Source organism: Gigantopelta aegis, chromosome 3 (assembly GCF_016097555.1).
Source record: "Gigantopelta aegis isolate Gae_Host chromosome 3, Gae_host_genome, whole genome shotgun sequence".
Classification (NCBI taxonomy): Eukaryota; Metazoa; Mollusca; class Gastropoda; order Neomphalida; family Peltospiridae; genus Gigantopelta; species Gigantopelta aegis.
Window position 1 is genome coordinate 17,511,468 of NC_054701.1, and position 125,327 is coordinate 17,636,794.

Below are 125,327 nucleotides of genomic sequence, written 5' to 3' on the forward strand. Positions count from 1 at the left end.
TAAAACCATAGAAAGTAATGACGTCACTATGGCGTGTGCTGTAGTGACGTCACAACCTACGATAGTTTTACGATTTCGTAACGCTAAGATGGCTTCAAAAATATATGGTCACATTAGTCGGTTCCAGGGAAAACTTGGATCAGATATTTACTTGGAGGACTGGATTCGAGACATCACGACTCATCTTCAGTCCCGACATCTAACAGGTGAAAATTCTCTATTTTTCATCAGAGAATATTTAGTAGGTCCAGCTCAGATGGAAATAGATGGGCACGCCGATATTGCAGATCCTGAAGATATTTTCAAAATTCTTCGTATAGGTTTTAGTGACTATGGCAATGATCAGCAGAAGCGATTGCGACTTTTTGGTTGAAAGCAAGAGTTTGACGAGTCTCTTCTGACCTACAGCCATGAGTTGATATGTTTGTATCAACATCTGGAACATGACCAACATTATCAGGAGCAGAAAGAACAAAATTTGGCAGCTATTTTTGTTGAAGGTGTTCGAGATCCTCTATTGCGTCGGGAATTGAGCAGACAGATCCTGGCCAATCCCAATGACTCATTCTTCAAGCTTAACTTGCTGAATTTGACTTCTCGGTAAGGTACAGATCAGGCAAGAGCAATGCAAATGCTGATGCCTTGAGCCGTCGGTGTGTCAAAGGACACTATAGTGATGTGAATCAAGATCAGGAATGGATTGCAGGAAAAGTTGCTAAATCCACTAGCAGCTCAATCATCCCGAGTGATCTAAAATTACGGATTGAGGAACTTATGATTCAAGTGTCGGTCCAAGTGAATAGCTTGGGAGTTTCTGTATCAGGTGTTACAACATGATCTAATGCTCTTGCTCCAAAGCCCGTGGCAGTTAAAACACACCCATCGTATTCAAGTATGAACCTTTGTCAGTTGCAGTTGCAGGATCCTGACATAAAAAGGTTTCTTCAATCCTGGATAACTAACCACAAGGTAAACAGATGGAGAGGGAATCCAGGTCCGTGAAGGTTTTGGTGAAACAGTGGGAGAAAGTACAGGAATTGGGCGATGTCTTCTATCGTGTTATACAAGATGGACCAATACTCAGCACCAGCTTGTTTTACCTCAAGTGTTACAAGAGAAAACCATGCAGGCACTTAATGATGAAGTTGGTCATCAAGGGTATGAATGAACCCTTTCATTGATACAGAAAAGATGTTTCTGGCCAGGAATGACTGTGGACATTGAGAAATATTGTCACAATTGCAACAGATGTTTGCTTGCAAAGTCTAGACCCCAGATTAGACCAACAATGGGAAGTTTTCTAGCCAAGAAACCTTTAGAAGTCTTGGCTATTTACTTTACTTTCCTAGAACCTGCAACTGATAGGCGAAAAAATGTCTTCGTGATGACAGATGTGTTCACTAAGTTCACTCAAGCTGTCCCAACAAGAGACCAGAAAGCCAGGACAGTTGCAGAAGTGCTTTAGTCAGGGAATGGTTTGTGCGGTATGAGATTCGGTGACAAATTCATAGTGATCAAAGCCTAACTCTGCACTATGTATGGTATTAACCGTTAGACTACTGGATTAATTTTGAACAAAAACCACGTTGAGTGGTACAAGTTTATAATTTTTACTCACATATATTCACTTAAATGTTTCATAAATACATGAAATAAAGTTCATATATGAATCGGTAAGTATTATTTTCGTGTCTTTTTTTTGTAATTTTTATTATTTTAGATCGGCTAATGGTGATTAAAATTAGGCAACAAATCGAAAAAGTTGCGTTACTTACGGGCATTTGTGGCCAGCTGTCCAGTATTTATGTCCATTATTCCCGATAACAGTGGTTTTCTGACCAGAATTTTTTTTTAAACCCGAACTACGATTCATATTGCAATATTTGGTAATTTTCGTTGTTGGTAAAACGATCAAATTTATTATCAAATTAGCTGTTACAATCAGCTATCGATCCCTGAAAATTACCGCGACGTGCCGCCATTGTTGTCAAGCGAAAATATACTTGCCGAAAACCACTTTTTGAACTCAAAATTTCAAGGTATTTTCAATTGAAAAAATCAAAACAAAAACCACCATTTTGAAAAAAATCTTTTTTCTTTAATTATATTTCCGTTTCCGGTGAGTGTCGTGTGCAAAACGGCGGGAAATATGAATTGGGGAATGCACTGTATACAGTGTACAGTATATCGACTGACGTGACGTCGGGCGAGATATCTCGCTTGCAGTAGTCAGAAGGTTAAATAAAGCCGGACACACCATACCACCCACAGGACAATGCTCAGGCCGAGAGATTTAACCGTACGATGCACGACTTGCTTCGTACATTAAATCCTTCTCAGAAGAAACACTGGCCAAACTATCTTCCTGAGTTGATATATGCCTATAATGTCACTCAACATTCTTCAACTGGTTATTCACAATACTTCCTCTTCTTCAGCCGAGGGCCAAAACTACTTTTTGAACAACTTTTCGATGATCTTGTTGAGGCAGAAGAAGGCACACCAGATGTTGATGAGTGGATAGCACTCCACCATCAGAGGATGCGGGAGTCATAAGGCATTACAAAGACAGTAAGGCCGGAATGCCAAGTCCACAACTTGTGACATTCCACTTGGTGGCCGTGTGTATATAAAAAATCACCACCAGGGTAGACATAAAATGCAGGATGTTTGGAATCCAAGACCATACAGAGTGGTTGCCAAACCCAATTCTGATGGCCATGTCTATACTCTGGAGCTCATGGATGGGGATGGTTCTCAGAAAATTGTCCACCGATCTGAGATTTTGGACTCCAAAGACATTGTGGTTACTGAGACAGTGCCAACTGTCATACCTGTCGAAGTATCTTCTGATATCCAGTGTGACAACCATCCACAGGATATGGACATTCCTATCCTGAATGCAGTAGCCCAGACACTGAATTCTCCAGATCCAAGCAGAATGCACGAATTGGAAATTGAGAATGCCAATAATGAGAATCTGTTTTCACCACTTCCATTGGATGAGGTTGTTGACATGATCTCGGCGCCTGTCCCATTTAGTTCCGGTACGGACAAAGATTTTGAGGAGGATGTAGTTACCGTAGTACAACCACCAGTCGACAGAAGAGAGGAAACATCTTCATCTTTGGTGACTACACTAGCTCAGCCCAGCCACAACAGAGCCATTCTACAAGGTCGAGTGCTGGTCAACATAGTAACCCTCATCGTCTACCAGTCTCTACAGTTGTTCAAGAGAGAGTAGCAGTATCTACATTAGCCAGCTACCCACATGCTCAGGCCATACGATATTTGGCTCAGACACAGGTGCTCTTGGCACAGTTACTGTTACAGGGGCCGCAGTGACTGATTCTTTGAGTTGCCGAGGACGTCAACATTTCAGGTTGGCATGTGTGTGGGAGACCGATGTTACGAATACCATTGTGATATGTTTTTGTGCATACCATTATGATATGTTTTTGTGAGTTGCCGAGGATGGCAGCATTTTAAAGGAAGGGACAATCAAGGCATTTGACCTGGTGTACACATTCAACGATATATAATGCACATTATTGCTTAATATCAACAAGTTTAATCGTATAGTTAATTAATAAAACGGTTAAATGTGACGGCTATTATATATAACGGGCGCAGACATTTTGTATCATCCCATTGATACGCCCTCTGGCGAGCTGGTGGTTACGTAATACCTAACGTGTCACGTCAGGAATTAGTCTTCGGACTTAAGAAACAAAACATACCTGATTTTTGCGGATGCATTGCAATATTTCTGTAATAAAAGTCATCCCAGTAAGCCAGCGACAATTTTATTTTTAATACAAAATAAACCACCATTGTCAAAGTGTTGAAATAACTGTATTATGGTTTGTACATAAATTAACCCACGTACTGAAATAATAATCGGAGTGTTTTCTTAGTTAATTGGTCTTTTCTTTTCGTGGCCTGTACCTGTGGTTCTTGATTGGCAGGTGTATATTTAGATGGTTCCCAGACACTGTGTCTAGACACACTAAAAAGACGTGCTTTTATGAAGATCACAGGGTATAGTGTGATAACAGCACGGATACACCTCAAATCGTAATAGACATTACCGACCGCCCTGCTTTATTACTGTAAGTAATTCTGTAAAACCCTTGATTAAGTAGACTTTCCCATCTAAAATCAAAACAACTGACCTATTAAGTAGCCCCAAAGAAAAGAAAATTATCACTTGGGTATCGTGAGCGGTCGTTTTTGCTCGAACGTAGCATACCAATAGGCCTAATAATATGCATTTTTTCTTTATTATACTATCAAGTCATTTATGTTGTTTTACAAGTCGGGTTGATGAAAGCGAAGCGCCTTGTCGTAAATTAGAGCGTTTGTTTACACTGTGCATAGAGCAGATGGACGGAGCTGACGTCACTTCGCCCCAAGCTATACCACCGGACATCACAAAAACGAAACAAAATGGCTGCCCCCAGTTAGCAGGAATAATCATGTTTTTTTATTAACTCTAAAATTACGCGTTTTTCATTTGTTAAAGTGTCAGTATGTGTTGGTGGTCCGGGTATGCATCTTTCCAACACATAAATCTCTTGTTTGAGTTTATTCTACCTTTAAGTTGGGAAATATGTAGGATAGTGAAATATATATAGTGTATAATTTCTTTTATCTCGCCTTCATGTAAAATTCTTTAATCTCATTGGTTGTTTGCCGTTGGACAAATCCCTTATACCCCTGTGGGCGGAGCCAAATTCTCTTATACCCCGTCTGTAATATCCAACAGTTTCCAGCCACCCCAGTTAATGCTAAAGCAATAATTAGATTATAAATAACATTGATAATCAATCAATTATACATAATTAATTTTATTTTTACTATAAAATACACTATTTCAATACTTTTAAAAGCTGCAATGTTGAACTCGGCCACCTAATTGCGGTCGTGGTGTTATTGTATTAATGCGCGATTAGCAACAGTTGTTTTTTTGTTTTTTTATTTTTAATATTTTTATTTTTTTAATACATACATTTCTGATAAAAAACAAAAGTTGTTGTTTTTTTGTTATTAATATCTGTTACAGACAATTTCGTATTACAAACATTTGAAGTTAAAGGGACACACCCTAGTTACGGCTAGTTGTTAACCATTACAGCGTTGTTTTTCGCTATTATACCCATTTTTTCACAAATAAAATTGCACTTTACTTACCGTTTATTATTTAGAATATACATTTCCATTCACCTGAAGTGTTTTTTGGTAATCCTGGTAATCCTGGTTTTTGTAATTCCACAAAATGCATTTTTCTTATTTCTTAAAAACGAACACGTTTGAGAAAAAACCGTTGAGCAGACAAGGTCTAATCTATTTTTAGACGGGATATTTCCATTTCAATGTCACAGACGTTGGTATACCACGTGACCGTTATCATTTTGGTTCGGTTTGTTTTCTCGTGCACGGTTCGCGCAATCAACATCCGATTTGTTGTTGTTCATTTGTGAGATTTTTCTTCACAGTTCGTGAACATTTTCAGTAACAATAAAGTTCAGACAAGTAAGTGTCTCAATACAAAACGTTACAAACCCTTAAAACCAATACTTTTGCTAAGTCTTACGATATCTGGAGAGGGGATACAACCAGGACAGAACAGTTGGAACATGTCCAGGAGAGGTGAAAACAACGCACCCCAAGTCTGTGCGCACTCTGTGAAATTTGTCGTGACGTAGGCATTTTTGTGCTTCGAGCGACATCTGCCGGTGACATCAGAATACTAACTTTCAAAATTATTTCAAGCAATTGGGACATGGGGATTCCCATGGTATTTATCGATATAAAACCTGCTTTTTCACTCCATTTGATAAAAACGTGATCTAAGTGTGTTACAGGTTTGTAGATTAACCAAATTATAATTTATTTTCGCTGGATGGAACTAGGGTGTGCGGCTTTAAAAACTCGTTTATCGATGGAACTATTTTTCGTCACTGGCACGTGGTTTCGTTCGCGTCCGCGTGGTACGGCTCCGTTAATAAATTGTTAACAATCATTGTCTGGCGTTATTTTTATTATTTGGCTATATGGTTTAACATGTCGGCAAGATAAATTCGTCGTAGAAGCATCTCTCGGCTCGGGGTAAAAGAACACACACAGGGTACATGAAACGCCATTATAGGCCTACCCCTCGTGATGCTTCTACAACTTATAATATCTTGAAGGTCAGGATTAGCCTGCTTCATATGGTGGTGGAAATGCACCATGATTGTTTCATTTGCTGCATGTATATTTCCTCCCTTTCTACATAAAGAACACAACCAACCACTCTCTAAGGGCTTACATTATTATGTTTGGAAGGCTAGTGCCAGTGGTAACAGCTTTCATGATCATGTGACATGACCATATGTGGAAAAGGGCCAAAGTTCTTTGTTCTTGGTGTGAATCTCACACAAGGTATTCCACTCTGGTCACCTAGCAATCAACACCTAGTTACTCTAGCCATCTTAAGGTTTGGACTCTGGTCGTGTGGGGGCTATACCTGGAGGTGGAGGGGGGGGGGGGGGGGGCTATAACTACCGGATCTTGTATAATGACTTATAGATCCTGGGGATAAATTATCCTGTATGGAAACCCCAGTGTTCTGATTTATTTATATTTCTTTTAACTCTATTAGTAAAGCCCTTCAGATCCTGAACCTAGTCTTTGTTATTTATAGTTATACTTATTTATTATATTCATATTTGGGGGTGAAGGGAATCAATCTGCTCCCCCTGGACATATAAGTATTACCCCCTCACAATAGTATTGTTGTTTTTGTTGTTGAACTATGTTTTTGTTTTGTTTATTTAATCTCTACACAAGGTGAGACGTAAATAAAGAATTTGTCGGTCTGTCTCTCTACAGGTGTTGTTCTTTTTTAATGTTTGGCCTCTAGTTTTAATAGTTTCTAGGCTTTAAATTTCACTAATTTGGACACAGCAGGCTTTCTGTCAAGGTATTTTTAGTGCAGTAATGTTATTAAAACCTGGTAAAGAGTTGTACATATTTAGAAATGCCTTTCATGTTATTTTAATCTAATTATAGCTTAAAATTCCATTGATTTTGAGGTGAAATGTTTTGAGGTTAGCATATTTGAACTTAATTTGGATTTGTTTATTTTGTGCATACTTATTTTATGCACACCCTCTACCGTCTCAGCTTTGGTGCATTATAAAGCCCCGAGTTTAAATGTTTTAGGTATATGTTGATCATGGTAACTGTTTGATTAATTCATTTCAACTTATTTTCGTGCTTATATCCAATTATGGCTCAAGCACGCTGTCCTGGGCACACACCTCAGCTATCTGGGCTGTCTGTCCAGGACAAAGGGATAGTTGTTAGTTAGTTAGTGAGAAGGAAGAGGATGTAGTGGCCTCACACCTACCCATTAAAGCCTTAAGAACTCGCTGTGGGTTGGAGCCGGTACTGGGCTGCGGACCCTGTACCTACCAGCCTGTAGTCCGATGGCTAAACCACTGCGCCACCGAGTAACTGTTTGAATACAATTACACTGTGTCTGTGGACGTTGAATTGACGTGCGACGTCACGCTGCGAGGTCTCAGATTCAAGCATCCCTATGACTCGCCATCTGTCATTTTCACTGAGGCGTGACATGACGAAATTGCATCAAACAGTTCACTAATGGTGTTTTTCTGACTTCTGGACTTCTGAAGGCTGCACAGAGTGGCAATGATTTGCGACTGAATGTCTGGCCTTTTATGGTGAACACTGGACAGCATTTATCCATGTTTCTTGCACAAAGCATGCAATCGCTGCAAAAACTGCTTGGTTGCATTTTTTTTTAGCTGTTTCATGCACATTTTCTCTGGTTTACATCCATAAATCCATTCACAAATTTATTACTCCAATCCATGTCACAATAACTTTTGCCTTTGAGTATAGTTTATGTTTACTCGTACAACGAGCGAAAACGAGTGATATATACGATTAAAACACACGAGTTGTAATATAAACGGTCTCACACGGGAACGAGTATAGTATTTCATTTATTACACCGCACATCAGTGAACAAAAATGACGTCATGTTGTGGCTACATCATTTATGCTATTTATCAATGAAACTTTGCATACCTGCGCCACACATCTATCGATGAAGTTTACACCAACAATATTATAAACATATTCAAGGCTAAACTAAATTATTTAAATATATTTGTTGTTAAATTATGCTGCTAACATTAATTATATACAGGAAGTATTTTTCCGATTTAAAAATATGAATCGAAAGAACCATGTGCACACTTTTCACATAACATCTATGCGGAGTTGTGGGACATCTCTGCTCACAAGACTATTTTCACATGTTAAGAGACGGTAAATATCACATGGGTGTCTCTTCCACCACAGTGTAAAAAAAAAGGAGGGGGGGGGGAGGGAAAGTTTAATTTTGATATAATAACGTTACGTAAAATTTTAACGGCCCCATTGTGAATAACGGGGGAGGGTTGGAGCAAGTGTTGCATTCGATATTTAATAACAAACATTAGGGCACTAAGCCAAATGGAGGGGTACCAAGGCAAATATTTCCTTCAAAAGAGGGACACGAAGGCAACTTACTTCCTATCAAGTTTCTCAGACAAAAAAAATTTCACCTTAGTATCTTGGACTCTAGCCTATGCAATTTGTTGGATACGGATACCTTGATTTGTGTGTGGTTGTCATGCATTTGTACTGACTGGGCAGTAGGCCGAATGTCTTCTAGTCCTAGCCCGCGATCACGGCCAAACACGCGCTCTGCAAGTCCACAGCTAATAACTACAGCCGAGACTGGTCTAACGGCCACCTGTCCATAACGGCCACCATAAATCCCGCCCAGTGCTTTTTCTGTATTTTACCTGTATATAACGACCACATGTCCATTGCGGCCAAAGGCCACTATTTTTTTATCAAAATAAATGGTTGAACCATAATATAGCGGCCACAAAATTACAACGACCACTATTTTTTGTCCAAAATGGACAGTTGAACTTGCCATAACGGTCACAAGATATATACATGTATTGACCTGCGCCGTGACAATATAAATTTATTGTTTTACTTAAGTTGAAATAAAACAGATACATGCTCCAGTACATCATTAATCGTAATTTACGTCTTATATCTGTATGATATGGTTGGTAATTTAATTTACAAGGTGACTTGTTATTGGTTGAAGTGGGACTTGAATTGAACTTACATATATATTCGACTCGTCAACACTGACAGGTAGTGTATTCCAAGGTGTGCGATTGCTGCTAGTCAGACAAGCAGTTCCGACAATCTGCTACCATGTTTGTTCAGCCATTACACATTGGCAAACTGACCCTTTTGTTAATGTATAATGATTTCTAACCTGCAACCTTTTGCGTGTTAGGTATTAATTTAATAGGTAACAGAATGCAGTGGAAAGAAATCAAAGATAAATGACTTTTTCAAAAGATATTACATTTATGCTTTAAATAACATTTTTATGTAGTAAAAATTATGTTTTTCTTTCTCCGTCTTATTTTATATTTGTTTGACGACTGTTGATACTTTATGCATTTCAGTTTAGTATTGGGGGTTTTGTAGTAAGTTATTTTATATGTGTTTTCCTTTACATGTATATAACAGCCACCTGTAATAACGGCCACCTTTGACAGGTCCCTTGAGTGACCGTTATATACAGGTTCGACTGTATATCAAATGGCAAAACTAAGTTTAGTTGAAGCACTCATACCCAAAGACGTTGGACAGCTTCGCGCATTTGGCTGCTGCCGAGCTAAGCTCTAGTTGTCTTTTTTTTTTTATTATTAAAAACGTATGCTTCAAAAATGCATATTTTATGAAGTCTCTGTAGATGGACATCTCAAAAATGCCCCTTTAAGAATGGAAATTCACATTGATTTATGGCGAATTCGGTATTTACCCTTTAGAAATTAAAATAAAAACTAGAATGCTCAGTTTTGGGGCTTCATTGATAACAAGTAAATCAAGCAAAATTTCAGCTATACTATACAAATACATGATAACAAATGCATCTGAACAAACGAGTAAATTCAAATGGTTAAATTACATTAATGAAACTCTAAACAAACTTGGATTGGGAAACTATTGGTTAAGTCATAACATAACTAATAAAAAAAGTGTTCATTAATATAGTATCTCAAAGGTTAAAAGACCAATATTTGCAAATCTGGCGTGATAACTTGAATACCTCTACAAAATGCATTTCTTATAGAGTATTCAAGACAACATTCTCTTTTGAAAATATCTTCTTCATTTACCTCATAAAATGATAATTATTTTAAGTTGCTTCCGAACAAGTAATCATTTTTTACCTATCGAAACTGGGAGATGGCAAAAAGACTATGTAACACCAATCTAGGTGATGAATTTCACTACCTTTTTCAGTGTCCATATTTAGATAAAAAAGGAAATTATACATGGGTAAATACTACAGTATTAGGCCAAACACTATGAAACGGAAACAACTCTTTACTTCTCCAAAAGTGTCTGTTATTAAAAAACTATGTCTTTATCAATCTAATTAAAATTAGTTCCACTATTACATGTGGTAGCCCCAGTAGAACTAATTTTAATCAGATTGTGTGTTTTTATTAATATTATTAATTCTGTATATAGAGATATTTTTGAAAAGTAGATATTTCGAATTACTGTATATGTATTACACTATAAAATATATTTTGTTGCAAATGTATTTCTGTATGTAAAAAACTAAATATATTATAGCTATTAAAGGGACATTCCTGAGTTTGCTGCATTGTAAGATGTTTCCGACTAATAGAATACGATATTCTCAACGCAGAGACAGCGCAGAATGCGGTTGTGTTTAGCAAACGTCGAGGTTTCTCTCTCCCCCCCCCCCCCACCCCCCCACCCTTGGGGCTGTGCTGCACGAGCTTGGCCGCTTAGCCAAGTATCGTGTTGAACACAATGGGAGCACGGCTATTGTCACCTTGTATTATGGTGACAATAAACAGAAGAGATCGGGAAGTAGGAGGAGACGTCGTCCCACGGCAGCTCAGGGGGGACCAAACCGGGCGGCTCAACCGCCAGGGGCGGTCCCTCCTGCTTCACAGAAGAAGACGAGACCGGCAGGGGCGGTTCAGGGGGAGCCAAAACCGGCAGCTCAACTGCCGGCGGCGGCCCCTTCTGCGTCGCCGTCCCCCACTACTCGGAAGCAGCAGACGCCAGGAGCGGCAAAGGGGGAGCCAAAGCTGTCCGCTAAACCGGCAGTGGCGGCCCCTCCCCCTGCAGCACCAACGCCGATGGAAACAGGAAAAGTGTCGTCCGCACCAACCAATCCACCGGCGTCTCCACGAGTTGTTGCGACAGCGGTTGCAGAGCGTGAAGCCAAGAAGAGGAAGGTGTCGGTCCAGGACTTGTCCGACACACAGCCCACGACTTGGCAGATCGCACGCAACAAGCTTCCTGGACGGTACCGCAACTGTGTGAAGGGGGAGTTCACTGCGACCTCTCAGCTGCCAGGCCCCTTCGTCACCAAGAGCTGGAGACCAACACCAACTGGTCAAGGGCGGTACCAGTTCCAGTACGTCGAGGGAAGTCGTACCTACTACCTGACGTCGGAGCGGAACGGGATGTACCGGCAAGGCTTACTGAAATCAGACATGGATAATCCAATCGTCCATCGGATTATCAAGCTGATACTTCCGGAAGACTACTCAGCAATACTTCGGGGAGAGTGCTACATCGACCTGCCTCACTTCTTCCCGAAGTTCCGAGCCGATCATCCCATCAACTCGCCATGAGTTCCGCTGCGTACCCTCTCCTAGGACATGTACTTCCTTTTTTAGGGCTCAGTTGGACTTTAAAAACATTTTTGGCCGCAGTTCAAAATTTTATGGGGTTTTTTTTTTTTCTTTTTTCTTTGTAAATAGTCCGACGCAGTTTATTTTGGCAGCCCGTCTAAATTGCTCAAATCACCTTAAAACCTTTTCGGTCGAGCACTCTAATTTTATTGTTTGGACTTAAATTTTTGTAGCACATTTTGGTCTTCGGTCTTTGACCTAACTACTAAATTCGTATTCCAAATTCCGCCCACCTCAAAATTACCCCTCCCCCCCTGGCCCGGACCATATAGATCGGACTTTAAACTTTTAGACCTTCGTTCAAAATTTTATGTCAAAAATATTATTAAATAGTCCGATCCTCTCTTCTTTCTCTTATTTATTTTTGGACTGTCCTTCTAAAATGCTCCAAATTATATAAATATTCGGCCGAGCAGTCAATTCCCACTATTTAATTTTTAGATGTAAATTTCAAAATTATCCCCTTAATTTTGTTCTGTCCCGGAGCAAGTCACTGGCTATCCAGAGACAGGCCCCGGGACGGACATGCTCGAAACTCTAGTGGTATGTGAGCATGTTAAAATTATTCGCACTCGCACCGACTAATAAAATATTTCTACGATTAAACTTACATATTAAATATATTTTCTTGTTTAGAATATCAGTGTCTGTATATTCAATATGTTTCTGGTCGTCTTAATATCTGTAAGAAGCCTAAACTGGATTTTGTCTTCAAATAATTTCGTACGTACGAAAAAACAATATTTGAGGAAATAAAATAAAATTTAAGCTAGTACAAATATTAGACCGATCAGTAACACGTTTAATATACAGCCACTAATATTTTATGCAGAAAAATATATTTACATACGTTAAAAAGTCTGTTAGTCGATAAGATCTTAAAAAGTGCAGCAAACTCAGGAATGTCCCTTTAACTCTGTTTTAACTTTAAAGATATGTTAGAAAAAATATATATTTGGAATTATTGTAATTATATAAGATATTTTCTACTGTTCTAAAATTTATTGTACTATTTTTAAATAATAGTGTAAATAAAGTTCTGTCGCCATTCTGTCGTCGCCATGCAGTTATCTCCTATGATGGATCAAACAATAGACTAAATCATTTTAATCAGTATTAAATATGTACAGTAGGGCCTACATACATGAACAAATAGTTAATGACCCATAGGCCTAAGAAATAAGCACACACACAAACACAAAAAACTACAAAACTATTGTAAGATACTTTAATTAAATGGAATATTTAACAACATATAAACGAGGAAAACCGTGCCTCCATAAATACAGATAAGACGTTTGAAAAAAATCCTACCTGAAGACGAAAAAGTAATATGGGTCATTGAGGTGCACATACTATCACGTGACCGGAAGTGCTTGCGAGCAGAAAAAGATGGTGGACCATCACAATATTAGTGGATGAATTATGTCTCTGTTTTTCGGCTTTTGTTTCTTCTCACAGTGCGATTGTAGAAGCAGGTATTTATTAAGAAATATGGTTTTGCCGTCTTCAACATTAGATCAGCGATAGCTGAATACTGCGCATGCTACAAAAATCGAAATTGGAGCAGAAGAGGTGTCAAATGACGTTACAATATCACCGGAATATCAATTTTATGACAAATGATTGTTTTTAATGCTGAAACTTATAGAGTAAATTATTATGCTTTGTTGACATTAAAATGTGAAACGTATCTATCTCTGTAATATCAAGGTTAAATGTAATTTTTTTTTTTTTTTAACAAAATCTGTTATTTGATGGTAGACCGGCTGCAGTGCTTGTGATTATTACACAAAAAGTGACAAATTTTCATTGAAAACAATTATTCCTTGCAAATTAAATCTTGATGGCTTGCACAGAATTATCAGAGGCCTGCTATTAATGTAACATGGTTTCTGCACATAGTATGCATTGTAATATACAATCAATTTGATAAAATAATATTTTATCTTGTTCTATTAAATGTTTATAACAATGTCAAATTCTGTCCCATTTAGGATGCTGAAAACATTTTACCCTATTGTCCAGGGAACATTTTGTTTTCAAAATCTTGATCAGCAATATTTTTAGTCAATAAAAATTGATTAGTAATTACTGTTTAATGTTTTAAGTTTGTCAAGCAATCTCTGAAACTTGCATAGCGAAACATGATATGGTACTGAATAAAATGTTACCTTCGTGTTGTCTGACCAGCCTCAGTGGCGTCGTGGTTAGGCCATCGGTCTAGAGGCTGGTAGGTAATGGGTTCGGATCCCAGTCGAGGCATGGGATTTTTAATCCAGATACCGACTCCAAACCCTGAGTGAGTGCTCTGCAAGGCTCAATGGGTAGGTGTAAACCACTTACACCAACCAGTGATCTATAACTGGTTCAACAAAGGCCATACTTTGTGCTATCCTGCCTGTGGGAAGCGCAAATAAAAGATCGCTATAACCGTAAATAAAAGATCGCTATAACCGTAAATAAAATGTGTTGAGTGTGTCGTGTTAAATAAAACATTTCTTTCTTTTTTGTTTTCGTGTTGTCTGATATATGATGTGATTTGTAATATCCACTTGTCTAATCTTTTAGTCTCAACTGTAACATATTAATTATTTGGTGATCTGAATCGTAGTAACCAGTAAAATAACACCATATTCCCATCTGTCCAGGACTTCATTGTTAAAAGTAAACTTTTTGAAATAAATTAACCATTGTTTACTTTTACTTGTACTTTAAATTATTTTCAAATAATGTAATTATCTTACATTCATTCTTTTCTATCTCTTTCTCTCTCTGCCTCTTTGCACTCTCTTAGAAACTCTCTCTCTCTCTCTCTCTCTCTCTCTCTCTCTCTCTCTCTCTCTCTCTCTCTCTCTCTCTCACACACTCTCTCTGTAAATATAATTTTTTCTTTTCATCTTGGCCGCAGGTGAAACTTTTTATATTTATGAACATTTAGAGAGAGGCTCTAATATAGGTGTATGACTGTTGGTTGTCCCAAAACTGCAAATGTGGCAGTAATTAATATATTCAGGCCCTATTAGCTAATACAGACAGCGAAATAAAGTTTTAATTTGCTCAAGTCACCAGGTTATTAACTGGAGTGAGATGTTGAAGTCACAATAATATTTTGGATCTGATCCGATTTCAAAAGCAAAATCACTCGAACAGATGTCAAGACACCAACTTGTTACATGTAAGTGTAATATCTCACATAACACCCGGTCAGCCTGTTGTATTGGCACTACACTAAACAACAGCATGTATGTCTGATGCCTTGCCATTTGAAGTGACCAGTCAAGTGTTTAGTTCTCGGCCATATTTAATTCAGTAATGCCAGATTTTTTTTTTTATAACTTCCATTTTAACATAAACGACATATTAGTTATCAAAAACTTAATACAATCACATTTTTAATGAAAATATTCGATTGTTTTGATTAAATTTTATTACCTGAAATAATAGTATTTTATAGCAAAATATTATGATTTGAACAAAGTGATTAATTAGGAACGTTTCCGAAGGAAGTAAATGTTTTATTTAACGATGCATTCAGCACATTTTATTTACGGTTATATGACATCGGACATATGGTTAAGGACCACACAGATATTGAGAGTGGAAACCCGGTGTCGCAACTTATGGGCTACTCTTTTTGATTAGCAGCAAGAGATCTTTTATATGCACTATCCCACAGAAAGGATAACACAGCACAGCCTTTGATATACCAGTCGTGGAGAGAGAAATAGCCCAATGGGACCACCGATGGGGATTGATCCCAGACCGACCACACATCAAGTGAATGCTTTACCAATGGGTTACGTAACTTATCCTACATTGTCAATTTTAGATACGGCCTGATTGTTTAAACCAATTTCTTTTGTGAAGAGATTAAATCCTAAATGTATGCCATCTAATGTTGACATTCTTCAGATTAGATCCTCCAATAAACCAGGCTACAGTGAAAAAAAGACTGTATAATTTTTTAATTTTTTTACATCCTTGTCTTTTCCTCATTTGTGCAGTTTGTTTTGTGGGAGTTTTTTGTTAATTTGGGATAACCCACTTCACGGTATTGCACGATACATGTATGAAGTACTTATTAATTTAATAATAAATAAAGAGTTTACAAAAGTGAGCACACTTTTCCACCAGAAAGCCCAAAATTTCTGAATAAACTGACAATATATTCCACTAAGAGTATGTAATACTAGTAGTACAGATATAACACGGCCCCTTCCCCGAAAAAACCCAAACCCAACACCTCAAGTAGCATTGTATGTCCATTAAATTAAGAAAATTAGCCCCAATGGCAATTTTAAGTTAGACAATAATCATACAGTATTTTTTTAATTTGTCGACTATATCACTGTGATTTAGCATCACATATAATTCTGTTTTACAGACCTAGCCCTAGAAAAACACTGACAGGAGTGATTAATTGAAGAGTTCATTTTCAAAATGCTATATAGCCATTTACGTCATTTTCAGACGAACATGATTTTGCTACAACATGATGTAGCATATATTACACAAAATACACTTTGATTCATCCAGTTTAATAGCTTTAGATCACATTCTGATGGAAACTCTGTTGTCCTATTGCTGAGTTGTATTAACATCAGTATGTACCTAACTTCCAAATTTAGAAATTTGCATATATTGCGCTTTGGAAATGAATTCCCCTAACATAATTTATAGGGAGCCATTTCAGATTGAGCATTGATTTTTAATCCTTTTTTAGGACTTACAATTTAAAAAAAATTCATATGTTAAGGCAAGGTAAAATATAATCTCTCCTTAATTACATGTAGTCTTGGGTGAGTGATTTTAATGAAGTGTTTTTCATTTCATTCTACACAATATGCATTTATAAATACTTTTATGGGACCCAATGTACTTGTCTTTGGACATGATGATTTGTCGATTGGACCAAGCAATTGTGATTTTTTAACCTCTGATATAACTTGATAACTTACCAGTAATAATCAGTTCTTATTACTATTATCATTGCAGAAGATGCTACTGGTCATAAATTAGCAGAATGATCCTCCCTCTTTTGATTGGGCTGTTTCAGCTAGGTAAGTAACTTAGTAACGTACATGTGTTTGTTGTATTGTATCAGCGTACATGTTCACATGGGTACCGTCTTTGGATCTAGTAGTTCAAGATTTTTTTTGTATACCTGAATTTTTGTATTTTTATTTTAATATTTGCATTCCAGCATATCTTCACCCCCCCCCCCCCCCCCCCCCCCCTTCTGTCCAGGACCCAGTCACTAGCGAAGTCAGATATTGTGTCCGGGAGAGACATGCTTGAACCTTAATTGGATATAGGCACATTAATATGTTGTTCATCCATCCAGCATAAAGAGGTGGGATACAGCTCAATTGGTAGAGAGCTCGTCTGATGTGCTTGCATCATAGGATCAAACCACCTCAGTGGACCCATTCTCTGATTGGGTTTTGCCCCATTCCAACCAGTGTAGCATGGCTGGTATTTCAAAGGTCCTGTCTGTCGGAAAGTGCATATAAAAGGTCCCTTGCTACAAAAGGAAAATTGTAGCGGGTTTCCTCTTAAGTCTGCTAGTAAAAATTACCAATTGTTTGACATCCAATAGCTGGTGATTAATAAATCAGTGTGCTCTAGTGGTGTTGTTAAACAAAAAACAAACTGAACTGTATTATGTACATGTATGTATTTCTACATGTATTTGTACATGTATATCCATTATATAAAGGCGTAACCTCTCAGCCTGGTTAATGACATACCTCCTGGTTAATGACTTGTGAAACTGCTTCCTAATTTAGTCATTAAGTTACATCTTAATTGAATGTGAACTCTCACACTGAGGTCAAAATCTGAATCACTGCATGACATGCTAGTCTCTGAAATTGGTAATTGATCCATTTAAAGGTCAAGTGAAACATCTTTCTGTTATTGACATGTTAGCTATACACATTTCTATATACATGTATTTACTGGTCATAATAAGACGTATTAAATATGTATTCATAGATGTAGTATGCAGAGATTTAAAATTGTTGCAATACTTTCTCATTAGTTCAGGAGCATGTGCAGGAATTTTAGCAGTGTGTTTGTGTGTCTAGACTGAAGAGGAGTGTCGAATCCTACTCCGTCATAAAATATATTGGGGAAAAAAGAAAACATTTGCTTGAGGTGGACAATTTTTTTACCCCTGACACACATGTCTGCATAAGAGAGTAATCACTAACAGTTTTACATCTCACAACTTAGTACACTTTGTGTATTTTATTAGTCCTCAATATGCCGAATAAAAACACTCAAATTTTCTGTGTTGCCAAACCTTTAAAAAAAAAACCCTTGTACTTTTTTTAGGCCTCAAACCACGGAAATTTATGTTTATACAGTATTTATAATATATTTGTTCAAAATGTTGATTTTGTATGGAATATTTTTTTAACTGTATTTTTTGTGTCTTTTAAAAGACTTTAATTTGAATGCTTATGAAATGTTGATAATTGTGAACGACCCTCAATAATACCCAGATTCAGTCATATTTCCAGTTCACAATTAGTAAAGTCATTTAGTATGGATTTTAGTATGTTAATAATAAAAACCTAGTTGTGAAGTCACTGTTTTGAGTAATCAAGCTGTATGGAAATGTCTTTAATATGATGCATCAATATATATTGCCAATTGACAACAGCTGGGCTATAGAACAATATCCAAGCAAAATGTGATAGCTTTGCTAAAATGAGGGTACAAAGAACACTTAACCCAATTCTTTTCATCTTTTAGCTATCATTTATGATACCTCATGTTCCCCCCCCCCCCCCCCCCCCACCTTTTTTTCATTATGATAATACTGGGGTTGAATATTTTTTTTTTTTACCACTATCCCAAAGGAATAGTGAATTTCAAAAAACACTATTCTGTCTAAAAATGTACTATCCCTTCAATTATTAATATACCACTAGTTTTCTTGACTGTGCTACGTCGCCCTGTACAACATTGCGTAACGAGCAATTGTTTATATACCAGTCTATGCATTACTGCATACTAGCTGGAATTACAAACGAACTCACTCCAAACATTAGTCTCGATCAAAAAGACGTGTTTATTTTGTACCGGTAAGTGCATGAGAAAGGGCTTAGTAGCGCGAGGATTTGTTCTGCAGAAAAATGTAGCTGAAGAAAAAGCGTAAGCGAAATAGTCGCAGATAATTTTCGGTATTCCGTGCTTTATTTTCACTTCATAACAGAATATTAGAAGAATTGTTTTACTATTCTGTTTCAAAATTTACTATTTGTGAAATAGCGTAAAATTCAACCCCTGTTATATAATTATATTTTAAAATAACCTCTAGATGTATTGTCCTATTGACTTCTAAAATGGTGGGTCAGTTTGTTTAACTTTAAGAATGGTCCGACAGATTTCAGTTTAATAGCAACAGGTATTAATTCTGAATCAGAAATATTATAGGTATTAAATTTTACAGCATAGATGACTTTTACTTGTTACTTGTAGAATGTAGGAAATTGCATTTCAGTACATCTTGTTTTCTAAATAGCCCTCGAACCCCCTAGAAACTTTGCGTTGTGCCCTCAATCTCAGTCAAGCCCTCCAATGTCTACTTGCGTCCACCATGCCTGAGTAAGGGTATAAAAGAAGGCCTGACCTATGTCATAGTAATAATATTGAAACATTGTATTTGTTGTACCATTGTGTATAGTTTAACAGTAACAGTTGTACATGCATGTAACATTGTATAACATGTAACATTTAATACATGCATATGTTGTATATGTAGCATTGCACAACAGGTAACATTGTACATGCATATGTATTACAACTTTATTTATAAAATTTATACATATGTGTTGTACATATATAATTTGGACAATTATAACAATGTATAATGTACAAGGTATGTACAATATTAAATACATGTTGTAACATTGTAGTTATTATGCACATTGTAACTTTGTATATGCCTAGTGTTTTGGTAATATGTCAGCAAAATCACAGACTGAAAGTCTGTTACTTATTATCATGTAAAATAACGCACCATTTGCCATGTAATTATCAATTCCGATGATTGCTGGCCACATGGTCTGAAATTGTTCATGTTTATAGGATATTAAACAAGATTCCATTTCCTTTCATGTTTATGCCCCAAATGTACTAATTTTCAATTGTCATGAGCTATAGCGAGTTCAATATCCTATTTGTTACCCATTAATCAACTTCAATTTATATCACTAAACTCATTTGCTTAATGTTCCGGTAAGGTCATATGATGTCATCATATGACGTCGAGGTGTTACATCACTCTTGACATTCTAGTGGGACATAACACTTTGAGATATCAAGATATTTTTAACCATATGGGTAATAATGTACTATATTTTTGTAGGTTTGACGGTTGGAGCCGCGACACCGGTGGATAAGAATGTAGTAGAAAGGACAGTGTCTGACAATGTGAGCCTCGCGTGTGTGACTGTTCGAGGGGATGAGAAGATTGGAGGGATTCTCTGGTACAGGAACACAACATTCTTCGCCTCTAAGGGACAGAATAAGAACATCAAGTACGCCGACGACAGCTATGCCAGCAAGGTTAACATCGTGTCTGACAACAGCCTCATCTTCTACAACGTGGAGGTGGCTGACAGCGCCAACTACACCTGCAAGGTGTTCGTCGAAGATCCACAGTCGGGCTCCATGAATTCAAGGAATCTCACCTGGGTTCTACGCGTTCAGGGTTTGTAGACATTTCTTTATTATATTCCAGGTCTAGCTCTGGGTGCAGCAAACATTTTGCCAAATTATCTCTTAAACATAAAAAATAGCAGAAATCCAATTATATTTGAGCAAAATAACCATTATTACATGAAATTATTTGACCAAATTGAAATAAAATTTGCCATCTGTTTTAAAACAATTTGCAGTTGGTGAATTTGGTGAGTGCCAGAGCTAGCCCTGTATTCATTAAAGGTACATTCTCAAAGTTGCAAGTTCTATAGTTCACTAGTATCTTCTTCTCTTATTTGTGGTAAATTAATCGATCTTATGTATAATAGTTTCATAATTGATTCAAGAATATGAAAGTTGTAATATTTTGCTGCTTGGCTCAAACAATGATTTTGAGAATTCTTGGTCAGCCTTTTTGGATTTTGTAATAATATTTTTTAAAAAATCCAGCTAATAAAATGTTTTGGATGTGATTTTTTTTGGGGGGAGCGGCATGTAATTCAAGGCATGATATTTACATTTCACAAGATATGTTTTTCATCTTTAGGTAATTTTGAGACTACCCCTTTAACTGAGTATCACTCTACAAGCATCAGTATATGTAACTTTATGATACATTTACGTGATTAGACAAAATTAATTATTGATATGTGTATTCTCATAAAAATAAATATTTCACCATTTTGACAAAATTGAGAAATCTTCATGTTAGATTATTTTGATGGCAACTGGGTAATTTCATTGGCTGTTGTAACTTCTGCTCCAACTATGTTTTACAGATTACAATACACATATACAGATTAATAACTTAGTTTAGGACAGTTTTTAACATACAAATGCAGTCGTCTATTCTGAAACTTGATGTACACTCAGCATCATGAATAAACAATTTGATGGCTTATGTAAAATTCTTTATATTAATTCATTCTTGGAAACATTTTTGTGTAAATTGAAAATGTAACCATCATTCTAAACTGTCGTATTTAAATATAAATTGTCGTATTTAAATGAGCCAGTAACCAGCCGCTGGTCCACGTACTTGATTAAAGATAATTTATTGAATAATAATAAAACATTGTAAATACATGGACTTTTACATACTTTTTTGTTATTGATCAGTAACAAGTTGTTAAAATCAACTGATTGAAAATATAAAAATTATTCTAACATAATGTATTCATTGTATGTATAGGGGGAAATAACTCTAAGAACATGGGTAAGTTTATGATTTGCATTTCATAAATTATTTTTGTATTTTGTTCTGCTTTTCTTCATCTTTATTTTAACAATTACACAGTGCTGATCTACTGTGTTGATAGGATGTTACTGAATGCATTATTTATTTTCTCATTTTAGTATCAACAATAAAGTTTGCATTTGCTTTGAGTACTGCGTTTATTGTAATATTTATGGATTTTTTGTTCTTTTTTGTCTGTGAATGTAAATTGCCTCGTTAGATGTAGCATAAAATAAATTCTTCCACCTGCTGAAAGCAGATTTCTTTGTTGTGTAATTTACTATATTTGTTGGTATAAACAAAGTAGTAGGTGAAAGAAATTTATTATTCAAGTTTATGTGGGCATTAATCCATCCATTAATCCATCCATGAATCCATCCATGAATCCATCCATGAATCCATGAATCCATCCATCCATCCATCCATCCATCCATCAATCCATCCATCCATCCATCCATCCATTCATCTGTCATTTCTGCTACATTACAGGTGTAGATAATATTTTAATGGGATTCATGGTTTTTCTGAGTAAAGTGTATTTCTGTAACAATTCTAAGCAAATGTTAGATGTTGTTATTAAAGAAATTTAATGAAATGCAAATCATTCAGTTTAATTTGGTGAGGTTCATTTATTTGTCATATTTAAAATTTTATTAACTAGGTTTTAAATAACTTGTTTGATTCATCCTGAATATCAGATGTTTAATCGTCTGTACAGTGTTTGTGGGTTTTCCCTATTTCCCATATTTTCCATCCAAAAAGTATACTATAGGGCCACCATTTTAAACCATTGTGCAACCCTACCCGACCACCAATATTAAAAAAATTCTCGATTTTTGTTTTTCGTAATCCACTTTAATTTTTTGCTTTATGCACTACAGTTAAACATTTTAATTGATATTAAGTCAGCTAACTGTATGGTGTTTTGCACTTTAAATAAATATTGCAGCATTGGTAGACAAAGATTTTATGTGATGCTATCAGTTCCAGACTTGTATTATGTCTCATTTTCTTAAATATTTCATTTGGAACACCACTGTGTTCAAATGAAAACTTCATGACAGCTATATTAAGGGATAAACCAGGGCTTCTAGAATTTGTATAAAATCCACCAGCCATGGGATCAGTGATTTAAAACATTTATAAGCCACCATTAGAAATTCACTAGTCCTACTTTACTTTAAGTTAATACAAGTTTACATAATAATAGTAATAATCAGATATGTCACCTAAAGAGGATCATACAGCTTAGAAACACTAACATTGAGGGTTGGGGTGGAGGTAGGATATTCATATTTACAAAATAGACTTAACTGCAACATTTGAAAACAAATTCACTAGCCGTCAGGCATGGAAATGGTAGTTATTTACTAGCCCAATGGTGAATATCACCAGCCATGGGAGTTTGCCTACCGTAATCTAGAAGCCCTGGATAAACAGCTGAAAAATCTGATAAATTCATATTACAGTACAGTACTACATTATGCAATACGGGAGATTCGTTTAATAATACCAGACCGAGTGTGTGTAATGTTTTATGGCCATTATGGCATACAAAATAAATTGAAGACAAACATTCATTTTCGTCTCTCGTTCACAAAGTAAAAAGGTGAAATATAACCATTACTTCCCCGGCAAAGGTGGTGACAGTATTAACTTGTGCGTTAAAGTTTAATGTTAAAGTTTTGCTTATAGATCAGTTTTTCACAGAGTATCAGTCCTAAGTCACGCAAACCTGGTTTATAAAATTATAGTTGCACCTGTGGTTAAACATTTTAAAGTTTATTTTGTTTAATGACCCCACTAGAGCACAGCGATTGATTAATCAACGGCTATTGGATGTCAAATATTTGGTAATTCTGACATAGAGAGGAAACCTGCCATATTTTCCCATTAGTAGCAAGGAATCTTTTATATGCACCATTCCACAGACAGGATAGTACATACCATGACCTTTGAATGAGAAATATCCCAATTAGTCCACCAACGGGGATCGATCCTAGAGCATCAGACAAGCTCTTTACCACTGGGGTTGCACCTATGAATGTTCATCACAGTACACTGAGACATGTAGGCGAGACATGTAGTTCCACAGTATTCTTGTTACTTACTTCAACAGTTGAAACATTTGGTGGGTTTGTGATCACTGAATTGTTTTTGAAGTTCCTATCACTTTTTTTAAGAGTATATCTATTATTTGTGGTTTTACTAATCCATCTCCTTTTTAACTACATGTATTTATAAATTTTTTATTCAGTATTTTTGAAAATTATTTTTTTGGGGTTAAATTCTTGCTTTCCTTGGATCAAATGTTCTACTAATTGGTTACTGACCAGGAAATACCTACTGACTGAAAAGACTCCAAATGTATTACTGATGTGTTAACTACAATATATGTCTGCTTTATTAATGCTTATTGTTACATAACCTCACATTTGTTGTGTAATTACATTACATAAATAGATAAACTCTGTTTATCTTTATCAATATCTACAAGTACCAATATACATGTATTCATCTGACAGCATAACACAAGCTTTGAGTTGTTTTCACTACAATTATTATTTTAAATGTGCCAATCTTTTAAATTGCAAAATAGTATATATATTTTTTTCTTATCATAATCTAAACTTAGACACACCTAGCTGTGCTGAAACCACAGGTACATTTGTTTGTTGTTGCACTTCCTATGTTGCAGTAACATTGGACTTTAACAAACTGACAGGACATAAATCCAAGAAAATGGAGCCAACACACTGCAAACAGTTTTCTATTTGATTTAAAATTTAATTCTCTTTGAATAGAGCCTAAATCATGGAATTTTTTTTATTTTAAATTCTACTTTATTTAGTTAATTGCATCTGTGTTCCCTATTACATGGTATCTGCATCCTGACAGTTTAGGTTTGTGATTTGCAGTGAAAAACAGATATTTATTCACAAGGTTGATTATGTATACTGAAAAATTACAATGGGTTGCTGATTGGCAAAGTAAATAAACGCTACACTACTGGTAACATGTTTTTGAGTTCTATCTCGTCTATAATGCATGCTTGCATGTAATGTTGATAATAGAAAGAGCTTTATTCATTAACATTTAAAATGTATTTTGCTTCTATTTGCAGATGTGCCAAGTGCACCTGGTAAACCTGTTCCTTTCAACATAAAGGCACGACAGGTTACTGTTAAATGGGATGCCAGTATGCTAGACAACAACAGCCCAATATCAGTATACATCGTCTCTATGAGGTAAATAAAACATAAAGATGTCACAACAGCCCAATATCAGTATACATCATCTCTTTGAGGTAAATAAAACATAAATATGTCACAACAGCCCAATATCAGTATACATCGTCTGTATGAGGTAAATAAAACATAAATATGTCACAACAGTCCAATATCGGTATACATCGTCTGTATGAGGTAAATAAAACATAAAGATGTCACAACAGCCCAATATCAGTATACATCGTCTGTATGAGGTAAATAAAACATAAAGTTGTCACAACAGCCCAATATCAGTATACATCGTCTGTATGAGGTAAATAAAACATAAAGTTGTCACAACAGCCCAATATCAGTATACATCGTCTGTATGAGGTAAATAAAACAAAGTTGTCACAACAGCCTAATATAAGTATACATCATCTCTATGAGGTAAATAAAACATAAAGTTGTCACAACAGCCCAATATCAGTATACATAGTCTATGAGGTAAATAAAACATAAATATGTCACAACAGTCCAATATCGGTATACATCGTCTCTATGAGGTAAATAAAACATAAATATGTCACAACAGCCCAATATCAGTATACATCGTCTCTATGAGGTAAATCAAGCATAAATATGTCACAACAACCCAATATCAGTATACATAGTCTCTATGAGGTAAATAAAACATAAATATGTCACAACAGTCCAATATCGGTATACATCGTCTCTATGAGGTAAATAAAACATAAATATGTCACAACAGTCCAATATCGGTATACATCGTCTGTATGAGGTAAATAAAACATAAAGATGTCACAACAGCCCAATATCAGTATACATCGTCTGTATGAGGTAAATAAAACATAAAGTTGTCACAACAGCCCAATATCAGTGTACATCGTCTGTATGAGGTAAATAAAACATAAAGTTGTCACAACAGCCCAATATCAGTATACATCGTCTGTATGAGGTAAATAAAACAAAGTTGTCACAACAGCCTAATATAAGTATACATCATCTCTATGAGGTAAATAAAACATAAAGTTGTCACAACAGCCCAATATCAGTATACATAGTCTATGAGGTAAATAAAACATAAATATGTCACAACAGTCCAATATCGGTATACATCGTCTCTATGAGGTAAATAAAACATAAATATGTCACAACAGCCCAATATCAGTATACATCGTCTCTATGAGGTAAATCAAGCATAAATATGTCACAACAACCCAATATCAGTATATATCGTCTCTATGAGGTAAATAAAACATAAATATGTCACAACAGCCCAATATCAGTATACATCATCTCTATGAGGTAAATAAAACATAAAGTTGTAACAACAGTCCAATATCAGTATACATCGTCTCTATGAGGTAAATAAAACATAAATATGTCACAACAGCCCAATATCAGTATACATCGTCTCTATGAGGTAAATAAAACATAAATATGTCACAACAGCCCAATATCAGTATACATCGTCTCTATGAGGTAAATAAAACATAAATATGTCACAACAGCCCAATATCAGTATACATCGTCTCTATGAGGTAAATAAAACATAAATATGTCACAACAGCCCAATATCAGTAGCCTATACATCATCTCTATGAGGTAAATAAAACATAAAGTTGTAACAACAGTCCAATATCAGTATACATCGTCTCTATGAGGTAAATAAAACATAAATATGTCACAACAGTCCAATATCAGTATACATCGTCTGTATGAGGTAAATAAAACATAAAGTTGTCACAACAGCCCAATATCAGTATACATCGTCTCTATGAGGTAAATAAAACATAAAGATGTCACAACAGCCCAATATCAGTATACATCATCTCTATGAGGTAAATAAAACATAAATATGTCACAACAGCCCAATATCAGTAGCCTATACATCATCTCTATGAGGTAAATAAAACATAAATATGTCACAACAGCCCAATATCAGTATACATCATCTCTATGAGGTAAATAAAACATAAAGTTGTAACAACAGTCCAATATCAGTATACATCGTCTCTTTGAGGTAAATAAAACATAAATATGTCACAACAGTCCAATATCAGTATACATCGTCTGTATGAGGTAAATAAAACATAAAGTTGTCACAACAGCCCAATATCAGTATACATCGTCTCTATGAGGTAAATAAAACATAAAGATGTCACAACAGCCCAATATCAGTATACATCATCTCTATGAGGTAAATAAAACATAAATATGTCACAACAGCCCAATATCAGTATACATCGTCTGTATGAGGTAAATAAAACATAAAGTTGTCACAACAGCCCAATATCAGTATACATCATCTCTATGAGGTAAATAAAACATAAAGTTGTCACAACAGCCCAATATCAGTATACATCATCTCTATGAGGTAAATAAAACATAAAGTTGTAACAACAGTCCAATATCAGTATACATCGTCTCTATGAGGTAAATAAAACATAAATATGTCACAACAGTCCAATATCAGTATACATAGTCTCTATGAGGTAAATAAAACATAAATATGTCACAACAGTCCAATATCAGTATACATCGTCTCTATGAGGTAAATAAAACATAAATATGTCACAACAGCCCAATATCAGTATACATCGTCTCTATGAGGTAAATAAAACATAAATATGTCACAACAGCCCAATATCAGTATATATCATCTCTATGAGGTAAATAAAACATAAATATGTCATAACAGCCCAATATCAGTAGCCTATACATCATCTCTATGAGGTAAATAAAACATAAATATGCCACAACAGCCTAATATCAGTATACATCATCTTCATGAGGTAAATATTGTAAATAGCAAAACAATTTAGGTAGATTTTTTTAGTGAATCCTGATGTTTTCTACTAAACAAAATATATTTCACATATTTAAGATTTGCAGATCAGATAAAGGAAGAGTGAATGGTGTCACTATTACTGTTTACATCAGATCTTGTTTAAAAAGCTGATTGTTTTTTATTTAGCCTGCATGTCATTGCCCACTATTATTCCTGGACATTTTTCCAGTAAATAATCTGTCATATATTAATAGTGACAATGTATTACAAATTAATGGCATTCTCCCCTCCCACTCCAAGTCTCTTTGTTTTTTATCACGCTATTAAATTCCATATACGTAGATCCATGCAGGCATTTTGAAAAATTATTGTGGACTGCGATCTTAAAAATTTGTGGCCATTTTCAAAGAACATCAGTAGTTTGTTCTATTCGAGAATGAAGAAGTGTACACAGAGTATACTATACAAAGTAGTGACAGGGAGATATTACCACAGAAAATGTAACCACTGCAATTAAGAAAATGACCACAGCAAATAATTTGTCGTGGAAAAATAGTGTCCATGGCATTTTCCACAGCAGTTTTACCATTAACATGATTGTAAGTAAATCTGAATGATGAGTGTTATTTATTTTGTTTGCCCATATGCTGTAAGATTTATTTATATCATTTACGCTATTCGTTGACTAAAAGTGACGTTACAGTTAACACGCAAATGACACATGCACGATCAAGAACACTGGGATTGCAAGGGGATGGCAATTTATCATATACAGCGTAGTCCACAATGATGTACCAGTTCAGTCTTTATATTTTAATTATATTACATCAAAGTGACAGAATATATTTAATGCAATACAGAATTAAAATAATTTTCTTTAATAATGGCATAATTTTTGTTAGAAAATCTGTCACCAAGACCAAGTGCCTACCTTTCAAGCCCAAGAAAATCGGTAAAGTTTGTTTTGTGTGTTTTTTTTGGAGTAGGCCACTCAGCACAAGAAAAGAGTAGCATATTTTAGCAATATAAATGACGGATACATTTTTACTAAACTACCAGGACTATCTCTCTCTATTATCTACAAATATCTCGCCATCAGGCTGACCATAACACTTCAAGTGACTTGTTGGGAGTGTATGTTGAACATTTTACTGAAAATAAAACACCCATAATGCACCATAGACACAGTTCAACAATTTATAAGCTGTCATCACCCCTCTGCAATCCAGTGGTCCCTGGAATGCACATGCTATGAACAGTCAATAGTTCAATGACCAAGTTGATACTCACTTAATGCTGGTAATTTACATGTATTTTCAGATACTTAGTAATAATGGTGCATTTACTGTTTTAATGTTTACTTTTAATCTGTTTTCAGTTTACAAAGTATATTTTATCTTTAACGATAAGGAAATCCAATATAGTCCACGGCAAAAAAAAAATGACGCAGAGAATGAAAAACTCTGCTGCATTGCTGATTTCCGCGGGCAATTGCAGATGTTGAAAATGTGTTTGCTGTGCATTTTGTATGAATTAATGGTCATTTCCAAAAAATTTTTTGTGTTTATGATGGAACATGCTGCAACATACAGAACTTTGTTTGAGTTTATTATAATAACTGCCAGTCAGTTGTGATCCGTAACAATCAAAAGTGTGAGTCAAGAGTGACAATAAATGAATCGATATCCATGATTTACGCATCATCGCAGATCCTGGGGCCTAATTTACTAAACTCGGACAATTTTGCGATATGCAATGTAATATGACTTGCAAAGATGATACACAATATTGTTTAAGAAAAAAAAGTTTGTTTTATTTAACGACGCCACTAGAGCACATTGATTTTTTTATCTTATCATCAGCTATTGGACGTCAAACATATGGTCATTCTGATACTGTTTTTAAAGGAAACCTGTTGTAGCCACATAGGCTACTCTTTTATGACAGGCAGCAAGGAATCTTTTATTTGCACTTCCCACAGGCAGGATAGCACAAACCATTGCCTTTGTTGAACCAGTTTTTTATCACTGGTCGGTGCAAGTGGTTTACACCTACCCACTGAGCCTTGCGCTGCACTCACTCAGGGTTTGGAGTCGGTATCTGAATTAAAACTCCCATGCCTTGACTGGGATCTGAACCCAGTACCTAACAGCCTGTAGACTGATGGCCTAACCACGACGCCACTGAGGCCGGTATATTGTTTAAGAGAACTTTGTCAATAAGGCCCCGATCTTTTAAAAAAAATTTATGGGAGTAATTATTATCTTGTTACTATATTTCCAGCAAGTGAATATATGAAGTCTTTAAAATCTTTTTTAAAATAGGTATATTTTTGTCTTTGTAGTCTGTGTTCTGTTGCGGGAGGTGGTGAAAAGAGAGAGGTTGTGGTGGGAAGTGCGACTCGTGAAATTACGATCCGCGAGTTACAGCCACACTCGTGTTACCGAGTGCAGGTCACTGCTAAAAACGACATCGGCAAAAGTCCAGTCAGTGAAACCAGTGATAAGTTCTACACTCTAACTGAAGGTTTGCATATTGTCTTCTAGTTTGTGTTCTCAACAGAAAACAAGAAGAAAGAAATGTTTCATTTAACAACACACTCAGCACAGTTTAATTAGGGTTATAAGGCATCAGACATATTGTTAAGAACCACACAGATAATAAGAGAGGAAACCCACTGTCACCACTCTGTGATCTACACTTTTTGATTAGCAGCAAGGGATCTTTTATATACATCATTCCACATACAGGACAGTACATACCATGGCCTTTGTTACACCAGTTGCAATAATTATTGTAGTCTTTTCAGTATAAAAGAAATCTCAGGCTGTTGTCATACAATTTTACATATTTTTGTTCCTTATTTGGCTGTCTTACAAAACTTGCTTTCCCTGTTACCTTTCTTTAATTCTCTTGTGAAATAGCTGAGACATAATAATTATATTCTTTACCACTCTCGGGTCTAATTTTGACAGCAAGTAAAAAATATTGCCTTAGTAGTATCAGTGTCTACAATATGTTTAATTGGCGTGTCTCAGTGTATGTGGCCTTTCACGTCCTTATTGAGTCGAATGGTGCACTCAGTCTGGGTTGGAGTCAGTACATGAATAAAACAGAAATCCACATTGCCTCAGGCGGGATTTGAATCCTGGCTACTGAGGCTGGTTAATTCCCCTTTCTTGACTTTAATAAATATTATTAAGATGATATCGGAGGTTAATAAATATCACTGTTCAGCACCTGGGGCATTTCAAATATGACAGTCGGGGAAACTAATCTGCAAACTCTAACTTTGCAGTGGAGTATTAATTAAGAAATGGTTTTAAAAATGATCTGAGTAACATGAGTTAAAGTGTTTTTTATTATTTATTAATTGCTTGCTGTATTTCAGCACCGACGGGTCATCCGCGTAACATCAAGGCAGTCAGTAACAAGAGCACGGAAATCCTGTTGGAGTGGAACCACGTGGCTCTCAATGAGATGAACGGAGAACTCAAGGGTTACGAGCTGAGTTACGAAATTGTCGGCAAACAGCCTTCAAGAGTTCGCCTTGAGGACCCTAGTAAAACTGTAATTGAGTTTTAAACAAACAAAATTATAATGATAATAGTTTGGATTTAAATTTATATTTAAGCTTGTGCTGATGAGTTTACCTATTGTATTTTTGCTTCTCTGTATATAAAGAGTTTCTAAATATTTATGTCATTTTGAGAAAAACAAGATTATTTCACACAAAGCAGTTTTAAATTCCAGGTCAATGGGTATATATCAACTTCTGATGGAAACTATAGTGTTGTATTGTCGCGTTGTACTAACATCAGCATACCTTCACTGCTAAATTCTAAAATTCTAAATTGGCATACATGTATAAGTATATTGAGTTTTGAAAATGAACTAAAACGATATGTCCCAGTTATCTTGATATATACATATAGACACACACAGTTATTTAGCTTCCTGAAACAAAGGTTTTACTTCTTCCCTGTAATGATTATGAACTAAAATATTATTTTTTAATAATTTAAAAATAAATGTGTGTGTATATGTATATATATATAAGGATAATTAGGACATATCTGGTTTTAGTTTGTGACAACTGTCTTGACATGTATGTTATGTAATATAATTGTGGAGAGACATTAATGTAGGCAATGACCTGTTTTCCAATCCACTTCTTGCTACAATAAATATCTGTACTAATCATGCCTATCACAGAGGCCCATTAATGTGACATTTCTCTGTGATGTTTTTTTTTTTTTTTTTTTTTTAGCAAAATCTTAATTAATAATTATAACTTCGATGTTTGTTTTCTGAAAATTGCAGATACTGTAACCTGCTGTTTTCTATAGCTAAGTCAAGTCTGACTGTACTAAAATATTTTGTATTCACTTGTCTTAACTACAGTGAAACCTGTCTGTACTGGACCCTGAACAAACCAGTCAGGTTTTTTTATCCCAATTTTTTTAACATAGGACCCTCTGAACACTGGCTCCTGTCTAAATCGGATAAATATTAGGTCCCCAGCATGACCCGGTTAAGACAGGTTTCACTGTATTTTTACCAGCAATAAAACTATTTATGTCTGGATACAACTGTGATCATTATAATATTCATAACAGCTGCTATTCTGTTTTTCCAGAGTATTGTGTTGTCTGGTTTGAAACCATTCACCAGATATCGTCTTCACATCAAGGCGTATAATCAGCTGGGATCGGGCCCACCTGCCAACATCACCATCAGAACGGCTGAAGGAGGTACGCTTTGGTTGCCTGAGAGATAATTGTTAATAGTTACGGTGTAGATAGTGTTTCTCTTTCGTTATTGATTTTTTGACAATATGACTTATATCATGTAAACATGCTGCAAATTTAGAAGAATTCTGTGCTTCTGCAAAAAGTTAAGTTTGTTTTGTTTAACGATACCACAAGAACACATTGATTTATTAATCATCAGCTATTGGATGTCAGACATTTGGTATTTTGACATATAGTCTTATAGAGGCTATATGTTGTTATTATAATATTTTACAATTTCTATGTTTGTCTTGTTGAAAATAACTTTTCCCTTACAGTACCATCAAAGCCTAGAATTACTCACATAACCAATCGTATATCCACGTCATTCTACGTGCACTGGGAGCCGCCAAAGCACATGAATGGCCGACTGAAGAAGTACGAGTTGCAATGGAGTCACAATGATAGTCTGGACACACGGCTAATCAGTGGTCATCTCAACAACCCCATGTCTGCATTGATCAGTGACCTCAGTAAGTAGTTTTACCATTACTTAGTGAGTAGTTTTACCATTACTTGGTGACCTCGATGAGTAGATTTACCATTATTCAGTGACCTCTGTTAGAAGTTTTACCATTACTCAGTGACCTCTGTGAGTACTGTTACCATTATCAGTGATCTGTGAGTAGTTCTACCATAACTTAGTGAGTAGTTTTACCATTACTTGGTTCCCTCGATGAGTAGTTTTACCATTACTCAGTGACCTTGGTGAGTAGTTTTACCATTACTCGGTGACAGTAGTGAGTAGTTTTACCATTACTCGGTGACCTCAGTGAGTAGTTTTACCATTACTCTGAGAGTAGACCTCAGTGAGTATTTTTTACCATTATTCAGTGACCTCTTGAGAAGTTTTACCATTACTCAGTGACCTCTGTGAGAAGTTTTACCATTATTCGGTGACCTCTGTGAGTACTGTTACCATTATCGGTGATCTGTGAGTAGTTTTACCATTATTCATTGAGTACTTTTACCATTAATCAGTGACCTCTGTGAGTAGTTTTACCATTACTCAGTGATCTCAGTGAGTACTTTTACCATTAATCAGTGACCTCTGTGAGTAGTTTTACCATTACACATTGACCTCAATGAGTAGTTTTACCATTACTCTGTAACCTCAGTGAGTAGTTTTACCATTCTTCTTTTTTTTTAAATCTTTTTTTTACAATCTAGGTCACATTCAAACACTTTGAATGTGAAATAGATGTTCAGTTAACCTGAGCAGTTAGTATGTATGTGTTACCACTGTCATATTGCTTTCAGAACCATATTCGGAATACAGGATACGCGTGGCGGCATATACTAATGGTGGAAGGGGATTATTCAGTGATAGCTTTCCTGGCCTTACTGATGTTAAAGGTAATTTCACCTCAGAGACTATTATTTTTCATATATTCTTTTATTAATATTTTTAATATAGGCTTTTGCCTGTGAGCTAATCTCAGTACCATATATTTATATTTTACAGTAATATAAATATTGTTTAAATCAATTGATATATTCTTATTATAGGACATTCATGAGACTTGTTTTGTATTGAACAGTACAATAAACATATATAATATATATGCAGGTAGGTGACATTTGTAGTGTTGTCAATTTCGATATTTAGTCCTTCTGATCAAGTCATACCTTGCTGTCTCAAAATTACAATACTCAAGGGTATAGGAATAAGATAATGATACCTTGAACAAATTCATATTTCACTGCATTGTCAAAGGTCGAGGTAATATTTTACTAAAACTAGAAATTATTAAGTCTAGTGACTATTTGTTATCCAATTTTTATGAAACTTCATGTATATTACTGCCAAACCATGAGACGATTTGCAGCATTTTTTATTTCATGTTTTTCTGTTACAATGGTAAGAGTATTTGAGAAAATTATAGAATATTTGTATTAATATTGTGTATTTTTCAGAACCATCTTCTCCAACCATAACTAACCTGACAATTCTCTCGGAAGACAGTATTTACGTGAGCTGGGATCCTCCCGATGTTTTCTACAAGCAGATTGATAATTACCTCGTCAAGTGGGGCGACACTCGGACTAACTCATACAACCATGATAAACTTCTCGATGGGACAGCCACAGAGGTAAACATACAAGCATGATAAACTTCTCGATGGGACAGCCACAGAGGTAAACATACAAGCATGATAACATTCTCGATGGAACAGCCACAGAGGTAAACATACAATCATGATAAACTTCTCGATGGGACAGCCACAGAGGTAAATATACTCGATGGGACAGCCACAGAGGTAAATATATAATCATGATAAACTTCTCAATGGGACAGCCACAGAGGTAAACATACAAGCATGATAAACTTCTCGATGGGACAGCCACAGAGGTAAACATACAAGCATGATAAACTTCTCGATGGGACAGCCACAGAGGTAAATATACTCGATGGGACAGCCACAGAGGTAAACATACAATCATGATAAACTTCTCGATGGGACAGCCACAGAGGTAAATATACTCGATGGGACAGCCACAGAGGTAAATATACAATCATGATAAACTTCTCAATGGGACAGCCACAGAGGTAAACATACAATCATGATAAACTTCTCCATGGGACAGCCACAGAGATAAACATACTCAATGGGACAGCCACAGAGGTAAACATGCAATCATGATGAACTTCTAGATGGGACAGCCACAAAGGTAAACCTACAATCATGATAAACTTCTCGGTATTACAGCCACAGAGGTAAACATACAAGCTTAATGAACGTCTTGGTGGGACAGCCAGAGAGGTAAACATACTCAATAGGACAGCCACAGAGGTAAACATACAATCATAGTAAACTTCTCAGTGGGACAGCCATAGAGATAAACATACTCAACAGGACAGCCACAGAGGTAAACATACAATCATAATAAACTTCTCAGTGGGACAGCCACAAAGGTAAACATACTCAATGGGACAGCCACAGAGGTAAACCTACAATCATGATAAACTTCTCAGTGGGACAGCCACAGAGGTAAACATACTCAATAGGACAGCCACAGAGGTAAACGTACAATCATCATAAATTTCTCAGTGGGACAGCCACAGAGGTAAACATACTCAATAGGACAGCCACAGAGGTAAACCTACAATCATGATAAACTTCTCAGTGGGACAGCCACAGAGGTAAACATGATGAAGAGTAGATTATATACTGTCTGTAATATTATTTCCTACTCGTCCAACTGGAGGGGACTATAGGTTTCATCTCTGTCTGTCTGTTCTTCTGTCTGTCCATCCGTCTGTCAAAATGTCTCAAAATATTGAGCTGGAATTTTGTGTATAGCTATATTCTATACAGATCAAGTTTGACTTTGATGATGATTTACCATTTTTGACAAAGTTACAGTCCTTGAACTTAAGATGTTGTTGGGCCCTGGTAGGGGACATGTATTGCTTTAGCAGTACGCTCTTGTTTTTACTGTGACAGATATGTGTTTAACGATCTCACTATGTTGTGGATCTGACCATATATACCTGATTGGTATATGCATTGTTTTACAACCTTGGTCAATATATATTTTTTTTGCTCCCTAAAATATATCGGTCTCATCACAGTGTAAGACTTGATTAATATCAAATGGGTTTATGACATGGATATTATGGATAAATTATGGGATAAATAGACTGAATGGTCATTTATCATTTATCTTACAAGTTATTTAAATACCTATCTTAACACATAAAAGTGAATTGGATACGTTTTTAAATAATGAGTTTAAGATAAATGTTATCTAATAGACAGAAGTGTAATGTTCAATTTCTTACATGATCCAGAACAAGTTAAAAAAATAATTTAAACATCTGTTTGAACTAAGTTATTGTCTCTAATTTACAAAGTAAAAAGTCGAAATATATATATAACTTGTCTAATAGCAGTGGCGGCAACAACACTTCAACTTATAGATTAAAGTTTAACATGAAAGTTTCGTGTTTAGATCAGTATCTCACAAACTATAAGTCCTAGGTTATTGAAACTTGGTTTATAGTTGCATCTATGGATGTTCATCTCAGTACACTGAAGTTTTATTATGGTAGATGAGTCATTTGATTGCACAGATTTTTTGTTTTATACCTTTGACTATTATTTTTCAGACAATGATTACTAAGATGGCAACGAACAAGAAGTATCGTTTAAAGGTAGCTGGTATTACCTATGGAATCTTCAGCAGTAGACACTACCTGGGAGATTTTACTGAATCTATCGAATTCTCCATTGGAGGTACGTTTCGTTACCTAACCTGTGGTTTAATGTATGTTCTTGGTCTGCAACATGTTGTACATGTATGTGCAGCATGGCGTTTTTATTCCATCGGGGTTTGTTAACATTTAGACGCTTTTTAAATTGCAGATGATTAATACTGACATATTTTAAAATTTGAAAATGTCATGAGATTTTATTTACAGTTGAAAAATAATTGTGATTTGTTCTAAAAATAATGGTTTGTGTATGATAAGCAGAATGTTTTAAAAGTACCGAATTAGAGTAATAGTAACAGCAGTAAAAAGATTACCTGGATAAGTCCCATGGGTATCTTTTTCACTTTATTGTTAATGTATTTCCTTGTTTTAATAAATGTATACAAATTATATATATATAGCTCCTGCGTACAAAAGCCCATAAACAGATTTAAAATAAATAATTTCAAAGCTGTTTATTATATTACAAAAGTGAAAATTCTGTTCTCTATTACAAGGAATTAATATTAAAATGATAACATGTTATTTCTTCCCATCAAAACATTATGTTCGTTATTTTAGTATCGATAATTGCATTAACATTTTGCCATCTACCAGTTAGGACTAAATTAAAAATATATTTTAAGTTTTCATTTTTGTTTCGCCTTTAAAAGGGCGAGGTATAGGTATTACTTTTCATTTGGCGATGGTGACAGTGTAATCTTTTGCACTCAAAGTTTTAACGTTAAAGTTTTGCGTTCAGATCAATTTCAATGAAACTTGGTTTATAGTTGCGCCTATATATGTTTATCACAGTGAAAACGTTTATGTAGGCAAGTCATTTAATTTCACATAAGTCTTGTTGGCACCATCAACTGGTAGGAACTGAATTGTAATTACAATAACAAATGTAAATGTCAGTTGAAATAATGTTTGCTATTTGCGAATGCCATTATCATCATCATCATCCTCATCACCATCAACATCATCATCATCATCATCATCATAATCACATTCATCTTGCTCCCCTTCCTCTTGCTTCTCTGTTTAATCCAGTATCATTAATAACTTAACAGTGATTATGAATTTATACTCTGAATAAACATGAGACTGTATTAGCATGTATTAACAGATGTAACAGAGGTAGCATGTAAGTATTTATAACTAGAGTTAACATGTAACTGCAAAAACTTAACATTTAATATGTAAATATTTGTAAATGTAACAGTTAACATTCAAGTATTTGTAAAAGTAACAATTAACATGTAGCTGTTTGTAAATGTAATTGAGTGAATATGCAACTGAAAACAAAAACCTAACTTGAGTTAATGCGATTATTTACAAATTTAAGTTATTATATAACTTTATAAACATTAATTAAGTTAACATGATTGTCAGTAAACTAGTAATTGAGTTAATATATTTAAAAATGTAACTATTAATAAATATGTAACTCATTACTATACTAACATATATATATATTCATTTAGAAATCAACACACATGCAGTTGACACTGATTTATTTTTTACATTTTGAGTTTTTAAGGCTAACACCTAATTACAAAGAGGTGCAATTAAATATATACTTCAGATTTGAAAATTTAAAGGATTATAATCAAGTTTTAGTATTTTTTAATGTTTTTCTGGGGGTTTTAATATTAAGGGGTGTTTGTTTGGATTTTTTACTTACTCTTGATCAACTGTATTTTATGATTTGGTTGTGATTTTAAAATTAATCGGTGAAGATTGAAAAAGCAATTTGCAGAATTATTCAAAACCGGTTTGAAACACTTGTGTTAAGTGTAGCAGGTGAATGTAGCTATGAGGTAAGTTTTCAAATGTTTTGTGATTATAGGGAATGCAGATATCTCTTACGGTATAGTGGACGCTGATTTAATTGAAGTCACCATCAATGGTATGTGCATCGTAAGATGTTCGCTGTCGTGTGTTCTGCATGTTGTTAGCTGTTGTTAGAAATGTCCGCACAATCGTTAGGTTTCACTAGGAAGTACAACCACACATTCTAGTCGAGATAGAAATTGTCCAGAATTTAGTGCTACATCAAAACTGTTCCTGTCCTTTTTCTTTCATAAAATGTTCACAGTAACCCCCTTATTTGTCCCCTACTGGTCCAGCAGGAGGGGACTTTAGGTTTTGTCATCATCCCTCCATCTGTATCTGTATGTCTGTCCGTGTGTCCCACATATAGTTTTTAAGAATATTTTTTTGCAATGCCTCAAGATGTTGAGCTGAACATTTGTGTACAGGTTTATGATATAGAGTTACGAAAAAAAAGAGAAACAGACATGTGGAGTTACAGATCAAGTTTGAGTTTCGTGGGTATTTGGCAACTTTTGACAGTTATGTCCCTTGAACTTAGGAGATATTAAAATATGTTGGGTCCAGTAGGGGACATGTATTGCTTTAACAGTACTCTCAGAATGCTCGTTTTTCATGACCCTGCACATTTAAAACAAATTTTTTTTGTCCAGGCTCGTTTTCATCCCTGTTCTAAAATACAGAAATGTTTTGTTTTATTGTTGGTCATAATGTTTTGATTTCTGCTTTCTAATACTGAGACTGCTGAGCTGTCTGATTTGATCCTGTTGGTGAAGTGTTTCCTCTGTTACTGTAGTTTTATTAGTGTCCTGAATCTGCTCCAGATTACTTTGTTCCAACTAGCTGATCTCACATCAGTTTGTGTGATGTTAGGTCCGTGTGTGATGTTTGAGTGATGTTTGTGTGGTTAGCTACATAATGATGATCTTCAGTCATCGGAGGTTATCTTTTAGTTAGTAACTTCAGTAACTACTGTAGTTTATTGTGTCAGGTTGTGCTAGTATAATTTTATAGTGTGATGTCGTCGTCAAATGTGATGCTTGAGTTTAGTGTATAAAGGATCCAACTGTGATATTGTCTTTGGGTATAATGTTTGAGTGGTGTTTGCAGTGTGTCTAAGTGTTTTGTGGTCACCAAGCAGATTTTGTAGTTGAGTTAGTTAATCAGTGATGTATTTATGACTGGTTTTCAAGTGATGTTTGTTAAGTTTTTCAGAGTGATATTCAAGTAATGTTTGTAATGCATTTGATTGTTATGTGGGCTTCAATGTGATGTGCAGTTGTAGTGCATTTGAGCGGTGTTTATATAGGAAAATAAAAATAAATATTTGAATCTGATATTTGTAAGGCATTTCAATGTGATGTAGTCTTTGAGAGTGATGTTTGAGTGATATTTATAACACATTTAAATGAAGTGTGAAGAGGTGTAATGACTGAATTATGTGTGTGTGTCTGTGCAGTCTTTGAACTTAGTGTTATGTATGGAGTGATAATTTAGTGATGTTGACACTGTAGTACATTCAAACCGGTGTTAACTAGCCAGCCAAAAAGGAGTATCAAAACCTGGCCTTTTAAGACCGATGACTGCTTAAGACAGGTCCTTTTATGCTCCGTTAGATGATCTGGGATAATAAAAATCTTAACACAGTTCGCTGCTTACAACATGTGACCACTTGACCAAGTTTGACTGTATTTATATTATGATGTGATAAGTTTGTGATGTAGTGTTTGAGTGTTATTTTATAATGCTACACTTAGTGATATACTTAGTAAATTTAGGTACAATATGTCTATGTTGTTTTTATAATGGTTGTATATTTTAATGGTAAAATATTTGTAGTGTATTTGAGTTGTCAATGCACAATGTCATATCAGCTGTAAAAGAAACATTTAATTTAGTATGGTTTTACGAAAAACCTCCCCTTATCCATTAGTTTGTGTTTTCTGCTTGGCCTGTTCTAACTTTCTTCATTTAACATTTTCATTTTCATTTGTCATCACACATTTATTACTAACTGTTTCTTAATCAATGTTCATAGTATTTTGTTATAAATGTTTTGGTAAGTATCCAGGATACAACAAATAATGTTTTTTGTTTTAATGCAGCATCTGTTATTTATTCCATAAGCAGGGCTTCTAGCATTTTTATAAAATCCACTAGCCATGGGATCAGTGATTTAAAAAATTTACTAGCCATGATTAAAAATTCACTAGCCCTATTTTACTTTAAGTTAATACAATTTTACTAAATAATAGTAATAATCAGATATGTCACCTAAAGAGGGATATACAGCTTTAAAATACTAACATTGGGGGGTTGGGGTGGGGGCTGGATATTCATATTTACAAAATAGACTTAATTGCAACATTTTTCACTAGCCGTCGGGCATGGCAATAGTAGTTATTTATTAGCCCAACATTGAATATCACTAGCCATGGGAGTGGGGCTGCCATAATCTAGAAGCCCTGCATAAGGTAATCTTACTCAGGTTAAATGAGAAACATTTGTGTAATCTGTTCAATTTGAGAACATAATAATACAGTTAAACTACTTACTGATTTGTCATCCACATGGTTTAGAAGGCACGTAACTAGCTGCCGGGGAACATCGACCAAAGATGGAAAAAGATGACCTACCTTCAATATTATAGTTGTTAGTCTTCAGTTATAATCATATATAGTTGTATCTAGACATTTCACATACAGTGCCATTTAACCTATAATATGTAAAATAAAAATGTAGTGAACATTCCAAATATCTTTTATTAAATATTTTCATACAGTTAACTGGAATTGTCTGTCTAGTTAAAGAATGGCTTAATTATTTGTATTATTTGATGTTGTGGAATTTTTGTGTGGATGTTTTATACATTGCTTTATACATGAATCAAATGTAGAATGCCATTGCGGATATTTTATGAAATAATTTTACAAGAGTCAAATAGTTAAAGACAACATAGACGTATTTGACTGATGTTAATGTATGGGAGTGTCTCATTGAAAACCGAGGCGTGTTCAGAAGGCCAAGTGCTTGCGGTTGCTTGTTAAACAGGTTTTCCACCAAACGTTACAGAGATTTATCCAGGCGTTCCATGGGTCTGAACATAAGCCTTTCTTCAAAAGAAAGTGACACTGAAATTTCACAATTTTTATACTAAAAATACCCAATACACATATGTATATGTATATGTATATGTATATGTATATGTATATGTATATATATATATATAAAATTATGTCTGTTCTAATAAATTAATTTAACAGTGGTGTATTGCATCATTCAGTGGTCTAAAAACATATCCCAAGTGTGATTTACTCGCGCTAATTTTCCCAATCCCTATCGGGCATGGGACCATGGCAAAATATCCTGAATAAATCCCAGACATTAACTAAAAGTGATAGGATGGAAATTAGTTGAATTGTTCGCAAGTTTCCTCCCTCCTGAACAGCCCACAGGTTTGTCTTATTGATTGAAGTGTTATTTGTGTGTTCAGATCCGTCGACAGGTCGTGTGGCGGAAGAGCAGGTCATGTCAGCCGGGGTCATCGCTGGAGTCATCAGTGCTGTGATCATAGCCATCATCGTCATTCTCATCGTCGTTGGATACAGGTTTGTACAGTCATCAAACATTGAGACATTTTTAAATTTTAATTTATTATATCACAAACTTCACAAGTTCAAGTTCTGTGGTTGAATAAAGGAAATTTTTCAAAGGAAGTAGGATTTAAACATTATGACAGCATTTTATAATAATTGTTTGTGATATTTTCATTTACTGTGATACATTGTCTTTTAGTAATTTTATCAGAACATGTTTATATTAAAATATATAGTTATTTATTTTATCCATTATATTGTTTGATACCCAGTAGCTGGTAGTTTTAACACTCATGTATCATGACAGCGTGGCATTATTTAATTTAATTTAATTATGTGGTGGACAGGATGGCACACTCTACACTACTATTAGTATGATGTCACGAAAAGACTCGGTCTGTGTTGTCATTCCAGCACAGATAGAAAAAAGTTAAAGCAAAATGATATCAAGAGATATCCCATCCTATTCATAGAGATGTAGGTGTACTTTGTGGTCAGAGTGTAAGACCATACACGAGTGACTGAACCACTTTTTTGTTTTTATGAGTTATATTTGTTGTAGCTGTGAAAATGTCCTTCACAGGTGAATTTGAAAGGAGAGTCTGGCAACACTATATTTTTGCACTGCCACTCCTGCAATACATAACTGAAAGAGACTTAATGAGAGAGTTATTTTGCAGGTCGTACACATGTCGCAAGTGTTACCAGGCAGCATACTACTATCTGGCTGTTCCCAGCAACTCCCAGAGCTCTCCATCTCAGGTTATCACTGTCGCTGAACCACCAGGTAAGTTTCAGTTTATAATGCTAGAATGCCGACCATCGCAGTTTCATTGTCAGTTCAATGCGTAAAAAAAGTTTAAAGTTTGTTTTGTTTAACGACACCACTAGAACACATTGATTAATTAATCATTGGCTATTGGATGTCAAACATTTGGTAATTTTGACATAGAGTCTTAGAGAGGAAACCTGCTACATTTTTGCATTAGTAGCAAGGAGGTCAACAGGCTGGTAGGTACTGGGTTCGGATCCCAGTCGAGGCATGTGATTTTTAATCCAGATACTGACTCCAAACCCTGAGTGAGTGCTCCGCAAGGCTCAATGGTTAGGTGTAAACCACTCGCACCGACCAGTGATCCATAACTGGTTCAACAAAGGCCATGGTTTGTGCTATCCTGCCTGTGGGAAGCACAAATAAAAGATCCCTTGCTGCTAATCAGAAAGAGTAGCCCATAAAGTGGCGACAGCGGGTTTCCTCTCAAAATCTGTGTGGTCCTTAACTATATGTCTGATGCCATATAACCATAAATAAAATGTGTTGAGTGCGTCGTGAAATAAAACATTTCTTTTTTAGTAGCAAGGAATCTTATATGCATTATCATACAGACAGGATAGTACGTACCATGGCCTTTGATATACCAGTCGTGCTGGCTGGAATGAGATTTCAATGTGTAGTGCATTTGTTCGGATATAAGACATTCTCTTGAAGTACTGATGTACAAACTTCAGTATAGACACATCAATAGAATGCAGAATCCCTAAATATACTGTTTTCTAAGTACATGTATTGTGTGCCTCATATGTAAGATATAAAATATTTCAGTTTATCTTTTGTTGCTTTAATACTCTGGGTGTAGCTCACTACTAGGTCAATCATATGAGATGCACTGGGTTATCCAGTGTTACTGCCAGAGATAAATTTTTGGGTATGGCGCTGTGAACTTGAATATTTACAGTGTGTGTGCTGAATGCAAAATCAGTCGATGGGGGTATAGGGGGCCTCCCTAAGAAAGAAAATGGGTTAGGTTTAGGGTTAGTTTAAGAAAATCATACAGTAATAAGAGTAATTAATTTTGTTAAATTAAAAAAATATATAAAAAATCTGCAAAATATTTTGGGTGTAGTGCCATACCCTTTTTCCCCTCTGGTAGAAACCCTGTTATCAAATTGATCACTCTTGGTGCATTTATAGTTTTTTTCTTGGGCCAATAATTATAATCACTGGTAATAGTGGTATACAAAAACATATTTCTGATTGTGTATGTCTTATTTAATCTTCAAAATTCTACTGCAAAATAATTTTGAGATTTTTAGCTTGATAAATCTGTTCTCAAAATTTGCGACAGCAATCAGCAGTGCTACTGAAAAACGTAGTTGCTACAATTGATCTGCAAAGGCATTTTTATCATTATCTGGCATGTATTTTGTTATTATCTTTATTAATTTACCATCGCAAAATGTTCTCAATTTCAAGGGCTGTCACATTTTCTAAAATGTTTGCCATTTTATGCTACATGTACTCTGCCTCAGGGGTGGGGAAAAGCCTTTTTTTCCCGGTCTGGGACCGATTCTCGATCTCTGAAACCAAAATTATTTTTTAAAAACATGCGTTTGCCGGTCCCACTTTTGTCATTCTTGTCGGTCCAAAGCACCTGTCCATTTCTATTATTGGAACAAATTCCTATCCATCAAGTGGACCGGCCTGCCCAGACATCGGTATCTCGTGCATAATTTAAAATAATATATAAATAGTGGTAAATATGGCTGGTGTTTCAGACGTTTGTGATTTTAAAGTCTGCCTAAGTATATCGCCAGTCACTGAAGTCGGACCTAAGCCGGTCAAGAGATTAAACAGACGTTACCGATAGCACTTTTCTTGGTTTAGAGAGCCATCAAGGTATTACACTCCAATTAAAACACCTGTCAACACCTGTGTATGGAGCTCTGTCGGATCGAGTGTCCTAGTCTGAAGCAAGAGGCTTTTGTGCAATACAAACTGCTTAAAATAGCATAAAATATACTGAAATAATCTATAAATGTATTTATTGTTGACTGTTCAATGTAGTGTATCCAATAATTATAAAGAATTTTAAAATTAACAAAAGGTTTCCACCTAAGTAAGCAGAACAGCTACATGTACTGTTATCTCTAGAGGCAGAAGAGGTCAAATTTCATCGAATCAGTGATGACATTATTACTCTCTTTGTCTAAACATGTGCTAGCTCAGGCTGTCAAACGCTTTAACAGTGCCATCTTTTATTAATTTTCAGGACAGTACTGAATACTCGTACTTTTTATACATATATGGGAATTAAAATTCATAACTTTTATTCTTTTTTTATATTATTTATTCCATTATGTAAAATATATACAATTTGTGGGGTTTTTCACTGATGTCATAAAAAAAAGTTTCATGTTTTCTTGTTTATCATTTTGCATTTATGATTCAAGATAAAACTATACAAATGTCACTGATGTTTTAAAAAACTATTTAGTAAATATCGTCTTTTAAATGTTATTATTTTTATTCCTTTCTTTTTTCCCTCCCTCTCTCCCCCCCCCCCCCCCCCCTCAGTATTGACGACATCAAGTGGGACCGATTGACAATTTTATTTTTCCCCACCCCTGCTCTGCCTAGATTTCTTTTTTTTTAGAGCATACACACTGTTTGTTAAGTGTGATGTATGTACGGGCTGTAATTAATTATACCATTGTCTTCAACAGATGAAAAGGAATATCCAGAAATTCCCGTCAACAATTTTATCAACCATGTCAATGGTCTTCATGCTGATGGTGACATCGGTTTCGCCACAGAGTTTGAGGTATGTGTCCTTTGGTTCAATACCAGATGTAAACATCATAAATTACCACATCAAGTGTGATGCAGCCTTTATTTCTCTTAAAGTGACAGACCCAAGTTTTTAAACACTGAGTCATATTTTTTACTATTAGAGCCGTTTCTGATCAATAAAATCAAACATTAGTTATATTTTATTGTTTAGATTATCCATTTCCGTACAACCTAAGTGTTGAATTGAATGACTACAATACCAAGTGTTCTGTTATTTGTTTCTCTCAGTGTAGTAATCATGTCTCATTACTGCTCATTAACAATGTGCTGGGGGGGGGGGGGGGGGATGTTAAAACTCCTTTCCTTATAATATTTTGAAAAATTAATGCATATTGTATTTGTTATTTATTACATACATATTATTCAAAGTGAGAAGATGAGAATGGAAGTATAGATAATAAGGAAATGCACTACTAAAACATTCAATTTGCTTATAAATGTTACGAGACTGTTATTTGTTTTAAATATTAGGGGACTGTACTTTGTGTTGTTTTAAAGTGTTTGTTTGTTTCTACTTCAGGATGTCAATACACACACCTGCCTGACAATGGGTTGTGAAAGCTCTAGTCTACCAGAAAACCGGAACAGAAACCGATACATCAATATAGCAGCTTGTAAGTATAAAGTATGGTAAACAAACCTTTTATCACATTCATGCATAATCTATTGTCATAAACAACAAACACATGGTATTTTATATGTAAACTGATTTAATATTAGATGTTGGGGATTTAGCTCAGTGATGGGTGTATACTACCAAATCAAATCCCATAGACGACAATAGTAACATATGTGGCTAAAACTCCTACCTGCAACGTATCAACCGACATAAACGCCACGGATATAAATACTACCACCCCTTACACTTAAAGTGAATCAGAAAAAAATGGGGGTCAAGCTGCTCGTTTCTGAGATAACGGGTAACGTCTATGACTACCCTAGTTTCGCACAAAATTCGAGTACTTTTTTTTACAGGTACCCCGTACATGTATCAAGCACAAGGCTACTTGACACATTGGTACTAGATGAAATAAAATTGCACATTTTTTTTACCCAGATGAAACTATTATTTTTTACAACCAACACACTCACATTTATAACCAATCACAGGACTTGTGGTGTTCACTTCTCTATCAAAAGTTCGGTGCACCTCGAACTTTGACCCAGCCGGAAGTTATTTGGTTTAGTACTACCTATACTGATAACATACATTTTTCAAAAAGTGTCCAGCTATGTGTCTTTATGACAACCAGGGTCTGGTGTATTCTGACATAAACTGACAACCTCACTGAAACTGTTGTTTCTACAGTGCAACCTAATATAATGTACACCTCATAAGGCTTATATATTGCACACAATTTTGTACAAATGCAATATGTCATATTAAACAACAAAATGTTTTAAAATAAAACTCCTGAAGATATTTACTTTCAGTTGGGTGTGTGTACTCAGGTATATATGTAGAGACAACAAAGATAGTCAGAGTACCTCTACCCCTTTAAAGCATTCCATTAAAACACATGCACTTGATTGGCCCCTACATTTTGAAGACCGTAACAGGCACATCAAAGAAATATCAGTATTAAAAAACTACACTGTCTGAAGAAGGAAACACAAACATGACTGTACCTGTATGAAGTAATGACTTAATGTCCTGTACATTAGTGTTGGGTGGAAATCCTGTATGCTGGGTGTGGGTGTCTTCAAGTTACCAGGTGTGGGAATTTCAAATGCATCGGCCATGCTGATTTTCATAATGAACCATCAAAACTATTGGCAGCCACCAATATTCCTGACTATATTTTATTTATAGCCTACTGTAGTTGGAGGTTTTAATAGTTGTGATATCTGGAATAATCTTGCAGCTTTAACACATTTATTTTTGATTAATTACTGAAAAAAACTATTTTTAAATGACAAAATTACCCGAACATCTATTTGCTTGCATTATTTTCTTATCTTGATGAATACAGTATGTACATTAGATGTATTCCTACAATCTGTAATCCAGCATTTTATTTAGCTAGTAACATTAGGTAATACAGCTTTAACAATAAAATAAATTATCAACTTAATCCAAGGCAGATAATCAAATCTGAAAAAAATTGGTTCTGAATCTAGTATAAACTCAAAATGCTTTTCATGAGAGCTAACTAAGTGATTATTAAGAAAAAAAAATGATCTGGAGATCTAAGTATATGTTTAACAACCTTATTGTTATGTACAAGTAAGAACAGAAGGCACAATAGTGACAACAAATTTAATTATGTTTTTGGTCAAGCTTTTCTTCAAATTTACTTTAAATTTTGCATAAAACTACAAATTTGTCTAAAATATAACTTAGCACCCTATAAATATGTCAAAATGACAATAAAAATCAACTTCTTTACAAATTTGAGTTTTCAGAATTTCATACATAAAACATTAACAATGTTAATGGAAACTAAAGACATTAACCCACTATTGGCACATGCTATTTTTAATATAAAAATAAATTGCTATTAAAATCTTAGTTCAGGTTGCCTATATATAATACCATATTTAAGAGCAGTTGTATATGGCAAGTCAAATATCATGTAAAAAGAAATTATTGAAATCTTTACAGTACGAATTATAGGCCAAAACCAACTTTTCTTCAGTGATAACTTTGATTCAAACTCCATTCTGAGCCATGTACAGAGATTATTGTCAAGGTCAAGGTCATTGTGAACTTGCATGATCGAGTGATGGCTAATTAATCAACCAGTATAGTTTAATTAAATAAAATGACAAAATCATAATATTTTTTATTATGCACTGAATATGTGCTATAGGGTGTATACTACCAAATCAAATCCCATAGACGACAATAGTAACATATGTGGCTAAAACTCCTACCTGCAACGTATCAACCGACATAAACGCCACGGATATAAATACTACCACCCTTTACACTTAAAGTGAATCAGAAAAAAATGGGGGTCAAGCTGCTCGTTTCTGAGATAACGGGTAGCGTCTATGACTACCCTAGTTTCGCACAAAATTCGAGTACTTTTTTTTACAGGTACCCCATACATGTTTCAAGCACAAGGCTACTTGACACATTGGTACTAGATGAAATCAAATTGCACATTTTTTTTACCCAGATGAAACTATTATTTTTTACAACCAACACACTCACATTTATAACCAATCACAGGACTTGTGGTGTTCACTTCTCTATCAAAATTTCGGTGCACCTCGAACTTTGACCCAGCCGGAAGTTATTTGGTTTAGTACTACCTGATAGATTGAAACATATTTTATTGCATATAATATATATATACAAAGGATTGGGCACAAGTTATCCAACTTATGAGGCCCTCTCCTAGCTCAGTGGTAGAATGCTCCTTTGAGGTATGACAGGTGTTCTTATAGATCGCCTTCAATGAATCTATTAGGTATATCCCTTTGTAGTCGGTGATCAACTGCTAGTATATCAAAGAGTATAGGATGTGCTGTCTTGCTCCGTTGCTGTGTCACAAAACAAACATTCCTGCCATGTAAGTTAGGTTGACATTGTCACAGTAGTGCTTTTGCTACTTTTCGTTATTTTCATTTTCTTTTGCAGTTGACCATTCAAGAGTGATTTTGAAAACCGAGCTGGGCAGGCTTCGACAGTCAGACTATATTAACGCTAATTATATAGATGTAAGTGTGTTTGGAATATTGTGTAGAGATGTGTAACTCAGTGATTAAATCTCCACTGAGTTGGGATGCAGCCCAGTGGTAAGGCGCTCGCTCGATGTGCAGTTGGTGTGAGATCGATCCCCGTCGGTAGGCCCATTGGGCTATTTCTCGTTCCAGCCAGTTCACCACAACTGGTATATCAAAGGCTGTGGTATGTACTATCCTGTCTGTGGGGTGGTGCATATAAAAGATCCCTTGCTGCTAATCGAAAAGAGTAGCCCATGAAGTGGTGACAGTGGGTTTCCTCTTTCAATATTTGTGTGGTCTAACGCCATACAACTGTAAATGTGTTGAGTGCATTGTTAAATAAAACATTACATTTTTTTTGTTTTTAAACCTCCTTCTGGGATGCAGAAGATCAGAGGATTAATCTATCGTAGTGAACTGGGACTCCAATGATTAATATATCAAAGGATGTCCTGTCTGGAAAAGTGCATATTAAAAAGCTTTACAGTGGCATTGGGTTTCCTCTTTCATTCTTGAGACCAAGTGTTACACTTATCATGTATTAAATAACACAGATGAAAATCCTCCAAATTGTTCTGGATTTTAATGCTGCACGAAAGCTATTCATGCCTTTATTTGTTCTTTGAGAAAAAAATTCATGTAACTCTGTACTGCAGGTTTTTTTATCCTATTTCATTTATTTCATCTCTTTCGAGTGGGATTTTGCTTAGTCAGTAGAGCTCCATTTAAGGTGTTTGGTTGCAGGATCAAACCCTCTCAGTAGACACAATCTGTCATTAATTTTTCCTTTCCCAAACAATGCCCCATGACTGGTATATCAAAGGCTATGTGCTGTCCTGTGTGTGCAAATGCATATAACAAATCCCTTGCTGCTAATGGCAAAATGTTAACAGGGTTTCTCTAAGACTATATTTCAGAATTACTATATGTTAACATCCAATAGCCGATGATTAATTAATCAATTTGCTCTTGATGTTTGGTTAAACAAAACAAATTTTATATTTGTTCATCCCTAAATACCTTGCAGCTACTGACTGATTGCTGTGCTGAGTTAACATTCCTTTTTTCTGTCACACTGCAGGGTTACTTGAAGCACAAAGCATATATAGCCACACAGGGACCACTCCCGCAGTCGTTTGCTGACTTCTGGAGAATGATCTGGGAGCAGAACAGCACTGTCATAGTAATGATCACCAACCTCATGGAGAGAGGCCGGGTAAGTTCATGTAGTCGGTGGATATACTGAATGATCACCAACCTCATGGAGAGAGGCCGGGTAAGTTCATGTAGTCAGTGGATATACTGAATGATCACCAACCTCATGGAGAGAGGCCGGGTAAGTTCATGTAGTCAGTGGATATACTGAATGATCACCAACCTCATGGAGAGAGGCCGGGTAAGTTCAAGTACAGTCAGTGGAAATAATGAATGTTCAACATTCATCTCATTATCATCCATCTTTGTAATGTCCAACAAAAGAAAAAATGTCTTTGTCTGTGTTAAATGTTTGTGGCATTTTTTTAAAACAAATTTAAAAGAAAAAAGTACAATCCTTCGCAATCTTGATAGACAACAGTTACTGTGAAATTAATATATGTCAGAGTTGTTTTTTTCATTGAGATAGTATGATTGTAAATAATTTTTAAAACATCTAAGATGTGGAATAGAGGAGTATTTACTGTGTCCTGAGGTGATATTACTCAGTATGACTCAATATATTTTTATGTAGCTGAAAGACCTGTCTAGTGGAATTCCCCATTCATTTTGAACAGGATAAATTTGACATTCTATGATATTAACTTGGTATTTTTTTTTTATTCTTCAGTTCTTCAAAAGGAGTGGAAAAAAATATGTATTCCAAATATTTCAAACAAAATTTTAATTAATAAAAACAAGCACACTTTTATAGTATGATGTCAAACAAAATTCATGAAGGCATTCTTTGTTTGATGTTAAATATGTCGCATCAAAAAATAATTTAAAATTAATTCATAAAGAATACGTATGTTTTATGCTTACCATGACACAACTTTATCGACATATTTTTTTGAAATTAACAATATAAAAAACAATAGAAAATTTACCAAACAAATTGAAACAAACTTATGTCATGTGATAAGTAATAAACTGCTAGTAGCCATTTTGAATTCGAATGGGCAATCATAATTTGCCAGTACAAAGGGTGGTTGTGGTCAATATTCTGGTAGGTAAAAGGCTAGATATTTTTTATTCTATGTTCTATCTTGCAAACATTAATTTTCTCTATGTAGAATAAAACAAAATTTGAAAAAGGTGCTCTTTTTTATTGCCACTAATGCAGTGTTATATATATGTATGTGTATGTGTATGTCTATGTCTATGTCTATGTCTATGTCTATGTCTATATATATATATATATATATATCTATATATATATCTATATATATATCTATAATATATATATATATATATATATAATCTATATCTATATCTATATCTATATATATCTATATATCTATATCTATATCTATATCTATATCTATATCTATATATATAACGGCCGCGCAGCACCACCCCCTTAAAAAAAAAAAAAAAAAAAAAAAAAAATAATTTTTTTTTTTTTAAGGGTGGGGGTGGAGAGCTTGGTGGTTACCATGTTGTTGTGTGTTGATAGACTTTGTGGAAAGACATACTCCTTATTTTGATTACAAAAAGTTTATACGAAATACAAGCAGACTCGTCTTTTAATTGAACCGAAGATGTTATCGGTCTGACTGGCCATTCCAGTTTTGCTGAACCAATCAAAGTTTTAATATTATTATTTTAATAAAGATTTCAAGATATACGAAAAACAAAAAAGACGTTTGTGTGATCCCCTAATGTCGAATTTTTGTTTTGTTATTCTCATCTTCATTGAATGAATCGATCACTGTGATAAAATATTATAGCCAACTGATAAAATGTAGTTTCGTTTTTGTAGTGGTGGTGTATATATTATTTGGCACCCAAGATGAATGATTTTAATGCTAAACACTACCACTTATTTTATAAGCGGTGATATCCCCTCAACATGAAAAGTTTACAATATGTTATAAGAACTACTGAATAAACAGATTGACAGAAATGACAGAAATGACAGAAAGTAAAAATTGTCAGTTACAATCAATTATATCTGTAACTGAGGACAAAATATCAGACGACAGTTAGTGGAAACAAAAGATAGAGTGACCGTTCTGATCATGTGACAAATTTGGCACCAAATATGGGTTTGTTTTTTTCAGTCGGAGATTGCCAAATCCATAAAACATTTAATGTTTTCATTGCTCAAATAAAATATAACTTTTATTGTTTGTATTAAACATACAAATGAATGTATGGGATAAAACAGAGGCTGTTAAAAATACTGTTAAATTACGTTACGGTAACTGGCATAAATGTTTCGTCAGTTGCTTTTTCGTACACAACGCGGCCTGTTTCCTTTGATGTCCAGTGTGCAGACTAATCGTTGTGGGTTTTTTATGTGTGGAAAAATTGTGCATTTGGAAATAGCGGAGATAGGTGCTGTAAAATAAAAATGGGCGCAGAAAAATACAGGAGGGCGGAGAACGTGAAAGGAGGGCGGAAAAATTCAATAGCAGGGCGGGCCGCCCCGCTTAAATGGAGCAGCGAGAACACTGTGTGTATATATATATGTATATATATATTATGTAAAATAAGTAACGTGTTATAGGGAATATAAATTATTTCAGCATTGCAATTTTCTGGTATTTTAAATTGCTTTTTATTCTGATTCCAGACATTGTGTTGTGTAAGAATTAGCCAGTAAAATGTAAAAAAAAAAAAAAAAAATGTATGGCTTAAAAACAAAATATTTCATTACATGATTTTGGGAAATAAATAATAATAAAAATAAAATATAATGGCGTTTTAGATCTCACAGCTTCACTTTTTATTACTTATGAGGTGAAATATTTTAAGGTCAGCATGTTTGTATTTAATTTGGGCTTAGTTAGTTTTGGGCACAATATTTATCTCCTCGACTTAGGTGACGTCTAAAGTGGTGTTTGTTGTATTTTGCAGCGTAAGTGTGACCAGTACTGGCCAACGGATGGTTTGGAGATATACGGAAGTATGTCTGTAAAACTACTGAACACGGTGCAGCGCGCACACTACACGGTGCGCATCTTCTCAGTACGCAACATGAAGGTAAAAAAGGTATGCATGATGTCGCCTTGACCGACAGGTTTTCTTCATTTGCGCTTACGTTGTAAGACTTTCAGTATCCAGTCTTATTAGTTGCTGATGCTGAAATGTTTTAATGTGGTGTTTATTATGTTTTGTGATCAAATCATGTTCTTTTAGCTTTTTTAATGCACAGTGAATTTTTATTGTCATTTTTCGGAAGTCTTGAGTTGATGTGTGTCACCACATATTATTTACTTGTGCAGTTTTAAAATATGCATGTCTTAAACATTCAGGTGCTATTAGAACTTTGTTTTATCAGCCCAGTTTGAGATAGCAACAAGTTATAAAAATATCTGTAGTAAGGTCAAACGAATGTTAGGTAGCAATAAGCTGTGCAACATGTCATGAGATGAGATGAATTTAAGGTAGCAAAAGATGTGAAACATCTCGTAAAGATTAAATGAATTTGAGGTAGCTATAAGTGTTGAAACATCTCATGAGATCAAATGAATTTGAGGTAGCAATAAGCTGTGAACACCTCTTGTTAAATTGGAATTACGATAGCAAAAGCTTTGAAACATTTTGTGAAATCAGAAGAATTTAAGGTAGCAATAAGCTGTGAAACATCTCTTGAGATCAAATGAATTTAAGGTAGCAATAAGCTATGAAACACTTCTTGTGAGATCAGAATTTGAGATAGAAAAAGCGGTGAAACATCTCTATTGAAACCAGGTGTAAAAAATTATTTTGGATTTGTTTCTGTTACTTAGTTTCATCTTCATGAACATGATGGGAAACATCTTCATAGATCTCAGGTATATTTTTATCAACTGACTTCAAAATCTTATATACAGTCTGTGCTTGTTAACATCTAAACATCATTAAACTTCACTGAACCTTGCAACTCTTTCTGTCTTTACTATATTCGTAGAACAATTATTGTCGTCATCATCCTTATATTATGTTTGTAAAACTTTATCTTATCCCTATCTTAATATAAGCATAACACTTGGCTTTCTAAAACTTAATTTCTGATATATAGTTTACCTTGCTCAAAGTAGCATTTTATAAAATAACGATTGTAAACCACTGGATTGAGACTTAAAAGTTATAAAATATATATGTACAAATAATTGTTTTATCTTGCCTTGACAAAGTCAAAGGACATGATATAAATATCACCTTGTGTTCAGATCTATTTCAAACAACCTATTAGTCCTAGCCCAATGAAACTTATTTACTTAATAGTTGCATTTATGAATGTGCATCTCAATGCATGGTTTTAAAATATGTGTTAATTTTTTTTTTTTTTAAAGATTACTCCTGAATGTTAATCACAAACTATTTCTGTATTCACCAAATCAGTTTATGATAGGCAGACATTTAATTCTGCACAATTTATGTTACATGTATTTTGAATTCTGGAGATTTTGTTTTATAAACAAACTGACATATACTGGCAACTGTAGATAGTATTAAAAGTCTGCAGTATCTGCCAGGAAAGAGAAAGCAATAATTATCATTCCAAAGATTTAAAATTAAACCTGTCAATGAATAATTAAATGTGCTTGTTCTTTTAATAATCGTTATCTTTGAAATACCTGGAAAGAACATTTAACTTTTGTGAGAAAAAAGTTAATTTGTTTTCTTTAATGACAACACTAAAGCATATTGAATTATTAATCATCGGCTTTTGAATGTCAAACATTTGGTAATTTTGACATATAGTCTTAGAGAGGGATCTTTTAAATATGCGCCATCTTACAGAACATACTACTGCCTTTTAACTTTTATGAGATACCCCCTTATTGAGAATGAAAATGTTTTATTTAATGACACACTGAACACATTTTATTCATGGTTATATGGCGTCGGACATATGGTTATCGACCACACAGATATTGAGAGAGGAAACTTGCTGTTACCACTTTATGGGCTACTCTTTTCGATTAACAGCAAGGGATCTTGTATATGCACCATTCCACAGACAGGATAGTACATACTACAGTCTTTGTTGTGCAGCATTGGTTGGAATGAGAAATAGCCCAATGGGCCCATCGATGGTAATTAATCCTAGATTGATTGTGGTGCATCAGGTGAGTGCTGTACCACTGAGCTACGTCCACCGCCCCCCCCCCCCCCTCCCTTTATTGAGAAGTGGGTGGGAAAGTTTTTATCGCCTCCTTTGTCCCTTGTTGATTCTGTACACCTTTTTTATATTTGAAAAAAATGCAGCTGATTTAAAAAAAAAAATAATTCATTTACCAGTCAAGCTCACCCCTGAGGTTTTTTGCATCATAATTATAAACTACATGTGTTTGTCACATTATTCAAGATTATTAAATAAATATAGTTGCTAGTATTTATTAAGTAGTATGTATCTTGAAATACTTGATTAAGTTTCTTTTCATTTTCATACTTGCATCTCATTAACTAATTCTTGAGTAATATCTACAACTGTTGTACTAACTCTTTGTACATATTAACTAATTCTTAAAATATAAGTAGTATGTAGATATAACAAATTAACTCATGACAATGTTTTTTTCTTAACTTTTATGGTACATGCTCAAAATTTAGAAAAATTATTGGTTAGCTACCGTATATTGCCGTGTATTAGCCGACTCCTTGGATAAGCCGACCTCTTAGTTTGACCCTAAATATCTAGTACAAAATCATCGGCCTTGTGTATAAGCCGAAGTCATTTTTTGTCCAGTTGTATGTTATATCGATTTCAATAATACTGTCAAAAAATAGACTTGTGCTTTTCTTGTTCATTATATTTGTTTTCCCTTTAATTATTACAAAAACGGTAATCGCGATCGCAATCAATGCAGCAATGCTAACAACTACCATGCCGTGAAAAATAATTTAAAACTGATAAAGCATAACAGAAAAATAAATAATTCAAGCTGTAACAACATATCACTGTACACAAGTAATTAATTTATTCACTGGACAGCAAAAAGTAAAATTATTGAGACATGTTTAATCCCCCCCCCCCCCTTCCCCCACACACATAGAAACAAAAGATCATGCGGTCCTTAACTGCAGCTGTTCACTGTATATGGTATGGTCATGTGACAATTGTGGGAGTAATTATCATCCTCAAATTCATGTCAGTAATGTTAATAATGAGCTTAATTTATTTATGGCATTACTTTACAGTTTAATGCACCCTCCCAACAAAACAATAATATTAGAAATATAATACTTGACTGGTCCCAGCACAGGTCAAACAAAATGGCGGACAGTTGGAAAGAATATGTTTTTACCATTGAAATGACAATAAAACAAGTATTTTTTTATTATTATTCATCAAGAACAAAAAACTGATGGGGTGTTTTATTTATACTGTGCACAAATTATTGTTACATAATCTGTGAAAGGCTATGGGTCTGATCAAAATTTATAAGTAGCGATCGGGAGTATTTTTGATCGGAATTTTATGCTCCAATTTGTTGCCTCTGTGTATAAGCCGACTCTTCTTTTGGAAAGTGTTTCTCGACTTCAAAAGTCGGCTAATACAGAGCAATATACGGTACTCAGAATTATTTAATGGGACATACCCTAGTTTTTAAACACTAAGGCATATTTTTTACTATTATAGCCATTTTTGATAACTGAAATCATACTTTACTAAGATTTTATGGTTTAGATGATTAATTTCTGTACATTCGAAATGTTTTTAGTCATCATGGTGTTTTTAATATCACAAAATGCATTTCTCATATTTTTAAAAATGCACGTGGGTCTGAGAAGTAACAGTTATAGAGTTGAGTTTAGTCTATTTTTAGAGGGTATTTCACCATTTCAAAGTCAGAGACACATGTTTCTCCCAATTGTAACTTTATCCAAATGTGTTACAGGTTTGTAGATTAACTAAACTTAGTGTTAATTTTCACGGCTTGAAACTAGGGTATGTCCCTTTAACCTGTATTTGAACGTCACTCAGTAATTGAAGTGATGAGAAAATGACTTTTTGTGATGAAAATTGACCAAACTAAAATATGAGTTCCTTGAACCAAAATAGACAACAGAAAAATAAAGAGGCGTCACACTGGAAGAGATTTGCCTGTATCCAGATGTCAGGGTCCTATCACATGAAATGATTTTAGTGGTCAGATTACCTCAAGTATATTACTATTTTATGCACTAAGGTGATCTTAACACCAAGATCACTCCGTGGAACATTTTCGTAAACAGTAATTATTATTAACCAAATGCAACATTGGTTTTAGCCAATGTGTATACCACTAATTTGTCTACTGAAGAGACTGTCAGTGATACCTGTCTGTGTGGACTTTTGGCTGTGTATATATGTCGGACTGTTTGCTACAGGTAATTTCTGTAATATCCTGCTTGTTTAATGTTTATAAACCAACTTTCTTGACCTACTGAATGTTCATTCTTGCATGCAGTCAGAAAGACAGACAGACAGGCAAATTGCAAGTTGTATTTAGCTATTTTGCTATTATTTAACCTGCAATCACTGTTTCTGTTGACAGAATATGATGACGGATAAAGCAAGGTCATATCCTGCTACTAGCAGGTTATGACTTTTGACATCACCTCTAGGTCATCGTACAATGTGGCTAAAATAACAGAAATAATAGTTTTTTCCCTTAATTTTTATGGTCTGCAAGATAAAGATAATAACTAGTTAATAACGTTAGATATCTGATTTATCCTGTTTAGGCCGAATGCGGAATTTCCCATTCTTACCTTCACAGGATAAAGCAGATATCTGACGTCATTAACTAGTTATTCTCTATTTCTCTTCTCACCGGTTCTTTTTATCTGGTATAGCTCATTTTAATATCTTTGAATATCTTTGTGACGTTAAATATTTGGTTTATTTACCAAGTAGTTGATTCCATCACCGTCATAATACTTTAATTTTTGTGCTGTTTATATGTGCTTAGTTTTCTTAATATTTCTGGAAGCTTATGACTGTTTTTAAATGTGACTATTTGGCACACACGAAAATGTTGATAATGCTGAGTTTTTGTAATTTAACAGAATGTTTAGTCTTTCCTAACTCTTCATTTTATTATGAACATATTTTTTATTATTTAGGCATTCTTTGTTTTTGGATAGGATTTGAAAATTTGTGGTTAGGAACAGCCAGACTTTATTTATAGGTGGTTACATACAAGAAAATACATTTCACATTGCCCCATTGCATTTCAAGCAAGAAACTCTAATTAATGCAGAAGTACACTACTGTGTTAAGTGGACCAATTAATTACCTTTAATCATTACACCATATCACTAATAAAAAATGTGTAATATTACATTATGCCCACTGTACAATATATATATATATATATATATAGAGAGAGAGAGAGAGAGAGAGAGAGAGAGAGAGAGAGAGAGAGAGAGAGAGAGAGAGAGAGAGAGAGAGAGAGAGAGAGAGAGAGAGAGAGATAGAGATATTATTCCATAAGTAAAAGTGCTATACAAAAATTATGGAATAATTTTGGTAATTTGGGAAACTAATTATGACCAATATTAAGTATGACTGTATTGATGTTCATAACATCGGACAAGGTCAAGTACCACCATAGCTTTAAACACAAAGTAAGATTATTTTTCTTATTATTTATAACAATAAAACTATAATTCCAATTTCCAGCTACCATTAATTAATTAATTTATTCAATAACAAATTTATGTACTCGTTACTAAATGTAAGCTGCAATGTCATAACTACATTAATGATGTCATTTTACAAACTGCAACTGCCACAGGTTTGCAGTTTATATATAGTAGTGATGTCACAAGTGTGCCATAACAATATTGCTATCAACTATGCCATAAAAATAGTGTAAAATAATATAATTATGAAACTGTTTATTTTTAAACTATGTGGGTGATAAATTTCACTTAAGTTTAGCATTCAGTGATATTTATTGTTGAATTGATGTGTTTTCACAGTTTGTGATAATACTGCATGCTCTGATATGAAACTAGATGGAGTTGCTGTAATAGTTATGGTAGTCAGAGTAATAATTTTTATCTGATGTTGTCAAGCAGATAGTGTTTAACCTTGACATTTCAATGCAGATATACAAAAAATGTACATGTCCATTTTGTGTGCAGGTTTAAAGCCAGACATGTTTAAATTCTATACTAAGAACTAGTCCTATTTGAACTCATTAACAAGACCTGATTGAACTCAATGAGATTCACTTGAATTCAATAATACCCAGGTTGAACTTGATAATGAGTTTGATTGAAAGCATATACATATATATTATAAGAAATGGGCATAAGTTATCCAACTTACGAATAGTTGAATTAAAAAACCAGATTGAGTTGAATTCAAAATAACTTGACCCATATGAAATAAATAAATCAGTTGAACTAGTTAGTTGGGATGATACTTCATAATTCAATTCAGTTTCAATTTATTATGTATACCAAACAATCTGATGTCAGCAAACAAAACTAAGAATTATTTAACATCAATAACAACAGCAACAGTGATAACAGCTATAATAATAATAATAATAATAATACTGAATATAAAGGCCAGACAGACAGAGACAGAAATTGTTTTTAAGGATTTTTTTTTTTTTAATCAGTTTAAAATAGTAGACAGTTATGTATTTTTATTTGATATAAATTTTGTTTCAGGTTTGAGAAAATGCTTGGTTATGATACATCCTTATTTCATATTTTGTCAGAAGTTTTCAGTGAAAGTTGTCATCTCATTTAATCATGACGTTCTAGATTACTCCATCACGTGACTGTTTTACTGCAATAAATTTATGTGTTTCAGAAACATTCTGTGAAGGGTGTGGGTGAGCGACTGGTGTTTCAGTATAGTATCCATCAAGTGACTGTTTTACTGCAATGTGTTTCAGAAACATTCTGTGAAGGGTGTGGGTGAGCGACTGGTGTTTCAGTATCACTACACGGAGTGGCCGGATCATGGGGTGCCGGACTACACTCTCCCCTGTCTAACGTTTGTACGTAAATCAGCTGCAGACAGTCCTGAAGGAAGTGGACCCATTGTTGTCCATTGCAGGTATTGTGTGTATTTTAAAAACCAAGAGTTTGAGATTTCTCTATGTGAACTCCTGTGTAATGCACCTCATACGTGTGATGTGTATCTATAGTCCTTCCCACAGGGAACGCCTTTTTTTCTCACACTATGAAATTTACAAGAAGTTATTTATTTTTGAGGCCAATTGTTTTCTAAATTACATTTTTACACTTAGAAGACGATCCACACTTAAATTGATATATTTGTTCCCACATCAGATTTCATTTGTAAATGTACAGTCATGTAATTAACAGTATTTTGTATTTTATTTGATTTTGTTTTTGTTTCCAGTGCTGGGGTTGGCCGAACTGGCACGTACATACTGATAGACAGTATGATAGAAAAGATCAAAGACTTGGGAACAATCAACATTCCTGGCTTTCTTCTTCACATTCGCAAGCAACGAAACTTCCTCGTCCAAACAGAGGTGAGTATTTGTCTAGTAACAGATTTGCAGCTTTTGATATCAGAATCCCCCCCCCCCCCCCAATCCCACTCCAAGCAAATTTTCTTCTCTTTTTTACCCCCCCCCCCCAAAAAAAAACCCAGAAAAGAAAAATGGTTTTAGAACATTAAACACACACACACACATACACACAGCCCAAAATTATACTTTTTAAAAATTTCTCTAATTTTTAATTTATTTTTCTTTCTGTTAGCCATTAACTTTATTTTCATTTAATAAAATTGTAAAGTCTGTTAAAATCACTGTAATGTATTGGTGAAAATTTAAAAAATGTGAATGTGACATGAATATTCAGAATTACTAGCACTCAGAATGCAACTTGGTAAATGTTTTGTATCATAAACAACCTGAAAGCAAGACTATGTACTGACGTAGTGGCGTCAACTAAACAAAAGTGTGTTATGACCTCAAACCATTTTGCCCTGGTGACGGTTTATACGGTTTTCTTTGCAAACTAAAGCATAACCAGTTACAGATAGCATTAATTAGCCAACCTTGACAGTGACTTTCATTTATTGCTCATTGAGCTCACTATAACAAATGTGCAAAATTCCAGTTGCCAGATTGGCGACTCATGATAAGGTTTCGACTTGCCCTGCATTATTTTCACTCGCCATTGGCGACCAGGTACCATAAAATAATACTGCATGTAAAAGGTCCCTTGCTTACTGCTAATTGGAGAGAGTAGTCCACTGCATGGCGGCAGTTGGTTTCCCTTCTCATTATCTGAATGGTCCCTACTCATATGTCATATGTTGAGTACTTCGTTAAATAAAACATTCCTTCCTTCCGTTGTGCCCTGTGTTACCAAGTGTTCCTGTTTTTCAGGACCAATACATGTTCATCCATGATGTGCTGGTAGAGTACATTCTCGGTGGAGGGGAGACGGAGGTGACCTGCGACAAACTCACAGACTACATAGAGACTCTGACGCAAGCAGCGGTCGATAGTGGTGGCACTAGACCTGAGGCAATGCTAGAAAAGCAGTACAAGGTGGGTGTTAAACACTCTCATTGTATTTAGTTTAGTACTAACATAGATACTGATGTAACCAGCTGTTGACAGTGGTGGCACTAGACCTGAGGCAATGCTAGAAAAGCAGTACAAGGTGGGTGTTAAACACTCTCATTGTATTTAGTTTAGTACTAACATAGATACTGATGTAACCAGCTGTTGACAGTGGTGGCACTAGACCTGAGGCAATGCTAGAAAAGCAGTACAAGGTGGGTGTTAAACACTCTCATTGTATTTAGTTTAGTACTAACATAGATACTGATGTAACCAGCTGTTGACAGTGGTGGCACTAGACCTGAGGCAATGCTAGAAAAGCAGTACAAGGTGGGTGTTAAACACTCTCATTGTATTTAGTTTAGTACTAACATAGATACTGATGTAACCAGCTGTTGACAGTGGTGGCACTAGACCTGAGGCAATGCTAGAAAAGCAGTACAAGGTGGGTGTTAAACACTCTCATTGTATTTAGTTTAGTACTAACATAGATACTGATGTAACCAGCTGTTGACAGTGGTGGCACTAGACCTGAGGCAATGCTAGAAAAGCAGTACAAGGTGGGTGTTAAACACTCTCATTGTATTTAGTTTAGTACTAACATAGATACTGATGTAACCAGCTGTTGATAGTGGTGGCACTAGACCTGAGGCAATGTTAAAGGCATGTTAAACAATAGAAAAGCAGTACAAGGTGGGTGTTAAAAACTCTCTCATTGTATTTAGTTTAGTACTAACATAGATACTGATGTAACCAGCTGTTGACAGTGGTGGCACTAGACCTGAGGCAATGCTAGAAAAGCAGTACAAGGTGGGTGTTAAACACTCTCATTGTATTTAGTTTAGTACTAACATAGATACTGATGTAACCAGCTGTTGACAGTGGTGGCACTAGACCCGAGGCAATGCTAGAAAAGCAGTACAAGGTGAGTGTTAAACACTCTCATTGTATTTAGTTTAGTACTAACATAGATACTGATGTAACCAGCTGTTGACAGTGGTGGCACTAGACCTGAGGCAATGCTAGAAAAGCAGTACAAGGTGGGTGTTAAACACTCTCATTGTATTTAGTTTAGTACTAACATAGATACTGATGTAACCAGCTGTTGACAGTGGTGGCACTAGACCTGAGGCAATGCTAGAAAAGCAGTACAAGGTGGGTGTTAAACACTCTCATTGTATTTAGTTTAGTACTAACATAGATACTGATGTAACCAGCTGTTGATAGTGGTGGCACTAGACCTGAGGCAATGCTAGAAAAGCAGTACAAGGTGGGTGTTAAACACTCATTGTATTTAGTTTAGTACTAACATAGATACTGATGTAACCAGCTGTTGATAGTGGTGGCACTAGACCTGAGGCAATGCTAGAAAAGCAGTACAAGGTGGGTGTTAAACACTCTCATTGTATTTAGTTTAGTACTAACATAGATACTGATGTAACCAGCTGTTGATAGTGGTGGCACTAGACCTGAGGCAATGCTAGAAAAGCAGTACAAGGTGGGTGTTAAACACTCTCATTGTATTTAGTTTAGTACTAACATAGATACTGATGTAACCAGCTGTTGATAGTGGTGGCACTAGACCTGAGGCAATGCTAGAAAAGCAGTACAAGGTGGGTGTTAAACACTCTCATTGTATTTAGTTTAGTACTAACATAGATACTGATGTAACCAGCTGTTGACAGTGGTGGCACTAGACCTGAGGCAATGCTAGAAAAGCAGTACAAGGTGGGTGTTAAACACTCTCATTGTATTTAGTTTAGTACTAACATAGATACTGATGTAACCAGCTGTTGACAGTAGTGGCACTAGACCTGAGGCAATGCTAGAAAAGCAGTACAAGGTGGGTGTTAAACACTCTCATTGTATTTAGTTTAGTACTAACATAGATACTGATGTAACCAGCTGTTGACAGTGGTGGCACTAGACCTGAGGCAATGCTAGAAAAGCAGTACAAGGTGGGTGTTAAACACTCTCATTGTATTTAGTTTAGTACTAACATAGATACTGATGTAACCAGCTGTTGACAGTGGTGGCACTAGACCTGAGGCAATGCTAGAAAAGCAGTACAAGGTGGGTGTTAAACACTCTCATTGTATTTAGTTTAGTACTAACATAGATACTGATGTAACCAGCTGTTGACAGTGGTGGCACTAGACCTGAGGCAATGCTAGAAAAGCAGTACAAGGTGGGTGTTAAACACTCTCATTGTATTTAGTTTAGTACTAACATAGATACTGATGTAACCAGCTGTTGACAGTGGTGGCACTAGACCCGAGGCAATGCTAGAAAAGCAGTACAAGGTGAGTGTTAAACACTCTCATTGTATTTAGTTTAGTACTAACATAGATACTGATGTAACCAGCTGTTGACAGTGGTGGCACTAGACCCGAGGCAATGCTAGAAAAGCAGTACAAGGTGAGTGTTAAATACTTACATTAGTTAGTACATGATGGTTATTGTATGCAGTTCAGTATTAAAATAGAGACTTTGACGCAAGCAGCTGTCGACAGTGGTGGTTGGTGGTATACGGCCTGAGGCAGTGCTAAAAAACCAGTACACGGTGGGTGTTAAATACTCTGATTGGTTAGTATCGAAATAAGCAATATGTCTGATAACCCGTGAACAGGTTACCACAAAATACAGACCTGGTAACATAGTGGTTACGACACCTCTGATACATTTCTTACTATAAAATCCCAACATTATACACATTGATACTTTATTATTCATGTTTGTTACTATTCACCCTGTACTGATACTGAGTGTGTATCTAATTAACACATAGCTGACCAAACTTTAGGTTACGTAGTTTTAGTTTAATAAAATTTTGTGACATGTGGTATCTTCCTGATAACCTGAATGACTGTTCTCTACTTATTTCGATGCCTGCACGATGTGTTTTAAATAATGTCATTGTATTCTGTTTAGTACCAACATAGTCCGCTGTGTAACTCTAACCCTAGTGCCAATCTTGGTACCTGACCACCATTAGTAAAATTTTCAGATTTGTTTTTCATTACCCACTTTCATCTCTGCTTGTTACTCATCACAGCTGGTGACATCTCACGTTCCGTCAGAAGATGAGCTAGCACAGGCGGAGAAGTCTGTGAATGAATCGAAGAACAGAAACACAGAGATTCTACCCGTGTCGTCGAAACGTGTTATCCTTCCAGCAAAACCGGGCATTGAGGGCTCAGATTACATTAATGCCACATATCTACAGGTTTGTACTTACCTCAGCTTATCTACAGGTTTCCATATTTCTGACCTAATATTATCATCCCTAGCTGACAGTATTAAGCTTAAGTCTGTCATTTAAATATTTCCTATTTCATACCAACAATATTGTCTTTAAATCTTATTATTTATTAATAAATAATTTCTTCATCATTTTAACAGTAAAATTATCCCATTTAATATTTTCCAGTTGTAGTTGATATAGTTACCTTTTGTATGTTTTAAACCGTTTTTCTGTGTATTTTTGTGATCAGGGTTTCAACAAGTCGAATGAGTTCATAGTCACCCAACATCCGCTTGAGTCGACCACGGAAGACTTCTGGAGAATGGTGTGGGATCGTAACAGTCCCGTCATCATTGTGTTGTCCTACGTTAACAATGATGTGAGTTGTTTTATTTTGTGATGTTCCAATGATCAATTATAATTTTAAAAATTGATCGGTTTGCCTCTACCAATGTGATAATCAAGTCTGAAAATCCATGATTGCTTATATGGAAAAATGTTAACTGTAATTGTTCCTCGATTTTGGATGATGGAATCGATGTAAATATATTGGGGTTAGTAGTGTTTGTTTTCATGTGTACATAAAGAAAAAGAAAAGTTACTAACTAATACATCTCAGATGTCTTAATTTGACACACACCAAACCCTCCCCAACTACCCATGCTGTCTTATTTTTTTGTTAACATGACACACAGTTGAATCCCATTGGCTCAAACCCAATCGGTGTTCGAGAAAGTGTTCGACCTATCGGGTAGTTCAACCTAACCATTCGGTCAACATCATATAAATGTAACTCGGGACTTCATTTTTGGTTCGAGTGTTGTGGTGTAATCGACCCTTCCGATTTCAACCTAACTAGATTCTACTGTATTTCTTTTGACTTACCATACTATTTAAAACAAATAACAGCAGGGCATACTTGACTTCCTATTTTGAACCCTGACTATTGATAAGTGTAGCAAGTTTCCTCTGATGACTACGTGTCACAATTATCAAATGTTTGACATCTAATAACCAATAATTAATAAATCGATGGTATCATTAAACAAAACAAACTTTAACTTTTAACAATATTATTGTGTGACAGGACTATAAAGAGTTTTGGCCCAAGAAGGATGAGTCCATTGAGTTTGATGCTGGAAACTTCAAGCTGGTCTTTCAAGATGAAGAACAACAGTCGACGTGGACTCAGCATAAGTTTCTACTGGAGTCAACACAGGTGTGTTACAAATAACACTCATTAGTCGCGACATTCATCTATATGTCGTGTTTGCACCTTTCAACACAGTGTAATTAATCTGTTATGTCGTAAGAATATTTTGTTGTGAAAGTAACCAGTGTTAACATGACAGTAGCTGACGACAGGACTTAAACTTAGCAGTGGTGCTGATGGCAGTTGCCGTAGCTGCGATATGAATTGCCATAGATCAGTACCACTTTACCGATTGCAGATTTTCGTCACTGAATAAAAAATTATTGATGTCATTTGAAAGGAAAATTTTTGGTTTTAATTCTGTGTTTATTTATTGCAAATGTCACTGGTTTAAACTTGCTTTAGACAGGCTCAATATTGCCATAAATAATGAATCCTCAAGTTCAAACCCTGGCTGATAAAGTACTCAGGGCTCTTAATACCTGTTCATAGTTATTTGTCCTTTGTACTTCTCCAAAACAAATGTTTTTGTTGAAAGAGTGACACAACATTTGTATCTCATTAGACAGCAGAAAATCTGCTCATTTAAAACAAAACTATCATATCCTAACATATCACAGCATTGGTGTAATTAATATTTATAGAGTTTCTGTTCCAGTTTGTAAAACCACCTGTCCCAGGCTTACAGACAAACCTGTGTAGAGCTCAAATGCATGGTTTCTTTTTAACACTTTGATGTACAATCTTATAGAACTATTTACAGTAAACATGAACATAAACATAAACATAAATATGAACACATGCTTTATAGACCTATAATAACACAGTAGTATTACTAAGTTTTAAGTATGGATCCTGCAGAGATGTTGGATTGTAATTCATTAATGTTTTGTCTTACAGTACGACTTCACATTTGAGACGAAGCTGGTTGCGATCGACGGCTGGCCGGGCGCATGTTCCCCGCTCTACACGGTGTTCAACCTCATCAAGACGGCACAGCAGTGGCTGCACGGCACCGACATGGGCCCCGTTATTATCGTCGACAGGTGCGATTTTATTATTATTCATTCTCTAACTTCACATTCATTGTGTTTGGCTGTTCTTTTTGAAGTAAATCTGTTTTATTGAGAATGTATTTTTTGACAATAGTTCATTAACTAATTTATATTTATTATGAGATATGATGTGATTTTTTTTTTAAAACATGCTGAAGGTTTTCTGGCTGTTAATATTTGTTATGAGAAGTGATATTATTTATTTCAGGTTTGATTGTGTTTTAGCTGGAAAGATGTACATGGTAATATTTATGAGGGATAATCATATTTATACCTAAGTGAAATAATTTTCATTTGTAACTTCCTAAAGCTCATGACAAATGAAAATTATTTCACTCAAGACATAAATTTGATAATTAATAACTGATAACTTGTTTATTATCCTCTATTTATGTATTTCAGATTTGGTGGTAGATCAACTGAGAAGACACATACATGATAATATTTATGAAAGATAATCATATTTATTTATTTCAGATTTGGTGGTGTTTTAGCTGGGAAGACATGTACACAGTAATATTTGTGAGAGATAATCATATTTTTGTATTTCAGATTTGGTGGTGTTTTAGCTGGGAAGACATGTACACAGTAATATTTGTGAGAGATAATCATATTTTTGTATTTCAGATTTGGTGGTGTTTTAGCTGGGAAGACATGTACACAGTAATATTTGTGAGAGATAATCATATTTTTGTATTTCAGATTTGGTGGTGTTTTAGCTGGGAAGACATGTACACAGTGATATTTGTGAGAGATAATCATAGTTTTGTATTTCAGATTTGGTGGTGTTTTAGCTGGGAATGAATGAATGAATGAATGAATGAATGAATGAATGAATGTTTAACGACACCCCAGCACGAAAAATACATCAGCTATTGGGTGTCAAACTATGGTAATGCAAATAAATAAAGTGATGATCAACATCAATATAAAAATTCAAGGTTTAAACAAAAACAGTGTAAAGAACTGTGCAAAGATACAAATACAAATATCACAGAATTTTACGGACACCGAATTTTACTCTAAACTTCAATTTGTGCTGTATTGGCCATTCTCAAAGAGAATGTTACACCCCTGCACCACGGTGAGGTTACAGCACGCGCAGGGGTTTTAGCTGGGAAGACGTGTACACAGTGATATTTGTGAGAGATAATCATAGTTTTGTATTTCAGATTTGGTGGTGTTTTAGCTGGGAAGACATGTACACAGTAATATTTGTGAGAGATAATCATATTTTTGTATTTCAGATTTGGTGGTGTTTTAGCTGGGAAGACATGTACACAGTAATATTTGTGAGAGATAATCATAGTTTTGTATTTCAGATTTGGTGGTGTTTTAGCTGGGAAGACATGTACACAGTGATATTTGTGAGAGATAATCATAGTTTTGTATTTCAGATTTGGTGGTGTTTTAGCTGGGAAGACATGTACACAGTGATATTTGTGAGAGATAATCATAGTTTTGTATTTCAGATTTGGTGGTGTTTTAGCTGGGAAGACATGTACACAGTGATATTTGTGAGAGATAATCATATTTTTGTATTTCAGATTTGGTGGTGTTTTAGCTGGGAGAGATAATCATATTTTTGTATTTCAGATTTGGTGGTGTTTTAGCTGGGAAGACGTGTACACAGTGATATTTGTGAGAGATAATCATAGTTTTGTATTTCAGATTTGGTGGTGTTTTAGCTGGGAAGCTCTGTGCTCTTTGGACTCTGTACGATCAACTAACTCAGGATAAGTCGGTTGATGTGTATCAGCTCACTAAACTGTATCATCTTAAACGGCCAGGAATCATCGGCACACAGGTACAGAGATGTTACACAAATAAATAGTGTACCCCATTTGGGGTAGGGGTTGGGGGATAGTGCCATTAAAATTGTGCCATGTCAGCCAAGTATAGAATTTTTTGGTCAAGATTTCAAAATACCCAGTTAACTATAGACAGTTAGTTAAATGTGACTATGAGATAATATCATTAAATTGAGCACTATTTGCTTATTTACATTTACAACCTACAGCAAGTAACCTATGGTCTTTTTCCAGAAGTGAATGTCATTTTCTGACTATGGTATACACTACAATCTATTTCTGAACTGATTGTTTTTTAAATTGCACACAAAAATAGTACTTTTTTGTTATTTCCAAAACACTTCTACTTTTTGTGAAATGAAATTGAATGCGTTTACAGAAAACAATGTTCATGGATGCTGGGAAGGGTTTATGGTTTATATAAAAACATGGAGGCTACAACTGTAACATTGTTCAGTGTCCAAGAACAACATTTTGACTTTACATTTATATGTTTACTATTAAGTGTATTTAACAGTGCTAGTAGGCATCCTTGTGTGTGGCTCATTTTCAGGGTGTATTAGCAAGAATTGGTTAAATGTTCAGGGATTTATCCAGGCATTTTGTGGGTCCGAACATAGGTGCCTTCCCAAAATAAAATGGCTCTGAAAATTTCCAATTTCTGTTATAAAAATTCCCAATATATATATATGTTGACGGTTTCTGTGACTGTTTTCCAGGACGACTACCTGTTCCTGTACAAGGCCGTGGAGAGTCTACACAAACACAACCAGGAGGACAAGGAGTCGGTGAGCTCATCACCCAAACACCACGGCTCCATTCGCAAGAACGGAACACTGCCACACAACTTCACCAACAGCAAGGTCGAAACCAACATATGATTACACATGGCGTTAGGAACACAGCTATTATAAACGAGAAATGACTGTGGTATTATTAACGTATGAACACAAAGTGTTAGGAATATAACTACTAGAAATGAGACAGAACTTTGGTATTATGAACACACAGTGTTAGAAACAGCTACCGAAATGAGATATGACTTTGATATTATTAACATATGAACACAATGTGTTAGGAACAGCTACTAGAAATGAGATATGATTTGCTATTATTAACATAGGAACACAAAGTGTTAAAAACAGCTACTAGAAATGAGATATGACTTTGGTATTATTCATATATGAACACAAAGTGTTAGAACCAGCTACTAGAAATGAGAAATGACTGCGGTATTATTAGCACCTAGAAATGAGAAATGACTGCGGTATTATTAGCACCATTAATCATGATTTTTTTTTCAAGTTGAAGAGTCTAGTGATGAATGTATGAAGTATGAATAAACAGTGTTTGAATCCTAGCTACTAAAAATTAAAAATATCTTTGTATTATTGACATTATTAATCCTGGAACCTTTTTGGATTTTATGTCCAGTCATTTCTATCTGCTAACTGAAATCTGTCTTAGTACTATTTGTTGCTTTATTTTTACATGGATATTTGTTGTAGAAATGGAAGATTTATTCAGATATGTTTTTTGTGATGAAAAACTGATCTGAAATTAAACTAAATGTGCATGCTTATTTTCTCAATGCTATTCTGTCTCTCTCAATGACAGCAAATGTCTGCCTTCCACTGCTGTGCACTGGAGGAGGTAAAGTGTATCACTGTGCGTACCATGGTGTGTATCACAACATATCAAGCTAAACTAGGACAGCTTTATGTAACTGTGTAACGATCTAGCTGAAGTTCTGTAATGTGGTGAAGTTCTGCAGTGTGGTGAAGTTCTGCAGTGTGGTGAAGTCCTGTAATGTGGTGAAGTTCTGCAGTGTGGTGAAGTTCTGCAGTGTGGTGAAGTTCTGTAATGTGGTGAAATTCTGTAATGTTGTGAAGAGAAGAATACTGCACAACTTCTCCTGAAGAATGAAAAGAAACCTTGCAGCATACAAAAATACCATTTAATGGTAATGTGGAAACTGTGTTTTCACATACCAAGCATTGTTTTTAATTAATATTTATACATTATATATCATTTACTAACCTCTAGTCAGTGTGTATATATATAGTATGTATTTCTAATATTATATGTATTTCTAATATTGTATAATATTGTATGTATTTCTAATATTGTATGTATTTCAGATATTGTATATTTTAGTGGTAAGACGTACAAGCCGTGTTTCTTACTTGTATTAGGTTGGATAACAGCTTACACTGCTTTTATTTATCTTTGTAAGAAAATTGTTTACATGCTTGCATTAGTTATAGACCACATTAAAGACAATATTCGTGTATAATGTATGTTGATCATGAATTTTACGCAAACAAACAAAAATCACAAATCAAATTGTATATATATTTTTTAAATCTTCAGAGTTGTTAATGTTAATAAATCAGTGGGCCAGACTTTTGAAGGTATTTTAACCTGTTTGAAAGCTAAGTAACATATCACAATGTTTTTTATAGTGTTGGTGACATAAACGTTTTAACAGATGGAATTCTTTCAGTGTGAACATGTTTGAAAACACATGCAGGAAAGCTTTTAGCTGAATACAATTATTATAATTAAAAAAAGCTTTTAAACTATTTAGCTGTTGAGCTATTAAGCTATCACGTTGTTATGCTATCAAGTTATTGCACAACTAAGCCATAATACTGGTGGCGAAATACAGGTGGTATGAACAGTGACAAAGGGAAAGTATGTGCTCATGCTTGACACATTAATACATATTGTACAATGTATAATTTAAATTATTGAAAAACATCCTGTGGGGAAAGCTTTGTAAGCTTTTTAAGATTGAGTAAATTGCTCATTGTTGTGGAATGTCTGTCAGCTCAATGGTTTGTTCAGCTCAGGTTAATGACCAATCAAACAGTCCGTTAGTTTTACTGATCTGATTGGCTGTTGAGACTATAATACATATCACATGTTGTACAGTGATATATAACTATAGTGTACCTTACCTGGTATCAAGATATAATGTACATCAATTTACACATTTGTAAGTGTCATACTATAGAACTGTTGGACCATATTGGTTAATCAATATTTCCATAATCAATTATGATGATGTTTTATGATTTGAAGCAAAACAAAACTTAGTAGCATCTGTGTATTTTCTAGTTAATATCCACAACAATATTAAGGGCCAGTAGAGGGGTTTTTTTTGTGGTAATTTGTTTGCCAGTGTTATATTATAATATGTTACCAGGTTTGGAATGTTATTTGAGTACCTTTTCACCAGTTTTAACAATGAACAAAAATACAAGCCTTGTATACTTTATAAAACCAAAACCAAATTAATTTTGTTGAATATATAAAAACATTTAAGTACGATATATGACAGGCATCTATTATTTTATTGCAAAAAAAGAAAGAAACGTGAGTGTTGTGTTATTGAATGCATTTTCTGCATGCACATATTCAAGCATTGAAATCAGTTGAGAGCGGTCATTCAGGTTACCAGGAGGTTACCACATGTCAAGAAAGTCGAGATCGCTACTTCGATCTTTTCAAAAATTTCATTAAGCTAAAAGTACAGCAGCTAGATTTTGTTCATTTGATATCATGTAGATACACATGCAGTGCAGTGACATAATGAATAATGTGTTTGTGAAGGAATTTATAAATTAATAATAATGGAAATAAAAATGTGTTGTAACCTATGGTGTTACAAGGTCTGTATTTTGTGGTAACCTGTACATCGGTTGTCACACACATTGCTAATTTTGGATGCCTGCTCGTTAACCTATGGCCAACCTATGCTGTACTTTCTCAGAATCGTGTTCTGTTAAACCTCAAAACACTACAAGTTTTTAAGTTTTTTTAGTATGTTTATTTTAAGTGTTGAATACATTAAAAAATATGATTAAGCAAAAATTGGTTTTCTCTTAATAATCAGTCCGAAAATTTAAAATTAAGGTTTTATGGTAAAACAAATCTCTACATATAGTCTAAAATAAAGAGATGTCTATAGACAAACTTGTATATGGCTGTATGTTTAAATTAATTATTCTTTGTGCGTACGTACATGTATTTGTTTACATTATAAAGGTGCTGCCGCCTAATGGGATTGCAGTTAATATCACATTTCAATGTTTTATAAACTAAAAAGTAAACAGCTGTGATTAAGTTGCATTTTATTATATATACATTTTATAAGCTTTAGTTAGAATAGTATTTTTTTTGTTATTCATGCATTTACTCTGGACTGAAATATGTTGTATATTTTTAATAGCTCATTCATTGATACATTATGGATAAAAACCACAGATTTTCTTGTGATTAATAGCGATTAAACAAATGATATTTGATATTGCTTGTTTACTTGTACAACTCGGTGAGCTATAATTACAATAATCTTTTATGCATTTGGGTCATTTCGAAATAACCACTCACTTCTGAGAAGACAAACTAAGTGTTGTATTTTTATTAGATCATTGCTTGTGATCACCAATGTATTTACTGTTGTTTTGACAACTAACGGACTGAGTCTGCGGAGTGTGCTGATTTGGTTTACTGGCCTCGATGGTGCAGTGGTTAAGCCATCGGACTACAGGCTGGTAGGTACAGGGTTCGCAATCCGGTACCGCCTCCAACCCAAAGCGAGTTCTTACGGGCTCAAGGGCCACTACACCCTCTTCTCTCTCACTAACCACTAACCAACTAACAATTAACCCACTGTCCTGGACAGGTAGCCCAGATAGCTGAGGTATGTGCCCAGGACAGCGTGCTTGAACCGTAATTGGATATAAGCATGAAAATAAGTTGAAATGAATGATTTGGTTTGTTGCCATCTTTTCTGCATCACTAAACACACTGACATCAAAATTTTGAACTATTAAAAACAGATTTTGTAACATACCATTAAATGATAATTAAAATTAATGTTTTAAAATAAAAATATGCATTAAACACCAGGTTACAGTACTTTTTTTGTCTGTATTATGACACACCAAAGAAAAAAAAAGTGTGTGTGTGTGTGTAAAATTTAGAGGTAATATTTTTGGTAAAAACAAGTAAACAAGTTCCCACTTCATTCTCTCTTTTCATCACATTAACAATGGTATGTTAGACAGGTTATGGAAAATATATGCAATGAAATGCTTACTGTGTTTGTGCCATTTTAAGTTTAAAAAATCAACTCTGGGCCCAAGAGACGATAGATTGAATGTAGTAATACGTGTATAGTCTTAATAGTGTAATGTGTGGCCTTGCAGGTTGTTTACATGAATCTGAACTGGTTTATTCTTCAAACAGCATTTTGTTATAGAAATGGCTTGTCTGTGAAGATTTTCAAATTACTTAATCAAACATACATGTGTTACGAAATTTAGTTTTGTGTCTGACACCATTTCACAATGTTAACTTATTTGTTGTATATATACATGTAGATGTTTAATAGGTTGTGAGTGATGGGTGTTATTTTAATTTTACATTCAACTGGGATTTTTTTTAAATGTATGCTTAGTTACAAGATTTATATTTAAAATGTATTCTTGTAGGTGTCTCACTATCACAAACAAACCAGTTTGGCAATTCATTCTTTGATTTGCTCTGTGTTTAGGCTTGCCAAATATTTAAACTTGCCAAATCTTTAGTTTCGTAGTCTACAATTTGTCCATTCTGTTGTCTGAAGATATAGAGAATATGCAGTTCTTGTTTTCCAAATTTAGTCGAATGCATAATTAATTTATTCCAAAGCTTGATATTTAAATACATAGCCTTCGTAAACATCCAATCACAGTATTGATATGGATATGCAGATATGCTGATATTTGGAGATGATATGTTAAAATTACCAAATGTTTGACATCTAATAGCCGATGATTAACAAATCAATGTGCTCTAATGGTGTCGTTAAAATAAACTTTAACATATGGACATACACATATGGAATATGCACAGTCTGTTAGCATAGGAAGTGGTTTTGTAGACCACACATTGTGTACATACATGGATATGGAGAGACATGTTTGGAATCTCAGCCTAAGGATTTTTTTAATATAGGATTCCTTTACTCTAAAACTTGTAGAATGTTCTGTCTTTTTCAGGTTAACTTCTAGACTGTTACAAGCATTTGTTCTAATTAGGAATAAGCTAAATGTTATTCTTGCATAAAAGCATTAAATGGTATGAATTATTTTGCTAATAAATTACTGTGTTGACAGTATGATTGAATGATATATGTCGTGTAAAACAGCAACATGTTGCAGTATATTGTAATGTGTTGACAACTGTTAGTAAAAATGTCTCTATAAGATGTTTTAATGATGTGTTTAATAAAGTTTGTGTAGACAGCATTTTTTTTCACAGCATATTTTATTTTGTCAATTCGTTGTAGAATGGGAAATCGGCAGCTATTATGGCATGGATGTTTTTTCCACAAGGATATGTACTCATTGGCTCATTTGGGTAATGACTGAGTTGTGTAGAAATCTTTAATAAAATATGATATGGATAAAGAAAACCCTACCTAAAACCATTCAGTTAAATATTGTTTTTATAAATAGGAAGCCTTTAGTAATGAAATTGATATCGTAGATATTTTCAATGAACTATAAAACCAGGGTTAGCTGTGGCAATTACCAAATTCGCCAATTAAGAATTTTAAAAACAACTGTCAAAATTGTATTTTAATTTGGCAAAACATTTTCATGTAATATTTAATCTTTTGTTTGAAAATAATTGAGTTTCTGCAATGTTTAAAGTTTAATAGATAATTTGGTGAATTGTTCTGCTCTCCTACAGCTAGGCCAGTGAAATGAGAGAGAGAAATGAAATCTTCAAGAAAACAATAATTATCATGAATATAAAATTATTAACGATAGATAATGCCTTTATTGAGAAAGCTTTTATAGATAATGTCTTTATTGAAATACATATATAAGATTATAAATATTGAACATTAAAATTTAACGAAGTACAGTATCTTGGATATACAATGTTTAATGAAATATAAAAATAATATGAAACCTTTAAATTGATTAAAACAGTATTATGTATACCAACTTTATCTTTGTTGCCTTTTTATCAGTGATGTCAAACACGTCATTATATGCACTGTTGAGACATTGTTCAGTGTTCGAGATTAACGGTATCCCGATATCCTGGGGATACCAGACTTTAATTTTGGATACCAGACTTCAAGAACCCAGTATCCCACCGGGATACCATATAATATTAAATTCTCAGGTGGGATACCAGATTTTTAAATGTTAGTATCCAACTGGGATACTGCCCAACATTTTTAATCTTGAACACTACTGTTGTATTTCGTTCACATTATAAATATAATAGTGGTGCTTATATTGCAATATTTCTTCTTTGTTTATATAGTGTTGGTGCATGTGCAAATCTCCTATTTGTAATTTAACATCATCTGGTAGTTTTTAGTAGGATAACTGAAATTCACTTGATGTACATTACAAACAGCATTTGTATTCTATATAACTAGTGCTGTATTGTTTAATAAGTGTGTTATGTATTGTATGATACATTAGCGTGGATATCCAGTATTGCACAATTGGAGAGACCATGTGACGTATATCTTACACTGTTAGGAAAAATATATATGTAAGCTGTACACATTATTGTCCCATTAGAACATGTGATGTATTTTTCAGTATTGTACTATTAGGGAAAATGTGTAAGCTATATACATCATTGTACTGTTAATTAGAATATGTGAGGAGATATTTTGAGTATAATTATTGTCCCATTAGAACATGTTGGGTATATTCAGTATTGTACTGTTAAATGCATATGACATATTAGTACCCTATATGCCCAGTATTGTACTGTTAGTGTACTGGTGCTGTCAAGCTGTAAGGAATGCCTGGTACTGTTAGAGTGTATCATATGTACTGTTTGTTGGTGCTGTCAAGCTGTAAGGAATGCCTGGTACTGTTAAGAGTGTATCATATGTACTGTTTGTTGGTGCTGTCAAGCTGTGAGGTATGCCTGGTACTGTTAGAGTGTATAGTATGTACTGTATGTTGGTGCTGTCAAGCTGTGAGGTATGCCTGGTACTGTTAGAGTGTATAATATGTACTGTGTGTTGGTGCTGTCAAGCTGTGGGGTATGCCTGGTACTATTTGAGTGTATAATATGTAGTGTGTGTTGGTGCTGTCAAGCTGTGGGGTATGCCTGGTACTGTTTAGTACATAATATGTACTGTATGTTGGTGTTGTCAAGCTGTGAGGTATGTCTGGTACTGTTGAGTGCATAATATGTACTGTATGTTGGTGCTGTCAAGCTGTGGGGTATGTCTAGTACTGTTGAGTGCATAATATGTACTGTATGCTGGTATTGTCAAGCTGTGAGGTATGTCTAATATTGTACTACTGTATTATAAAGTGTATGATATGTACTGTATACTGGTGCTGTTATAACGAGAGGTACATGTATGTCTGGTACTGCACTGTTGTGTATATGACATGTACTGTATACTGGTGCTGTTATGACGAGAGGTATGTCTGGTACTGTACTACTACAAGTGTATGACATGTACTGTATACTGGTGCTGTTATGACGAGAGGTATGTCTGGTACTGTACTACTACAAGTGTATGACATGTACTGTATACTGGTGCTGTTATGACGAGAGGTATGTCTTGTACTGTACTACTACAAGTGTATGACATGTATTGTATACTGGTGCTGTTATGATGAGAGGTATGTCTGGTACTGCACTGTTGTGTATATGACATGTACTCTTTGCTGATGCTGTCAAGCTGTGACTGGAAAAAGTGTTTTTGATCTATATTGTACAATTGCTTTTCTGTTAATTCTAAAACAGTGTTTAAGTTAAATTTTAAAAGAAAACTGACTTTGATATACAAATTATCTTTTTTGGTTTGTTAGTAAAAATAAATTATTTCATCATTGACTAGAAGTTTCAAAGATTAAATATTATCCAAAAGTAAACCACTGGGGTTTTTTTTTTTGCTTGCAAGAATTTATGATTTGGACAGTGGAGTTAATAGTAAGAATGAAAAGAATAAAAGAAAAAAAAAAAAAACCAGAGAAAAAGAAAAAAAGAATGAAGAAATAGGAGATTGTGTAATTATTGTTAAATTCTTTCAGAAAGTTTTAAAACAATAGAATATTTGTATGGTGCTTTTATATTAATAGTGAAATGTTTATTTGGTGTGTGTGTGTGTGTGTGTGTGTGTGCGCACGCACGCACGCTTGGATGCATGTTTGCGTATACTGTGAGAACTGGATTGTCTGTGTCGACTGTGTTGATAGCTGAGTATTTGAACTTTCTGATGATGATGTGTGGCATTGTGATTAATGTTTTAAACATTTTATACATTTCATGTAGAGCATAGTACTCGTGTTGCTTGTACTAAAAACTACTATGTCTTGCACAGTTCCTGTAAAACGTAAGGTAAATATGTTTCTCGTGTTACATATTTCAGTAGAACACAGTATAACTATGTTCCATATTATAGTACAACCATTGCCTCTCTGACAAATAGATGAATGTGAATTCCGAAATTTCATCAGATAATGTTAATTATAGAAATGTAATTTCTTCATTATCAAAAACTAATTGAAATATTAACCAGTTAAAGAAATAAAATAGCATGTTTTTGTTCTCGTATTAAAAATATACTGTCTTAGTAACATGTGTTAAGATGATTTGTATGAATCTTCAAACATTTGTTTATTGCCTGATCATCGGAGAGCTCAATAAAATAAAATAAGTGTGTTTGACTCTTGGTAGACTTAAGTTTAACTGAACAGAGTAGAGTCACATTACAGGCCCGTATGTGGGGGTGGAGTGGGGGTGCGAGGGGTGCGTACGCACACTTCCAAATTACCAAATTTTCTATCATATTTAGATAACGTTATGTAAACCTTTTTTTTTTTCAGTCTTTGTTGGTCCCATCATGTGGAATTTGCACCCACCCATTAAAACTGGCCTGCATTAATAATACACATATTCTCACAAGATAATTTCAGAACTTATAATACACAAAAACATCATCCTTAAATTTCTGTGCAAGACAAGCCATATGAATAATTGTGTTGCATGTTATTAGACTGAACCCTAAAGTAAGTATTGTGCTTGCTATACAATCATCAGTGGAAGTATGTATGTAAAGTGTGGTCGAAAATGTAGATCATTTTCATTCTTGTTATATTGTAATGCTCAGGCACGTTTTGTATATCGATTCACATCGCCACTTAACCTGTCACAGAGCCGACTGTGGATAGTCACTTTATTCAGTAGTTACAATAATCTTGCCAGTTTTATACATAAGATTGGGAATTGTTAATGCTCAAAACAAGCAACCCAATTCATATGAAGCTGACAGTATCCAATTTAAAGAATAGTGTTTTTGTAACCTATGTGTACATTGCAATCTGGAAATTTATCAGGATTTCATGCGTCTAGTAAATCCCAGTTTTTGAATCAAAAGCTAAGATTATGAGATGGAATTTAAAAAATATCTATATTATATCATCTTTATATAATTTTTGCATAATCCTTAAAAAATCCCCACCAATTCCCCCAAATTCAATGGCTGCATTCATAAGCATTTGAGGCGGGGGAGGGGGAACTGCTGCGCCCCCCCCCCCCCCTCCACTGCTGGAGCAAATCCTCAAATTCAGGCAAAAACAAAAAGATATTTGAATAAAATGTGCCAACATGAGGCCTTTTACCATGTATTTCTATCATTCTATCCATAAAATTAGTTGTAATCCATGTAAAAATGTGTAGTGATTTGTTTGTAACACTATAGAGTTGGTTGGCAGTAACACTAATTTGAATAAATGTTATCTAGATTCGGGCATTTTCGTTTAATTCAGGCAAAAACCAACTTCTCTGTCCCCCGCCCACCCCCCACCCCTACAAAAATGAAAGCCAGTACACCTATTCCTGCATTAGCAGTTTTTACATCATGTATTAGAAAATCAGTGCTGTGGTTAGACCATACTGTAGCAGTGTTTGACAGCATCCAGTAGAAAACCATTGTTTTGATTAGTGAATCATAATTTTACCTTGATTAGCCAATCCTAATGTCATGTTGATTAACCAATCCTAATACCAAGTACATGTACTAGATCACTTTTGGGCACTAGGTTGTTATTGATTTGGAATGGCATGTAAACTAATTTTTAATATTGATAAATGTAATATGTTTGTGCCGTTTAGCCAGTGATCAGAATACAGATAATATGTTGTAGGTAGGTTTTATATGGTGTTGCTATTTGTTCATAAAATGTATGCTGTTCTTTTTGTAATTATTTTTTACTCATTGTATACAAACTGCTTTTGTTGATTGTTGCATGATCTTAGGGCAGGTATTGCATTTTTACTGAACTTTTTATTGCTTAGAACAAGGTAAACATGTTTATACCAGACACAAATAAAATTTTACATATTCACTTAATGATGAAGCACGAAATAAGTTTATCAATCATTTTTGCTGTTATTCTTGTTGTTTTTATGCATAGGCATATTCATGAGAGAACTGTGGGGACTCTTATTGACAGAATTGAGCACATTTTTTAAATGTGTTTTGTCAAAATGTAGGGTTAATATGAAGCACTTAATCACCATTGCTTAGCACCCTAACCCTTCTGTTTGAATTCCTGTATCAACCTCCTGTATTACGAATATTAAATCTGGTGCTGTAACTTTTCTCAGTCTAGCTAATTAAGAGGAAAATATTTTAATGTTTCTGAATGCACACATTATAATCTGTTTATTAATTTTATCCTTGCAATTATTTTAAACTTTCCCCCATGGTGCAGTGATTTAGTCATCTGCTTTAATGCTGGTGGGTGCTGGGGTCACATCCTGGCACAAGATCAAACCCAGAGTGAGTTTTAAGGATTTAGTGGGAGAGTGTAAGGCAACTACATTGACCTTTCACAAACCACTGACTGTTGACCTGTAACCTATAGTCCGTCACATCTGCCTACAAAAAGTGTTTTGAAAAAAAAAAAAATATTGTAAATAATTTCAGTTTGGTTTGACAAAGAAGAAAAGTAAAAGGGTTTGGAAAAACAAAAGCCCAAAAATCCCACAACTATTTTTGCAATTTACAAAGCAATTGACCCAGAAATAAAAACTTGTAGTAAATTCCATAGTATAAAAAAAGGCGTTTCCTGTAGGACGGACTATAGATACACAGGCCAGTGATCTCCAAGATGTACGTCCATGACAGTGTGCTTGAACCTTAAAGGGACTGTCCTGAGTTTGCTGTAACTGTTAAGATGATGTCAATTAACAGATGTTTTAATGATGTAATTACATATATTTATTTTTATAAAATATCAGTAGCTGTATATTAAATGTGTTTCTAATCGTCCTAGTATTTGTACTGTAATCTGTCCCATCCTACAAAAATGTTTTTATACATATTTTGAGTTTGGTTTGGTGTAAGAAAAAAGTAAAAGTGTTTTTGAAATAACAATTTTTATTTTTTGTGTGTGTGCAATTTAGAAAACAGTCGGCTCAGTTCTAAACTTGCAGTAAATTCCATAGTGTGAAAAAAGGCGTTCCCTGTGGGAAGGACTATAGGTCAAACTTCAGTGTATTTCATAATATGTATTTTTTCATATTTATAAAATTATTAGGACATCAAGTTCAGAATGGACAACTTATAAATGTTAGGATGACAAGAAACACACTAAATATACAGACATTTATACTTTATACAAACTGTATTGAGTATGTAATTTTAATTGTTAAATTTTTTATTAGTCGTCTAAAAATGACAGCAAACTCAGGACAGTTTCTTCTTAAGTAATAAAATAAGAATAAGAATAAATTAAAATTAATAATTATTACCATCTGTTGTTTTTTTAAAATGTTAAACAATCCACCTTATGCTATGCCTCGATTTGTGAATAATGTTGAACTTAGAAAATAATAACACCTTAATAAATAATCTATTCCAGAATCTGACACCATATAACCGTAAATAAATGTGTTGAGTGCGTCATTAAATAAAACATTTCCTATTCCAGAAATTTGTCTAGAACAAAGAATTTTCTGTTCATCGGAGACCGATAATAATACCTTTGATTGTTTTAGTGTAGTTTTGTTTTTAGCTTATTCGGATATCATGCAATCATCTTACTGATTATACGTTTTGCTTGTATTCAGTTTATAAAACAATATTTTTTACTTATACATGTATTTAAAATCACCTTTAGTATTACAACACAGCTGTTTGTACCGAGTGCTGTATCATTTTGTATGTCATGGTCAGATGTAAAATCTCAATGGAATTTTTTTTCTTTTACATGTACAGCATAATGTGCATTGTGTTTTGATGTGCATTGTAGTTTCGGTGAATACTCGCATTCATAAACATTACCACCTTGTAACATGGTGTTTTGTCTTGTGTTTATTCATTATCAACAATTCGTCAGGTAAAGTTTTCACATAAACTTGCGAATGGAATGCATGAATATTTGCACTCTTTTGATTGAGTGTGCAGCATGAGTATCTTCTCATCCCAGTCAGTACTCACAATTAAGGCTGAGACATTATTAACACCCACAAAACCCTTAAAAAGTGAATATAATTTATTAGTGGAACCAAAAGGCTACACGATCAACGCCCCATTATTATGAAGTTTTTTCTCCATTTCTAGAAGCACTCGCTTGATGCATGGTCGATTTAGGATTGATCCCCGTTGGTGGCCCCATTGGGCTATTTCTCGTTCTAGCCAGTGCTCCACAACTATATATCTGTGTGGTCCTTAACCATATGTCTGATGCCATATAAACTGTAAATAAAATGTTGAGTGCGTTGTTAAATAAAACATTTCCTCCTTCCATTTCAAGAAGAGTATGATGAATTCACGGTCTGTAAAATGTGCTGACAAATCATTGTGGAAATGCACTGAATGCTTGGTGGGAATATTGATTAAAAATCCCCACCCATACCAGACTCCACCAACGTGATCAATTCTGGAAGGGCTCTTGATTGTAAAACAAACTGCCACACCAAGATTAAGGTTTCTACAAGAAAGGGAATGAAATCTTTTTACCTACTAGTAGTCAAATTATCCTTTGTTCAGTGTTGGAAACATTGATTATAGAGACCTAATTACAGTAGACAACATTGGTTTCCTGGGATGTCTTGTTACACTACATTTAATTAATGATCCTGCCTTGCACAGTATAGGTTTGACTGAGAAAACTATTCATGCATGCAACCACAATCGATACAGTAATAATTATTATTGATAATTCCTTCAAAATATTTTCCAGTGGGGTTTTTCAGTGGTCCCCCCCCCCTTACTTTGAACTGTACTATGTTGTCTGTCTGTTAATTTATCTTGTTCTGGATACAGATTGGATCATCGAACCTATGCAAAAACAACTGTGGATGACCATGTTCCATACCTAACTTGGTCACAACCTACATTTTTTTGGATTACTGCATTAAATGAAATCCTTGTTGGGCCATAATTTACTTATCAGTTTTTATAGGATCATCAAACCTTGCATGCATGTTCAACTATTCTTCTTTTTTTCTCTAACCCTTGCAGAGATGATGGGAATCAAAAGACCCAAAACCAGGTGTGATGTTGCCCAGTGATAAAGCGTTCATCTGATGCATGGTTGGTCTAGGATTTATACCTGTAGGTGGGCCTACTGGGCTATTTCTCGCTCCAATCACTGCTCCACAACTGGTGTAACAACAGGTATGGGATTTATACCTGTAGGTGGGCCTACTGGGCTATTTCTCGCTCCAATCACTGCTCCACAACTGGTGTAACAACAGGTATGGGATTTATACCTGTAGGTGGGCCTACTGGGCTATTTCTCGCTCCAATCACTGCTCCACAACTGGTGTAACAACAGGTATGGGATTTATACCTGTAGGTGGGCCTATTGGGCTATTTCTCGCTCAAATCACTGGTCCACAACTGGTGTAACAACAGGTATGGTATGTACTATCCTGTCAGTGGCATGCAGCATATAAAATATCCTTTGCTCTAATTGGTAAGAGTATACCACTGAGTGGTGGAAGCAGTTTTCCTCTGTTATCCGTAGCCATGTTTGAAGCTTAATAACCATAATGTGTTGAGCGCCATTAAATAAAACATTCTTTCTAAAAACACAATGTTTAGGTGTTTGGTAAACCTGACTGGAAAATGCTGTCATTCCTAGGACAGAAAAATAATGCTAAGATTCAGTAATAAATTTATTTCCCTTAATTTTTATATACTGTTCACCATAGAGTAAATATAAATGCAAATTAATAATAATAATAATAATAATAATAATAATATAATAATTATAATAAATAATGTAATAATCACATTTGAGTATGGCATTAAAACGTATATAACGTACATGTACACCTGGAAATTAATTCAGCACCCCCTAATTTAGACTGCAGCTTATATATGTACTTCGCAACTAATTGTGAACATCTCGTAGATACAAAACAATGGAATTAATGTTCTGTGTATATAGACCATATTGAAACCAACTGACACCAAGTAACACCCATGTTACATCAATATTTAAAATATTTCAGGGAAAAAGACAAACCATAAATATACTTGAAAATGTATGCTGATTAACTATGGAGCTGAAATCACAATGGTGTGCTTCTCATAAGTACTGTATTCATGCCATCTCCGTAAATATGCAGCAGATACAGAATTTATTAGAACTCTCAAAATTTGGTTTAAATCCCATCAGTACAGACAACTACTTCTAGGTGCCATTTTGGTTATAATACAAAGGTGGAGCTTAATTAATTTCCAGGTGTATAATTGGAAAAATTCAGCTGTTGACTTAGTGTTAGTAACTAGTTTAACATGTCCATATACCACTAGGATTTCGAACACGCCTATCCTGAGTCCGGCCTCTGATAGGATCGGGGGTCTGACTCGGGATAGGGATAACAAATGTAGTCAATTTAGAAATTTTGAATATAAAATTCAGCCGTTAACTACTTCATGAATGCTTATCATGGATTGCACCGAAGTCAAGACAATATGTTGTGCCCATGTTTAGGATCAACCTGCTGACATCAAAACATTTCACCTCAAAACCACTGAAATGATGAGATTTAATTACATTACAACTTCAAACAGATTTCTGAATATCTATAACTCTTCAGCAGCTGTTAATAACATTATTGCACTAAGAAGACCTCACTGTGTTCAGGGCCCCGTTCCACGAAGTGATCTTAGTCCTAAGATCAACTTAAGAGCATAACTACTGTATGCACTTCAGGTAACCTCAGCGCTAAGACTGCTTTGTGGAATGAAGCCCAGAACAATAAAAACTTGTTGCTCCCCAAGTCAGTGAGATCTAAAGCTTTGCTTGTATGAAAACGTGACAGTATGCACACATGCACAAATATACATACACCTATAGATACAGTATGTGTAATTTCAAAACAAAATGACTAGACCTGTTAATACTGACCTGTGCCTGCACACTAACAACAGAAGTGAAATATCTCCACTATCAATGGACAACAGTGTGATTACAACCAGTGAGTTCAAAATGAACGTACGCACGTCCTGGACTGTGCTAATGGATTTCAGTATTCAGTCATTTTAACGGCCGTACCCAAGCGCAGATTTGTGTATTCTGTAATGTATATTGTTTCACCAAAAATTGGGGGGGGGGGGGGGGGGGGGGGGGGAAGAGAGACCCCACCTGAATATATGCTGGATACATAGCAAGGATGGGTGGTGGCAATGGGCAGTTGCACCCCAGAAAAATAAGAAAAGCCACTCTTTTTATTTGCCCCAATTTTATTTTGTGCATTGTCACCCTCTCCTTATTTCAAATAGGTATGGCCCTGATGTAGTTAGTACACCTAACCCACATTACTCTGTATTTATCATGCACCAGACACAAATGAAACATTTCACATACAAAATATTTTGAAGTAAAAATAAGGTTTCATGACTATACAAAAATTAATGAGTGAATGAATGTTTATAAACACCCCAGCACAAACTATACATGGGTTATTGGGTATCAAACAAAGATATACAGATGATGGCAAGAGTGTATGAGTTGGACATTAAGCTGATTTATAGACATAACATCATAACATCATTAGTTTGTATGTAGCTTGTTATGAATTTAGCAAATGGTTATTAATGATTTTATTAACAGATGTGAATTTATACAGTGAATGGTTATGAACTATTTAGTGAATGGTTATGGACTATTTAGTGAATGGTTATGGATTTGGTAAATGTTTGTTTATACTTGTTTTTCATGCTTGTGTCCAATTACGGTTCAAGCATGCTGTCATGGACAGCTATCTGAGTTGTCTGTCCAGGACAGTGGGTTAGTGGCTTGTTGTTAGTTGTTAGTGGTTAGTGAGAGAGAAGTAGGTGTAGTGGCCTTATACCTACCCACTGACTCGCTCTGGGTGAGTGGTAAATGGTCATGGATCATTTACTAATAGTCAATGGTTATGGCTTTTGTAAATAGTTATGGATTTAATCGTTATGGATATGGTAAATGGCTATGATTTAGTGAATGATTATGGTTTATTTAGGGAATGATAATGAATTTAGGGAATGGTTATGGATTATTTTCTGGTGAAATGTTATGAATTATTTAGTGACTGATTGGATCGTTTTACCAAGTGATAAAAACAAGACATGTATGTATGGAATGACTGAAACTCATTGGATGAAAGTAAAATATAACCAACATAATATTCTATTGTTAACTGTGAACTTCACATCACTAGTGTGCTATGCTTCTCAGTGAAAAACAATATGCGGAATGCATTTCTTAATAAATCTTTAAAATCCAAGTAATATTTGCCATTAGATGTGTTTTGTCTATAGTACACACATGATAATACTAAGCTATATACATGTCTGTTATGAATTGTTTCATAAATACAGCTTTTTAGATATAACATACATACTAACAACTTGAAAGCTTTATACATGTCCATATTACACACATAATCACAATGTTTTACATATTACATAAATATTATCATAAATCTTTGTAGGTATCAATAATATATAACATATTATATATTCACAAACCTTTATAGATAATGACATACAGTAACTTACCAGCTGCCATTTTAAATAGAAATTACCATTTGCACATGTACATCAATACATCTGATACAAGGTTTATCAGACCCGTGTGTGTTCGGACTTCATCACTGACTCTCAGGACCACACAGAGATTACAATTCGTGGGGTAGCAGTATATACAGTCTCAGGGCACAATTTTAATAGAAGGTCAATTCAAGGTAAACAAATAGGGCACCTTACTGCTATACCACCACCACCACCCCAAAAAAAGAAGAAAAAAAAAAGAAAAAAGAGGAAAAAAAAAAAAAAGAGAGCATTTTTCTTAATATTTTGAGGGTGCATCTGCTGATCTTGCACCACCCTTACAAGGTATGGTATATATGATATTTAACAGTGGATATTTACAAGGTATGGTATATATGATATTTAACATTGGATATTTACAAGGTATGGTATATATGATATTTAACATTGGATATTTACAAGGTATGGTATATATGATATTTAACATTGGATATTTACAAGGTATGGTATATATGATATTTAACAATGGTTATTTACAGTTGTATGTGAAAAGTCCAATATACAGTGAAACTCCTCTAAACCAGACACCCTTCGGACCAAGTAAAAAGTCAATTTTTAAGAGGTATCCGGTTTAGAAAGGTTCTTTTCTGCACAGATATTTAAAAAGGGACCGTGAAAAATGTCCAGTTTTGAGGGAATTCTGGTTTACAGAGGGTCCGGTTTTGTGAGGTTTCACTGTATAAAGTTAAACAAGTTTTGTCACTTTGACCTATAAAACCCAGAAAGTGCTGTCTCCACTGTTGTCTGTTTTTGAAGTTGATATAATATAAAGACAGCACCTTCTGACTGAACAATTTATGTATTGGCCACATGGTACTTTAAACAAAAATTAAAATAAAATGTGTGTATTAAGTTACATAATTCAATATGTTAGGATAGGACTTAAAAGTAATATTGGCGCACATAGCTAAATTTTGGAGAGAGAGAGAAAAAAAAAATAATGTTTTTTGGAGATAACACCTTGCAGCTCTAAAAGGTTGTACTCACTAACCATCATTTTGGACAGAGGTGCATGCCCTGGATAGTGTGCTTGAACCTTACGTAGCGACGTAACCCCATTTTGACAAACATTGAACTAACACACACTGACTCTAACAGATTGAATTGTATATGATCTAATGAATGAAAAATGAGTGTATAATATAAACTGTACACTATGTTTGATGGCTGCTGACAAATGAAAAGATCAGATTTACAAAATGGCAAACAATAAGACATGATTCAGTTAGGTTTTGTTGAACATGCTCATTAATGATTTGACTGGCTGCTGCCTATCTCGTTCATAACGTAAGGCACAAAAACCAAACCAGTGAGCACTTTTAACAACCACGAGTGCTCATATAAACTGAATGCAATTTCACTGTGGTTGCCAGTGAGTGGAATATATATGGAATATTGCTAACAGACGAAATTGGAGTCTTTGGCAACAAATCGGTCACAATATAAAAGATGCATATACATCAATGTGTGTGAATTGTCTACTACATATAACAATGTGTGTAGACTATTTACTACATATAAAACATGTAGATTGTCTACTATATGGAACAAGCTGTGTAAATTGTCTACTTTGATTAACAATGTGTAAATCACTAATCATGTACATGTACATGTATATATATATATATATATGTTATTACCAGAGTGTTTTTCGGTATCGTCAATATCATATATTAGGAATAAAAATTGTATTATGCGAGCATAATACATTATTTTTATTCATAATATATGATATTGATGATACCGAAATACACGAGGGTAATCTCTTTATAATAAAAGCTCAAGCTTAATACACTGTGTTTTTGTAAACTGTACACGCAATTTTAATTCCAGTCCGCCATTACTAGATATTCAAATGACGTAAGAATATGTGGTGCAGTGTATTTTTGAATAGAAATGACGTCAAACTCGAATGACGTCATTTTGGATGTCCTTACATCAAAATAAAGTTATGCCTAACGTTTTTTGTTTTCTGAACGCTGGACAGCTTTCAGTGTCAAATTGCCACTGAAATGTTTTTATTTGATGACTATGAATGCATACGTCAATCATGGTGTGTCACCCAAGTACGCTTGCTTAAATGTCAATAAACCTAGTGCCGAAACCTCGACTAATTTACATCTAATTTGCAAAGTTATCAAATTATTGAAGTATGTGATCTAAAAAAGTTCACATACTTTGATTGCACTGAAAATGTAAGATATTATATGATAAACATATATATCATGTAGATTGTCTATTACATATGGCTGAATTGTCCATTTAACAATGTACATAACTATTTACTAAAATATGTAGCTGGTCTACTACATATAACAACGTGTATGAATTGTCCGTTTAACAGTTTACATAGATTATTTTTCTATAAATAACATGCAGATTGTCTACTACATATAACAATGGGGGTGAATTGTCTGTTTAACATTGTGTGTAGATTATTTACCGTGTAAGTTCCAGAACTGATGCCGCGATGCAGCTTTTAAAAAAAAATGTTGAAGCATGGATTGCACAGAAAAGGTGGGTTTATTTGATACTGAAATAAGGGGCATATTCAAACTGAAATCAGAATGCACACGAGAAAAAAGAAAAAAAGAATTTGATGCGCGAGGGTCAAAATAGACATGCGCTGACCAGAGACCAGAAATTTATTGTTTAGCCTAACATGTAGATTGTCTACATCTGCCAATGTATGTGAATTGTCTACTATATTTGACAATGTGTGGAGATCATTTCCCATGTATAACATTTGCAGTTTGCCCGCTATATGGAACAATGTGGATAGTATATTCTACAGTGTGTGGCTTGTCTACGATATATATATGTGTGGAACATCTAGTGCCATCCCAATGTTTGGAACAGTGTACTGTGTATCTGTCACAGGTATAATATTACTTCTCCCACCCACACCTCCCTCCACCACCTATCTGTCACAGGTATAATATTACCTCCCATCCCATAGTGCGTTCATTAATCAGTGTACTGTGTATCTGTCACAGGTATATTACTTCTCTCACCCACACCTCCCATCCATAGTGCATTCATTAATCAGTGTACTTCTCCCACCTACACTCTCCCATCCATAGTGTGTTCATTAATCAGTGTACTGTGTATCTGTCACAGGTATAATATTACTTCTCTCACCTACACCTCCCATCCATAGTGCGTTCATTAATCAGTGTACTGTGTATCTGTCACAGGTATAATATTACTTCTCCCACCCACACCTCCCATCCATAGTGTGTTCATTAATCAGTGTACTGTGTATCTGTCACAGGTATAATATTACTTCTCTCACCTACACCTCCCATCCATAGTGCGTTCATTAATCAGTGTACTGTGTATCTGTCACCACCTACACCTCCCATCCATAGTGTGTTCATTAATCAGTGTACTGTGTATCTGTGTCACCTCCCATCCAGGTGTTTCATGTACTGTTACTTCTCCCACCCACACCTCCCATCCATAGTGTGTTCATTAATCAGTGTACTGTGTATCTGTCACAGGTATATTACTGCTCCCACCCACACCTCCCATCCATAGTGTGTTCATTAATTCAAAAGTAAGTAATACAAATAAAACAGACCATGCCAATACTAGGTGGTTACTGGTTTGACATATCATTGAAATTGGACACTGCATTTCATTTACTGTGACAAATGTTAAACAGCAGTTCTCTTGCTATAATCTTTCTAAAATTATAAAAATGTATCCAGTATTTTAGCGTACATAATTTTTTACCCTTCGTACCCTCAGGCAGAAACCCTCTTGGTATATGGCAAACAGTGATTTTAGGCAACTTCTGCTGCCAACCACCTTTTTCACTGTTAGCTAACTGTTCTACAACTCTCAGTGGGTATAACAGTTACTGCTTTTTCTTCTTCATCACCTTCTTGCACCCCACCTGTGTACTCACTCCGTTTAGTTTCAGACTAGTTTTCACTCATATATTAAGGTAACGGCGGTCTTCAATATAAATAAATGTTACTTTACTGCAGATAACTGGTACAGTAAGATCAACCACAGATAACTGGTACAGTAAGATCAACCACAGTAATTGGTACAGTAAGATCAACCACAAAAACCTTGTACAGTAATATCAACCACAGATAACTGGTACAGTAAGACCAACCTACAGATAACTTGTCCAGTAAGATCAACTACAGATAACTGGTACAGTAAGATCAATGACAGAAAAATGGTACAGTAATATCAACCACATAACTTGTACAGTAAGATCAACCACAGATAACTGGTACAGTAAGATCAACCACAATAAACTGGTACAGTAAGATCAACCAGTTAACTGGTACAGTAAGATCAACCAGACAACTGGTACAGTAAGATCAACCACAATAAACTGGTACAGTAATATCAACCACAGATAACTGGTACAGTAAGATCAACCAGACAACTGGTACAGTAAGATCAACCAGATAACTGGTACAGTAAGATTAACCACAAAAAAAAACTTGTACAGTAAGATCAACGACAGAAAACTGGTACAGTAATATCAACCACAGAAAGACAACTTGTACAGTAAGATCAACCACAGATAACTGGTACAGTAATATCAACCACAGAAAGAAAACTGGTACAGTAAGATCAATCACAGATAACTGGTACAGTAAGATCAACCACAATAAACTTGATCAACCACAGAAAACTTGTACAATAAACTGGTACAGTAAGATCAACCACAGAAAACTTGTACAATAAACTGGTACGGTAAGATCAACCACAGAAAACTTGTACAATAAACTGGTACGGTAAGATCAACCACAAATAACAGGTACAGTAAGATCAACCAGAAAAAGAAACATCACAAATGCACAATAAACTTCAGTGATTATAACTGAAAAATAAGGCAGTGTTGTGCAGCTGCCATTAATATTGTTTATATTTTTCACAATTCGATTTGATAATTAACTAAAATATGTCAAAAAAATAATTATGGAATTCTTTTCAGTGTTAACATTATTATAGTATTTAAAGCATTTAAAAAATTTGTGTTAAGATAGGCACAATAATTTATTGAACTTGAATTCACTAAACTTTTTAACTCTAGCAACCTGAGCCTCATTTCACAAACTGACTGTAGTCCTAAATGATACAAATGTGAATGTAACGTTTTGGCAGCAATTTCATAATGTGCACCAGCTTAAAACTGCCACAGATGAATCCTAATTTACAAAACTTGTATAATGGCACTAGTAAACCATTCACATAGATGTCAGGTGAAATTTGATAATTTTATATCTTTAAAAATGCCAAAATCTTATGCATGTGAAAAGTCATATTAAAGGCACATAATAACCCTTAAATACACTTTGGATCTGATGTCCAAACAAATACGGAAATAACTTCATGATGATTAACTTAATATGAATTTGTGACCCAACAAACATTAGGCCTAAAAACAAATGTGTGTTTTCCCGCTTTCCCGACCTACCTTAATTTTATGTAGCGACCCTAAAAAACTTTGAAGCAAAAACCCAAAACAATTAAAATCATGATCCCTGATTTTTTGCAATCAGCAAACTAAATTTAGAACACCTCTGCCGATTACGGGTTCTCAAGTTTGATTTAAAAAAAAAAAAAAAAAAAAAAAAAAAAAGTTCCTATCTACAGGTACCTACCCCATTTTTTCAAAGATGAAACCTGAAACACACACATATTTTTTTAGGCCTTAAAGATGTGCAAAATTACCAGTAACCAAGGCACTGTTTATAAATTAGCACAAAGTTCAGTTGTAAAAGGATATTTACAGTAACCCTACAAATTCTTTATGAAATCAGTTTATAAAGTTTTTGGGTACAAAGAATAACATTCACAACCATCAACTGTAACTACGGTTATTTCATGAATCGAGGCCAAAAGTTACCATTATAAAAAACCAGCTGTTAACAACAAAGATTCTCTTTACTTCAGTGTACACGACATCAGTGTTTTCTCTTTGTTGTAAAAATTCTCTCTAGTAGTTCAGTGTGCCAGTTAGTGTTTTTTCTCTTTTGTAGAGATTCTCATTAGTTCATTATTTTCTCTTTATTCTAAAGATTCTCTTTAGTTCCAGCGGTCTGTGTTTTTGTCTGTTTGCCGTCAGTCGAGTTAAGATGTCGGAGCTGAGACAGCCACTCACACTTCTCTTGGTCGTCTCGAGTCTGCAGTGTCACACACTTTCCTTTTTTATCTCGGATACACAGTCGATACCGCGCACACTTTGATTTGGTACCCAGCCCTGTAACACAAAACATACTAATTAATAAACAGTGGATATCTCGCACACTTCGACTTGGTACCCAGCCCTGTAACACAAAACATACTAATTAATAAACAGTGGATATCTCGCACACTTCGACTTGGTACCCAACCCTGTAACTCAAAACATACTAATTAATACACAGTCGATACCACGCACACTTCGACTTGGTACTCAGCTCTGTAACACAAAACATACTAATTAATACACAGTCGATACTACGTACACTTCGACTTGGTACCCAGCTCTGTAACACAAAACATACTAATTAATACACAGTCGATACCACGCACACTTTGACTTGGTACCCAGCTCTGTAACACAAAACATACTATCTCACACATTTTCATTTGACACACAAAATTGGAGATAATGTGGATCTTTCTCTCTTTTCATGAATACTTTCCCACTAGTCCCATGGACTGGCCCCAATATACAGTTAAATGGCTAAAACCTTCATCATAGACTGTATCATAGACAACCTGATCCGGTTATGCGATAGCTACTTCTTTCTTAGGAGTGCCTTTGGATAAAGGGGAAAGTGCAATAGGTTTGGAGTCAGGATATGTATAAAAAGAAAATACTGCTTAATAAATAGACTTGACTCAATACCCAGCCCTGTAACACAACACACATTACTTGGTATCTCGAACACTTCAACATTGTACCTGGTGGCTGTTTTTTTTTTTTTTTTATTATTTGGTTTCTAATGTGTGTAATATTAATTAAAAGTTTACCTTAACTTGTGGTGACTGTAATGTTAATTAAAAGTTTACCTTTACTCGTAGTGGCTGTAATCTTAATTAAAAGTTTACCGTAACTTGTGGTGACTGTAATGTTAATTAAAAGTTTACCTTTACTCGTGATGGTTGGTTTCTAGTGGATGTAATGTTAATTAAAAGTTTACCGTAACTTGTGGGTGACTGTAATGTTAATTAAAAGTTTACCTTTACTCGTAGAGGCTGTAATGTTAATTAAAAGTTTACCTTTACTCGTAGTGGCTGGTTTCTAGTGGGTGTAATGTTAATTAAAATTTTACCTTTACTCGTAGTGGCTGTAATGTTAATTAAAAGTTTACCTTTACTCATAGTGGCTATAATGTTAATTAAAAGTTTACCTTTACTCGTAGTGGCTGTAATGTTAATTAAAAGTTTACCTGAACTCATGGTGGCTATAATGTTAATTAAAAGTTTACCTTTACTCGTAGTGGCTGTAATGTTAATTAAAAGTTTACCTGAACTCATGGTGGCTATAATGTTAATTAAAAGTTTACCTTTACTCGTAGTGGCTGTAATGTTAATTAAAACTTTACCTGAACTCATGGTGGCTATAATGTTAATTAAAAGTTTACCTTTACTCGTAATGGCTGTAATGTTAATTAAACTTTACCTTTACTCATGGTGGCTATAAGGTTAATTAAAAGTTTACCTTTACTCGTAATGGCTGTAATGTTAATTAAACTTTACCTTTACTCGCAGTGGCTGGTTTCACCTGCTCGGTGACGGTGCTATCCTCCAAACTGATCAGCTTTGTCTTTATCTGGTCCTCACAACCCTGCAACACAGTGACTCGGTCAGTGAACAAACAGTATCAACACAGTGACTCGGTCAGTGAACAAACAGTATTAACACATCAACACAGTGACTCGGTCAGTGAACAAACAGTATTAACACATCAACACAGTGACTCGGTCAGTGAACAAACAGTATTAACACATCAACACAGTGACTCGGTCAGTGAACAAACAGTATCAACACAGTGACTCGGTCAGTGAACAAACAGTATTGACACATCAACACAGTGACTCGGTTAGTGAACAAACAGTATTAACACATCAACACAGTGACTCGGTCAGTGAACAAACAGTATCAACACAGTGACTCGGTCAGTGAACAAACAGTATTAACACATCAACACAGTGACTTGGTCAGTGAACAAACAGTATCAACACAGTGACTCGGTCAGTGAACAAACAGTATTAACACATCAATACAGTGACTCGGTCAGTGAACAAACAGTATTAACACATCAACACAGTGACTCGGTTAGTGAACAAACAATATTAACACATCACACACATGACTTGAGTCACAGCACAAAACATTAACTATAATAAAGAACTGTTTGTTTTACAACACCCCAGCACACTGTTTAATCAAGTGTCTAACAATCATGGAAATAGAGAGAAACGTACTGTTTGTTTTAACAACATCCTGGTGCATCGAGACAATCAATTTGGCACTGGCTGAGTTTTATCTATCATTGGAATGCCTGAGTAGGTTTAAAAAACTCACCGACACATAGGATGCTTTCTGGTACTGAAAATATGGCGGTTTTTCCCGTAACCAAGCCTTGACCACATGCCAACCTTTCCGAAGGTTCTTCTGAAATGATCAATAAATATTCTATATATTTACTGGATACACTGCATGCCAACCCTTCTGAATGGTCTTCTCATTTTAGATAAATATTTTCACAATGTCTTAACATGCACATTTTAGAAGAAGGAAAACCCTTTTATAAACTTCAGATGAATGAGGAAGAGTTGAGATATGGGCCAAAAAAAAAGAAAGAAAAAAGAAAACAGAGAGAGACAGAGAGAAGAAAAAAGAAGAGTAGAATGTGTCACTAACTATTCATTATGTTATAAAAGAAAATTAACACACAGGCCTAATATTTTCTGATTTACAATACAACAAAATGAGGATTAGTTAGAAAACGTTCTTCATAAGAAAGGTAGATTGTTAATATTTTCTGATTTAGAGTACAACAGAACGAGAATTAGTCAGAAAACCTTCTTCATCAGAAAAGCTTCCTTGACAACTTTTCCCTTCTTGATTTTCTCTCTCTTTGAGTCTTCTTCCTCCTCATCCTCGGACGAACTTGAATCATCATCAGTGCTGTCATAGAAACTGTTCCGCTTCAAGCCTAGGTTAATGGACGTCTAAACAGAAAACCCCCAACATCATTTAGTATAATAATATTGTAACAGTAAGGAAGGACATGCTTTATTTAACGACGCACTCAACACATTGTATTTACAGTTATATGGCATCGGACATATGGTTAAAGACCACACAGATAGAGAGAGGAAACCTGCTGTCGCCACTTCATGGTCTACTCTTTTCGATTAGCAGCAAGGGATCTTTTATATGCACCATCCCATAGACAGGATAGCACATACCACAACCTTTAATGTACCAGTCATGGTGCACTGGCTGGAACAAGAAATAGCCCAATGGGCCCACTGACGGGGATAGATTCCAGACCGACAGTGCATCAAGCGAATGCTTTGCCACTGGGCTATGTCTCGCCCCTTTGTGATAGTAGTTCAATGCTATTTATCACAAGGAAAGGAAATAAAATCTCTCCTCAATGAACATGTAAACAAAAATCAAACTACAACTCATAGAATAGTTTAAATACTTAACAATAATATAGTATAAAAGAAAATGTTTTGATCATTATTCTACATCTTAAATATATATGTTTATTGCCATGATTGATATATTAATTGTATTATTGGTGTATCCAGGATTTTAGTGACTAAGAGTCGTGTTATGGGGTGACAGGCAGAAATAAAAGGTGGTGGGGAAATAGTGAGATTTGTGGAGGACATGGACTCCAACACCCCCACCCCCACTTTGCTAGTGAATCTTATGTAATTTTTCTTATATAATTATTAGTTCGCGGTATGAAGGTGATGTCTTCAATCATCTCACTTGCACCTCGTTATCAGAAACAAAGCATTTAAAAATTAATTGTTACCATGTCTACATGATTGTATCATCTCATAAACAATGAATGTACAAACTTTGAAGTTTGTTTGTTTTGTCTAACACCACTAGAGCACACTGATTAATGAATCATTGGCTATCAGATGTCAAACACGTACAAACTTATACAGCCTTTCACCGTCATTGAACCTGGCGCTGACTCCACTGATCCCATCATGCAGGTCCACTTCCTGTATGTGTCCTAGCTTCAGCAGGGTCTGGGCCATGGCCGTCCCGTTGTCACGGTTACGAACAATCGACCACCTCATCAACCAGTCAATCATATTACTGCCTAGAGATGAAATGTAAAATGTGTGTATAGTCACATACTGTTCACAATCTTGAATCAGACCTCAGGATTTCATAGAAACAATTATTTCTGGGAAAGTGTCAGCAAAATCACAGAACTGAAAATCCGTTACTTACCATCACTGTGATTACTGTGAACAGTTTTCGATGGGTTCTAATGATCACAGGACAGCATAGGACCAAAAAAGTGCTTCCTATAAAAATGTGAAACCTTAAAGGATTTGTGAACAGCGTCTAAATATTGTAACTGTGTAAATATATGATGCCAAATATGACTAAAAAAATAATTTACAAAATATATAAAAATTATTTCACTACTTAAAAGCAGTACAATTCGTAATTCTGACATCTTTGGGAAATATGCATATTTTACCGGCAAAGATCGGCAATTTCCGTGATGACGTCAGAGACGCTGTCCAACCGTGAACCGCTATTCAGTAGCCTATTGTTTGCCATTACAAAAGCGTGCTTTCTTCGAACAACACTGAGTTAAATTACGGAATTATCCTTTATAATATGGTTTATTGTGTGGCATGGGGATGTCAAAACCAATCAAAAAAGGGATCAGGAATCAGCTTTTTTAGGTTTCCGCCGGAAGGTGATTCTAGAAGGAACATTTGGATCCATCGGTGTCAGAGAGGTGAGAAGGGATGGACACCAAAATGTACAAGTCGGTTGTGTTCGGCACATTTCGAAAAGGATGCTTTCGCTCGGGACCCGGTTGAAATGGCTAAGATGGGATACAGCAATGCAAGAATCTCGTTAAAAGGCACTGCTGTCCCGACTGTATTTACCAACAGGGAGTTTGTTGAAAATTCGGTAGAGATGCCGATTCGCCGCCCTAGGTCCGCTTTTCAGAAAAGACGCAATGCCGAGGTAAAACATTCATTAGGCCCTAGCCAAATGACTTCCACCAAATAGTTTTACAACCAGCAAACGTATTTATAATATATATATATATATGGGTACTTGTTTTTTGGCTAAAAACCCTCCCCTAAAATAAAACAAATTAAATCCCCATGTCCAAATAGCACGATCCTGTACCGTTCGGCCAAAGGCTCGAACTGGTACGGCTGTATGTCCAGGTAAAAGTTTTCTTCCCACCATTTTGCCATTCAGAAATAATCGCAGAAATTAAAGTGAAACTAACACACGCGTACGAACTGGCTTCTCACTTCCTCTGGCTGGCAGTAGCGTCTCTGACGTCAGCAGACCACGTGACAGACCAGCTCATTAAAAGTCGGGAAGGATTTGGTACTGCCTTATTATTTTGTTGTTTTAAGCTATTTACACTAAATTAAGAGTTAAAAAAAAAAAAAAAATGTTTTTAGACTTATAGTATGGCAATGCAGAACAAAATGACAACGTTTTGTGGTCTGTTCACAAATCCTTTAAGGCCTGTTTAATACTACATGTACTAAATAATTTTTATCAATTACTGCTGAATTACGTTAGTGGTTATGTTAGCTTCAGGTATTTTTTTTGAAAGAAGCTAGCAATATGAAGGACTAGCAACCAGGAAACAAGCATTCTGAAAAGTACTGCTAAAGCAATAATGGGTCCAACAAATTTTCGCATCTCCTAAATTCAAGAGCAATAACTCTATGAAAATTGGGTAAATCACCATGATAGTTAAACTTGATCTGTGAAAGAACATGATAAAGCTATATACAAAATTTTCAGCTGAATATCCTGAGGCATTAAAGAAGAAAATGTCTGAAAACTATTTTTTATATCTCCTAACTTCAAGGGCAATGGGTAAATCGTCATGAAAGTTATAAAGTAAACAATAAAGATATACACAAAATTTCAACTCAAATATCTCAAGGCATTGTGAAAAAACCCATCTGGAAAATAAGACAGATGGTCAGACAGACAGAAGGAAGATGAGGGAGAGAGTTAATAATAATCATACGAAGCACACGTGTAATAACAAGTGTAATGGTGTAATTTTGGGAAGCGACGTCATAACATGATGTTGCTTCTCCAGTCCTAGCTCAGACTGTGCATTTGAAATATGACATCATTTCATCGTCTCCTTCTAGTTGTGGCTGAAACATTTTGAGTTGGATCTTGTTATTCATAAATAAAACAACAATAATAATAATATGGATAATAAAGAAATTATTACACTCGCGTGTGAGTTGTACTGATTTGACAAAACTCGTGTCAGTATTCATGTATTACCCTCGCTCTCGCTCGGGCAATACAAAACTCCTGACACTCGTTTCGTAAAATCAGTACGACACACAAGCTCGTATAATAATCTCTATATCTTTCACTACATTTTACCTTGTTATTTAACATGTTTATGAATGCAGTGTACAGTATAAATCTGACCTGTAAAACAGTTGTTATAGACAACACCATCCCGCAGGTGAGCGGCCATTGTAACACCAGCATCTGGGTCCTGGATAGCTCCAATGATTTCACTACAAAACAAAACACAGGTAATTACACACTGCATTAGTGTAGCCAGGATTTTATATTGGGGGGGGGGGGGGGGGGGGGGGGGGGGGGGGGGGGGGGGGGGGGGGGGGGGGAAGGGGCATGCACCCACACTGAGGAGGGGACAACACACTGGATTTTGTTTTACATTTGTTACGGGGTGACAGGCTAATATATAAAAAATATAAAAAGTGGTAGGAAAAGAAAGACGTGTGATTTGGGGGGGGGGGGGGGTTGCATGCAGACAACACATTACATGACAAAAACCCATGTTTACTTGTAATAATGTGCTCAAATATAAATGACATATTTATCTATTCTCAAACGTCCCAATATACAATTTCATGTCATAAATAAAGCCCAATTTTAACCTTCATGCTAATGCATCTGACAAATGTCAACACATTATTAATAATAATAACAAGTCTGTATGCTGCATTTATATTTCCTGCTACTGTGCAAGACCCATCAAAAACACTAAATTAAATAAAACATGAACTTGATTCTTCCATTAAAATGGCTGACTTGCTGTCTCTCTCTCTCTGTCTCTCTCTCTCTCTCTCTCTCTCTCTCTCTCTCTCTCTCTCTCTCACACACACACACACACACCAGCTGAGACATCTGTACAGATCTTACCTCACACTGGCATTAGCTCTGAAGTCTTGGAATGGCATTTTATTACGTGAAATCTGAAAAGAACAACAAAGACAGTATTTGACAAGGTTCCTAGCCCTCACAGCAGCTTTGGCTAGTGCCCTGTGTATCACAGTAATACAGCTAATACTTTCAACTAGCCCAGACCAAAAAGGTAAGCATTGTTTCGAGAGACTGTTTTCATCAATGACTATTATTAGGCATCTTAGTAATGAATACGAGATCAATTGTCGAATCATTACAATTCATTAATTGATGAATATGGATGCATATGAATGTGGAATAACGGAGACTATAACATGAGACCAGCCCTCGCGATACCCACCTGTTGAGATGTACTGAGAAGTTGAATAACGGCGACAATAGAATGAGAGCAGCCCTCGTGATACCCACCTGTTGAGATGTACTGAGAAGTCGAATAATGGCGACAATAGAATGAGAGCAGCCCTCGTGATACCCACCTGTTGAGATGTACTGAGAAGTCGAATAATGGCAACAATAGCGTGAGACCAGCCCTCGCGATACCCACCTGCTGAGATGTACTGAGAAGTCGAATAACAGCGACAATAGCATGAGACCAGCCCTCGCGATCCTCTGGACTTCCAGCTTGAAAATACAACTCAGCATTCTCGGGTGTACTGATCTTGAACAACAACTGGAAGTCAAAAACCAATATCAAAATACACTCAATAATTGAATGTTAATTTTCGGGGTGGGGAGGTGGGTGCATTGCAAGTGTTGCCTTTGGTTTAATTACAAAAATTAGGACACTAAGGCAAGTTGGAGGGGTACCAAGGCAAACTTTTTCTTCAAAAGAAGGGCACGAAGGCAGGGCTCGAAATAGCGGCCTGCAAAAAGCGAAAAGCTAGTGGGTGAAATACAAATTCACCACCTAAAACAATTTTAAAAAATTGCAGGTCATTTTTCAAATTAAAGATGTATGTACAATTATCTCATCTGCTGTTTAGCTCATGATTCTGTTGTGTTCATTCATTACTGCTCTAAAATACATTTCAGAGATCCTAATTTTTCACACACTATCCCATACCCTCCCCTCACCACATGCCGTCTTTTTCCCAGCAGGCCATATTTTAATAATAGTCCATCTTCCTTCAAAATGTAATGGACAAAGTATTTAATTTCCGTACGAATATAAATATCAACACAGCCGAGTGGTCTCCCTTAACCTACAGGGTATGAGCTATGCAAATCGTAAAAACTGTTATTTTGCAATGGCTGCAATAACTGCCATTAGCAGGCAATTTTTCTTTTGACATGCTATTAAAAAAACTTAACAGCAGGCCATATATTTTACTTTTTAATTCCAACTCTGTGTTACTTACAAGTTCTTGCTTAAATGGTCAACTGTGGCAAATTCAATGAGTTTGTTAGTGAAACACGTTTTGTTACCCCGGGGTCAAGGGTCAGCGACTAATTAACAAAGACTGTTGAAAAGTTATAATAACAGGCCTTCGGATTTCATGGTAACAATTGTTTCTGGTACTGTGTTGGTAAAATCACGGAACCGAAATTTTGTTTCCCAGGATTATTATATATTGAGTATGACTAGTCAAGGAAAAAATACATTATATTTATATAATTATAATTATTTAAAAAACATTATGTTTCTGATATCACACTATTGGAGCGTGTGTTTGACAGAATCACAAGATCCAATTCGGATTGCTGTGTTAACCAAACTTCTCAGTGTTCCGGTTCAGGTAAACCCGAATCAAGAGTTCCAACATGTGCTCAAATCAAACGTGTTACACATTTGAACCAAAATCACTGGCATTAATTATTTGTAGTGTATCTCTTAAATATAGAGGTCAACAACTAGTATTTAAATCAAATATAATTTTGTAGAAAATATTTAACCTCCTGATTACTGTCACTGAAGTCGACGTCACGCATGTGCTTGAGTACTAAAGGTGGCAATCAAATAGGCCCCACTATTTCCTGTGGTTTCTGTATGGGAGGAAATAATGTAAGCCTAAACTATTATTTTTATTTGGCTGTCAAAATCACAACCATGAGTATAATGAAGATGGCGTGTCAAAAATCAACTTAATATTGAGTTTGAAAATGTAGCTCTTTGCACACATTTTTGCAATAATTTAAATCAATGGTGTTAAAAATGGGTTCCCATGACTTGTTTTCATGTAACCTAAAAACAGTTTCCGATTGGTTCCCATGATCATATTTGAAATCCTGTAATAACTACATGTGAATGTAACATAAAAATGAACATGTATATTCTTGGAATTACATAAAATTTATAATAACATAAACTATTGTTAATTAACAAACTGTTGGAAACAATTTAAAATAGGTTCTTACATTTGGGTTGACATCTTCGAGATCAAAACAAGGAGAGGCAATGGAACATCCTTTAAGTGGCACAGTGAGCACAATAATGGATTTGCTCTTCGAGTGGTGGCACATCAGCTGCTCTTCACTCAAACTGTACCACTTGGCCTTCCACTTGTAGTTTGGACACTGAAACAAATACACCAAAGGCCAAATACATAAAGAGCCAAACTCCATCATCTGATACAATTTAGTTCAAAACTGACCATAATAAATGAATTGATTACATCCAAAATGTATTACATCTCAACTGCAGTTTCTAAGTCAAACCAAAATATTATATTCCACAGAAAAGATATAAGCCTGCTGTGTTTCTTGCCATCCTTTTCTGTGATTTAGTGACGCACACACACCCAAAAAAAAAGAAAAAAAAAAGAAGTGTTAATTACATGTAACATAAACTGTGGAAACTATTAACATGAACATAGGCCAAGTACTAGACAGACATTTGAACAGTTATAATCGCTCTCTACTATCAGAGGTAATTCTATAACAAAAATCCAGGATTTTTGCCTACCACTGAGTAAGAAAAGATATGAATGAATGAATGAACGTTTAATGACACTACTATTCTGCTCCAATACAAGAAGCATCTTATGTTTAAACACCATTCAGGGGTGCACAAATTGGTAGTCCGCGAGGGCTGTGTTTGTGGGCTAATATTCATTGTCAAATGGTTGTCCAATGGGCAACCATGAATATAAACTTGATAGCCATATCCACTTTGCATAAATTCACTAGATAAACAAGTACCCAACCCCTGATTGACAGATAATATAAATGGGGGATATAACATGATTTAACACAAATGGCTACTAGAAAGCCTCACACATTGCACTCAGAACTTTACAATTAAAAGAAGCATTCAAATTTAATGTTACATCATGATGGTTTATAAGAGTGAAAAGTTGTAAATAGGTACCGTATATATTCATCTATAAGTCTAGTTTTTAGCATCAAAATATTTTTTTAAATATAGCAGAGTCAAAGAAAAAAGTTTTTTAAAAAATGACACAATTTTTATGATGTGGAAATCTGATCTCGGATCCTATCGACATTGTAATGATTATGCGGCTGAATACTTTTCAGACAGTGTTCATTGAACAAAACATTCTATCTTCCAGAAATAGTATTACTTAATAAAAATGCATGTATTTACTTACAATAATGAAAAGTTGTTTGCATTCTTGAAATCTGTTGAGTTGTTTTTACAAACAAATTTGATATGTGCCAAGGTCAGGTCAGGTCAGGTCAGGTCAGGTCATAGGGCTTTATGTGCACATTCAGAGCAAGCTGACGATTCCCCCCCCCCCCCAGGATTGAGAGTTCCACGTAAATGAAAAAAATATATCGGATTTTACATATAAAAGTCCTTGTCCCCAAATGACCGGGATAACGTAGCAAGAACGTCAGTCTGAGGTTCCATTTACTGAAGGCTCGATCCTCCTCAGTGGGCCCGTTTGATTATTTCCCGTCCCAACCATGATCTATCAAAGGATGTTGTGTATGCTATCCTGTTTGTGGGATGTGAGAAGTATGCCATGTATCATTTATTATAAACACATTGGTACGACTAAAAACAAACGGTTTTGCCATTTTACATGCATACCACAACTTAATGCAACTTGTTAATGTATATTTTGGAACAAAAGTTCGCAATATGATTAAAATTAGCTCTACAAGTCTCACCAGTTGATCTAACAGCATTGTGTCTTGAAATAAATTTTATATTGAAATTAGTTTCCGGCATCCTTCGTAATTCACCCGAATCATTTTGTATACCCTCGGCATAATGTTTTCAAATTCTTTTCAAATCACTGTCATGATTTTGCAAGTAGGGTTTTGATTGGTCGAATGAAAGGTCAACTGGACATGAGCTCTAACAGGCTGCTGTTAGATCCACATGTAACAGTGGAGCTAATTTTAATTAGATTGCAAAAGTTTGTATTATTCTTGAGTGTAACCGGCCTCATCTCATTGTCTGGCAAGGGGTTCTATATATATATAAATATATATATAAAAATTTACGACCCCCCCCCCCCCCCCCCCCCCCCCCCACGGTTCCACGCTTTCAGCGCTCACGTTTGACGAGTTCCATTTACATGAAATTTCTATCACCCCATCCCCACTAATCATGCTGACTACGGGCCTGAAGTTATATATACAATATTCATAAGTTAGACCAAACATCAAATTGGGATCGTATCGGGTTGCATGGGTCTACCACTCTGGAAACGTTGCTGAACTTTATGTTATGTATAATCATGTACATTATTAAAATGTGTGATACTTGCATACCATATCGATATATAGGACTTCTCCCTATGCTTTAAAATGTGTATCAAAGTACTGATGGTATCGCTAATGATCTCGACCAATGTTCTTAGGTACAAAATACAAAACAGTAACCAAACACTATTGTACATACAGATATATATTTACTTCAAACTGATCTTCATGTAAAGAAGAACATGTCATCTTCTAAATTCTTCAAAACAAACAACGCAAACAGCATGTCAACGTTTACTTGTGACGTTAAACTTTGAGCCACGTTTACTCGGTTTTTGACGTCATGCTAAGTTGTAAGTTTTCGCGTGTGACGGCTCATATATGTTTTAAAACTTCGTAAATATCAGATATTATTTCAAGTGAAGTTGTTTTTATCTGATATAAATGATAGTGAAAATAAAATAAAATAAAATAATAAATACAAAAATAAATAATTTGTGGATAGACATGTAACACTGATTAGTAGTTATACGACTGTCTTTTTTAATGAAACGATAAGGGAAAATAGAGCTGTGATAGGGGTTTTGGTGGGGGGTTTTAGGGGGAAGGGGAGGCATATTTTATTAAATTTTAAATACTGATACATCACTGGTAAATCCGTGTGAATATTTAACTATAATTCTAATTGTTAAAAGTAGCAAACACATTCCACTAAAGTTAATTTTATTGTATGAATCCTTTAATTTTGACCGGCCTCATTGGCGTCGTGGTTAGCAGATCGGTCTACAGGCTGGTAGGTACTGGGTTCGGATCCCAGTCGAGGCATGGGATTTTTAATCCAGATACCGACTCCAAACCCTGATTGAGTGCTCTGCAAGGCTCAATGGTGTAAACCACTTGCACCAACCAGTGATCCATAACTGGTTCAACAAAGGCCATGGTTTGTGCTATCCTGCCTGTGGGAAGCGCAAATAAAAGATCCCTTGCTGCCTGTCGTAAAAGAATAGCTTATGTGAGAATGACCATATGTTTGATGTCCAATAGCCATTGGTAAGATAAAAAATCAATGTGCTCTAGTGGCGTCGTTAAATAAAACAAACATTACTTTTAATTTTGCGTTGTTAAAATACCCTTGAAAGATGGCTCCAGAGACTTCGTCTAAGTTAATGTTTCCCTGCTTTTGTTCTTAAACCAACCCGATGTAAACTTTAGTAGACCGTTTTTCGCAGCCATTTTAACATCTTATACGAAATATGTACGTTAGTCGCTAAAGATTCACAGCTCCTACGAAGCTACTAACGACGCTCATGACAACTATCGATCATGCCCACCAATTTGTATACAGCCTCGATACTGTCCAATTCGGCAAGGGACGGTACTCTTCGCGCACATGCACAATGGGAATGTGAAAGAGGTCTATTTGTTAATGGCTAATTAAGGACAACAAACAAGTCTTTGTTTAATAATCCACATATCACTGACATCAGACCCAAGCATGTGATCCTGTTATGAATTTGAAAACAAGGCTGAATATTAAGTAGATGGCAGTGGCTTGTTTATATTGGCTGTGTAATTAAGCAATAATGGTGCTTAATATTAAGCAGACAAAACCAACTTGTATTTATTGGCTGGCTAATTAATATAGTGATGTGACATTGCATTGACCTAATCAATGATCATTAATGTAGGTCCATACTGATAAATATTATTAGTTTGTATTCTGTCATGAATACTGTTTGTAAATTTATATTTGCACATTTAAGCCATCTAAATTATATATACTAAAACGCAAAAGAAACGCAGGTTCTCATTAAATTGGATATAAAATATTAAAAAAACAAAACGAAATGAAGATTTCAACATTTATTTTGGAGCTACACCAATTCGGCACACATTGGTGTTGGAAATGTTTGATTGAATTCCTTTTTGGCTATTGTTTCATGTCATAAAGTAGGGTGGGGGTCCATGTTAAAAATGTGAAAGAGACGACCTGTAGCATTGTCAAAGTCAGTATCGCGTGTGACCACCCTGGGCATTCAAACAGGCAGTACAACGTCTCCTCATTGAGTTGACAAGCCGTTGAAAGAATGCCTGAGGGAGTGAGTTCCATTCATGGACCAATGCTGCCTCCAGCGCCTGCATATTCTGAGGTTGTCCGCGAGCCTGAAGGCGACGTCCGATTTCATCCCAGACGTGCTCGATAGGCGCCATGTCCGGTGATAAGGCTGGCCACGGCAACGTTGGGATGTTGTGCTGAGCCAGCAACGCCTGTGTTGCCCTGGCAGTGTGCGGCCTGGCATTGTCTTGCTGCAGCAAGCGCACACGTGGGTGAGCGGCAAAGAAGGGAACGACGTGATTGTTGATGACGTCATTTTGGTACACGGCGGCATTAACGCGTTGTCTGAACACATGAAGTTGTGTTCTGTGGTTGAATGAGAACCCACCCCACACCATCACACTACCCCCGCCCCCATCGGTCGGCCTGCAGAACGCAGCAGTCGGAGTAACGTTCATGTCGACGTCGCCATACTCGGATTCGGCCATCAGCGTTGGAAAGATTGTAACGGCTCTCATCAGTAAACAGAACTTGTTGCCACTGGCCACGTCGCCATCTTTGATGTTGTTGCGCCCACTGTTGACGTTGTTGGCGGGGTGCCGAGGGGTCAATATTGGTCCCCACATAAGGACGGCGGTTACGGAGTCCTGCTGCCCTCAGACGGCGTCGGACGGTATCGGCGGACACTGGACCACGTGGACCACGCACCTGGTGAGCGGTGTTAGCTGCTGGCAGCATCCGATTCCTAAGGTGGGTCACCCGGATGTACCGGTCTAGGGCTGCGGTTGTCACCCTCGGGCGGCCGGTGCGTGGTCGATCGTTCACAGATCCAGTGATTTGGTGACGTTGAGAAAGGCGTGCGATTGTCGAAACATGACATCCCAATTGTCTGGCTACAGCAGTACGGGTCTGTCCGGCTTGCAACATCCCGATGGCCATCCCTCGCTGGAGTTGCGTTAGTCGCGGCATTTTTAAAATGTGATTCTGTTGTCTGTCACTACTCAAATTGAATTTATGCGATTAAATCCAGGTGTGTAGGCTTTATAAGCATTTCAATGAGTGTGTTTGCACTGGATTCATGATACGGATGATCCAGCACGTGCAAACAACGTGTTTTGAGAATTCGTGACGTCACACAGGTAATGAAATTGACACGCAGGTGGGACTGCGGTGTGGGTGTGTGCCATGTCCTTTAACACAGTTGAGGTTCAATTCCACCAAAGATACTGCTTTACAAAGTGCAATTCTTTCGCATTTTCAGGACCTGCGTTTCTTTTGCGTTTTAGTATACAACATTATGTACCATTATTTACTTGTGGTATGTTCTAGTAATAATCAGATATGTCATCTAAACAGGGAGATGGAGCTTAAAAACACTAACATTGGGGGTTGGGATGAGGAAAGGATATTCATATTTACAAAATAGACTTAACTGCAACATTTGACTAAAACAATTCACTAGCCGTTGGGTATGACAATAGTAGTTATTTGCTAGCCCAACATTTAATATCACTAGGGAAAGAAAGAAAGAAAGAAAGAAATGTTTTATTTAACGACGCACTCAACACATTTTATTTACGGTTATATGGCGTCAGACATATGGTTATGGACCACACAGATTTTGAGAGGAAACCCGCTGTCGCCACTACATGGGCTACTCTTCCGATTAGCAGCAAGGGATCTTTTATTTGCGCTTCCCACAGACAGGATAGCACAAACCATGGCCTTTGTTGAACCAGTTATGGATCACTGGTCGGTGCAAGTGGTTTACACCTACCCATTGAGCCTTACAGAGCACTCACTCAGGGTTTGGAGTCGGTATCTGGATTAAAAATCCCATGCCTCGACTATCACTAGGGTTACCATAATCTAGAATCCCTGGTTCTTTGTATTATTCATATATATACAAAAATAAAGATTGAAATATTGAAAAAGATTGAAAAATATATTAATAGCCCAATCAGTTTGTTTGCAACTTCTGGCACCTATGTGCAACCAAGAGATGATGTTGGGCAACCAACAAACAGTGACTGGTTGCCCAGTGTGGAAAACCACTATAATTTCAAATCTGTGCACCCATGACCATTTCATTGATTATTTTTAATTTTGCAGACAACACATATTTCACACATACATATATTAATTACCAATACACACACTATAGGAGTATTGTTTTATTACAGTGGGGATCTTTGCCTACTGAGTCTAAGCAAAAATCTAGGTGTTTTGTTATGGAGTTATCTCTGATGACAGAGAGCAATTATGACAGTCCAAATTAGCTCTTAATGGACGAGTACTTGGACTAACATGAACTGTCCATCTTCTAATCATATTCTTACATTTCAGTTGACATCATCCTTGTGTAAACATGGGAACCAGCCTTTAAGAGGCACAGACAATGCAGTAAGTTTACTCTTTGAATGCCAATGTTTACTGAAATGAATTCAAATTGAGATGAAATTATAATGCTTACCTTGGAACATTTTGGTTAGTGACAGTTATCTATGCACAAAACATGTCTTATTGATTCCATCTATGTTTCCTTCAATGACAACTGTCCTAATTTACCTTTGTATACTTATGTTTTAACTTTTACGGTTCAACTTTTACCATAGTTCCAAACCTAGTTCATCAAGATTAACCGACTGCAAGTGCAAACACAAGTCAACTTGCACTTGCAGTCGAGGTTAATCTTGATGAACTAGTCAACTTGCACTTGCAGTCGAGGTTAATCTTGATGAACTAGTTAGTCCATACCATGTTTACATAATGCTGTCACTTAAATATTTCGACAGCTTGTATGAGAGAATAAAATAAGGATTTAAAAATGTGTACTAAAGTAACAGTAAAAGCAACATAATTTTCTTTGAATAAAACATCAAACCTACTCGTGTCAGAAGAAATCCTGATCTTAAACTCTGGTTTTCTTTGTCCATGGCGAAGAAAAACAAGAAAAATACGAAGAAATATGGTTTCACAATGTCCAAACAGCTTACACGAAGCGAATTTAGAAACCAATCTACGATTATCACTTTCATTTTCACCACCAGAGGGCACCAATGTGAGCAGGTCAACTCGCCCCAAAACAAACTCGACTCATATTAACTCGACCCAACGGTTGGAAGAAAGGAAGGAAATGTTTTATTTAACGACGAACTCAGCACATTTTATTTACGGTTATCTGGCGTCGGACATATGGTTAAGGACCGCACAGATAATGAGGGAGGAAAACCGCTGCCGCCACGCAACGGGCTACTCTTTCCGATTAGCAGCAAGGGATCTTTTATATGCAGCATCCCATAGACAGAATAGCACATACCACGGCCTTTGATGTACCAGTCGTTGCTGGAGCAAAAAATAGCCCAATGGGCTGACTGACGGGGATCGACCCCAAACCGATCGCGCATTAAGCGAGCGATTTACCATAGAGCTACGTCTCGCCCCTTGCCCCAACGGTTGGTCAGCTCACCGGGATGATGTTACCAACTCACCCCAGTGGTAGGTCAGTTCGTTCCAGTTGCACTATATTATATTAAACGTAAACTTAGATTTGATGGACCTGTGTAAATTGTCACAGTAGTAACACGAGCAATGGACAGTTATTTTGTGTGCACATACTTTATGTAGAGGTTCCGTGACCTAGTCATCACCTAAGAGCAACCAGTTGTATGTCTTGAAATTGTAAACACGCGTACGTATATTAACAACCCACGTGTTATCAAAAATAATGCATGGTGTTCTCACCAACGGGTCTGTAAGAAAGCGTATAAAACGTTAAAATATATTTAAAAGTAAAAATTGCATCGTTTATTAAAAAGGTTGTAGTCAAACACAAGACAAAGGCATAAGCGAACGAGACAGGGGTGGGGACAACTTAATGCCCCCACCCCCCAGTCCTGGAGCAAAACTTCAGATTCGGGCAAAAATGATACAGATATTCGGGGAAAATGTGCTAACCTGAGACCTTTTTACCATGTATTACCATCATTTTACCCTCAAAATTAGTTGTAATTCATGTAAAAATGCGTAATGATTCGTTTGCAACAATATATATAGCTGTTTGATAGTAATGCTAATATGAATAAATGTTGTTATGCAGATTCGGAAATTTTCGTTTGATTCGGGCAAAAGCCGGCCTGCTCCCCCCCACCCCCCACGAAAATGGGAGCCCGTACAAAGGCTATGAAACATATGATGTAAGGTTTACTGACGATGTGCATTAACAATTACAAATTACCATCAAAGGTTGAGCATCCAACACTGCGTGTTCCGAACGCAGTTCAGTATCTATAGGCCAATATTGCGAGTACAAGCTATCGAGTTACTGATTCCACTATAATGCATTCATTTTGAGGAAAAACAAAAAAAGAAGAAGCTAGAGAGCGTTTTGTAACGCCACAAAGAACGCCGGTTACCGTGAGTCATATATATATATATATATATATATATATATATATATATATATATATATATATATATATATATATATATATATATATATATATATATATATATATATATATATATATATATGTGTGTGTGTGTGTGTGTGTGTGTGCGTGTGTGTGTGTGTGTGCGCGTGCGTGTGTGTGTGTGTCTATATAAGTGTGTGTGTGTCTATGTGTGTGTGTGTGTCTATATATGCATGTGTGTGTGTCTATATGTGTGTGTCTATGTGTGTGTGTGTGTGTCTATATGTGTGCGTGTGTGTCTATATGTGTGTGTGTGTGTCTATATGTGTGTGTGTGTGTGTCTATATATGTGTGTGTGTGTGTGTCTATGTGTGTGTGTGTGTCTATATGTGCGTGTGTGTGTGTGTGTCTGCGTGTGTGTGTGTCTATATGTGTGTGTGTGTCTATGTGTGTGTGTGTGTGTGTGTGTGTGTGTGTGTGTGTGTGTGTGTCTATATGTGTGTATGTGTAATGTATATGTGTAGGCTAACTCCCGCTACTTTTATTCCGAAGACACTGAAATTAGCCTATTTAAAAATAAAATGGTTACAAAATAGTATTACGGAAATTTGCCTCTACTAAGCTACTTATCTATACAACTTCGTATCGTTACACAAAACACTGCCCAAATGATGTTTTAAAGTATGTTATAAAATAACATGTTTTAATAATATTTGATTTTCAGAGTTTGTTATAAGTATGTTATAAAATAACATGTTTTAATAATATTTTAAAATGTTTCTAAGGATCATTATCAGTTTGTTCGTTTACAGGATGAAAGCCACTCCCGAAACGTATTTAAAAAACAAACAAAACTCAACCTGCTTTAGTTAGAGCGCAGAAATCTATGTAAAATTTATACTCACAGTTAACATAGGAGTGCCAGAATCTCATGGTCACCCAAGGAGTAATTTGACGAATTTGGTAAGAAAATCTATAAACAAATTTAAATTTAAATTTTCCAAAGAGCCGGAATGGCAATGGCTTTTTCAAATTATTATTTTATTTATTTATTGCCCCAGATCAATGTGACAATGGGGAGCCTTGAATCACTGACTTATAGGTTTATAGGCGAATTAAAGTTATTTTGTTTAACAACACCACTTGAGCACATTGATTTATTAATCATGGGCTACTGGATGTCAAACATATGGTAGGCCCCTAATGTTGACAGTCAAAGAGAGAAAACCCGCTACATATTTCTGTTAGTGGCAAGGGATCTTTTAATAGTTTTATATGCACCATCCCACAAACAGGATAGCACATACCACGGCCTTTGATATATATGTCATGGTACACTTGCTGGAACGAGAAATAGCGCAATGGGTCCAGCGACAGGGATCGATCCTGGACCGACAGCGCACCAGACGTGCGCTTTACCACTGGGCTACGTCCCGCCCCTTAATGACGATTTACTATCAAACGAGTGTAGGCATACAGAAAAATTTACGGAGGGGTCTAAACCGGTCAACGGTGTTTCTGGGGAATCTTGAGTCTTGCTCAACCGGCAAATATACTCTTCAAAAAAAAGAAACTTGACATTGATTTTCAAAGTTTAATAATAATAATAAAACCCCACCCTGGTAGACATGATACAAGCAACCAAAGGAGGGAAATGTTTCATTTAACGACGCACTCAACACATTTTATTTACGGTTATATGGCGTTAGACATATGGTTAAGGACCACACAGATATTGAGAGAGAAAACCTGCTGTCGCCACTTCATGGGCTACTCTTTTCGATTAGCAGCAAGGGATCTTTTATATGCAACATCGCACAGACAGGATAGTACATATCACGGCCTTTGTTACACCAGTCGTGGAGCACTGGCTGCAACGAGAAATAGTCCAATGGGTCCACCGACGGGGATCGATCCTATACCGACCACGCATCAAGCGAACGCTTTACCACTGGACTACATCCCGCCCCAAGCAACCAAAGATTACTTTATACATGCTAACTTACGCGTCACAGACCCATGATTGTCAGGTTAACTATACGTCACAATGTAATCGATTTCCATCATGTAGTTTTTCATTAGGAGCAGCCAGTCGTATGTCTTGAAATTGTTAATACACGTATATGTGTAAACAACCATGTGTTATTAAAAATAACGCACGGTGTTCTCACCAACGGGTGTGTAAGAAAATTATATTCTACTTTGGCATACAGTCCCCCCTCCCTCTATTATATTTACCTTTTGTTATTTATTTAACTCCCCTTGAACAATATTTCAACATTTACATTTTGATATTCATTTATCTCTCTAGAACTATATTCAGCATTGGCATAAAGTTTTCTCCCCTACAATTATATTTAGCATTTTGACATTCAGTTATCTCCCCATGAACTATAATCAGCGTTGGCATACAGTTTTGTACCATAGAACCGGCCTTGGTAGTATCGTGGTTAAGCCACCAGACATGGGTTCGCAGCCCGGTACCGGCCCCCACCCAGAGCGAATTTTAACGACTCAATGGGTAGGTGTAAGACCACTAGACCCTCTTCTCTCTCACCAACCACTAACAACTAACCCACTGCCCTGAACAGACAGCCCAGATAGCTGAGTTGTGTGCCCATGACAGCATATAAGCACGAAAATAAGTTGAAATGAAATGTACCATAGAACTATATTCAGCCTTGGCATACAGTTATCTCAGTTGTTACAGTTATTTCACTAATTGTCTTTTCAAAAACTATATTTAGTGTTTGCTTACAGTTTATTGCCTTTAAAATCAATATTTGATGCATACGGTTAACTGTGGCCCCTGAATCTCTATATTATGTCATATCATGTCATAGGGTTTTACGTGCACATTCAGAACAAGCTGTTGTAGCGCACGCCTGTCAATGGCACAAGTTTCGTGTGAATTACGAATGTCTTAAAACATGTTTTATTTTATAAAATAAATAATTTGTAATGTAAAACTGAAGACTGATTTAGTTTAGTTTTTTTTTTATAAATAAATAAATAATTTTTAATGTAAAATTGAAGACTGATAACCCACCCCGTACGTATTGGTATAGTTCGCTGTACTGCGGTCACTAAAATAGACTCGCCCGATGTTTTTAGAATTTGTATGCTCCCAAATAACGTTATAAAAGGCGAAGTGTGATTGGTCAATATTTAAATTATTATTTACAGACGAAATGTTACCTGGACATTGGGGACTACGCAGTGTTGTTAGTTTTAAATCACTGGCAGAATTCTGCAAGTAAGGTTTTGATTGGTGGACATGTAATAGTGGATCGAATTTTAATTAGATTGTTTTATACTCCGACACTATAAATTCTGACTAGCGAGGATCCGATACCGTATATTAATTATCTCCCATGAAACAAATTCAAACAAAGCGGTTTCAAGGATCAGACATTATAAGTTGACGTTATTGTCTCCCCTGAATTCTCACTTCATTGTAGGCCTACAATTATTTTTCCTGACTCCTGCAAAGAGGGGTGGGGGGGGGGGGGGGGTGGGGGGGTTGGGGTCAATGTATTTTCACGGGAAACATGACTCGAACCCATAAGCGTACGAGGCAGGGTGGCAAAACCTCAAATTTGGGCAAAAGTGATAGAGATATTCGGGCAAAATGTGCTACCCTAGGACCTTTTTACCATGTATTTCCATCATTCTACCCTCAAAATTAGTTGTAATCCGTATTAAAATGCATAGTGATTCGTTTGCAAGCCCATGTAGCTCTTTGGTAGTACTGCTAACATGAATAAATGTTGTTATCCATATTCGGGCATTTTCGTTTAATTCGGGCAAAAGCCAGACTGCCCCCCTACAAAAAATGGGAGCCTGTACGCTTATGCTCGAACCCCCTATAAACATCGCAGTATAGACCCACCCATATATAAATTCCTGCACACGCGCCTGTGACTTAATTTATGACACTGTTGTCTTAATACTTTATTCATTTTTTTTTGTCCTAAAGAGAGCATTCCATTTACCTTGGGAATTTTATTTTAGCTGGATAAAATATAAATGACTAATCCTGAAGTATATATGCGTAACGTACGTCCATTAATTTCTTCATAAATGCCTGTGTTTTAGATTAGTAAAGTTATTAAAGTATTCTCTATCTTTTAACTGTTTCCCCGAGACCCCGACTAGCGCGAGCCAACAGTGCGTGTATATCGCGTGTGCGATATACCTCTCTACCCTCACAGCCATTTACTGGCTGTATTGACAGGTGTGGGCTATATATCTAACATCAAAACGCAAACCCGGCACTGCACCAGGAGAAAGCGCGTTTCAGTCCGTGTCTGCTTTGATGTGTTACCTCCCTAAGCAGTTATTTGCACATAATGTACAATTTGTGGCCCGCCGATGGGCTGTGATTCTATATGAAGACTCGTGTAATATATAAAAGCTGGTTTATCGTCTTTGCCGTGTCTGTTATTTTCACTGTTATTCCTACTGCTGTTTCAGCGATTCTAGCTGTAAACGAGCAGGTTCGGCTAGCAACTTTCTGCCACAAGAACCTAAAGACAGAGAACCAGAACTCTGTATGTAAAACACGTGTGGTTGATGTTGGAGAGAAACGAAATATTGCGAGTACGTTAACCTACCCACTCACCTCGCCACGATGAGATGGGAGTTGGGGAACTGACCCCCTAGTGCTGGAGCAAATCCTCAAATTCGAGATAAAACGATAGAGATATTCGGGCAAAAGATGCTAACCCGTGGCCTTTTAACCATCATTCTACCCTCAAAATGGAACATCAATCAACTATATACAGTTGAACTTCAATAACTCGATATTCAACTGTATATAGTTAATTGATGTACCATCAGTGTAATGTAATAACATTGACTGACTATATCACGTTTATTGAGCAGCATGGCAATAAACATGCAACGAACTTTAAAAAGTTATCTATACCACTACCTCACTCCACCAACCTTCCGCAACTCCGAACTTTCTAGAATCATCCATGCATTTATCAGATCTCAAAGAAAGTGATAGAATGTATGTTTAAAATCTCTCAAAGAGTTTGAATAATAGTTATTTAAAGTCAGTCAGATGGTGAAATGTGGTCTATGATAGAAACTAAAGTGGTGTTGGCATTATAATGACTGAACGTCATGTTTTCTAAGTACTGTTGAAACATAATGTAGCTCGATGCCTGAGGTGCGATATGGTCGTAGGATCGATCCATCTCTCTCATAACAAGGTGTTTAAATAAACACACACACACACACACACACACACACACACAGAGAGAGAGAGAGAGAGAGAGAGAGAGAGAGAGAGAGAGAGAGAGAGAGAGAGAGAGAGAGAGAGAGAGAGAGAGAGAGAGAGAGAGAGAGAGAGAGGTTAGACATAAAAAAGCCTATGTCAAAATTGTGTAATACAGCAGCATTATAACATACTATTCACACAGTATATATATAATATTACTCGGATACGGGCATAGTTGCTGTTATAGGTACTTAGAACATTTTCTATTTTTAAATCACTATGTTAATTTTACTAAAGATATTAATACCGTTGTTTTTGAAAATCTAAAGTGATAACTTTCAATACACAGGGGAAATCAACATCCACGGCACTGTGACATGGGACTATTAAACATTTTATTAATATTATTAAATTAGAAATTTTAAAATGGTCTCATTCAAACACTGCAAAATCCATAGAAGGACACGACCTTCGACCTAGAAATATTCTCAGTTTGTGAAAACTGACAAAACATGCGTTTCCGACAGAAATAACTATCTTAATTCACTCGACTGCTGTTACCCGGATACCAGCGTAACTTTGTAGTTTCTCACTCGGCAAACTGAAATATCTTGCCTGTTGCACAACTTGCGTCGGCCACCAAAGAGCACATACCTATCTTTACGATCACCGTGATCCCCTGGCCTGCCAAACACAGACACAAACAATCACCGCCCACCTTGCTGTACACCCTGGACGCTTGAGGGAAACAAAATGGCGGAAACACCAAGCGCCAAACATAAACACAACAGTTTCTGTCCGCTGGCTCACGTTTGGGTAATGTTTCAGTAGGGGCACAATATCAAGTCAGGGGGCCAAATTATTTAGTGTGGGAGTGGGGTGGGGGAGGGGTGGCATAAAAAAAAAAAATCTCTTTATACATAGGGCTAAACAAAAACCCAGTTTATGTTACGATCTCAAGGTATATAACGTTGCTTTGTGAGTCTTTTACATGTCTAGATCGTTTAAACTGTTATCACTGTTTACCGTTTGATAGGCATTTGTGTTCATTTCGTTTACGTCACCAATGTGTGTGCGCATGTGTGTGTGTGTGTGTGTGTGTGTGTGTGTGTGTGTGTGTGTTTGTGTAATGTGTGTGTGTGTGTACTTCCCTGTAAGACATTTGGTTAACTTTATTCACTTCACTTATAATCCTTCCCACGGGGAATGTCGTTTCCTTACTATATTTGCTAAAATTATTTATTTTTAAGCCGATTGTTTTCTAAATTGCACACAAAAGTTGTGTGTTTTTTTTGTTATTTCCAAAACACTTTTAATTTTCTTCTTACGTCAAATCAAACTGAAATTATTTACAAAAAACAAAACAAAAACCCATTGTTCGTGGAGGCTGGGGAGGACTACATAGTCTTTGACAGAATGCTTAAAGTGCCTTGTATGCCTGACGAATAACCAGGCCTTTTCCTAGGCCTATAGGTCTAGTTTTGAATGTACTCAACCACAAAGGTTTTATAGAGTAATCCTTTTCCCTCCTTTAAATTCCAGTCACTGGGTGCAAAGCGCATGTTTTGACCATATCTCCAGTTCATTTGAAAGAATAAAGATGAATGTCCGGAATTTCCCGAACCTTTGAATGCTGAAAACACACGTACAGTTGGTATGAAGGGTACTAATGCTGGACCCAGCCCAAAACATCCAAATAAAGACAATTTATTTACTTACATTGACCCTGTGCTTCACAGAAATTGTAGAAAAATTACCATGCGTGTTTGCCTTGGTTTCACCCGGCTAATTGCAGACGTGAGCAAAGCGCGCGCAAATAGGGCGCGTGCGTGATCCGGTATCGTCTGGATTAAAAAGGCATCCAAAACAGCAGATACTTTGTCGCAAAGAGCCTCTTCGACTCTAATCTAATTTGTGAAACCCCTAAACACCACTGAAGAGACCCGAAACTTTGTTGACCTAACCGGCATGCACAGCGGCCGACAAAATACTTACTTTGTTATGTACACGTTGTGTTTGGCCCGCCTTATAATGGTCGCTAGAAGTTGGTGAAATATTGTGCTTTCAGGTTGCTCATCAACAAAGGGAAGCGGCATCAGCGGTTAGTTCATTCACTCGTATCAGGTACGCTGGGTTATTAGATCGACCCTCTCTAGCTCCAAAAGCAAATATAGCATGTGCTGACCTGTCTGTGGGGAAAATACACATGCATATTCGTCATACTTGTTACCAAACAGATAAAACCACGTAACGGCAGAGTGTTTATTTGGTCCTCTTTTGTTTGGCAGTATCGCTGTTATAAATACATTTTTATGAAATAACTCAATAACTGTTGATTAAACAATGTGTTGAGGTGTTCTTAAATTAACATTCCTTTTCTTTGTCTTTACTTATTAATTCTATTTTTAGAAAATGGATGTAAAGATGCTTAAACAGCCGTCTTTGGTATCCTTGGAAATAAAACAAACATTCCGCACCAGTTTCCGTCTTGATTTTATCGTCTTTTTAATTTGTTCTCCCCCTACCCCATCATTGGCCCCTTCCACACTATCCTAACTGCACGACTGCTGTTCGTATCAGTCAGTTTACGATAAAAAACAGATGGTTTTTGTTTTATTTTTCTTAGTTTTCCATCTTGAGCTTTTTATGATTTATGTGTCTGATGCAGACGATACGTTGAAATGCCACGTCTCATTGGCTAACCACAGCAAACGTATACACATGCGCACAAACAAACACTGTCATAATACAACGATCTATTCAGATATGTATATATTTATATATATCATTAATTGTTACTTCAAAGATACAGCGAATGCTCAAGCAGATACATAGCGTGACTACAGCACCAATCCACGTACTAACCAGCATTTCTTAACAACACGGAGACGGGATGTAACTCAGTGGTATAGCGCTCGCCTAATGCGCGATCGATCTAGGATCGATTCCCGTCAGTGGGCACATTGGGCTATTTCTTGTTTCAGCCAGTGCTCCACAACTGATGTAACAAAGGCCGTGGTATATACTATCCTGTCTGTGGGATGGTGCATATACTAGATCCCTTGCTGCTAATCAAAAAGAGTAGCCCATGAAGTGGCGACAGCAGGTTTCCTCTTTCAATATTTGTGTGGTCTTACACCGTTCATGTACTAAGGACTGTTTTATTAGTCCCCTACCAGTCCAACCGGAGGGGACTCTAGATTTCGTCTCCGTCCTTCTGTCTGTCTGTCCGTTCGTCTGTCACTCCGACTGTTCCACATATAGTTTTCCGGATGAGATGCCTAAAGATACTGAGATGCTTTATCATATACTGTTACATATCAAATGTAACATTCATGGCGATTTACCCTTCTTCTACAGAGTTAGCGCCCTTGAATTTAGGAGATACCAAAATTTGTTGGGCCCTGTAGTGGACATGTATTGCTTTAGCAGTACTTTCAGAATGCTTTTTTAATGACGCACTCAACTCATTTTAATTATGGTTATATGGCGTCGAACATACGGATAAGGACCACACAGATAATGAGAGAAGAAACCCGCTGTCGCCACGCAATGGGCTACTCTTTCGTACTAGCAGAAAGTGATAATTTACATGCAGCATCCCACAGACAAGACAGCACATACCACGGCCTTTGCTACATTAGTTGTAGAGCACTGACTGGGACCAGAAATAGTCCAATGGACAACCGGCAGGGATCGATCCTAGGTCGACCCACATCAGACAACCGACATCGTCACAGGGGCGATACAAACATCACTGATACTACAGCATCACTGGAGACACCAGCAACATCACTGAGACCAATGGCGTGTTCAGGAGACCGAGCGTTCGCGGACTATTTGACTGGTACCATCGTCTTCTATCACATCACATTCATCACACGTCAGTCGCAAAAAAACCCCAGCCTAGTGAGCAACCATAATCACTCACCATCCTGAACATGCCTCAGTGGAGGGGTGTGATTTTTAGACCGGAACTAGACGAGTACTATTAACAGCTACTGTAGCCATGTTCCGCCTGTCCCAACCCTCGTCCAGTCTAATTGAATGAAACCCACAGCAGACGATACCACTGTATTAGCCCATTTGTCGTCAGCTTTAGAGAATAGAAATGTTCGGCTCCGTGTCTTGCTGTCAACGTCCATTGTGAGGCTGAAAAAGAGAGTCGACTCGTGAAAACACTCGACATTATAGGTTCAATTTGTCAGTGTCAATCGTAAATGGCTGTGCACGTTAGTGTCAGAACGCCATTGATCCGCACCCAGCAAGGCGTGGCAAAATCACTTCATAGACCCCCACAACAAACGGTTTGTATTGGAGGGTTTGTGCTTTCACGGAATCACACAGGTGAATGCTACATTATGGCTTTGTGGCGGAGTCAAACGAAACACTCGCCTTTTCTGCTGGTGACATCTGACATACACTAGAGACATATGCCGCGTCCACAAAAAGCTACTTTTCTCCCCACCTCAGGTTTTGATTGATTAAAACGCGGATGAAACATACATAAATACACCAAAAAGGCAACTAAGATAAACATTTAAAAAACCCTTCACGTGATGTCTCGCAGACCCTTTAAGATACTCGCGATCCTTATAAATCAATGTTTATATGTATCATCTCACCTTTCAAAATACATGGCCATAAACATGTAGTACTGAGAGAAAGACCGACAAAAGACGAACGTACGGACAACAGGATTTTGAATCCCCTCTCCGGCCCTGTGCGGCTATGCCTGTGGACACGGACGGGAAAAGGTGATCAAGTAATGTAGGTAATGTAGTTATTGCATCTATTGATGTAGCCCAGTGGTAAACGTTTGTTTTGTTTAACGACACCACTAGAGCACATTGATATATTAATCATCGGCTATTGGATGTTAAACATTTGGTCATTCTAATTCCTAATGCAGCAAGGGATCTTTTATATGCACTTTCCCACAGACAGAAAAGCACATACCACTGCATTTGACCAGTTGTGGTGCACTGGTTGAACGAGAAAAAACAGTCCGTTGAACAGATCCACTGGGGTCATTCAATCCTGCGACACAAACACCTCAAGAGAGCGCTCAACCGACTGAACTACCCCCCCCCCCCACCCCCATCCCACCCCGTGGTAAAGTGCACGCTTGATAGCGAGTGGTTTGAAATCGATATCTCTCCCCCCTCCCCCGCCGTGGGCCCATTGTGCTATTTCAAGACTATGTCAAAATTACCAAATGTTTGACATCCAATAGGCGATGTTTATTAAATCAATGTGCTCTAGTGATGTCGTTAAACAAAGCAAACTTTTACCAATTGAGGCGTGATCCCACTGACACACCTACGCAATCGGGTGTCTGTCCAGGAATGGGTTAGTGGTCAGTGAGAAAGAAGTCGGTTTATTAGCCTTACACATACCTACAGAGTCGTCGACACTTGCTCCGGATGTGTGAGCTGGTGCCGGGATGCGAACCCAATACCCATCAGCCGACGACTTAACAATCATCACCGAGGTCGGTTTACGGACTTTGTTAACAATATATGTGTGCCTTTGTAATAAGTTGATTGTGCGTCTGTATTTTATTTGTCTGCTTGAGAGAGAGAGAGAGAGAGAGAGAGAGAGAGAGAGAGAGAGAGAGAGAGAGAGAGAGAGCGAAAGAGATGGGAGGGAAATAGTGGGAATTAGTACGCACTCGCACGTGAGTACATGTGTGATGAGTTTATGTGATTGTGTGCGTGAGTAAAAAGAAACAGCTTTGCAGAATATATTGCTAATTTTGGTTTTTAAATAAAATAAAAAAACAAACGAGTTATTTTCATTTTATATATTACGTTTTGTACACGTTTACACACGGACGGTGTGTCCGCCTCTCACACGAGAGATGAGGAGAGAACTTTACACACAGCCTACGTGGAGGAGAAACCCGAACACAGCTGTAACAGAAGGAATGCAATGTACAAAACAGAAACATCTTTACATCTCAAATAATAAATAAAATAAATGCATTCTTACAAAACAGTACAAAAGTCGTCGATTGTAGGCATGCACCATGCGCTGTTTGATATAGACTGACATACCTGTAACGACTAAGATTACAAATGTGAGTGTGTTGTGTAGTAAATTGTATTTCCACACACCAAGTCAGTATAACAATACCACTAACAGTAAGAAAACTACAGTTTACTGTTATTAGCAATATACTAAAACTATTACCTGTGCAGGTTTCTGTCCCTTTCCATTTTAAGCAAAATGCACTCGCACTTATTATATATATCTTTTTAATTTGATACGCAATATGACTTACATTTTAAGTAGGTAGAATGTCCGACGTATGACCTTTAAATTTCGTGTTATGAAGTTCGTGCCCTATTCCACGATAAGGGGCCAGGACGTAGCCCAGTGATAAAGCGCTCGCCTGATGTGCAGTTGGTCTATGATTTATCCCCGTTAGTGGGTCCATTGGGATATTTATCGTTCCAGCCAGTGCTCCACAACAGGTGTAACAAATGCCATGGTATGTACTATCCTGTCTGTGGGATGTCGTATATAAAAGATCACTTGCTGCTAATCGAAAATAGTAGCCCATTATATGTGTGATCCTTAAGCCTATGTTCGACGCCGTATAACCGTAATTAAAATGTGTTGAATGTGCGCCTTTAAATAAGACGTTTCTTCCTTCCTTCCTTCCTTGATTCCACGATCACAATTCTGATGCACAGCAATGAGCGCCATCTTGGTGTCTCGGTCTATCATTACTCTGGTTGTAACAGCAGTCTGAATTACCGAGGCTAACGTTTAAAACATAGTTAGCGATGCAGACATTACCTTGAAAACATCTATCAGCATGGAGGGGTCTTAATACTGGCCAATCCCCGAACCGCTTATTTGTTATGCCGGCCATAAACATTGTTAAAACTCTAAAAAACAAAAACAAATGTTAATTTCGTACTTAGAAAACATAGTTCTTTACCCTAACTATATGCACAAACCAAAATCAAATGCAGCTGGAATGAGTGATGTTGGTGAGACATGTAATTCGAAAATATAATGCCATGGCCTGTTTAGAAAACTCCACAATTTAGGTCTCCTAACGAAAAGGTATCAGTCAAAAGGCAGTGAGGAATACCACAAACCAAGTAGTACCAATGTACAAAACAGCCTGAAGTCGAAGTTATCTTTAGTTTTTAAAGATAAATAACCGCTTTGACAGCTGTTACATTGAATAGGCTAAATAGTAGAATAACAACAGCCGTTTTTAACCCCGTCCCCGAAAAAAGACCCCCTAGAAAATTCCAAACAAATAAACAAACAAACAAAAAGACGAAACATGAAAAACCCTCCCCCAAGAAACCACTACAAGCTTTTAAGAACTTTTTTTAATTTATATTTTTGAGTCTGAATATTTATTATGTATATCTCCTCAATACAGTAAAAATGGCCCAGATTGCTCTTTCTCAAGTTTAAAAATCTTTACATGTGTTCTTAACTTTACGAAAATTTATTCATCCCACTTTACATGTGTACTGATGTAAAATAATCGGACTGGTCCTGTTTAACTTCGAGTGTAGAGTATTTGACATCAGTATTGAAAACGGCGTATACCTTAATATCCCTAGAACATCACGACCTTGTACACTTAGTAGGTAAAACATATATCGAAGATGGGTACCACTGGCCTTGCTATCGAGATATAAGGTTACAGTATATTGGCTTTCTTACAACAAATTAAAATTAGTTTAATAACATTACAATCACACGAACATATATCGGATCTAGACCTATCTAAATGTATTTATTCTGCAAAGGAATCACGTTCAGAGTGACTGCCATAATTAGCTGTCCTTTATTATTATTATACATGTATACTATTACCAGGGCCGTAGCTAGCGGGGGGCAACTGCCCACTTACCCCCCCCCCCCCCCAACAAAAAATCTTAGCTACGGCCCTGATTACTGCACTTGTCTTAGTGCTTTTAATTCTCCA

The 125,327-nt window shown here is 35.8% G+C and overlaps 2 protein-coding genes across 3 annotated transcripts; one reads left to right on the forward strand and one right to left on the reverse strand.

Moving 5' to 3' along the window:
* Window positions 1-13,220: 13,220 nt before the first annotated feature.
* On the forward strand, window positions 13,221-73,388 carry LOC121367620 (tyrosine-protein phosphatase 99A-like). Of its 2 annotated transcripts, XM_041491905.1 has the most exons (28): window positions 13,221-13,321; window positions 16,842-16,906; window positions 20,227-20,571; window positions 24,923-25,046; window positions 30,167-30,348; window positions 31,214-31,392; window positions 32,462-32,576; window positions 32,894-33,088; window positions 33,876-33,971; window positions 34,533-34,708; window positions 36,730-36,856; window positions 42,146-42,260; window positions 42,929-43,035; window positions 45,753-45,850; window positions 46,400-46,493; window positions 49,469-49,548; window positions 50,636-50,770; window positions 53,614-53,748; window positions 54,489-54,533; window positions 60,591-60,754; window positions 61,064-61,199; window positions 62,067-62,231; window positions 65,302-65,472; window positions 65,741-65,869; window positions 66,578-66,709; window positions 67,544-67,689; window positions 69,370-69,505; window positions 70,229-73,388. In XM_041491905.1, the coding sequence occupies exons 2-28, from the start codon at window positions 16,870-16,872 to the stop codon at window positions 70,388-70,390; spliced, it is 3,726 nt and encodes a 1,241-aa protein (XP_041347839.1). In that variant the 5' UTR covers window positions 13,221-13,321; window positions 16,842-16,869; the 3' UTR covers window positions 70,391-73,388. The 2 variants fall into 2 exon arrangements, with proteins under 2 accessions (XP_041347839.1, XP_041347840.1); XM_041491906.1 differs by lacking the exon at window positions 54,489-54,533.
* Window positions 73,389-91,118: 17,730 nt separating this feature from the next.
* Window positions 91,119-110,683, reverse strand: LOC121367621 (pleckstrin-like). Its single transcript, XM_041491907.1, has 10 exons — window positions 110,608-110,683; window positions 103,405-103,563; window positions 101,594-101,719; window positions 101,047-101,099; window positions 100,303-100,394; window positions 97,773-97,945; window positions 96,672-96,821; window positions 96,172-96,261; window positions 95,344-95,431; window positions 91,119-93,856 (listed from the first exon to the last, which is right to left on the reverse strand). Exons 1-10 carry the CDS (start codon window positions 110,653-110,655, stop codon window positions 93,669-93,671), a joined length of 1,167 nt encoding a protein of 388 aa, XP_041347841.1. The 5' UTR covers window positions 110,656-110,683; the 3' UTR covers window positions 91,119-93,668.
* Between the last annotated feature and the right edge of the window lie 14,644 nt (window positions 110,684-125,327).

What these genes read in the sequence shown, in the direction of transcription:
- LOC121367621 (XM_041491907.1), bottom strand. Translation starts at nt 110,655, where the DNA reads ATGGACAAAGAAAACCAGAGTTTAAGATCAGGATTTCTTCTGACACGA. An exon ending in CAGGATTTCTTCTGACACGA is followed by an intron (nt 103,564 to 110,607) that starts GTAGGTTTGATG and finishes TATTTGTTTCAG; the next exon opens with TGTCCAAACTACAAGTGGAA. An exon ending in TCGAAGATGTCAACCCAAAT is followed by an intron (nt 101,720 to 103,404) that starts GTAAGAACCTAT and finishes TTTGACTTCCAG; the next exon opens with TTGTTGTTCAAGATCAGTAC.
- LOC121367620 (XM_041491905.1), top strand. Translation starts at nt 16,870, where the DNA reads ATGATCCTCCCTCTTTTGATTGGGCTGTTTCAGCTAG. An exon ending in CATCAGAACGGCTGAAGGAG is followed by an intron (nt 32,577 to 32,893) that starts GTACGCTTTGGT and finishes TTTCCCTTACAG; the next exon opens with TACCATCAAAGCCTAGAATT. An exon ending in GTTTCGCCACAGAGTTTGAG is followed by an intron (nt 45,851 to 46,399) that starts GTATGTGTCCTT and finishes TTTCTACTTCAG; the next exon opens with GATGTCAATACACACACCTG.